Source organism: Geotrypetes seraphini, chromosome 3, assembly GCF_902459505.1.
Source record: "Geotrypetes seraphini chromosome 3, aGeoSer1.1, whole genome shotgun sequence".
NCBI lineage: Eukaryota > Metazoa > Chordata > Amphibia > Gymnophiona > Dermophiidae > Geotrypetes > Geotrypetes seraphini.
This window is the reverse complement of record NC_047086.1, coordinates 404,143,362-404,287,540: the sequence shown is the minus strand read 5'-3', so window position 1 is coordinate 404,287,540 and position 144,179 is coordinate 404,143,362.

Below are 144,179 nucleotides of genomic sequence, written 5' to 3'. Positions count from 1 at the left end.
TGTGCTGTATTTGACATCTAGCAAGGTCTCTGTTTGAAAGGAAAGATCTAAACTTAAAAATGAAGTGGCCAGAAGTTATGGTAAAAGCAGATAGTGTAGCTGGTTTTAAGAAAGATTTGGACAAATTCCTGGAGGAAAAGTCCATAATCTGTTATTAAGACATGGGGGAAGTGTCTGCTTGCCCTGGATCGGTAGCATGGAATGTTGCTACTCTTTGGGTTTTGACCAGGTATTAGTGTCCTGGATTGGCTATCATGAGAATGGGCTACTGGGCATGATGGACCATTGGTCTGACCCAGTTAGGCTATTCTTATGTTATGTTCTCATCTGTAGGGGCCTTTGTTTTCACTTCTTATTTTAATGTATTTTTTTTCTGGGAACATATCAGTGTTTTTTATAATGGGAACAAAAATGGAAGAGAATTAATGTGTGTGGAATGGGGGGTAACTAATTTCTTCAGCTAAATAATTCAATCCACTTCAAACAGACATAGGAGAACTTGTGCACCATTCACACACCCTCCAACCAAAAACGTCAAAAGAAAAAAACTGTTCGACAACCTCCTAGCCATTCGAGCTGCAACACTCGACCCCCAACTCTACAACCAATTGATATCAACCACAGACTGCAAAACCTTCAAAAAGAAATAAAAACCCTTCTATTCAAAAAACACATAAAACCGAACTAACACAATCAGAACTGTCCCAAGCATCACCTGCAACTACTCCATATGTACTTCTAATGTCATGACAATTTAGACATAATTTATGTTATGTTATGTTTGGAATAATGGTTACATATATGAGGTTCAATAAAAGAAAATTTTCACTGCCTGTTTCTATTCTGACCATTTATTCCATTTCATGGTTATTGCAAAAAAAAAAAAAAAAATTTTTTTACATGGGGGGGGGGGTGTCAAAAAATGATGGGCCCCGGGTGCCACATACCCTAGGTACGCCACTGCTTCACCATGGCCAGCTTCCACCCCAGATGGGTCAAATTGTACTCACCTAAATCCCCAAGGCCTCAAACACTGACCTTACAAATCCAGCAAACTACAGGCCTATAGCCAGCATCCCTACACTCACCAAACTCCTAGAAATGCATGTAAGCAAAGAACTCTCAGCCTACATCGAAAAACACTCATACTTTCAACACACTCAGTTTGGATTCTGACCACAACACAGCACAGAGCTGCTGTTAACTACCAAAGTCAGAATGTTTACAGTTTACAACTGGTTCAGAGACTTCCTAGAGAACAGGAACTACCTTGTTTGGAAAGACGATGAATTCTCAAAAGGTTGGCTGACCTTCTGTGGTGTTCCTCACGAGATCGCTAGGCAACATTATCTTTGACAATAATGAAAGCCTACTATCATACACTGATGACATTCTGCTCCTCATTCTAATAGAGCGCGACACCAAAGACATCCCTCAGAGAATCACAAACAACATAGAAAAGATACAAATGTGGGCTACACTCAAAAAGCTCAAACTGAACACAGCAAAAACTAAAGCACTGTGGTTTCATGGTTCCCTGCAATCTGTTCCAACAGCCATCACCATGGTGCCCACAGGAACTAATCTCGACATCAACAAAACCTCCAAAATACATGGGGTCATACTAGACTTAACTCTATCCTATGAACCCCAGATCTGCAACATACAAAAAAAGACCTTCTATAGCATGTGACAATGCCAAGTGATCAGACCCTTCTTCCATAGTCACTTCTTCGCGATACTGACACAGATGCTGGTACTGTACCAACTAGACTATTGCAATTCACTTTATGCAGGCATATACACCACCCTTACCCAGAAACTTCAACTGATTCAAAACACGGCAATATAGCTAATCTTCAGGCTGAAAAAAATACGACTCCATCTTGCCATACTTCAACATACTCCACTGGTTACCAATCAATGCTAGCATTAAATTCAAAATATCATGCATAATGTACCACATCTTATATGCGAGCTCAGCTACACCTCTCATAAACCTCTTTACCAATTCCCTATCCAATTCAAACAGAAACATAAAGAAACGCCTTCTTATCCATCCATCCCATAAAGGAATAAAATACAAGCGCACATTCAGCTCACTTATCACCGATCTTAGCGCAAAAACCTGGAACAACCTCCCGACAGCTATCAAAACCGAACCCAGCTATTTCAAATTTCGAGAAAAACTGAAGACTCTTCTTCTCTTTGGGGCAACACACTCCATTGACAATCAGTAGCCCACACAAACTGAGATTTCCATATCTTCAATGTAAAATGTACCGCTAACTCCCCTCTCTACCTCACCCTAGAAGACCTTCCTCCCTCCCTTTCCCCCTCCTGTCTCTGCCCTCTACTTCTCTCCCTTAACTCGAATCGTATGTCGCCTTGAACCTTTTTAGGCATAGAGCGACTCACAAAATTATAGATTAGATTAGATAATGCCAGGGAGTGACAGATTACTAAAGATACCAGCAATTTTTCATGTACACATTCAGGTTTTCTCAAGCATGCTTGTGGAAAATTAACAATTGAATGTTAATAGCATATGCATGTGAAGGGTATTTGGCACTTTGCTGCTATGTAGCACTTGAGTAATGCCAGGGATTTTTTTTTTTTTTCACTTTCCCTAGCCAAAAAAAATTTAAAATAGAGGCTGCAACATACTGTAGCTCTCAGTGCAGTGTGGAGAGAGTAAGGGGACACAGGTGTGAGAGAATCAGGTGACACACAGAGGAGGAGATTTGAGAGGAGCACTATGTGCGGTCTTTGGTTTCCTGCTCGCTTTCTCTGTTTCCCGTGCTGTCATTTGGTCCTTGTGATCTCAGTGTCTATCTACGGTATTATTCCACAGTGCCAGTTTTTAACTGGCTTCTAACTGCCTAAGACTACTAACTGTTTTAGCTAACAAACTTTCAGCTTCATAAAGTTCGCCATCGAGATTTAGGTCTTCCTTTCGCACACTGCAGTAAGAACACTTGGATTTGCCAACAAGCAGTCTAGGCCTCTGTAAAGATGTTCTGCCTTCCAGCTGAGCTGAATCTCAGACCACCCCGTCACTCACAGGACACTGGCTTCCTATACCCCAAAGGATAACCTATAAAATCACATTCCTAACATTCACAGTGATTCCTAATAACCAACCAGACTTCCTGAATAATATCAGGATCACCGAACTCTGGAACAGCTTTACTACCCCGCTTCGGTGCCTGACCTCCCTCCAACTCTTCCGAAAACATCTGAAAACTTGGCTCTTCTCTAAAATCCAATGACCCCTCCCTCATCGATATACTAATTCCCTCTAAACTTCTCTTTCTAAGTCCTTCTACTTTTCATTGTAGTTTCTTTCAATACCAATTCCTGTAAACCGTGCCGAGCTCGACTTCTGTGGAGATGATGCGGCATACAAACTTAAGGTTTAGTTTAGTTAGTTTAATACCCCATCCTGAATACTCAGATCGCAGTCACAAAATCTGCTCAGGCGTATTCTTATCCTATAGTTAGGAGATTATTAAAAACTCATCTGTTTGATAACCAAGAATGTTGATCTTCAAGCTTCTTAATGATTTTATCATGCTGTGTTTGTAAATTTTTTTTTACAATTACGTTGTATTTTTAATTGAGATATTAATTCTAGCATGTTTAAATTGTTTTTTTTTTAACCATGATGTATAATTCTGCCCATAGAAATGTATTTATCTACTGTTGTGAACTGCCTAGAACTAATGGCAGGGTGGTATACAAGAAATAAAATTATTATTATTATTCTTACTGTTCCCTCACTTTCGTATTATTAGCACTACATATACAACAAATTTTGCAGTTGCTGCCCCCACCCTTTGGAATTCATTACCCCCCTGAATTATGTGACGAAAGATTTAAAGAAAAACTAAAAACATTCCTCTTCAAAGACGCATTTAATCTTTAATACCCCTTCCATTCAAACAGCACGGGTCCTTCTTGCTCTGGCTTTCAGATGAGATTCCCCCCTTTTTGTATTTCCCCTAAATGGCTACCTTTACTGTTATAAAATGTATTTCCTACCTCCGACCCTATTGTTCCAGTAAGTCCCGTTTGTGTACTGTTTAATGATTTTATTATGTAAAACCGCTATTAAAACTTGAAACTTGAAGGCTGATGCTGCCAGGTCTGCTCTGCTCCTTAATCCAGTTCCTTACCCCTATGCTGTGAAGGAAACAAGAGGAAGGAGCCTATATAGCTCTTCCATGCACACATCATCTCAAAGACCAGCACATGCCTTTTAGCAGCAGTGTACAGAGGAGGCCAGTCATGTCTTTCTGTGCCCCCGACCCAGAAAAGAAGAGCAAAACTAATTCTCTTTAGACGTCCTGATCCATTTGGTTTTGTGCAAGGGGTAATCACACAGGGGAGGCCAATCGCATCACCTCTTGGCTTCTGCTAGGTCTGGGAAAAGGGAAAGAAGAAAAACCCTTGCAGGACTTACACCCTAAATGGTGAGATCCTAGCAAGGACTGTAGCAGAACGAGACTTGGGAGTGATCATTAGCGAAGACATGAAGACTGCCAATCAAGTGGAGAAAGCTTCATCCAAGGCTAGACAAATCATGGGTTGTATCCGTAGAAGTTTCGTCAGCCGTAAGCCCGAGGTCATAATGCCGTTGTACAGATCCATGGTGAGACCCCATCTGGAATACTGTGTACAATTCTGGAGACCACATTACAAAAAGGATGTGCAGAGAATTGAGTCGGTTCAGCGAATGGCCACCAGGATGGTCTCAGGACTCAAGGATCTCCCATATGAGGAACGGCTGGGTAAGTTGCAGCTTTACTCACTCGAGGAACGCAGAGAGAGGGGAGACATAATCGAGACGTTCAAATATATCACGGGCCGTATCGAGGTGGAAGAAGATATCTTCTTTCTTAAAGGACCCACAGCAACAAGAGGGCATCCGCTGAAAATCAGGGGTGGGAAATTTCATGGCGACACCAGAAAATATTTCTTCACCGAAAGGGTGGTTGACCGCTGGAATAATCTTCCACTACAGGGGATACTTGGAATGGGCAGACTTGGTGGGCTATAGCCCTTTTCTGCTGCTTTTTTCTATGTTTCTATGTTTCTACAGGTAATCGAGGCCAGGAGCGTGCCAGATTTTAAGAAAATATGGGATTGGCAGTGGGATCTCTTCATGCAGAAAGTTAGGGGATGGGTCACAAGTGTGGCAGACTAGATGGGCCGTGGCCCTTTTCTGCCGTCATTTTCTATGTTTCTATGACCTGTGCAATTCTATGTAGACTTCTCAATCATCAAGGAACATCCACGTAGCTTTATGCAAGGGGTACCATTAAAAATGCTCACAAGCAAGCCTGAGGATAATTTGGTGATCTTACAAAGGAAAAAATGCTTGACTGTCCGAAAGAAATGGTGGACTGATCAGAATAAAATGATGTTGTAAAATGATGATTTATTCCTTCCTTTACAAAGCCGTGCTAGTGTTTTTAGCGCTGGCCGCAGCGGTAACGTTTTGGACACTTATCGGAATTCTGTGAGCATTGGAGCTATTACCGCCACGGCCAGCGCTAAAAACGCTAGCACGGTTTTGTAAAGGAGGGGGTTATTTATTTATTTTATTTTAAAAATGTATAGTCCACTTAAAACTAAGGCCCTCTTCTATTAAACTGCGCTAGCAGTTTGTAGCGCAGACAGACGCACTGAATGGCTCGCACGGCTCCCGACGCTCAGTACATGAGACAGATATACCGATATGTTTTGATGAATAGCTTGAAAGATTAATAGCAAAACCTTAAATGGTACATGAACTTTAATTGGCAACCAATGCAGTTGACGCTACCATTCAATCCACTTTGCTTTTCTGAAAACTAAATTTTGAAAAGAATGATTATTCATGCTAGTGCATTTGTGAATCATTGGGGGCTCATTTTCAAAAGAGAAAAATGTCCCCAAAATGGCATTATGTGGCATTTGGATGTTTTATTTGCTAAAATGTCCAAATTGCTAATTTTGAAACATATTTTTGGACTGTTTTCAAAGCTGTTTGCCTGAAGGACATCTAATTCTCAAGGGGGCATGTTGGAGCATGTTTTGGACAGGATTAGGACAGACATGATTTGGACATTTTTATGCAATAATTGTACATTGCTTTAACTTGGATGTTTGAGGCTAAACCTGTTTCAGTAAGGAATAAGTGCCAAACATGTGTCCAAACTGACCAGATGACCACTGGAGACATGAAAAGAAGGAGAAACAAACAAAACTGCAGACTGTGTACAAGATGCAGGCAAAAATTTATTGTACCAAAATTAAAATGCAAATAAGTAAAATAAAACCCTTTTACCAATCAAGGGACCCGACACGGTCCGTGTTTTGGACAAACCTTTGTCAGAGGTCCATGGTGAAAAAGGTTGGGACATACCATAAAAAATGAAGATAAGTAACCAAGTGCCTGTATATTGTGTTCGCCGAGGATTGCTGCAAAAAGTAAAGCGTCTCAAGGAAGCAGTAAAAAGAGGCTGCCTCTCTCAAGGAAGCAGTAAAAAGAGGCTGCCTCTCTCAAGGAAGCAGTAAAAAGAGGCTGCCTCTCTCAAGGAAGCAGTAAAAAGAGGCTGCCTCTCTCAAGGAAGCAGTAAAAAGAGGCTGCCTCTCTCAAGGAAGCAGTAAAAAGAGGCTGCCTCTCTCAAGGAAGCAGTAAAAAGAGGCTGCCTCTCTCAAGGAAGCAGTAAAAAGAGGCTGCCTCTCTCAAGGAAGCAGTAAAAAGAGGCTGCCTCTCTCAAGGAAGCAGTAAAAAGAGGCTGCCTCTCTCAAGGAAGCAGTAAAAAGAGGCTGCCTCTCTCAAGGAAGCAGTAAAAAGAGGCTGCCTCTCTCAAGGAAGCAGTAAAAAGAGGCTGCCTCTCTCAAGGAAGCAGTAAAAAGAGGCTGCCTCTCTCAAGGAAGCAGTAAAAAGAGGCTGCCTCTCTCAAGGAAGCAGTAAAAAGAGGCTGCCTCTCTCAAGGAAGCAGTAAAAAGAGGCTGCCTCTCTCAAGGAAGCAGTAAAAAGAGGCTGCCTCTCTCAAGGAAGCAGTAAAAAGAGGCTGCCTCTCTCAAGGAAGCAGTAAAAAGAGGCTGCCTCTCTCAAGGAAGCAGTAAAAAGAGGCTGCCTCTCTCAAGGAAGCAGTAAAAAGAGGCTGCCTCTCTCAAGGAAGCAGTAAAAAGAGGCTGCCTCTCTCAAGGAAGCAGTAAAAAGAGGCTGCCTCTCTCAAGGAAGCAGTAAAAAGAGGCTGCCTCTCTCAAGGAAGCAGTAAAAAGAGGCTGCCTCTCTCAAGGAAGCAGTAAAAAGAGGCTGCCTCTCTCAAGGAAGCAGTAAAAAGAGGCTGCCTCTCTCAAGGAAGCAGTAAAAAGAGGCTGCCTCTCTCAAGGAAGCAGTAAAAAGAGGCTGCCTCTCTCAAGGAAGCAGTAAAAAGAGGCTGCCTCTCTCAAGGAAGCAGTAAAAAGAGGCTGCCTCTCTCAAGGAAGCAGTAAAAAGAGGCTGCCTCTCTCAAGGAAGCAGTAAAAAGAGGCTGCCTCTCTCAAGGAAGCAGTAAAAAGAGGCTGCCTCTCTCAAGGAAGCAGTAAAAAGAGGCTGCCTCTCTCAAGGAAGCAGTAAAAAGAGGCTGCCTCTCTCAAGGAAGCAGTAAAAAGAGGCTGCCTCTCTCAAGGAAGCAGTAAAAAGAGGCTGCCTCTCTCAAGGAAGCAGTAAAAAGAGGCTGCCTCTCTCAAGGAAGCAGTAAAAAGAGGCTGCCTCTCTCAAGGAAGCAGTAAAAAGAGGCTGCCTCTCTCAAGGAAGCAGTAAAAAGAGGCTGCCTCTCTCAAGGAAGCAGTAAAAAGAGGCTGCCTCTCTCAAGGAAGCAGTAAAAAGAGGCTGCCTCTCTCAAGGAAGCAGTAAAAAGAGGCTGCCTCTCTCAAGGAAGCAGTAAAAAGAGGCTGCCTCTCTCAAGGAAGCAGTAAAAAGAGGCTGCCTCTTTTTACTGCTTCCTATGAAGGTTTATAAGCGGTTTTTACAATCAGGTACTCAAGTATTTTCCCTATCTGTCCCGGTGGGCTCACAATCTATCTAATGTAGCTGGGGCTACGGACGACTGAGTGACTTACCCAGGGTCACAAGGAGCAGCAGCGTGGGGTTTGAATCTACAACCTCTGTGCAATCAGCTCTCTGGTGCAATGCACAACTTACTTAGAGCTTCTATAACTTTGGGCTACTGTGCCCTGCTGGAACAGCTTTGATATATTATCAAATCCTTTGAGGTTTTCCTCTAAGGTCTTGTACAGTTCTTATTTTACACAGGAACACTGGTTTCATTAGAAGGACTGAGGTGGGAGATCAGGAAGCGCCCTGCCCCCACTTTCACAAACATGCAGAGAAACATTTAGCATATACAGTACTTTTGACTTCACAGTACACTCTAGGCAAAGGGATATATTTCCTCCCAAACCATTTCACATTCTGGCTCTGCAATACTATTCACATTCTCAGTCTCTGGGATTTCAGAACACCTTTCTATATCCTGGCTTGTATGTTCTTCCTGAGCTGGGCAGTCACAGCTATTCTTATTAACTGCCGTTTCTAACTGAGAGCTAGCTGTCTGAGCACTGCCATCAGCCTGGTAAGTTTTGAGGCAGATAGGCGTTCTCACTTGCCTATCAAATTCCTCCTGTCTTGCCCCCAGCCAAGGTAGGTCTGGTTGCAAGTCTGACTCCAAGTAGCTTCCCAGTGGTTTCTCCCTGGTGTGGGTCTCTGAGGTGAGCTCCGTGAGGAACTCTGAGCTGGCTTCCAGCTGTCTGAAACCACTCGCCATTTATCCAAGTGAGCCGAGCTACTCAACTTCCTGATTGGCTGCCTGTTCTCTGAGGTGTGACGTTAACTCTGTGAGAACTTTTCACTCCTCCCCCACTGCCTGCTGCAGCTTTGCACCTTTCCCTGCTGGTTGCCCTATGTTTTTCTTATTCAAAGGCAAATAAATCCTTGTTCCTGCCCTTTATAGGTTGACAGGAACTGCCTCTGTGTGATCTAGGTTTGCAATGCAACCAGTGACAGGGTTGTCACTGACTGCCATACTGTATGTCTTAGGGCTTGGACCCTTTTGCCTGCCACAGTCACACAGAAGTAAGTAGAGAGATTCTGAACTGTTCTAGAAAATGATGAAAGCTCTCATGGGAGAGACAATACTGGACCTAGTGCCTATAAACTGAGAGAGCGTTTCCAGTGTGGTAGTGAGGGATCATCCGAAATCCTCTGATCAGTGCATAATTTGGTTCAGGTTTAGAATATAGACAATGAAGGCTTATTCAAAGGGGCATGTCCTAGGGCTCCTTTTACAAAGCTGCACTAGGGCCTTAACGCACGGAATAGCACGCGTTAAATTGCTGCGTGCGCTAGCCGCTACCGCCTCCTTTTGAGCAGGCGGTAGATTTCCGGCTAGCGTGCGCTAATTCAGCGCATGCGATAAAACCGCTAGCGTGGCTTTGTAAAAGGAGCCCCTAGACTTCAAGAAAACGAACCTTGTTATGATGGGATCGATAGTAGCTCAAAAGTGAATTAGTAGGATGAGGAAATCTAGGGAAAACAGAAAAGCAGTGGGCAAGGTTGAAAGGAGATAGTTGTGTTTTTTTAAAATTTAATTAAAATTTATTTTTGATATACCATTTATCATACAGGTATCTAAACGGTTAACAATAAAATCTATATATATAAAATCGGAGGTATGTATGTGTGTGTGTGTGTGTGTGTATGTGCCGCGATCACGCAAAAACGGCTTGACCGATTTGAATGAAACTTGGTATGCAGATCCCTCACTACCTGGGGTGATATGTTCTGGGGGTCTCGCGGCCCACCTGCACACGTGGGCGGAGCTACAAACAGAAAATCAGATTTCACCCATTCATGTCAATGGAAAAAATGTAAAAAGCTGCCATTCTCACAGTACTTCACCGATTTGAACGAAACTTGGTATGCAGATCCCTCACTACATGGGATGATATGTTCTGGGAGTCTCATGTCCCACCTGCACACGTGGGTGGAGCTACAAACATTAAATCAGATTTTACCCATTCATGTCAATGGAAAAAATGTAAAAAGCTGCCATTCTCACAGTAATTCAAAACCGGCTTGACCGATTTGAACGAAACTTGGTATGCAGATCCCTCACTACCTGGGGTGATATGTTCTGGGGGTCTCGCGGCCCACCTGCACACGTGGGCGGAGCTACAAACAGAAAATCAGATTTCACCCATTCATGTCAATGGAAAAAATGTAAAAAGCTGCCATTCTCACAGTAATTCAAAAACAGCTTGACCGATTTGAACAAAAATTGGTATGCAGATCCCTCACTACCTGGGGTGATATGTTCTGGGGGTCTCGCGGCCCACCTGCACACGTGGGCAGAGCTACAAACAGAAAATCAGTTTTCACCCATTCATGTCAATGGAAAAAACGTAAAACGCTGCCATTCTCACAGTAATTCAAAAACAGCTTGACCGATTTGAACAAAAATTGGTATGCAGATCCCTCACTACCTGGGGTGATATGTTCTGGGGGTCTCCCGGCCCCCCTGCACACGTGGGTGGAGCTACAAACAGAAAATCAGATTTCACCCATTCATGTCAATGGAAAAAATGTAAAAAGTTGCCATTCTCACAGTAATTCACAAACGGCTTGACCGATTTGAACGAAACTTGGTATGCAGATCCCTCACTACCTGGGGTGATATGTTCTGGAGGTCTCGCGGCCCTTCTGCACACATGGGCGGAGCTACAAACAGAAAATCAGATTTCACCCATTCATGTCAATGGAAAAAATGTAAAAAGCTGCCATTCTCACAGTAATTCAAAAACGGCTTGACCGATTTGAACGAAACTTGGTATGCAGATCCCTCACTACCTGGGTTGATATGTTCTGGGGGTCTTGCGGCCCTCCTGCACACATGGGCGGAGCTACAAACAGAAAATCAGATTTCACCCATTCATGTCAATGGAAAATATGTAAAAAGCTGCCATTCTCACTGTAATTCAAAAACGGCTTGACCGATTTGGACGAAACTTGGTATGCAGATCCCTCACTACCTGGGGTGATATGTTCTGGGGGTCTCACGGCCCACAACTCTATTTTGCTTGCTCAAGGGTGGGTTCACCCAAGAATTTATATGTTCTTGCTCCAGGAGGTGAAACTAAAATTGTTGTTTATAATCACGTTTTGCGTTAGTTGTATTGTATTCATTTAGTCAAATATTTCACTTTATAATTTGAATATTGTACTTTTTATTAAGCTGTAAAAAAATACTTTCATTCACCACTATAAAGTATCTTTATTTGAATCCATTTACAGTGTTATTGCTATAATTAAATACCCGTGCAACGCCGGGGCATCAGCTAGTATAATATAAAAAGTAAAAACATATCTAAGCTAAAAGGAGAGGAGCATTTACGCATCGACGTACATGAGACAAAAGGGAAAGTATTAAACACATCGAGATTGAAAATAAAACGAAAAGAAGCGTTTTGATTTCCAGACGGGATCTGCCAAAGAGGAGAATTGTCAAAGAGGACGGGGATTAACGAGGAGAAGCGTCTTTCAAAAGAAAGGTTTTGAGTTTGATTTTAAATTTATCTAGTCGTAGATCAGTAGGGAGGACGTTCCACAGAGTGGGAGCTGTAACGGAGAAAGATTTGCGGGTAGTGTCATAGAAGAGTTCTCGGATCGGAGAAATGGAGAGCAGGTTTTGGTTACTAGATCGGAGAGCCTTGCAAGATGCATATGGAATTAAGAGTTTATCTATGAAAGCGGGTTGATGGGAATATTTTTGTTTAGTGGTCAAGGAGTAATATTTTCTAAGTGAGATACTGTAAGGGCAATGAACTTTTTTGTTAGGTTTGATTGTTTATTATAAACCACTTAGATTTACCCTTGATTTTATATTTGCGGTATATTAAAACCTTCAAAAAAGAAACAAAAACCCTACTCTTCCAAAGATACATAAAACCTATATAACATAACCAGATTATTTTAGCAAATTAAAAATGTTCAATTAACTCCATATATATTTCCAAATATCATGACAATTCTTATGTAATCTGCCTTGAACCGCAATGTAATTAAATAAATTGAACTTGATAAAAAGTTTCCAAAAGTGGCCAATTCAGGTCACAAGTTCCAGCAAGATCCCAAAAGAGTAAAACAGATTTTGTGCTGCTTGTCCTAGCAATAGGCAGTGGATTTTCCCAAATCCGTCTTAATAATAACATAACTTTATTCTTCTATACTGCCATAGTCAGACGACTTCTAGGCGGTTCACACAGAATAGAGCTGGACAATCAGCGAATTACAATATACAAATTATAAAATTATAAAAATACAGCATATTACACAAGAATAGACATAATAAAATTGTTAGATTTAGTGTAGCTTCTGTTTAGGAGATAAATCTATCGAACGATGCAGTTTTAATTGCTTTCCTAAAGGCTCCATCAATGTAGTTACCTAACCAAGACTGTTGTTTACTTGCTTGATACATGAGAGTATAATGGCTTATAGACTTTTTGGAAATTATACAGACCTGCTTTAAACCCTGCTAAGCTAATTCTTTTCACCACATTCTCTGGCAACAAAATCCAGAGTTTAATTACAAGTTGAGTGAAGAAATATTTTCTCTGGTTTGTTTTAAATTTACTACTTAGTAGCTTAGTAACTGAATTGGTAACAAGAATAATCATGTGTAAGCAGCACGGCACACAAACTGCTGTTAATATTTATTAATGTTGGAACTACCAGATGTACAATGTTATACCCTTTAATCCGCTGTATGTACAGTCTCTCTTTATTGTAACTACAGTTTCTCTATATTGTAAACCACTTCTCTTTATTGTAAACCGCCTAGAAGTCGCAAGATAGTTGGCGGTATATAAAAATAAAGTTATTATTATTATTATTATAAAAAAGATAAGTGTTTAGAAAGTACAAGAGATCTCAGAAACAGAAATGCAGGTATAAAATGCCTCGAAGAACTAAGAGAAGTTAGGAAAGTAGGCAGGAGAAGAAAGATGCAAATAGAAATAGCTAATATGATAAAATTTTATAGATACAAGTGTTAGTGGCAAGAGAAAACGCAAGAGTGGCTTTATGAGACTCAAGGGGTAGAGACTGAAGAAGATAAAACAGAATTGCTCAACTGAAGATGAGACAATAGTAGGACCATAAAACAATGGATACAAACAGAAGTGACCTAGATCCCATATGGTTTTCAGAAGGCCATGTTGACGAGCTGATGGCTAAACTAAAAGTGGACAAAACAGTGGGGTTTAATGTGATACATATGAAAGTATTAAGGGAAATTCGAGAAGTTCTTCAGTCCTGCTCTCTGATATTTCCAATGTTTTAGAGCAGGGGTCTCCAAACTTTTCACCATGAGGGCCACATTGGGTACTTCAGCACTTTTCTACGGGCTGTAGTAAAAAAAATAAAATAAAAAGATAAATAACTCTAGATCTATGAGTTTTATTGAAAGCAGAAAAATTTTATAAACCAATTACAGACTATGTGAGATTAAATTATTTTATATTAATGACAAAAAATACTACCAGCAAATTCTCAAATTTTCATCCCAAATGATAATAAAACCATGAATGTGAATGATGGAACTGTTTTTGTATTTTAAAATTCTTATTAAACTGAGGTTCACATTTTGAAACGCTAATTACAAGTAGCGGCTTCAAATGTTCTTCAGATAAATTTGCCCGGTATTTTGACTTGATATATTTCATTCGGGAAAAAGTTTGTTCGCAAAGATACATTGTCCCAAAAATGGAGATAAATTTACAAGCAAATTTCTTCAAATTTGGAAACTGCTCAGAGTTCAAAAATTTATAAAAATCGATCAATGTAAAGATTAGTCACAGTGCCAAAGTTACCTACAACGCCGCAATTTGACACTGTCGATCGAGGCCCAACAAGTATGAAGAAATACCGTTATGATTCAGTATTAAATAAAGTTGTGAATAATATTAATATTAACATAATATGGAATATCAATATATTTTGAACACAATTTTAATGAATGCTTTTGAAATCTATCAACACCCCGTGTTTTGTTTTGTTTTTTTGTGGATTCTCATTGTAAAATTAGTCCAATTGACGCTTTTCCACACAATTCTTCCGTGGACCGGATAAAATCATATCGCGGGCTGGATGTGGCCCTTGGGCCATACTTTGGAGACCTCTGCTTTAGAGGAAAGGGTGGACCCAAGAGGTCTGGAGATGGGTAGATGTGGTTTTCTTGACAAATGTGAAAGGCTGGACATTGTAGACCAGTTTGTCTGACCTTAGTGGTAACCTTTTAACGGAATTACTAATAAAACAGAAGGTAGTGGATGACAGAATATGAGGTAATATCGTTGTACTTGAGGCAGATCTTTTTAGATGAATTTGATCAATTTCTATGACTGGGTGACCAGAGAATTGGGTCAGGGGTGAGGGCTAGATGTGGTGTACTTGGATTTCAGCAATAGTGTTGATATGGCTTCACATAGGTGACTTATAAATAAACTGAGGACCTTTGGCATGAATTCTAAAATGACTGCCTGAATTGGAAACTAGTTGAATGGATAATGATAAAAGGAGCTCTCTCTAAGGCAGTGTCTCTCAAACTTTTTCGAGCCAGGGCACACTAAAGGTAGTGGCGATGGCTTGAGGCACCCAGAAGTGCATGGACATCACCTTGATGACATCACACATATGTGTGACATCATCACATCGACATTCACGCATGTGCAGAGGCCCTCCAGATGGGCCCTGAGACGCCAGTAGAGGGTGCCAGCAGGGAAGAGGACCAGAGAGGAGAGGCACTGGCGCCAGCCGATTGCCTACAGCAGTGTTTTTCAACTACTTCAAGCTAAGTACCCCCTAAGTCTAACAAATATCAACTGAGTACCCCAACCAAAGACCTCCGTAGGGCCCACCCAAGTTCTGCCCTAGATCCCATTCCCTTTAATAATAATAAATAATAATAATAACAACAACAGTTTATATACCGCAGGAGTTCTATGCGGTTTACATATTGTGAAGTTCTATGCGGTTTACAATGATTAGAAATGTTACAGATTGAGTGAATAAACAAAGTATAGATTTAGCGACAGGTGGTTCTTGCGCTCGGTTGTTAAGGACTAAGATTGAATGGGTTGGTTTCCTATGTATTTCAGGAATAGATGTGTTTTCAGGCGTTTCTTGAATTCTCCATAGGTAGTAGGCACAAGCAATTGTTCAAGGTCTTTACCCCATAATGCTGCTTGATGTGCGAGAAGATGTTGATGATGACTTTTAAATTTACAACCTCTAACCGGTGGAGAAACGAAGTTCAGGTGTGAGCTTCGCTTGTGTCTGTTGGTTGAGAAAGAGAAAAGGTCTGTTATGTATTTAGGGGCTAAGCCATAGAGTACCTTGAAGCAAAAACAACCAAACTTGAATTTCACACTTGCCTCCATCGGTAGCCAGTGTAAAAGTCGATAGGAAGGTGTCACATGATCAAACTTCTTCAGTCCACAGAGTAGTCTAACCGCTGTATTTTGAACTAGTTGCAAACGCCGCATGTACTTCTAGGGGAGTGCCAAGTAGGCGATGTTACAATAATCAAGTTGACTTAGTATAAAAAAAAAAAAAAAAAACCTAACTCATCCTACCGATTCATATTACCTACCAACGCCTGGAAAAAGATTTGATATGTAATGTAATATAACTGCTTTCATCCAATGTTACCAATGTTACCAAGTCTATACTCATTCTGTAACTATGTCTTACCCTAAATGTCACGTACCCTCCTGGAAATGTCCAGCTTCTTCATATGTAATCCGCTTTGAACCGCAAGGTACAAGCGGAATAGAAATCACTAATGTAATGTAATGTAATGTATAAGGGATTGTACTAAAATTCGAAATGATGAGGCATTGAAGTAAGCTCTGATGGACCGAAGTTTCCAGAGGGTGTGAAAGATTTTTCTGATCAAGGAGTCTACCAGGTCTTTCATGGTCAGGTTCTGGTCCAGTGTTACACCCAATATCTTCATAGTGGGTTGAATTGGATAACTAAGGTTGTTGATGCACATTGGTGCTTTAGTGTCGAGTGGGTATGGCGCTGCTATGAAAAATTTTGTTTTCTCTGAGTTTAGTTTTAGTCTGAATTTGGTCATCCATTGCTCCATCCGATTTAATACTTCTGTTGCTTTGGGGGGTGACTTCTGAGACAGAGTTGGTGAATGGGATAATTATCATGAAGTCGTCAGCGTAGCTAAATAGTTTTATCCCCAGCTGGGATAGTTGTGCACCCAATGAGTACATGTAAACATTGAAGAGCAGAGGGGATAGCGGTGATCCTTGTGGCACGCCAGATGGATTGCTCCATGTATCTGAGAGATCGTGATTGCATTACTAACTGTAATGCCATTTTTTTCCATTCATTTTTCATATACACACAATATACACCTCAGATATAAATTCTCAAAACTGACACTTTTCAATCACTATATTAAAAATAAAATCATTTTACCTACCGGCGATCCTCTGCAGGCTGCTGTAATTAGCTTTAAAAGTGAGACTGGGAGGCCAGGGGGGAAAGCCGGAGGACGCTAGAGAGAAGGGGGAAACATACAGGCCTTCGGCGAATTGGGCAGCACTGGTACTGTACCGCGTAGGGAAGTCAGCTGACAGGCGCCTCTCTTCCTCCTCAGTGTGCCGCAGCACACTTGGAATCTCAGGAGGTCTCGGCACACAGTTTGAGATACACTGCTCTAAAGAAAGAGGCATTGCCAGTGTGTGTGGCAGAGATCAGCCCTTGGTCTGATCCTTTCCACTAATTTTAAAAGCAATATTTCAGAGGCTGTTAAGAAATATTTACCTTTTTACAGATGATACCAAATCTACAATAGGGCACACACCCTGGGAAGGGGTGGGGGTGGAGATCTAGAGAACTTGAGGAATGGTCTAGAGTTTGGCAGATAAGATTTAATGCTAAAAACACAGGGTCAGTGGTACAGAATAGGGGTGAAGTGCATATGGCATTAAAGGGAGTGGGACCTAGGGGTGATCACATCTGATGATCCTGGGATGCCCCTATGGGTGGAGCCTTAGGCACCTGGGCCAATCAGAGCCTTAGGCCTCTCCCCCATGCATCCCAGAATGCACAGGGGAGAGGAAGGCCCAGCATTTTGAAGAGGTGGGCCTGCTGGTCAGAGGGAGTAGGCATCCCTCCATCCAGCCAACGTAAATAAAGTAAGGGAGAGGAGGCAGGAGGGTAGTCGGAGGCATGGGGGATTGCGTGGTAGGAAGATTGAGTGGGCATCTCTCCCACTACTAGGGGGTTCACTTGACTTCAGCAGAAGGGAGTAGGCAATAGGCATCTCTCCTGCCGATCTTCAATTTTTTATTTTAATTTGCTGGGGAGGGGGTGTCTGAGATGACAAACCATACTTTCCTGTCAGTGCCTGAGCCAATCAGTGCTCTTACACCACTGGCCCATAGCAGATTGCTAATTAAATTTATGTTGGCCATGCAGCAGCCCTGGGGGATGGGAAGAGAAAAATGAAAATGACGGTAAAAACACTTCTGTCCATTTTATTATCCACGGTTTGACTGATGTGTTTTGCGCAATAATTTGTATTGTCGAACTGCCTTTAATAAAAATGATTTAAACATAAAAAGCGCGTATGTTCCATTTACAGAACACAAAATAAATGGCAAAAGGTTCCGGGATTGCTCAGTTCAAAATGCAGACTAATAATAGCAAGAAATGGAGAGGCGAGAGACCGTCAGTTTCAACGCATTGGTAATAACAGCACAAGGCCTCTGGAGCCTAAACCAGCTGATAACATCCTGGGTCTCACACCAAAAAAGACTACAGTAATGTGAATTTCCAAGCAAACTCCCAGAAAACAATATTACCCCCAAATATCACACTGGAAACCATTCGCACATCATGTTTGTTGCAACAGCACAACTGGATTACATGAAGTGCTCCTTAGTCGGTTCTCCGGATTGTATATAAGTCGCCCAAATTTGGCCACAGATCCTGGAACATCATGCAAACTAATTAATTAATGAGCCATTAACAATTATTGGCACTCATTTAAGTTTATGTGCAGATCTGCCCCGTGCACTATTCTATAACATATGTGCTTAAATTTTATAGCGTACAACTCACGGGGAGGCATGGCCGTGAGAGGGGAAGGGGCAGGGCAGGGGTGTTCCCAGAAATGAAACACATTGTTGTAGCATAGGGTCATTTGTGTGTCACAATTACACCAGGTTTCGGCAGGTGCAAGCAAGGTGTCCAAAGTTAGGCAGAAGATCCACACTAGGCTAGTGTTCTGTAAACGGTGTTCTACTAGGGTTGCCGGATTTACCAATCAGAAAATCCAGACCCCCCTAGACCCGCCCCCAGGCCTGCCTAATTTCGCCCATCCTCACCCTATAACGCCCTAATCCCACCCTCAGTCCTGCCCTAGCCCCGCATCCTGTGCCTGCTCTTGTCAGGCCGGGAGCCAATCCACACGATCACATCATGCACAGGCGTGCATGTGACATTGTCACGTGGCATCCGCATATGCGCAGATTTCCTTCTTGCCCGACGTGATTTGAGGAGGCTTTTCAAAACCCAGACAAAGCGCTGGGTTTTGACAAGCCATCCGTACCCCCGGACATGTCCTCAAAAGGAGGACCTGTCCGGGGAAATCCGGACGTTTGGTAACCCCATGTTCTACGCAAAGCCCCCCTTCACGAATAGTAGTTGAGCACAGATCTTCCTGGCACCTTACTTTGGGCAAAACACTGAGCAAACAACAATGGAAATAGTCCTCTTCGTCAACAAACTAGCATACCAACAGGACTTCTACATACATATAGCGCCATTTTGCTTTGTAACGGAAGCTAAGCTGTTCACCTTAACGTAGACCCCTGAAGAAGCCGTTAAGAAGGCGAAACGGGTCCCGTTGGGCCATTAAGAGCTATATTCGAACAGCAGTTGTACCGGCAACAAAGTTGAAACAAAAGATAAGTAGAAAAAAAGCTCAATGAAAGATACCACATTCCTGCGTCTGAGAGCTTAGTAGCATATTGATTTACATATATTGATGACAATTATATGTAGAAGTCCTGTTGGTATGCTACCTTACTTTGGGCATCATTTGTACGATTCCTCCTGGTGTGTTTAAATTGATGGTCTCCTACCGTTTCATTTCTTCCTCTTACTCTGAATTTTGGAGAAACCCTTTGATATTTATTTTCTCTTTGCACTTCAGTTTCCTCTTGGGGGTTACATATTTGTTGGAATGATTCGGAACCATTTTACAGATCAGGCACAATATATGCCCTTTTGGAGAATCAAACACGGCAGCTAAATTGATTTTCCAAAAGGGCAAATAGGAAAGCGTTTCTCCATTCCTAAAGGAACTATACTGGCTCCCCGTGAAGAGAAGAGTACAAAGCCATCTATGGGGAAAACTCCACAGGACTTAGCACAGATATCAAAGCTATGCACTCCTTTCTCAAAGCTTGGACACACCAATGGTACAAACTAGCCTCCCCCTCCCCCCTTCACACATACAGGGAAATACTTTTAAAACCAATAGGAGGAAAAAAAAATTCACTCAGAGAATAGTTAAGCTCTGGAACGCATTGCCAGAGGATGTGGTAAGAGCGGATAGCGTAGCTGGTTTTAAGAAAGGTTTGGACAAGTTCCTGGAGGAAAAATCCATAGTCTGTTATTGAGAAAGACACGGAGGAAGCAACTTCTTGCCCTGGATTAGTAGCATGGAATGTTGCTACTCCTTGGGTTTTGGCCAAGTACTAGGGACCTGTATTGGCCACCGTGAGAACGGGCTACTGGGCTTGATGGACCATTGGTCTGACCCGGTAAGGCTATTCTTATGTTCTTAGGTTCTTATGAAGCTGCATGAATCAACATTCACATGCCAGGGACCCACGATATGGAATGACCTCCCTATCCACCTACGACAACCATGCCAGTATTACATCTTCAGAAAGAACCTTAAGACCCATCTTTTTTCCTTGGACCTATAACGAAATCTCAGGAGCCTATCTCCTATCCTTCATTCAATGTTCATTTCTTGTTCTTAATCTTTTGTAAATCGCATTGAATCCTAGCTGAAATTTGCGGTACAGTATGTGTTTTCCTGCCTGGGAACCCCGCCAGTAGAAATGTAGTTCCAACTGACTTACCTTATCTTTCAATTTCTGTGTCGTACATTGCTTCATTTTGACCACATACATGGTGTGGAAACATGAATTCACTGTCTTTCACTGTGGCCTTGTCCTCATGCCGTTGCGTCTGGATATAAGCCATATCACTCATGCATGGATTGCTTTTAATAACTTTGAAACAATGCCTCTTTTGTGTATGATTTTTTTACAACCACTTCTGATCAGGGAGATGTTTGTTTCCTATCTGATGTAGGAAAGTCATTTTCTGTGATAACATGTATACTTTGACAGCCAAAATATTTATCTTTGCGTTTGGACTTTGAGCACCATGTTTTTCCTGTTAGCTGTATTACTGGTTGTGATTTGATTGTGTTATTACCAGCAGTTATGACCTTATTTCTGTGCCCGAGTTTAAATCTATGTTTCTGGATTTATCAGGAGGAAGATCTGCACAATCAGGTGTGAGATAGCGATCAGCTGAATGATCTGTTTTTACTCTTTCATCTTGCATAATTTTTTTTGTTTGTTGAGGCTGCGGAGAGGTCGACTTAGGAGTAATGTTAAAAAATTATTTTTCACGAAGAGGGTGGTAGATGCCTGGAATGCCCTCCCGAAGGAGGAGGTGGAAAGGAAAATGATAACAGAATTCAAAAAAGCGTAGTATAAACACAGAGGATTTCTAATTAGAAAATAAATGTTATAAATTGAAAAACTAAGGCCGATACTGGGCAGACTTGCATGGTCTGTGTTCCGTATATAGCGATTCGGTATAGGATGGGCTAGGGAGGACATTGATGGGAACTCAGGTAACTTGGAACATAAAGACATTGCTGGGTATGAGATGGTTGGATAGACTGGAGTGAGCTTCGATGGAACCTAAAGACAGTACTGGGTGAACTTTACAGTCTGTGGCCCAGAAATATCAAAGAATAAAAGACAATTTAATTTAACTATGAATTTATAATACATGTAACTAATTGGCAGACTGGATGGACCATTCAGGTCTTTATCTTCTGTCATTTACTATGTTACTAGGAAGCATTTTGACAGGTAAAGTTCTTTTTCGTTGGAGAGTTATGGGGAAATGAAGGGGCTATGTCAGAGGTGGGCAACTCCGGTCCTCGAGGGCCGGAATCCAGTTGGGTTTTCACGATTTCCCCAATGAATATGCATGAGATCTATTTGCATGCACTGCTTTCAATGCATATTCATTGGGGCAATCCTGAAAACCCGACCGGATTCTGGCCCTCGAGGACTGGAGTTGCCCACCCCTGGGCTATGTGAAAAAATGTGCTGCATCTACACTAGAGAGCTGCACGGGAACGGGGACGATGGGAATCCCACGGGACCCACGGGGATCCCGCAGGTTCCCCCTTCAGGTCATGGGGATCCCGTGAGGACGCCCCCTTGGGTCACGGAGATCCCGTGGGGATGCCACTCGTGGTCATGGGGATCCCGCGGGGTTGGAGACAGCTCGAGCTGAGTGGCTCATCTTCTTTTCCGGCCTTCCTGTAGCGTACAGCGCTCCCAGCACTCTGAGTCCACACGTAGCCGACCCGGAAGTCTTCCCCCGACGTCAGAGCTGACATCGGAGGAATGCTTCTCGTCAGCTATATGCAGCGTGTAGGGCCCGCTGCCCTGTGATTGTGAAGAAGTGCTGCTCTGACTAATGTCAGGAGAGGTGGTGAGATGGTTCTGTCGTGCGCCTTGCATGCCACAGAGGAGTGGAAAGAAGGAAGCAGTGAGTCTTGCAGGAGGGGGGCAGAACTGGAGGGAGCAAGCAAGTGGGCACACATGCATTGTAATTAGGAGGAAGCAGTTGGGACGTGAGAGGGGCCCAAACGCGGGACACAGGACGGAGTGCATTTTTGAACACAGAAGGCAGGGAAAAGAAGAGAGGAGCAACATTAATGGAAAGCGGACAGATTGGCTGCTTGAGTTGGGGTTTTTTGTTTTTTTTGGGGGGAGGGGAGGTTTGGGGGGGGTGTTCCTGTACATTGTACAACGAGGCAAGGAAGGAAGGGAATCTGTCTACAGGCCTTTGCTTTTTATAGCAAACTAGTTAGCTAGTTTTGACGTTCATAACCTTGTTGAATGGCATAAACTTGGGAGAGAGGATGGAAGGGAGGGAAAGTGATGCTGAGGTGGGGGAGTGAATAGAAAAGGGAGAATTGGGCATGAGTGTGTCAGTTAGAGGGAAAGAGATGGTGTACACGGGGAATGGAAGAAAGAGGAGAATTTTTGGTCATAGGGAGGGAGGGAGTGAGGTACAGTTGAGAGAGAAATATTGGGGTGGAACGGACAGATTGAAATGGATGCGAGGAATGTTGGACATGGTGGTGAAGGGGATGGAGGGAGAGATGTGGCATGGTGCTGGAGAGGGGTGATAGAAGGAGAAATGTTGGGCATGAGACTGGTGGGCAGGGGAGAAAGATGAGAAAGGGATAAATGCTGGACCATGGTAGGAGGAACCAATGGACAGCAACAAGAATTTACAGAAGATGGGAAAGCGGAAAAAAGAAACTGGGACCAACTTTATGGAAAAATAAGTCTCCAGACAACAAAGGTAAAAAACAGAATTTATTGACTAAAATATGTTAGCTTTGGGAAATGTATATAGCAGATGTCTTTGCATTGTATTTAAAAGAAAAGGAAATGCATTTCCGGTTTTATTTCTACAGTGTTGAAGTACCGTATTTGCTGACCCTTGCTGTAGCTGGTGGGGATCCCCAAGCACCACCAGCAGAGGACCTCCTCTAGAGATGGCCAGAACTCCCCTCCACCAAGCACAGCAGTTGCTGGCAGCATCCTTGAGCCACTGAGGTGCCAGCATCTGTGACTCAGGGACACTACTGCTTCCTGCCAAGCTTGGCAAAAGGGACCCCTGGCCAACTGCAAAGGAAGTCCTCAGCTGACAGCTTGGGGGGTTCTCATCAACTGAGATTTTATAGAAACCCGTTTACAAAGTAAGTATTCTTCCCAATTAATATTTCCAAATTAATAAAGTATCTTTGCTTATTTGTAAATGGGTCTCTACCACAGCCTTTAATTCAGTAACATAATTAAATGAAATAACTATTTCTGAAGTTTATAGGGGCGGGTGGGGACGGAGGAAATTCCTCGCGGGGACGGGTGGGGACGGGTGGTATTCCTCGCAAGGATGGGTGGGGACGGGTGGGATTTTGGCGGGGACGGGTGGGATTTCTGTCCCCGCGCAACTCTTTAATCGATACCAGTGACTAAAGGTCCTATGGACAAATATCTGACTGGAATTACTCATACAGGGGGTACTTTTTCACCCTCTCTTTCTTCGGATGGGTTATGTCTTAGTCCCAACCCTAGATCCCCCTCCACCACTCCCTACAAATGCAAATATTCAGGTGGAGTCTGTACCTAATGGATTGCAGGACAAACCTAATATAGTGCAAAATTCTGGTGTAGCTTCTCAAGAGACTGATAACTTTGCTAAATTGCAACTGGTCAGTTTTGAGATGGTTGAGATGGTTTCTGCTCAAGACATGCCTGAAGGTGATATTTTCTTAAGACATGTGGTGGGTGGTCACCCAGACTGAGAATTTACTTAAAAGGAAAATAGCACAATTATGTCAAGTTGTGTCTTCCATCTCTGTATTGAAAGATGATGTTCCAAAAATTAAATCTGTTAGTGAGGAGATACAAAATCAGGTGAAATCACTTTGGTCAGTTGGTACTTCAGCTGTGAAAGACAGTTTGATTATGCATCATAAATTGGAATAATTGGACAATCATTTGCATGTTAATAATTTACACTTTTTAAATTGCCCTTGTTCACTTTTCCTTGCAGCTAAAATATCGTTTAGAAAATATCTTAGGAAAATTTTTTTTTTTTTTTTTTAATCTTTATTGATTTTCAAATATTGACAGTGCAATACACATGTAACTGAACATCTAACAAATCAAGAAAAGCATATTCAACTTACAGATATTCAAAAGCAATCATTCCCCCCCCCCTTAATTAATCAAAAATACAAGTGCATATAATCTTCCAATAACTTAGTTTTAATTAAACTAGTAGTGCATTCCCACCCTGGATGTGTAAGGAAATAGAACAGAAATTAAAGAGAAAAGACAACTATATAGAAGTAATAAAAGATGTCAACGGATCCCACACCAATTTAAATACATTACTATGCCCCAACATTTCAGCATTCAGTTTTTCATATTTGTAGCTGGAGCATAAGTTCGCCCACCAAAAAGAAAAATTGAGGTGATCGTAATTCTTCCAATTGCGAGTTACCATCTGCATGGCTATTCCAGTCATAATTAAGAAAAGCCGGCATTTATAACGGTCCATAGGGGGTTTAATATGTAATAATGTTCCACATATTACTGCTTCATATGTCAAAGAATTGACGACTCAAGTACAACATTAATTTGACTCCATATCAACTTCCAGAAATTGAGTATCAAAGGACAATAGTACAACAGGTGATCCAGCGTCCCAATGTCTCTATGACAGTGCCAGCATCTATTAGATTTAGAATTGTCTAACTTAGAGAAATTTTAAAATTGGAAATATCTGAGTCAATTGTATATCAGAAGGTTATGTACCAGCCGTCAGCACTAGCAATGTCAACTAGAGGAGCGGTGGACGTAGCCCCAGCATTAGCAACTAGGGAACTCACTGCCTTCATAGAGGACACTCAAGATATAATTTCCACTCATTCAAGTTGGATTTTTGTGGGCAGCCAATTCCAATTTTTTCAGATGTGATGAGAGCCACTTGGGAACGTATGAAGGAGTTCTTGGCTCTGAAATCCAGGATTTTAGCTATTAGAGCAACTTTTTTCCTGTGTTTTCCCTGATAATGTATTGTACATTATCAGGGTAAACAATTTATATTTTTTGATCATTCCCATTTGGAGAAATTTCTAATGGAATATGAAAAAAAAGGGTAATTAAAATCAGTAGAGTAAAAAAGGAAATTGTCAATCTCAAATGTTTGTAGTTAGGATTTTAACTTGATTTCTGTTAGAAATTATTTACTTGGGGGGGGGGGGTGTGCTAGTGAGCGTGAACATGGATGGAGGACTAGTGCATGAGCTCCGGTAAGACTTTTCAATACAACCTGAGAAATCACATAATAGTCCTTCCAGAAATTATCTTTTGAGCAGAATGTATCTATAAGCATAGTCACATCCAAACCTGGTAAGTGGAAATCGACCGAACCCTCTTCAATGCACAAAAACTGCAATAATAAAACTGAGGACTAGTCAATGGCTGCCATCTTGGAGGAGCTGCGTGGTATAAGAGATCTCATCACAGATACTAATAGAGATACTGTCATTGTAAAAGAAGAACTTACAAATATGAAAGAAGAATTCCAGCATTTCCAGAATCGTAAAGTTACCTTGGAAAGCAAAGCAAACGTAACTGAGATTCGATCAGCTATTTAAGCAAACCACACTCACCACTCAATTAGAGCGAGCTATGGAGGAAGTGAGCAACAGGGCGCGGCATAACAGCTTTTGACTGCTGGGCCTTCCTGAAGGAAGAGAAGCGTGTGATCTCATCAATTTTCTAGCCGCATTTCTGTTCCTCAAATTATGCGAATACAAACCTCTGGACTTCAACAGTGCTTTTCGTGTTCTAGTGAAGAAATTCCAGCAAAATCGCTATCCTAGACCAATTGTGATTAACATGCTGCACCATCATCAAGTTCTTTCTATTATGCAACACGCCAAGCTTCATTCTCCCATCATGTTTGATGGTAATAAGCTAATATTTGTCCTAAATTTGGCCAAAGAATCAGCCAAATGGAGGAAACAGTTTTTGGCATACAGGCCACAACTATCAGCCATCGGTGCCAAATATGGCATGCTTTATCCTGCTCGCATGCGGGTTACATATAAGAACAATACAAAAGATTTCACAAACCTGATGGAGCTGGCTGAGTTCCCAGAAAACATTCAACCAAGCAATATCGATAAAACATGACTCTATTATAGCATGCTACTGTGAATTCAGTTTTTCTCTTGTCAGGTTATAACCGCTTTATGGTACAATAAGGTTATTTGTTCACCGGTTTATGCCATGCTGATATGGTTGATTTCATGATAGCGTTATGTAAGCTCTCACCGTTCTAGCTTTGTTACTGGTCTCCCAGTGTAGGCTTTGTTAGTTATGTTTTCTATTCCCAGGTTACTTTGCTCTTGCACATTGCAAACCTATGAAGTACCACCTTATAACGGTTGCACATTCAAGTTTATGTCATGCTGCAGCTTCTCACTGGTGTCTCACTGTCAATATTTTCTAGAATCTAATTGTACTCTTCAAGAGTACCCCCCCCCCCCCCCAAAACCTCATAGCCCTTCTTAGATCTATTTCCCCCTCACAACACCGTGTTTACTGAGAATACTGGCCCTGGGAAAGACTTGGGCCTAGATTCACTAACCTTCCTGATCCTACGCGATCCGCGGGTGATCTGCGGCAGGCTGACTGAACCACAATGCATCCTCATGCAAATGGGGGCGATCAGAGGCACGCCCCCCACCGACCACACGGATCGCTGGAAAGCGATCCTGATGCATGCGCTGCCCATCTTCTTTGCCTGTAGATGGTCTGTGCATGCTCTCCGCACTGGAAACATTTTTTTTTTACTCTTTTTTCGCCAGCCCATGGTTTAACCCATGAGTTTAAAGTGGAGCTGCACTGCGGCATGTTCTGGAACTTAACAACACGCCGTAGTGCAGCCCCGCTTTAGACCCACAGGTTAAAACCACGGAGTCAGAGCGGCAAGAGCAGGAGAGTCGGGCAGAGAGTGGGTTGGCAAGAGCAGGAGAGTCGGGGCAGAGAGTGGGGCGGCAGAGAGTAGGGTTTTTGCACAAGTGATTGGTCCTTAGCAGTCACTTGTTTTGGGGTCGGCCAGCCCAGTCAGTGTGCCTAAATTTTGTTAGTGAATCGAGGCCCTTCCTACTTTGCATGCCGTTTCCCCTCATTTACATGTGCGGATCGGATCGGGTGAGGATATGCTCGGGAGGAAGGCTAGTGAATCGGGTCGGGGTGGCAAAGTGGTCAGGGGTGATCGGTGGGCTTAGTGAATCTAGCCCTTGGAGACATAATCAGGCCAGCTGTCCTCAGACAGTATTGCCGAACTTCATTAAGCCTCCTGGGCTTCCAAATAAAATTACACAATTGAATTTTGTGCGTGATTGGCAAGATCAGGTCATTAGCAATTCTGGGAGGAAATGCAGTTACCTTTCAGACTGTGAGATCTGCTTAGGTGTAATAAGAGATGTTTTGTGTCTTTAGTAACATGAAAGGCACTATATTATGTGCAATAAACCATTAACCATTAGTCTTTGAAGTGTGAGGTGCTTTTGGGTGTGACTGACTGATATATACCAACTAATACTGGTCACCTCAGAAAAGGCACATTATAGTCTCAAGGTCTGCTGCCAATTTTCATGTTTCATTGCACTGTATTAAAAGAAGTCTCCTTGTAAACTTTACTATGGGAATATAAAGAAATAAAACAAAACAAAGGAAATAAGATAATACCTTTTTTATTGGACTAACTCAATGCATTTTGTGATGAACCTTTGGAGGTAACCCTTCTGCTTAGTGATCAGACTCCACACATTACCCTTGAGGGGAGGAATGCTGGCCTAGTGCCTAACCCTCGGTAAGCCTAGTTCTAAGAGAGAGGTTCAGCATTAAAGACAGTTTTCACAGCAACCTAGATGCATAGATGATTTGCATATATTTGCCTGAGGAGAGAGCTGTTGACTAAAAGGCTTCTTTGAATCTGTTTAGGACCTTTTTGAGACTTTGTGGAGAGAGGCCTGGAAAACTGTTAAGTCAGGCTAAGTATGCTATACTTCATGGGAGGGGGGGGGAGGGTGAATTCTCTCATCCTAACTGAAAAGCGCTCCTTGAGGAGAGACCTCTGGATGGTTTCAGCCTCTTAGTTTGAGACTGATCTTTGAGGTTAAACCCCCTCCTACCCACCCCAAGGCGGAGCTTTTGTGGCTCTTCAGCCAACCAGGAACAGGGCATTGCTTTGCTAGCATTTTTTCTGCTCTTTCTATTTTCTTCCAGGTGTAAGTACTTCTGCAACCACAGTATGGCTGGGAAACATTGTGTCACCAAAGCTGCTGCTCAGGTTATAGCTTCTGTCTCTGTGCAGACAGAGAGAAGGTGGCAAGCCTGAGAAGCATCCGTGAGAATGAGAGGTGAGGTACATCGATGAAATTGTTCTTGAGGTGTCAAAGATTTCCAGCAGTGGGGAAGAAGAGGCTGTACTGAAGGAAGACAGCTGGACTCTGATTTCAGAACCCTTTAAGATTGGTACTGTGACTTCACCCACCGTTGAACTAAAGAACTGGTATGCTGTCCTGGAAGTGGAGGAGATGAGACCATCCCAGGGAGAGAAAGGACCAAATCTTGAAATCCTAAAAATTGCTAGAGGCGTAAGGTAGTAGTGGTTGGCGATTCCCTGGTGATTGGTGTCCATCTGAGACCAGACATGATGTCCCAGGAGATGTGCTGTCTGCCTGGTGGCAAAATCCAAGAAGTTACAGAGAGATTGCCAAGACTCATCAAGCCTGATGACTATTATCTGATGCTGCTCATCCATGTTGGCAGTAATGATACTGCCAGGTACCCCTCTAAATGTATCAAAAGTGATTGGGAGAGTGATTGGGAGAGAAGGTGAAGCAGCCATGTGTACAGGTAGTATTCTCAACCATCGTCCTTGTCAAGTGTAAGGGCCAGGTCAGAGAAGCATGCATCCTAGAGATGAATGTGTGGCTATGTGGATGGTGTCACTGAGAGCATTTTGACTTCCTGGATCATGGGATGATTTTCCAAGGGCTGCTGAGCAGGCGATATATGCATCTATCAAAGAAGGGAAGAAGTGTCTTCAGTGGCAGGCTGGCTAATATACTGAAGAGGGCTTTAAACTAGAAGTGATGGGGCATGGTGATCAAAGCCCCCGGGTGAGCATAAGCCCTCAGGTAAGTAAATCACTGAATACCTTCCTCCATCTGACGTCGCTTCAGATGCGAGGATCCTACAGAGCTCCTATTTGAGGGCCGCCGAAAAAGCAGACACATCCCGCCGATGGACCCTTTGGGAGGCCCTTCGTGCGGACCAAGACACCAAACTATACAAAAAAACACAGTAAAAGACCCCCTACAACAAAATAATCCTCTCCCAACCACAACAATCACCATTAAAAACACCAAAAGAAACACAACTCACCCCACCCAATCCTCACCTCCCAACTCCACAAAAAATGAAGACAATAAAACAGAAACAAATAGTCACTACTCTTGATCCTAACATTCCAGAAAGCAAAAGGAAACTATAACTCACCAATTCCAGTTATAGTAACAAGTAATAGAAACCACCCTAGGGGTCACTCGGAGAAATTGAAAGGGGACAGGTTTAGAACAAATGCTAGGAAGTTCTTTTTTACTCAGAGGGTGGTGGACACATGGAATGCGCTTCCGGAGGATGTGATAGGCCAGAACTCTGTACAGGGGTTCAAGGAGGGTTTAGATAGGTTCCTGGAGGATAGGGGGATTGAAGGGTACAGATATAACTTGAGGTAGGTTATAGAGGTGGACAGAAACCACTTCACAGGTCGCAGACCTGGTGGGCCGCCGCGGGAGCGGACCGCTGGGCGAGATGGACCTCGGTCTGACCCAGTGGAGGCAACTTCTTATGTTCTTATGTTCTTCTATAAACCATATAAATGTGGTTGACAGCTCCACCTGCATGCACCACAGCATCCCCCAAGACCTGGGGGAGAAAACCCACAAACGCCTCCCAAAATCATCCCTAGATCAAACCCACCCCCCAAGCAGACACACTCATCTACCCAAAAATATCACACAACACTAAAACAATTTACATCAATAAAATGTGCATACATGAACTTCAGATCCCTAGGCCCAAAAACTGAGATCATAAAGGACTGGATAGAAACAGAAAAATTAGGATGCCTCTTCCTCACAGAAACATGGCTAACTTCAGACACCGACCCCAGAATAACGGAAGTTTGCCCACAAGGCTACAAAATACAAGTAATTTGCAGAGACAAAAAAACAAGGAGGAGGACTAGCCATCCTGGCCAAAAATACTCTAAATATAGTGCTACAGGACAAAACTTCCACCCCACAGATGAATCTACTCGCCTGCCAATTATTGGGCCCCACACTCAAAGGAACCCTAACCTGCCTACTTTGCTACTTAACACCAGGAAAATAGAACATAGCAAAATCAGAATTCGAAGAATTTGTACTCAGAAACTCCCTTACATCAACATACAACCTAATCCTAGGCAATCTTAACCTACACCTGGAAGACAAATCTTCCAACCAAACAGAAAGCTTCCTCTCTTTTCTCAAAGCCCTATCTTACAGAATCCTAGACTCACCAACCACACACAAGAAGGGCCACCAACTCGACATAGCAGCCTTCATGACCCAACAACCCACCACACCAGAAATTCACACCACAAACGGAACATGGTCACACACCCTCTGGTCAGACCACTACAAGTACACCTTCAAAATCAACTGGCCACAGGGCAAAACCAAACACAATAACCAAAGCTTAACATACGAAGCACACAAAAAGATCGACCCACCTAAATTCTGGAACAAAATAGACACCATGATACAAGATGGAAACCCCAAGGACTTCATTAACCACTGGTGCGCACCCTAAGCACATCCATCCTCAAAGACATGACACAACTGCAGAAAAAGACCAGAATCTGCAGACGCTCAGATAAATGGTTTGACAACAAACTACTGCAACTCAAACAACAATGCAGACATCTTGAAAGAGAATAGAGAATAAACAACTGAGAACACACAAAAACAACCTGGAGAACACTGAAAAAACAATACAAACAAAAGAAAAAAGAAAGTCATACAACACCAATCAAATAGGCACAGAAATCCAAGACACCAAAACTTTTCAAATTATTAAAGGAACTCACAGACACCAATCCCTACTTGGCCACCAAAACCGCCCCTCCCCTCACAGCCAATCAATTGAATGAATTCTTCAGAAACAAAATCTCAACAGCCAGAAATATCTTCACCAAGACTCCAAACCACCTCGACAAAATCTCGATACCACCTATAGAAAATGAGGCCTATGCAGCAGACAGAAACTGGTCAGACTTCCCAGACACACAATGGCATGACCTAGACAAACTCTACAAAAATACAATCATGCAGCCTGCGACCTCAACCACTGTCCCCCATACCTGTTAAAAGTCACCAGCACTAGATTCTGTACCCACCTCATGCAGTGGATTAGTTACATGTTCACAGAGGGCCAATTTCCATAAGAACTCGCTGAAATCATCATAACCCCTATTCTGAAAAACCCAAAGGGAGCAACAGATCAGCCATCCGATTACAGACCTATAGCCTCAATACCGCTATATGTCAAACTAATGGAAGGCCTCATAGCAAAACTTTTCACCGAATACTTAGAAACCCACAACATACTCCACCCCTCACAATCAGGCTTCAGAGGCAACAACAGTACAGAAACACTATTAGTCTCTCTCCTAGACACAGCCAAACAATACCAAAAAAATGCTACTCATACGACGCGATCTAACAGTGGCATTCGACCTAGTAGATCATGACATCCTACTACAAACACTGGAGGCAATAGAAATCACAGGCAAAGTCTACAATTGGTTTGAAGGATTCCTCCGCTCAAGAAGATACAGAGTAAAAGCAAACAATAAACAATCAGAATCCTGGAACAACCCTTGCAGAGTCCCTCAAGGCTCCCCACTATCACCAACACTCTTCAATCTTTTTATAGCCACACTTGGCACCTGCTTAGACAAACAAGGTATAATGTTATACAGCTACGCAGATGATATCACCATCCTCCTGTCTTTTGACCAAACACAATGAACAAACTACACATTGCACTACAAACAGTGTCAAAATGGATGAGAGACCACCAATTAAAACTGAACCAAGACAAAACCAAATTCTTACTTCTAGAAAGAAACAAAACCCCAACCATAACAAACCTAGAAATAAACTATCACATATCCCTTACAACCCAACCTAAAACTGCTGGGAATAATGGTAGACAAAGGCTGCACCATGCAACTTCAAATCAGCAAAACGGTTCAGAAGGCATTCGCAACCATGTGCAACTTAAGACAAATCTGAAAATACTTCAAAAACAAACAATTCAAACTCATAGTACAAGCGCTAATCCTAGGACTCCTGGACTACTGGCCTTCCCCGCCAACATGCTAAAACAATTACAAACAGTCCAATGTATTCACTGAAAAAATATGGCCACATTGCCTCAGCTTTCCATGACTCATACTGGCTCCCAGTAGAAGCACGCATACAACACAAATTCTACTGCACCCTATTCAAAGTCCTAAGAGGAAATGGATCAAGCTATCTGAACAACTGCCTAATCAGTAAAAACACATCCAGACCAAGGAGAACTCAAGCACACTTTACCCATCCCCCCAATCAAAGGCATGCAAAGCAAAAAAAATATATGATGGTCTACTAGCCACCAGAGCAGCAAAAATAGACCACAACCTCTTAAATCTGCTAACCATGACGCCCAACTAGAAAACATTCAGGAAAGAACTGAAAACCATACTATTCAAGAAATTTGTCAAATGATCTAACCAAACCGTATCGACCCTTCCCAGATTCCAACGCATACTATAGCTATCAACCGTGTAATCTCCCTGGGAATGTCCAGGCTAATTTCTTGTTGTAAACCTCCTAGAACTGAAAAGTTTTGGCGGGATAGAAAACACCAATGTACATTAATGTAATATAATGGGAAAAGGGTGCAATATCTGGAAAGCAGTATATACTAATGCTCAAAGTATGGGATACAAAATTCTGGATCTAGAAACTGTGAGGCAAGAAGTTGAGTTGAATATAATGGCAATCACAGAAACATGGTTCACAGAGAACTATGACTGGGATGTAGTTATACTGGGCTATAATCTGTTATCCTAGGACAAGCAGGCTGCATATTTTCACATATGGGTGAAGTCATCCATAGAGCCGGTACGGATAATATGACAAGTGAACTGTCAGTTTAAGTTGTAAGAAACTTTGCGACTGCCCACACCTCGTATGCACGACTGCCTTCCCGCCCGCTGAGGCTCACGGTACCTCAGTTCTTCATTTTCCGCAGAGCAAAGAAGTACTGTTTGGCTGGACTTCGTTCAGTCTAAGTTTGCCTTTGTGCTTTCACGTAATTTTTCTTCTTAATTTTTTTATTCTTCTGCACCAAAGAGGGAAGAGAGAAGAATTTAATTTTCTTTCTTTTCTCTTGTAAATTTCAGCAACAATTGAGTTCAATCTCGCTAAAGTAATTTTTCTGTCTGTGTCAAAATTGTTGACGGGTTTTAAAAAGCGTGGCAGGTGTCAGTGGTCTATTTCTGTTGCAGACCCTCATGAATTGTGTCTACAATGTTTAGGCTCTGAACACAAAATTGAGACTTATTCTTGCTGTTCAACTTTAAAGTCACACTCTCTTAAAACCTGTCGGGTTCAGCAGGAGCAGTTGTTCGGCGCTGCCATGGATATCGCCAAATCTTCACTGGCATCGACATCGAAACTCCAGCATCGGCTTCGACATCAGCGGGAGAGGGGAAATATGATAGAGACGTTTATATACCTATGCGGCGTAAATGCGCATGAGTCGAGTCTCATTTAAAAGGAAGCTCTAGAATGAGAGGGCATAGGATGAAGTTAAGAGGCGTATTCTAAGTAAAGACTTTTTTACAGAAAGGGTGGTAAATGCGTGGAACAGTCTCCCGGAAGAGGTGGTGGAGATAGAGACTGTGTCTGAATTCAAGAAAGCATGGGATAGACATATGGGATCTCTTAGAGAGGAAGAGATAATGGTTACTGCGGAAGGGCAGACAAGAAAACATTTCAGTAATAGGAAGAGGGAGGGGTGGGTAGGAGTCAGAGAGGTGGTAGAGCAGTTTTAAATGTTTTTGTAGTTCTTGGATTGTCTTTAAGTTCCCTTTTAGTATTCTTACCATAAAATCATTGATGGAGTGAAAATTAAGAAGAGGATAAGCTGTAAAAACGCTAGAGTAAGCATGGTCCCTTTTTAAAGACACAGTCACCGAGGCGTAAAATCTATATATACCGCATATCAATAAGGGATCCAAGAGGAAAAAGAACAAGGAAACAGCGTGGCTCACTGTAACAGTGAAGGAAGTGATCAGAGACAAGAAGACTTCATTTAAGGAATGGAAAAGGTCAAAAACGGACAAAAAAATGGAAAAAGCACAAACAACATCAAAGCAGGTACCAAAGGCAGTAAGAGGGGCCAAAAGAGACTACGAGGAAAAAATAGCCAAGGGGAAATGACCCGCAAAGGAAGCGGTGGGGCCGTTGGATGACCATGGAATAAATGGAGTGCTAGAGGAGGACAAAGCCATTGCTGACAAACTGAACACATTTTTTTGCGTCTCTATTTACCGAAGAGGATATACACAACATATTGGAAGCCGACAGGCTATACACAGGAAACGAAGACGGGAAACTGACAGGCAGATTGATAGACTTAAAAAACGATAAATCCCCGGGACCGGATGGCATCCATCCGAGGGTAATCAAGGAACTGAAATGGGCTATAGCTGAACTGCTTCAACTAAAAGCCAACCTGTGTATCAAATCGGGAAGGATTCCGGAAGACTGGAAATTGGAGACTATTTTAGGGTTGTATCCTTTTTGTTTGAAGGATTCAGTCAGGGTCTTTAGGTGTTTAACTCTTGCTTTATTGGCATGTCTATATAGCCAGTCCATTACAATGCTGGTCTCTCCCACGTCCAAATGGTCTGGAAGTTTTGAACTTAGAAGGTTTTTGTGTTTGAAAATGGCAAGCAAAGTTGGACGTCCTATGGTTGGGCATCATGGTGACCAAGACGACTAGGTGGGTGATTTTCAACAGTCATAAGAGTGCTAAATCAGAGCTTCAAAGTTTAATTGAAAGCAGAAGATGCATGTAAATACTTCACAAACACAGGCAGTCTGGTTAGCGTGTCTTGCTCCATCACCTCAGCATCCTCATTTTCAAAAACAATTACAGCATCAAGCACAAATATTCTTGACAATGTTCCACTTAGCCTCAATGAGAAGGAGGAATTTAACAGGGAACTCCAAGGCAAGTGTGTGTCCAGAATGTAGGGCTTCTCCTCTGGCGCCAGCGGTAGCATTACTGCTTACAGTGGTCTCCTACTTAAGAGTCCTGCAATCGGCAAAAATTATCTGGAAGGAGCTCTTCAGCAATACAGATAGTGCAGAGCCGTGTTGGACACTTCCTTAGGAGCGCCTGCCCATTTTTCCTCCCTTGGCACTCATTTACGCAGGGGATCTTTTGGCTGATGAACGGGATTGAGGTGCATATGAGGATTGCTGAATAGTGAGAGGTATTGATAGAGTTGAATGTGTGTTATTGCTGGCATGGGAGGGGGGAGTTCTCATTGCTGAAAAAGGAAGGGCGCTGAAGGGCAGGATTGGTACTTATCCTTGAGGCAGTTCACAGAGTAGATAAGTTGGGTCTCTGCTGAATTAATAAATAACATAGTCCCACAGACAGGTATTTCAGCTATTCCAAGCACTTCCCTTGTGCATATATGCCCAGCAGCCAACTGAATGTCACCGGTGATTTCAGCGGCTTACAGGAAGATGTTGGCTCGATCTTAACACACTTGACAAGGAGCAGCTAGCAGCGGCACTTCCTGCCCTCTGGATTGCTCTGTATCAGAGTTTAGTATGCCCCAAGTGCTTCTAAGAGCAGGAACAGGCATGTCCTGGAGGAGCAAACTTGTATCGTCTCCTCCGATTGCATTGGCTACTACCTCTGTGGGTTGTTGGTATTGGGAACGACTGAGCCACTGGAGCTCTGAACCCGCCGAAGGGTGTATGCGAGATAGAACTTCTCCAGCATCACCCACTGGAGCAACCTGCAGTCACCAAGCATCATCCATTATCCCATGGACTAGTATGACTCTCCCTTTCTGCACTGCATTCTCAGAACATTACCAGCTGGACTTCCAATTGTTTAAGGGGCATCTTCTCTAATATAGATTCAAAACAAAAGAAAATGAACTCTTGCCAATGCCCATCCTCTACCAGTGTAATTCCCTACCTCAGGGACTGGAAGGGGCACTTCAGCTGCTTGCTGTAGATAATGCTGTGATTTTTAGAGACTAATAGTAGTAAGGATTTTTATTGAGACAGTGCTCTCTACAAGCCATGCGGTTGCTAAAATATACAGAGTTAGCTACTGTTCAGAGAATGAGCAGTAGAGAACAACAAAAAGCTGCCATCCTAGTGTGTTAGAGCACAGGTTTCAAACCCATGGTACATTAGCAGAGGGTGAACAGCACCCGTGTGTCTCCCGCCCTCCTTCCTTCTCTCTCTCTTGCAACGACTGCCATTTTGCTTTCATCTCTTCCCTGCCTCCCCCCACCCCAGTCGAATAGCACCCTGTTTCTGTCCTCCAGACTAGCAATGACTTCCTCCCCTCCCCTCACAGCAGCTCTCAATTTTTTAAACTTTTCTGCAGCAGTGTCAGTAGCATCAGCGCAGCAATTCACTTAGGCAGCATCAGGGTCTTTGCTGGGTCACAGTCTGCCTCTGATGATGCAACTTCCTCTTTACTTGGAGGCGGACGTGACCTAGCAAAGGTTCCACTGCCACTACTGGCACTGCTGCAGGCAACTTAAAACACTGAGCTGCTGCTAGTCTAGGAAGTGGAAGGTGCTATTGCTACAGGTTGGAGGTGGAAAGGGCAGCTGCTACTGGTTGGGGTGAAAGGGGGAGCTGGAACTGGTTGGGGGAGGTTAGAGAGGTGCCACACTGAACTGGAAATGGAGTTTAGTGAAGGGGAGTTGCTGACGGTAGGGGTGAAAGGGAAACAAGGAGCTGCTTCTGCTGGTCGAGGACAGAGGCACCATGCTGCACTGGAAATGGAAGATGGTGACAGGCGAGCTGCTGCTGGTCAGGGGCAGAGAAAGAAGAGGGCAGTAAAGAAGAGGGGAGAAAGAGAGAGTGAATTGGGAGAAGGGGAGACTGGTTTCAGGGAGGGAGAGATGCTTGCTGACCAGAGGGGGAGAGCAAGGAAGTAAGAGGAAGACATATAAGACACAGGATGAGGGGTGTGGGTAGTAAAGAACAGAGGTGATGCACAGAGAAGAGATATTGTGCACATTAATCTCGTCTCTTCTCCTTGAGCTCGGGGCCACATCTAGAGCATGCGCGGATGTGACACAATGATGTCACATGCATGCATACTGAAGAGCCACCTGTTATTACGGTCTTCAGTAACTGACCTCACGACAATCCAATATGCTGGTATAAGTAATATATATTTATTAATAATCAATAACAGGTTACAAGAGCAAATTCCTTCAGCATATAGAGCTGACACATAATATACCTCAAGCGCTTGAGTATACCTGGATGTCTGTCCTCCCTAAGGCCTCAAAAGGCTGTCCTTTTATATATTTTTGACAGTCTAAGACCACGTTGGTACATGTTACATGTGTAATTATTATTGAACATACACAGTTTGTCATAATGGTCAACTGCCTTATCATTTCATTAATTGGACAATATTTTTTACTTTCCTAAGTCATACTGTGTGCAATATCCTCTGTTAACTAAAAGGTTCTATTTCCCCACAAATGCCTTTCTAATATCAAGGTTCCTCAATTTTTCTGAGCACGCCCATTCCTTATTTGTACAGTAATCAATTATATATTCTTTAATTAAGAGATGTGATAGTTCCTCTCTGTGCTGGTAATTTTATTCTCACAAAATAGACTTCTCTATTTCAGCAGATGTTTTGCTGATTTCTGTATGAAGGATGGGTTCCACTTGGCTTGGCTTGGCTTTCTCAATTTTAGCAGCGATAAGAGCTTGTGAAAACTATGTAATGTTTCAAAAGTACTTTTCAGGCCTGTAAAAAGTATTGCCAATTTCTTATTATTCTGGGGATTTCAGGGGGCTTTGTCTTCACCTCCAGTATCATGAAGGTCTTAAAATCTTCACCTGTATGCACCTGTACAGGCCTCTCTCCTCCCCCCTCTCTCTCCTTCCTCCTTCCCCTCTCCGAAGCCTGCCAAGGCTTCGACACCCCAAGGTCAAGTTGTTGCTGAAAGTCATGCTGATGTTAATCACATAGTACAGGCTTAGGGCCCAAGTACCCCAAAAATTGAGCTTGATAGAATTTTGATAGATTTAATAATCAGGTAGTCATGACCATTAAGATGAAGCAATGAGTTTGTTATTTTGTTGTTGGGAGTAGCCAAGAAAAGTTTGGTCTTTTCCGTATTGAGTTTCAGTTTGAAATTAATTGTCCACTGTTCTGAGTCATAATAGAAGATATCTGGTTTAAAATTTCAGTGGCATAATTTAGAGGGATTAAAATAGAAATGTCATCTGCGTATATATAAAATTTTACATTTAAACTCTGTAATAAATGTCCTAAAGGGGAAATGTAGATGTTGAATAAGGTAGGCGATAGCGAAGAACCTTGGGGCACACCAGGTGGGTTGCTCCATGAATGAGAATAGTTACCGTCAAAAATCACTTGATAAGATCTTTTCTTTAAAAAAGAAAAACCTTGAAACCAGTCCCAGACCCTTCCTGAAAGTCCTATTGTGTCTAAACAACTCAACAATATTTCATGATCTACTAGATCAAAGGCAATGTAATTGTTTAATAAGGGCGTTATGTGCTCGAATTTTCTTGCATTATTTAAAATCCTAACTGCCTTATTTTGCAAAGTTTGAAGATGCTTTAATTGAAATTTGGGTAAACCTGCATTGACCACATTACAGTAATCCAATTTTGAGTTTATAAAGGCATAGAACAATTTAAGTAATTAATCTTTATCTACCAGATTTCATACTGCTCGAAGTCTACGAAGGGTACAAAAGCCCAGTTTTACTACATTTGAGATCTTCTTTTTAAATGAAAATGCTGAATCAATTATAATTCCTAAATAGTGAAATGAATTTGTTTATTAAAAAGAATAAGAGGCAAAGATGGAACAGAGTCTGTACCTGTTATCCAACAAGCAAGTTTTGGCTGGATTCAAAACCATATAATGTTCTTCTAAGCAGTCAGATAATAACCAGGTCTGTAATAAAGAAAGATCCGGTGAAGTCGGTGAGGTATAATAAACTAATAAAATATAATCTGCATATGAAAAAAAATCTTATGCTACAAGATTGTATAAAAAGCACCAATGGGCTAAGAAATAGATTAAACCGTAATGGTGATAATACAGATCCTTGTGAAACCCTATAATGTTCAACATAAAAAGATCGATTTGACAAAAATGATTTAAACCAGTCCAATACTGCACTGTTTATTCCCAAAGACCGAAGTTGTTTTAACAATAATGAATGATTAACCAAATCAAAAGCAGATGACAAATCTAATGATACAAGTAATGCTATTTGCCCAGAATCAAGATGGCCATGAAGCTCACTGAGGTAAGGCTGTCATTATTGATTCTGTACTTTGTCCAATTCTAAAACCTGATTGTCTTGAATGAAGAGCATTAATAGACTCGACATGAGTCTGCAGTTGATCAAACACCACTTTTTCTATTAATTTCTCCACAAAAGATGAGAAACTGGACAAGAATTGCTAAGAACAGAAGAGTCAGCATTCGATTTTTTAAAACTCGGTCTAACTACAGTCTCTTTCAGTTCTAGACTTTAAGCTTTGAAAGATTATTGAATGAAGAAGTGATTACAAACCTAACTTTGGTCATTTTAACCAAGAGGAAGGAATAGGATCTAATGAGCAAGTAGTCACATGGACATCTTCTTTAATAGCTCTACTGTTGGAATATTGAATGATGACCAAATCTATAGGACAATGAAATGACAGCTGCCATTTTTCAATTTTCTCTGTGAAATACCTTGCAAATTCTTCTGAATTCAGTGCATCCCTTTCAGTTTTCAACTGTTGCATCAATTTAGAGAAAACTTTGAAAAGGACACTAGTCGAATTTTGTGCTTCCTGAATTTTTGTCAAATGATATTCCTTTTTTGCAGCACACAGTTGCTTATAGTAGAAACGACGCATGGATCTATATTTAAGTCATGAGTCCGGTGTTTTACATTTCTGCCAGATACGTTCTGCTTTACGCACCTGTCTTTTACGTAATAAAAGACCCTAATGAAACCATGGTAAATCCAGACGTCTGATAACCCAAACCAATACCGTCCACACAGAGGTGCTCCGACCTGCTTGCCTGTATCCGCAGCTGTTGTGCAACTCCTGCCTACCTGCCTGCCTGGACTTCCAAATAAAACCTAGCCTCAATAAATTTTAGATAAAGGGCCTGGTCTTTTGGTCTAAGCCTGGGGGGAGGGAGTAGTGGAAACTGCTGCTTGGAGGGAGGGGGATAGTGGAAGCTGTTGTTTGGGGAGAAGGGGATAGTAGGAGCTGAAAGCTTGCTAACTGCTGGAGAGATGGAGGATGAAGAAAATATTTTGGGGTAGGAGGGGAAGGAAAACTGGGAAGAAAGGAGGCAGGGGCTGAATAGAAGGAAGGTGGCAAGACAAAGAATATTGCTGGGAAGGAAGAATGAATTTTTTTAGGGGGCTGTAAAGTAGAAGAGGCTGTTATCAGGTAGGGAGGATTTTTACAGGTCAGAGGGATGGATGTTGCAATTGCCTAGTGGAGGTGGTGGGGTGATGTTTCCATTCTGATATTTGCTCACCTAGTTTTTGGGACAGTTTTCTGAAGATCCACAGTGAGTAACCATGAGAGGCTGGTTGGCATGCATTGCCTTTGTTATATGCAAACCACCCTTGTGTCTTCATGATGGATGTCCAGAAAACCAGAATGCCAAGGTATGTCCTGGGAACTGGTTGAGGAACACATGGTTAAATTATTGGATTACATTTGGCTTGGTTTCTCTTTTGAAACATTTGATTGTGCTTCTCTTTTGAAACATTTGATTTTGTTTCTTGTATTTTGTTTGATTTGTTTCTTCACCTACTCCTTGGGACACTGACCAATCCAGTTGTCTGGATATCCACCATGAATATACATGAGAAGTTTGCACACATTGGCTTTGTGATGAATGTCCAGATAACCAGAACACCAAGGTATATCCTGGGAACTGGTTGAGGAACACATGGTTAAATTATTGGATTGCATTTGGTTTGGCTTCTGTTTGGAAATATTTGATTGTGATTTTGTATTTTGTATTTGGTTTGATTTGTTTCCTTTCCTAGTCCTTGGGACACACAAGAGGTTTCCATACATGCTTTTAGTATATGAAAACCTCCCAACTGCCTTCATTATGGATGTCCAGAAAACCAGTATGCCAAGGTATGTCCTGGGGTCTGGGTTGTGGACATCTGCCTCTTCCTTATCCCTGGGTCAACAAATGATCAGTGTAGTTCACCCATAGGCAGTGGAATGCTTTTTGTTTGGGGGGGAGGAGGCCAAAAGCTCCATCCTATCCCCAGCAGAATCCTGCGGTACGACTTCTGTCTCCAGCGAAGCTTAATGCCACTTTAGGCGTAGTTAACTCAATAAGTGGCATTAGGTTCTTAAGGCAGCTCCGTGGATGCGATTCTCATGAAAGTTAGGCGCCAGAAATGTAGGCCTTGAAAACCCCGGCCTACATTTCTGGTGCCTATCTTTCACGTAGCCACATTTCTATAAATGGCGCCATTTCGATGGCAACTTCCCAGAAATTGAAACGTAATAAATGAACAATAAAGGTGACTCTTGGTGCCCAGTCACTTTATTTTGTAACGAGACTCAACACAATCGTGTTTCGACCCAAAGGGGCCTGCCTCAGGCATCTGAATTATTGATTATGATGAAATTGTTACAGATTCTCTTAAATGGTCGATGCCTGTATCTTAAAGTGTAAAAGTTATTTCTTATCTGATGATACAGTAAGGTGCTACTAGGAGGAAACTGTAGTACTTGGCAGCAGAGAACGCAATCCTGGTTCTAATGTTTGTGGGCTGCTGTCTCCACAAAAACAAGAATGAAACACGATCGTGTCGAGTCTTGTTGCAAAAGAAAGTGATTGGGCACCAAGAGTCACCTTCGTTGTTCATTTCTTGCCATTGACACGCGATCGGTAGAAGTTTTGAAGGTGGTTGCTGATGACGGCGCTGTTTGTAGAATCCGGGCCATAGTGGTGTCCATAGCCAAATACTTGCACTAAATCCATGAGCATTTTTTTGTTCCTTATTCCTCACATTTGGTGGCCAATGATTCAGTGAGGTGTTGTGCAGAAGCTGTAACTTTTTGGATTTGTTTTTTGATGGGACATATTCAGGGCGCTAAAGGGTCTAAGTCAGGGGTGTCCTATGTCGGTCCTCGAGGGCCGCAGTCCAGTCGGATTTTCAGGATTTCCCCAATGAATATGCATTGAAAGCAGTGCATGCAAATAGATCTCATGCATATTCATTGGGGAAATCCTGAAAACCCGACTGGATTGCAGCCCTCGAGGACCGACATTGGACACCCCTGGTCTAAGTGAAACCAGGTGGGCCAGTCGTTTACAAGCACTAAAACCGGTCAGATACCGACTGAAGGAAATCATTCAGGCTCTAAACAGCTTGCTGAGTCAGCAAGGGAATGTGACAACACAAAGAGCTGCAAGGAAGAGGTCAGAAGCAAGAAAAAATGGAAAGCTTCAAATTAATTTTGCTGCCTGATTGTTTGGTATGATATCCTAAGGGAAATAAATATCGCAACTGAAGGTCTTCAGGGTGTCACTTTGAATGCACGCAGGTTTTCTCTTTGCTTTCAAAATCAGTTCAGTTTCTTCAGAACTATAGAGCTGAAGAAAAGCTTGTAGGTGCGTTAAATGATGCAAAATATTTGGCAATGGAATCAGACTTTGAGCCAGAATTTGAGCAGAAAGAAAACATTGTAGACGAAGCAATAGATGATGGGGGTCCAAAATTTTACAGTCCGCTTTTACAAAAGTGTTTTAGATAATGCAATAATTCATCCCTAGACAGATTTGAATTGGTTGTTAAACATAATGATCACTTCCAATTTATATATTACATTGCATTAGTGACTTTTATTCCGCCATTACCTTGCGGTTCAAGGCGGATTACAGAAGAGGTTATCTGGACATTTCCGGAAGAGTTACAGAGTTGAGCGGGTTCCTTCAGGGGGATCGAAACGCTTCCTGCGGTGTTAGTTTGTCTTGATGGATTTCTTGACTAGCAGGGTTTTTATTTCTTTTCTGAAAGTTTTGTAGTCTGGTGTCGTGATCAGTAGGTTGGAGAGCTGGTGGTCAAGTTTCGTTGCCTGCATGGCCAGTAGGCCATCGTACTTTTTTTGCGTTTGACGCCTCTGATTGGGGGGTGCGTGAATGGTGTCTGGTTATGGCAGTTTGGATAAGGCGGTTGTTCAAGTAGACTGGGCTGTCTCCATTCATGGCTTTAAATAGTTGACAGTAAAATTTGAATAATATTCTTACTTGTATTGGGAGCCAGGAAAATTTTCCGTTATTTTTCTGGATTGTTCGTAAGAAATTTTGAAAAAAAGAAAAGTTTTCAGTTGTTTTCTAAATTATTCATAAGAAGAGCAAATTACATCACCTTTCCACATAATCACTCTGTTTTGCCTGACTGACTGGTCACATGACATTCTACGAAATTCCCTCTTACCACGTCTCCTGCCTCAACTGAGTGCTGAAACTTTCTGAAGAACCCTCGTGTGTGTGTGATTTTCTTATGAAATGTATCATATTTTAATTATTTATATACCATCTAATACCCTGTTCTTCAATGCATGGCTCACAAGCCCTTGGGGACTTCATGGGCAGCCCACACAGTCCTTCTCAGGGCCAGTGTGTATGTGGGGCTAGTTGTATCATATGTAGAATCTGGTATAGTAGGGTTTCATTTGTGTACGTTAGTATTTTTAGTTTGTGGGTCTGTATTTGAAAAGGATTTTTTTCTGTTTTCTGTCTGTGACTGAGGCCAGAGTTCTGGTGGGGATGGAAGTTGAGAAACTTTGGTTTATACATGATCTGGAAATTGGACCGACGACTGAGGTGATTAAATTTGCAGATGACACTAAACTGTTCACAGTTGTTAAAACGCATGCGGATTGTGAAAAAATTGCAGGCGGACCTTAGAAAGTTGAAAGACTGGGAGCCCAAGTGGCAGATGAAATTTAATATAGCCAAATGCAAAGTGATGCACATTGGGAAGAATAACCTGAATCACAGTTACTGGATGCTATGGTCCACCTTGGGGGTTAGCACCCAAGAAAAGGATGTGGGTATCATTGTAGACAATACGATGAAACCTTCCCCACAATGTGTGGCGGCGACCAAAAAAGCAAACAGGATGCTAGGTATTATTTAAAAAGGGATGGTAAACAAGATTAAAAATATCATAATGCCCCTGTATCACTCAATGGTACGACCTCATTTGGAATATTGCGTTCAATTCTGGTCTCCTTATCTCAAGAAAGATATAGTAGCACTAGAAAAGGATCAAAGAAGAGCGACCAAGATGGTAAAGGGGATGGAACTCCTCTCGTGTGAAAGACTAAAATGGTTAGAGCTCTTCAGCTTGGAAAAGAGAAGGCTGAGGGGAGATAGGATTGAAGTCTACAAAATCCTGAGTGGAGTAGAACGGGTACAAGTGGATTGATTTTTCACTCTGTCAAAAATTAAAAAACTAAGGGGACACTCGATGAAGTTACAGGGAAATACTTTTAAAACCAATGGGAGGAAATTTTTTTTTTACTCAGAGAATAGTTAAGCTCTGGAACATGTTGCTAAAGGATGTGGTAAGAGCAGATAACAGCTGGTTTTAAGAAAGGTTTGGACAAGTTCCTGGAGGAAAAGTCCATAGTCTGTTATTGAGAAAGACATGGGGGAAGCCACTGCTTACCCTCTATTGGTAGCAAGGAATATTGCATTTGCCAGGTACTAGTGACCTGGATTGGCCACCATGAGAACGGGCTACTGGGCTTGATGGACCATTGGTCTGACCCAGTAAGGCTATTCTTATGTTTTTATGGTGTTGTGGCCCCAGATAAGAAGATATTTGTGTGCTCCCCTTCGGCTCTTTTGGACTCAAAATGGTCCCAGCTTAAAAATTAGTGAAGACTTACTGGTCTAATACATGAGATAGTGCAATATATAAACTGTAAACTGTATATATAGGGATACGAGAATTCTCCACTTCCAGGCACTTTCCTCCCCTCCCCCACCCTCTGAGGAGAGTCTTTGAAGAGAGTTTCATGACTCTCACTTTCAACTTCTATTACAGTTTAGTATATTCTTTGGCATGGAGCCAAACTCAGTAGCATACAAGAATAGAGAGTGGTAAGAACTTCTCATTAATGGAAACGTTCTGGAATGAGTGAGAACACGCTAGAGCCAAAAAAAGCAGCAGAGTAGAGACAAGATTTTGCAGAGCTGTGGAAAAGATTGAAAGCTTCTCAACTGAAGTCTGAACTTCCCATCATAAGAACAAAAGAACATAACAATTGCCGCTGCTGGGTCAGACCCGTGGTCCATCGTGCCCAGCACTCCACTCACACAGCGGCCCTTAGGTCAAAGACCAGTGCCCTAACTGAGTCTAGCCTTACCTGCGTACGTTCTGGTTCAGCAGGAACTTGTTTAACTTTGTCTTGAATCCCTGGAGGGTGTTTTCCCCTATAACAGCCTCCGGAACAGCGTTCCAGTTTTCCACCACTCTCTGGGTGAAGAACTTCCTTACGTTTGTACGGAATCTATCCCCTTTCAACTTTAGAGAGTGCCCTCTCGTTCTCCCTACCTCGGAGAGGGTGAACAACCTGTCTTTATCTACTAAGTCTATTCCCTTCATTATCTTGAATGTTTCAATCATGTCCCCTTCTCTTTTCAAGGGCGAAGAGGCCCAGTTTCTCTAATCCCTCACTGTACAGCAACTCCTGCAGCCCCTTAACCATTTTTGTCGCTCTTCTCTGGACCCTCTCGAGTAGTACCATGTCCTTCTTCATGTACGGCGACCAGTGCTGACACAGTATTCCAGGTGGGGGCGTTCCATGGCCCAGTACAGCGGCATGATAGCCTTCTCCGATCTGTTTGTGATCCCCCTTCTTCATCATTCCTAGCATCCTATTCGCCCTTTTCACCACTGCCACGCATTGCGCAGATGGCTTCGTTGACCTATCGACCAGTACTCCCAAGTCTCTTTCCTGGGGGGTCTCTCCAAGTAACGCCCCGGACATCCTGTATTCGTGTATAAGATTTTTGTTGGTGATAGATCTTATTTCTAGTGCACTAGGTGTGTCATTCTGGATGAGTGGGTAATATCCCCATGTCCACGAGCCTTGCAGAAGAAATCCACTCCAGCTTTTGAATCCCTCCCTCCTCCTAGAGGGCTCTGCTGCCCCCTTCAATTTTTCCTGGTGCACGCGAGCTGGAAGGAGTTTATCTGGTTTAAGTGTCTTTATTGAATTTCATAAAATACAATAGTTCAACACAACAATTACTCTACTGACATTTAAGCCTTCCCGATTGCCCCCCCCCCCAACAAAATGGTAACAGTTGACGAATTGGAAGTACAAGTCCATTAGCATGTATTCTACAATAGTCGTCTACAAGAGCCCAAACCCTCTTAAAATATCAAACTGAACGTCACCTAACAGCAGCTACTTCTTCATATTTACGCGTAAGACAAACTCGAAAAAGAAAGAACTGCACTACTTTTCCATTCTGATAAAATATGCTGAATTGCTAGATCCATAAGAACATCAAATAATTTGGCCTTATATTTTTTTTAACTAAATGCGAAAAGATAGCAGAACGCAAAATGACAATTTCATAAGTCAGCTCTGCGTAGAATCCAAAGATTTCTTGCACTCGTTGCCAGACTTCGTCCCAAAACATTTTAACAACATATGATCAAATGCGCCCACATCGGTTTTACAAGTCCAGCATAAATTAGATCCATGCGTTGACAGTCTGGAGACTCTATAGAGTCTGTAAGGTGTGCAATATGCTCCGAAGGAGTTTTTCTTATTTCTTTATTATTTTCAGTCTTTTTCACGGTTTTTGTTAGATTTCAGTGCTATGAGCTCCCCTAGTTGAGGGTCCAACTCTGCCTGCATGGAGGAAAGAAGACTGAAGTCTGCAGCTGACAGGCCAATCCCTTGTGGTACCTGTTAACCAGCCTGCAGAAGCCTTTTTGGAGCTCAGGGGTCCGTGCCCCTTTTAGCATTTCTCACCTAATGCATTGCAGGGGCTTGAGCACAGGCTGCTAGGCATCCGTTGGGAATCAGCGAGGTCTTGCAGGGTGCTGGTTGTGTTTCATCTCCCTCCTTTTTGCACATCTATAGGGATGGAGGCTCTGTCAGACACTGACCAGACTGGCAGCCCGAAGATTCAGCGCATGAAAAATGTTCCGTTTTGAGGCAGTGATTTTTTTCTCCCAGTTCCAGCTACCTTTGGAGTTGAGGCAGGCTGCAGCACATTGCCAGCACAGCTCACAGTAACTAAGGCTGTTACAGCCTATGGGGGAGGGGGGTCTATAGCTTTTATTTTAAAAGGTTTCTGCTTGCTCCTTTAGGTTTCCCCATTTCAAAAATCCTAAAATGGCTAGTTTTTTTCTTTTTGTTTAAGCATTTTAGAGCCATTTTGGGTGCCAAAACACTGCCATGGTGGCCATCTTGGATTTCCCAATTTTGTAAAAAATAGTTAGATAGAAGCTTCAAATCACATGATTTTGCCTCAAAAGTAGCAGAGATGGAGTCATCAGGCTCTTTTAACCCTCTTTCAGGCCAGGTTTGTGCTGAATGGGCACCCAAAGAGTGCCCTAGTGCCACGTGCCATGCAGTACATGAAGGGAGCCAGAGCGGTTGGCTTAGCCTCCTCTTTGCTCTTTTGGGCTTGGAAACAGCTAGGCAGTCCGTTGGTTGGGGTTAAATTCCTTCAGGAGCCCCAGAATGGCAGTCATCCTAAATGCAGGGGCACAGGGGCTGCGGAGCTCAAGAGAAGCAAGCTGGAGTCATCTAAAGGAGACTCTGCACTGCCTAAGAAGGGATTTTCTCCGGAATTTGTCAGTTTGTTGTGCAGAGTCTTTCAGGCTGAAATCCATAGGGAGAATCTGGCAGTGAACCAGGAACGAGGGAGGGAGTTGAGACTCCCAGGGCATGTTTTTTGCATCAAATTCAGAGGCTGGCCAGGTTCTGGTGGGCCTTTCTGAGGGAGTCATAGAGGATGCTCTTACTGTGACAGAGCGAGCCCTCCCTGTTAAGAGCTGCAGGGTCGCAGGCAGGTGCATGTGTGACTGATACGGTGGTGGCCCTCAATCAAGAGGATGTCTCCACGGCCAACTGACTGTTCAGACTCTCAACTCTGTTAGATGTTCTACTGATTCTTTGCAGGAGGTCTTTTTGTTCTCCCAACACGTTCCTTAGACTCCCTGCGGAATAAGAGCCTAGTCTTGTGCGTTGCCTGGCATCCTGATATAGTTGCATTTGTCTCTGAGCATAGAGATGCTCCTGCAGGGTCCCTCTCGGTACCATGTCAATGCCTCGGCTGTATCAGAGCACAGGGTTGTCAGCCGTTGTTCACTTGGCCCAAGAAAGATTCCTCGGCAGTGCAGGTTACCGAGCGCATGTCCCTGACAAGTGTAGGAGGCATGGCATTACAGGATATGATTCTTATCATGATAGTGGTCCCTTAGCAGCAGGAGATGACATTTTATTAAAGCATCTGCTGCTGCCCAAGAGGGGAGGCAACGTGTTGGTGCTGGGTACAGAATTGAGGTCTGTCAAGGGGTGAAGCTAGGAGGTGGAGTGGGGGCTTAAAATCTCCCTCTGAAAGATCAGACCCCCCCCCCCCCCCCTTGGCTGCTCTGTAGCTGGGTTTGGAAGCTTTCAGAAGTTAAACAGGTACTGCTGACATTGCTCTGTATGTTCTACCTGCCCAGATGAGTACCGATACTGGATATCAATGGTGTAGGGCAAGGGTGACAAACTCAATCACATAAGGGGCCGAAATCTAAAACATAGGCGAAGTCGTGGGCCAAATTTTTTATTAAGATACATAGGGGTTCTCTTATTAAGGTACGCTAAATGCACACCTTAAGAAAAGGACCCCCTTGGTCTTAGTGGAAGTTTGCGGTTACCACCTCTCCAGCTCTGTGATGTAAACAAAATAAATAAAAAAAAGACTTTTCCTCTCTCTTTTAGATCCTAGTTCACGCTTGCTGTCTAACACCAGCTCTGGAGGGTTATAAATATATATTTCTTTTCCTTTTGGTTTGCAGTGAGGGTATATTCAAGCAAGGTTCCTAGCTATTAATAATAATAATTCAGATGCCACATGCTTTCCATTTCCTTCAAGTTTCACACTCTGCAAACTTCTGCGATCTGCTGCCTAGGTCCGGACACCGCCCCCAGGAGTCTCTTTATAAGCGCCATCAGAGGGCAGAACTGCGTCCTGCGGTTTGCACACCCTGGTCTCCCGAAACGTAACTGCCAGCTGCATGCCAAGGTGTTCTCCGCTCCTGCTTGATCGAAAAGGCTTGCAAGCGAGCCCCTTCTCCGGGCACTTAATGTTTTCCTGTATCATGGGGTGGGAGTCTCTCGGCGTGAGACGATCGTGGCACTGGGGGGGGGGGAGAGAGCCCAGCAAAGGCTCTAGAGTCGGCCTCCACAGCACTTCCCTCTGCTGCAGTCCTGCCCCTCCTCTGACGTACGGAACCACGGCAGATTGAATGTGCTGCTGAGGCTTCGGCAGCCTGCAGGGATCTCTACAGCCGACCAGCAATCCTCTTCAGGCTGCTGATGCGGCACTTGTACCGGCAGGCCAGCTTAAGTTAAATTTCTGATGCAGCGCTTGTACCGGCGGGCCAGCTTAAGTGGAAAGTTGAAAGTGTCTGGTGGGCCAAATTTTACTACGCCGCAGGCCAGAGTTTGACATGTCTGGTGTAGGGTTACCTTATGGCTCCATGATGCATGGACAACTCCTGACTCCACTTCTGCTCTGCCTCAAGTACTAACTGGTCTGGACTGATACTTAACTGCAATCTCAGCACCAGACATGGTCAGTGTCCTACCCAGCTAAATCACATTGAATAACAACCCCATTGTGTTTGAAAGCTTGAGCTCAGTGGCGTACCAAGGGGGGGGGGGGGCGGTCTGCCCCGGTTGCATGCCCCAAAGGGGTGCACAGCTGGCCACCCACCGGGGAATAGGCTGCCACCGGGGAAAGGCTTCCACTGCCGCCATCGGGAACAAGCCGGCCGAATTCTCCCTTCTTTTCTTCCCTGCGGGGCCGACCAACTCTCGCCGCCTGACGTCAATTCTGACGTCGGAGAGGATGTTCTGGGCCAGCCAATCGCTGCCTGGCTGGCCCGGAACATCCTCTCCGACGTTAAAATTGACGTCAGGCGGCGAGTGTTGGTCGGCCCCACAGGGAAAAGAAGCAGGGCGAACTTGGCGCCAGCCTGTTCCCGATGGCGGCAGTGGCAGCCTATTCCCCAGCGGCGGTGGCAGCATTTTCCCAATGACGGTGGCATGGGGAGGAGATGGAGAAAGAAAGAAAGAGGGGGACAGGAAGCCAGAAAGAAAGGGGGGCAGGGTAAAACAAAGAAAAAAATGGGGCATGGAGAAAGAGAAAGACAGACAGAGAGAAAGAAAGTGGGCATGGAGAGAGAAAGACAGAAGGGTGCAGGGTGAAAGAAAGAAAGAAATGGGGCATGGAGAGAGAGAGAGAGAGAGAGAAAGACAGACATACAGAAAGAAAGGGGGAATGGAGAGAGAAAGAAAGAAGGGGGCAGGGTGAAAGAAAGAAAGAAATGGGGCATGGAGAGAGAGAGAGAGAGAGAGAGAAAGACAGACATACAGAAAGAAAGGGGGAATGGAGAGAGAAAGAAAGAAGGGGGCAGGGTGAAAGAAAGAAAGAAATGGGGCATGGAGAGAGAGAGAGAAAGACATACAGAAAGAAAGGGGGCATGGAGAGAGAAAGAAAGAAGGGGTCAGGGTGAAAGAAAGAAATGGGGCATGGAGAGAGAAAGACAGACATAGAGAAAGAAAGAAAGAAGGGGGCACGGTGAAACAAAGAAAGAAATGGGGCACAAAGAGAGAGAGAGAAAGACAGACATAGAGAAAGAAAGGGGGCATGGAGAGAAAAAAGAAAGAAGGGGGCAGGGTGAAATAAAGAAAAAGTTTGGGGAGGGAATGAGGTCTGGAGGAGAGGAAGCATACAGGAGGTTGAAAGAAGGGAAGAAATATTGGATGCACAGTCAGAAGAATAAAGTGCAACCAGAGACTGATGAAATTACCAAACAAAGGTAGGAAAAATGATTTTATTATCAATTTAGTGATCAAAATGTGTCCGTTTTGAGAATTTATATATTTTTGTCTATATTTTGCACTATGGCCCACTTTTGCTAAACTGCAATAGCGGTTTTTAGCACAGGGAGCCTTTGAGCGTCAAGAGCAGCGTGGGGCATTCAGCGCAGCTCCCTGCGCTAAAAACCGCTATCGCAGTTTAGTAAAAGGGAGGGGGTATATTTGTCTATTTTTGTATAGTTGTTACTGAGGTGACATTGCATAAAGTCATCTGCCTTGACCTCTTTGAAAACCCACGGAATATAAATGATAATTAACATTTTCTCTGTGTACAGTGTGCTTTGTGTTTTTAAAATTTTATTGTTGGTAGATCATTTTGACTTGGCCACGAAAGTAAGGGGGAGGGAGGGAGGGGAGCTGCTGAAAGATATCTAGTAATCCTTGCAGGCTTGACTGTGCAGGGAATTATTTTTGTAAAATCATGTTTTGTTATGTGACTGGCATTATTTAGACTTTAATTTCTATGAATGAATAGAATGAAAATGATATAAAATTACTTGCTTGTTTTTATGTACATGCGCTGAAGGAAAGTGGAGAGAGAGAGTGGGCTGAGAATGCTGAAGGGAAATGGGGAAGAGAGAGTGGGGAGAAGACGCTGATTTATAAATTGACAATTGTACAGAATATTGTTTCTTTTTATACTTTAATATAATAAGTTCAATATAAAACAATTCAAGGCTTGTGTGGATGGAATCAGGTGGCTTGCGGGGATGGGGACCGAGCTTACGGGGATTAGTCCAATAAAATGGTATTTTCTTATTTTCATTATTTGTTTTATTTTTATTTGTTAATTTGTAAAGTGGTGATTGTTATTTATCAGTTTTTTCAAATTTACATCTACTGTCTTTATATTTTGCACAGTATTAGAGGACATGTATTACTGTTTTTGTGGTATTGTAGTGTTGCATTGTATGCAGAGTCTGGTTTCTTGGCAGTTCAGTTTAACTTTTGTCTACATATTTCTATTTTTAGTTTGTGACTATTCCATATTGGGCGAGGATGTATCTGTCTGTGTGTATGAAAGGGACATGGCTTTCTGATAGCATCGACTGTACTGGATCAATTGACTGTGCAGGATCTGGTTTGTTTAGTTTTACAATGTATGTGTTGGTGTTCTAGTGCTCACTGCAGTGTTTAAGGTGCTGCCTTTTCCTAGGTACACTCTTGTTGTGCGATATGTGGATTGTTACTAAAAATCATATTTTTCATATAGAAGGGGGCGGTGTCAAAAAAATGATGGGCCCCGGGTGTCACATATGCTAGGTAAGCCACTGCTTGAGCTTATATTGTAGCAAAACCATGCTGAGCATGGAGTATACAAGGAAGGTCTTCATCCCTGGCTTTCCAGTTATCTGATCCGAAATGAAGGAAAATCAAGTTCCCATGTGAGATGAGGCCTGGGGGTGGGAGACTGCATAGAACAGAGGCCAGGTTTCAACCACTCCCCTCACATAATGCGAAAATAATCAACTGTGTGCATGCTGTTTTCTTCTGAACTCCATACTAGGACATTTTCCAGCAAATGCCATTGGCAGCAGGACCCCTTCTAATGAGGGCAACAGCGACAAGCAATCGCCTACTTACACTGCCAGATAAAAGAACTTGTTCAAGGGCCACACAGATTTAGTGGTACAGGAAGTTCAGGAGATTCCCCACAGGGTCATGCAGTGGCACAGCTGGGATTAGAACTGAAGCACAGGGAGTTAAATCAACTCACCGCAAAGGCACAGCTGGGTTTAGAACTGAAGCACAGGGAGTTAAAGCGACTCACTGCAGAGGCATAGCTGGGATTAGAACTGAAGCACAGGGAGTTAAAGTGACTCACCGAGGAGGCACCGCTGGAATTAGAACTGAAGCACAGGGAGTTAAAGCGACTCACCGCGGAGGCACCGCTGGGATTAGAACTGAAGCACAGGGAGTTAAATCAACTCACTGCGGAGGCACAGCTGGGTTTAGAACTGAAGCACAGGGAGTTAAAGCGACTCATCACAGAGGTTCAGTGACATAGCTGGTGTTAGAGTTGACAGCAGGGAAAGTGACTCACCCACAGGGTCATAAAGTGAATCAGTGGCACAGCTGAGATTAGAGCTGACACCAGGGAGTTAAAGTGACTGATCACAGGGTCTCACAGGGAGTCAGTGGCACAGCTGGGCTTCTGAGGTACAGCGTAAATATAGGGATTCTCTGCGAGGTTCTAAATGATCAGTTTATTCAGCCGGTATATTCTCGATTGTTGTTTTAGACAGATTTATTTCTCATCACAAACTTAATGGTCCGTTTACTCAGATCCTGCTTGTTACTGCCCTGTGAAGTCTGTGAGAGTGCATCCTGTTCTGATGAAGGCAGCTGCCTTTGTGACCTGCATACTTTCTCGAGGTAAAGGAGCTGTCTGGCGTCAGTGAAAAGCTGAAGAGATCCCTCACTTTAGACGGGATGCTGAGCCAAGGCTACAGGGTACCAGCTTTGCAGGCTGGGTAAATTTGCTCTGCCACTTCAGGCAGAATACGAGGCGCCTGGCACTACCTCAAAAAATGTCAAGAGCCATGAGATCCTTAAGGAAGCATAACTTGTGTCCATAGTCTAGGGCCAGTCACCTGCGAAAGACTGTCTGCCTTAGGTTCAGATACTATTAAGGCGGGGGAGGGGAGAAGAGGTCAATGAGCATTATACGGTGTAGAAACTGTTAACAGAGGGAGAACAGGGACAATTCCTGCCAGGAGATGGTGACTGAGGGAGAGAGATTGAAAAGGAGATATTTCTGCCTTGAGGGGAGAGGAGAGGAGAATCCCTGGGCTGAGGACCCTAAAGATCCTGCCACGCTAAGTATAGTTGCATAGCAGGGTTTAAAAAAGGTTTGGTCATTTCCTAAACTAGAAGTCTATAGGCCATTATTGAGATGCCAAAAGAGCCCAGAACGGGTTACAGGAGTTCATACACAGCATAGTGATGACAGAATGGACAAGACCAGTTTGGAAAGCTAGTGGCACAATGGCCGAGTTATGGTAAATAGAGGCTTATGCCTAGGATATGCAGCATAAAATCTGTTTTACTCCTTGGGATCTTGCCAGGTACCTGTGACCTGGGTTGGCCACTGTTTCCAGTCTGTCCCAGTACGGCAATCCTTATGCGCTAGGGTTGGTTGCCACGGTTTGGGAGATAGGGAAGAGAAACCTTCTTGTGAGGCAAAGCCACCTTATGTACTTGCTGGGAAAGATTCAAACACAGCAGGGGGGTTGTTTAAGTGTGTGTGTGTGTGGAGGGGGGGGGGAACTTCTCCAAATGGATTAGTTTTGCGCATACCATAACAGGAATGAACCTCACTCCTAAGTCAGGGTATGTGAGTATGATCTCATAACCATGAAGCTCTATGCGGTTTACAAAAGAGAAAGTTGCTACAATTGAATAGAATAACTTATCCCCTCTTCTATGAAACTGCGCTGTTTCAGTGTAGCGCGGGGAGCTACACTGAAAGGCCCGTGCTGCTCCTGACGCTCATAGAGTTCCTATGAGCATCGGGAGCAGCGCGGGCCATTCAGCGCGGCTCCCCGCGCTAGAAACTGCTAGCGCAGTTTCGTAGAAGAGGGGGTTAGTTTCCTATATACTGGTAGCGAGTGAAAATGAACTCGTGAGGTAACCAAAAAGGGTTTTATAGCAAAAACACCCGAACTTGACCTTAATCCGAGCCAATCAGTCTCAAATTTCCTTTCTAGAGTTCATAAAATGTAATAGGTAAAAGAAACCTATCAGCTGTGCTTGGAAGTTCTTATTCAAGCCTGCGACACCCAAAACGATGGGAAATATCTCTCTGCCACGTTTTCTTAGTCTCAGACTACATTTCTTGGTATTTGAGGATCTTCCCTTTTTCCTTGTGATTCATCGAATAATTACTTAGGATCAATATTTCTATAATCAATTCCGTTCTAGTGGTTTTCTCTTTTCCTACTATGCCTGGTTTGTCCCAGGTGATCAGAATCTCTTCAGGTCATGATCTCAATGCTTTTCCAGCATACATTGATGTAATGCTTACAAAATTTCCAACAAATGTGATGTGCCACATTGTGCCTTTCTACATAAGAAATTTCCGCCTTCAGCACTTTATAGCCAGCCATGAGATGAGTAAATGTTTCTAGCTCTTTCTTACAGAACCTACAGATGTCTGTTGAACCAGTTAGTTCAATGTTTGCTGTAAACCATCTTGTCTGTAATCCACTGTCCTGGGTTGCAACTATTAATTACTCATCCTTAGGTTTCGATTCAGCTCTCTTTAACCATTCATGTATCTGATGCTTACGAATGCTTCCTGGAATCATAATTTCTATTTTCCTCTGTACTTAAGAATTTATCACTTGTTCTTTTTCCCCTCTGATCTAATTCCTTGAAAAGTTTTTTTTTTTTTTTTCTTTCTTCCTTTGGTACTGATGGATTTTCACCAATTCCTTCTACATGTCGGAATGCTTCCCAAATATAATGATGGAAGTGGATTCTGGAAGTTTTCTTTCATACTTCAACATCTTTTGTGCATTGAGGTCTGATGATGCTATTAGATAAACCTGGAGGCCAATGATAGTACCTTGACAGGTGTAATCTATTTCTATGAGACCCATCCCTCCTTCAGATCTAGGAATGTACAGTCTAGACATACCCTGATTCTGATTGGTGACCTCGTGAACATGGAGGAGTTTTCTTGTTCAAACGAAGCACAAGAACGCAAAAACGAAAAAGTTGACCCTGGTTACTCCACAAACAGAAACCCAACAAAAACAAAAAGCTCTGTGGAAAACTGATGTAGACCAGTGGTCCTTCATGCCCAGCAGTCCGCTCACGCAGCAGCCCTTTGGTCAAAGACCAGCGCCCTAAGTGAGACTAGCCCTACCAGTGTACTATCGGCAGGAACTTGTCTAACTTTGTCTTGAATCCCTGGAGGGTGTTTTCCCCTATAACAGCCTCCGGAAGAGCGTTCCAGTTCTCTACCACTCTCTGAGTGAAGAAGAACTTCCTTACGTTCGTACAGAATCTATCCCCTTTCAATTTTAGAGAGTGCCCTCTCGGTCTCCCTACCTTGGAGAGGGTGAACAACCTGTCTTTATCTACTAAGTCTTTATATATGTCTAGGACCCAATCCTCTGGGAATTCTGGACCGAACACAGTCCATGTTTCGAGAATGCTGTCTTCTTCTTCAGGGGTCCTATGGATAGTAATGTGATAAAATAAAGTGAATATGGTGTGATGTATTTATTAATGTGCAATCAGGTCCCATTTTCCATCGCCGGGACTTCACATTCGGGCAGGGTTACATTTTTCACTCTTTCATTTAGACAACAACGCGTATCAGCACTGAATTTCCACTCTAATCTCCCTATCAACGCTCTTAATTGCTTAGATACTATTGTCTCAGTCGCTCAAGCATTATTTAACACATTTATAAAAGTCCTTTTTGGACAGGTCTTTCATGTTTCAAGCAAGCAAACAGCAGTCTTGGCTGGGGAACGACATAAATGGAGTCAGGCTGACCTATGGCGCCTTTCGGAGAGTAATTAGAACTGTACGGTTTGACAGATTTATCTCCTAAACAGAAGCCACACTAAATTTATATTTTTCTTCTGTCTATTTCTGGTGTTAATGCGTTGAACTTTCACTATTTGCATTTTTTAACTCGCTGATTGTCCAGCTCTCTTCAGTGTGAACCGCCTAGAAGTCATCTGACTATGGCGGCATAGAAGAATAAAGTTATTATTATTATATATCACGGCACCAGTCCCATCCACATTGATGGAAAATGGGATCTGATTTCACATTAATAAATATATCACACCAGATTCACTTTATTTTATCACATTACTATCCATAGGACCCCTGAAGAAGAAGACGGCATTGTTGAAACATGGCCCGTGTTGGGTCCTGAGTTCCCAGAGGATTGGGTCCTAGACGTATACTTTTTTTGTGGAGTTTTCCTCTTTTCACTTCTAGTTTTTCGAGGTCAAAGCTATATGAGTGTCCATAAAGTGCAATTGATTAATAGCCTGGATCTTATTCCATGATGGTAATGCACTCTTCAATATCAGTTTATTCCTTTTCTCTCAACAATTTCTGCTTGATACTGTAGTTTGTTCCTTCCTCCATGTCTAGATATTTATATACACCTTCCTATTCAAGTTCCTTTATCTCACAGTCATCGGTCAGAGAGATGTTTTCAGTTTTGCTTAACTTTCCCCTAAGGCAGGGGTGGGCAATTCCGGTCCTTGAGAGCCGGAGCCAGGTCAGGTTTTCAGGATATCCACAGTAAATATGCATGAGATAGATTTGCATATCAAGGAGGCAGTGCATGCAAATCCATCTCATGCATATTCATTGTGGATATCCTGAAAACCTGACCTGCCTGTGGCTCTTGAGGACCGGAATTGGCTACCTCTGCCCTAAGGAATGTCATCTTAGCACATTTTTCTATCCCACAAGTCATCTTGATTTTATCTGAAAAGCTTTTCACCACTTGAGTTTCAGGCTATCTACAAACAGTAAATGCGATGTAACCTCTAGATTGCTGGTTAAGCTCAAAGTCCAATGAGTTAATAATAGAAAGAACATAAGAAGAGCCTTACTGGGTCAGACCAATGATCCATCTAGCCCAGTATCCTGTCTTCACGGAGGCCAGTCCAAGTCACAAAAGCCCAAATAGTAGCAGCATTCCATGCCACCAATCCAGGGAAGCAGTGGCTTCCACCATGTGTGTCTCAACAGCAGACTATGGACTTTTCCTCCAGGAACTTATTCAAACCTTTCTTAAAACCAGCTACCTTATCCGCTCTTACCACATCCTCTGGCAACGTGTTCCAGAGCTTAACTATTCTCTGAGTGAAAAAAAAAGTTCCTCCAATTGGTTTTAAAAGTATTTCCCTGTAACTTCATCGAGTGCCCCCTAGTCTGTCATTTTTGACGGAGTGAAAAATCGATCCACTTGTACCCGTTCTACTCCCCTCAGGATTTTGTAGACTTCCATCCTATCTCCCCTCAGCCGTCTCTTTTCCAAGCTGAAGAGCCTTAACCGTTTTAGTCTTTCCTCATAGGAGAGGAGTTCCATCCCCTTTACCATCTTGGTCGCTCTTTGAACCTTTTCTAGCGTCAATATATCTTTCGAGAGATAAGGAGACAAGAATTGAACGCAATACTCCAGATGGAGCGATACAGGGGCATTATAACATTCTTAGTCTTGTTAACCATCCCTTTTTTTAATAATTCCCAGCATCTTTGCTTTTTTGGCCACTGCCACACATTGGGCAGAAGGTTTCAGCGTATTTTCTACAATGACACCCAGATCTTTCTCTTGAGTGCGCTGACTTCCAAGGTGGACCCTAGCATCCAGTAACTATGATTTGGATTATTCTTCCCAATGTGCATCACTTTGCATTTACAAGGGGATGCTGAAAAGTTCTCAGCCCAACCAACTTCTTAAATTCTGAGCGTTATTTGTCACTGTAGCTAAAAAGAGTGTTATCTTATTTCATTAAATGCCAATTTGCAGAAACAAAATTCTCTGTTTTTGACATTGTTTCAGATCGTTGATTGAACCAGATCCACGTCATTCTCTTCATGGTTGTGCTGAAACCTTTTCAGCATAGAAACATAGAAACATAGAAAGATGACGGCAGAAAAGGGCTACAGCCCATCAAGTCTGCCCACTCTACTGACCCACCCCATTAAGTCTGAGTGCATATGACTTAGTTCCTTAGCTCGACCTTCGTAGGGATCCCACGTAGATGTCCCATTTATTCTTAAAGTCGAGCACGCTGGTGGCCTTGATCACCTGCACCGGAAGTATGTTCCATTGATCCACCACCCTTTCTGTGAAGAAGTACTTCCTGGTGTCACTACTAAATTTCCCTCCTCTAAGTTTAAGCGGGTGCCCCCTTGTGACCGAGGGTCCCTTGGGAACGAATATGTCGTCTTCCAGCTCTACATGACCTGTGACGTATTTAAATGTCTCAATCATGTCACCCCTTTCCCTGCGTTCCTCTAGAGTATAGAGCTGTAATTTGCCCAGTCTTTCTTCGTATGAGAGACCCTTGAGTCCGGAGACCATTCTAGTGGCCATCCGCTGGACCGACTCGGCTCGAAGCACATCTTTACGGTAATGTGGCCTCCAGAATTGCACACAGTATTCCAGATGAGGTCTCACCATGGCTCTATACAGTGGCATTATGACTTCAGGTTTGCGGCTGACGAAGCTTCTCTTGATACATCCCATCATTTGCTTTGCCTTGGACGAGGCCTTCTCTACTTGTTTGTAGTGCCAGACAAAACAGAAACGGCGACAGGGAGTCTCCCTGAAGTATTCCTCATTGAATCCTGATATTAAAAATGAAGATTTGTCCATCTGCATATGCGGATGGAGCATGATTTGCCACATTTTCATGGTAAACAATGCATTTGATTAATTCAGCTTTGATTCTGTAAATTAACCAGGAATGTGGGACGTACTAAAATTTCTATTTTCCTTCCATATTCTGCTCTCGTGTCTTACTGCTCTTATTGTCATTATGTTATTAAGAGTCTATATCTCCATGCAGTCTATCGGCATCTATTACAATAAACAGTTTATAGACTATAGGTAAAGAAGTTATCAGTGTATAATTTTTAGGAATGTTTCTTGGATCTCCCTGTGGAAGAAGTGGTGCTCTGCTTGATATCAGCCAGTGTGGTGTAGGATCTGGCTGTGCGATCAACTGATTTTTATAGTTTGCCAAGTCTTGGTGGAGTGAAGTTAATCGTTTGAGCCAAAAATTGGTCACTCTGCCTGGGTCAAAGTTCTTCCTATTTGCTGCTCTTTTTAACCTTTCCAACTCTTTTTGTTGTTTGTATAAATATGTGGAGAAGATTTAAACCTAGTAATGTATACTGTATGTGTGTGTGTTGGGGGGGGGGGGGGAGGAAAGGTTTAAAACCCAGCTTCATTTATTGGAATTGTGTGGAAGGTTTGTACACAGCAGTGATAGATGCATACTCTGTGAGTTTCAAGTTTATTAAAATTTTGATAAAATGCTAATCATGAATTCTAAGCGTTTTACAATTTATATTAAAAAAGGGGGAAACATTAAACAGATATGTACCGACTAAACGATACTTGACAAACATAAAAACAATAGGAAAGTGGAGAGAACTACAATTTTAAAAGCCAAAGAAACATAGAGGGAGGCTAGGGAATTAAGATTATTAAACAACCCTGGCAGTCACCAAGTTTGTTCAGCCATCTTAGATTTTCCTTAAATTTATCGAAGTTTTGCTCAGCCCTGATATGAATTCCATACTGTAGGGGTCGTAATTGCAAATGAAGAGCCCCGACGCGTGCTAATGATTTTCAAAGATGTTGAGAGGAGGATCTTAGGACTCTTAAAGGTTCATGTGGAATAAGAAGCTTGTGAATGAAGGCCGGACTACAGAAGGGATTATCAGTATAATATGTTTCTGTGTTTGATGTTCTTTGATGGTATTCCCTTCCTTAAATGAAAAGGGACAGAGTTACGTTCGCTTATGAGTGTATCAGAACCTCGATAAATCTTTATGCAGTAGCAGTTTGTTTGAGGAGGCCTCACTCAGGACTATATGTTTAGGCTACATATAGCAAACAGAATTCTATCCATAAGGGCAGCCTAGCCTGGTTGGACTCTTGAGGCAAGCTATCTCTGTCAGGACAGCAGCTAGTGAGACCACTAAGGTGACCCTACTGGCAACAACTTGTCCAAAACGTTCCTGAATTCAGACACAGCCCTCATCCGCTACCCTTTTCATGAAGACGTCTTTCCTCAGGTTGCTTTTGAGTCTATTCCTTCTCCTTCACCCTATGCCCCCTGATTCCAGAGCTTCCTTTCAATAGAAAGAGACTTGCCTCCTAGGCCAAAGTCCCATCTCGCCCTCCCTGCTTAGATGCCCATGCCTCCTTCCTTCCCTGCCCCTCCCCCCTTTCACTTCCAGCCTTGGGCCTCTTTCCCCATTAGTCTGGTTAAAAAGCTGAACACAGATGCCATTTAAAGGAGCCGGTTCTTCTCCTGAGGGATCAAGGATTGCAGGAACTCTTGCAGGTATGCGCTCTCCCACTAAACAGTTCCCTCATCATTATGCAGCTAATAATTTATTACAGCAGTAGTTGCACAAGACATCCATTACTTCACACTTCAAGCAGTCTGAGCAACCTTTCTCCTATTAACAAGGAGGTAACCTAATTTCAAAGTCATTTCATGGCTTTAAGCCATCCCTCAGAAGATATTTCAGGAGTAACATAAGAATATAAGAATTGCTGCTGCTGGGTCAGACTAGTGGTCCATAGTGCCCAGCAGTCCGCTCACATAGTGGCCCTGTGCTCAAAGACCAGCGCCCTAACTGAGACTAGCCCTATCAGCGTACATCCTTGTTCAGCAGGAACTTGTCTAACTTTGTCTTGAATCCCTAGAGGATGTTTTCCCTATAACAGCCTTCGGAAGAACGTTCCAGTTTTCTACAGCTCTCTGGGTGATGAAGAACTTCCTTATGTTCGTACGGAATCTATCCCCTTTCAATTTTAGAGAGTGCCCTCTCGTTCTCCCTACCTTGGAGAGGGTGAACAACCTGTCCTTATCTATTAAGTCTATTCCCTTCAGTACCTTGAATGTTTAGATCATGTCCCCTCTCAATCTCCTCTGTTCGAGGGAAAAGAGGCCCAGTTTCTCTAATTTTTCGTTGTACGACAGCTCCTCCAATCCCTTAACCATCTTAGTCGCTCTTCTCTGGATAAGGAAAAGAATCGGAAAGCCAGTCTTCAGAGCATGTCTCCGCATCACCAGAACACTCATTCTAAATCAGAGCTGTTAATATGGCAATACCAGACATGAGTGTGTCACTTCTTCATCAACTAATGACCGTAAGAGAGAGAAAACTGTCTGATGGCCTTTCCAGAAACAGCTTACTCTCTACATGAGGCAAAGATGCCAGTCTTTGCCTGAATAATCTCTGTTCATAAGGACTTAACTCAAAGTTCTACAAAACTTCCATAAATTTCATATTTTACCTGACGTTGCTCTTATAAGCATGCATTAGTTTTCTTCTAGTAAGAGTAGTCATAAAATCCTTATCGTAAGTTATTTGTGACCGATTTCAGCCGACAGCAATCGATATTTTGCTGACCACCACCTACGCTAAACTGGGAAATTCAGCACTTAACCAGCTAAGGATAACCGCATAAAGATAGGACTGACTTTTATGTGCGCCTGTGGAGGCAGTTACCCTGGCCGGTTAATTGCTGAGTATCAGCCCCTGGAGCACCCCTTAAATAGTCGGATTTCAGTTCAGCGCTCACCAGTCATCTAATCTACAATTTCTGTGTCGCTCTGTGCCTAGAGGTTCAAGGCGACTTACAATTCAAGAGAGTTATAATGTGATTAGGAGGGCATAGCAGGCTCCGTTTCTGGTCGGTTAAATCACATTGAATATAACCACTTTTAGTATCATTTTGACAAGCACAATCGTAGATCTCTAAGGGAGAGGAAGGGATAGTAGGTGGGCCAAATGGTCTTTGTCTACCTTCACTTTTCTCTGTTTCTCTGACGACAAGCAAACTTCTTGTAGCTGGAATCCAAACTCTCCAGCATTCCAGTAGTGTGAGGATGGAGGAGGATCGATGTCGCTCACTGATTTCTGCAAGCGAAAGATACAGACTCAAGGTCTCTTCTGAGCCTCACTACAGGAATACAAGACAGCAATGGGTTGTATTGCGATATTGACTACAGAAATACCAGACAATCACCAAACGTGCTCAGCTAGTGCAAAATTGAATGCATTTGACTCTGCTGGCTTTTTCATAACGTCAGTGTACTATTTGAATTTGGCTCCTACCCTTTCCAGTAGGAGCTGAAAGAAGATTCATTTCGGCACAGTACGTATTTCTCTGTCTGTGACGGGTTTATACTGTACATAAGTAATTAGCGATACAAAAGGGAAGAGGGGTGAACTACAATCTTTAAGAAAAGTAAAAATACATTTAAGGGAAAACAACACCAGTAGGGTAATGCAGAATTTTTTTTTTAAGAAAATATGGCTAAGCCTAAAAAAGAGGATAGGAGAGGTTGTGACCTATAAATAAGCTTGTTTGTACTTCTGAACTGATTAAATTTGTGCTCTAAACCTATTACAACAGGGATGATTAACAATGTTGTCTTGATATGTCTGTTATACGTGATAATCGGAGGGAAGCAAGATTCTATGTATGTCATATGGAAACTGCATAGTTGTATGAGGTCTATAAATTTTTTAATAAATAAATACATTTTAATTATTTATTTTTCTATACCATTCTCCAAAGGGAGTTCAGAACAGTTTATATGAATTTATTCAGCTACTCAAGCATTTGTCCCTGTCTGTCCCCGTGGGCTCACAATTTAGCTAATGTACCTGTGGCAATGGGGGGATGAAGTGACTTGTCCAGGATCACAAGGAGCAGCGCTGGGCTTGAATCTGCCGCCTCAGCCCTTACCACTAGGCCAGCCCTCCACGCCAGCTTGCTAAACGTGCTCCAACTGAGCTTGTGCTTTCTCTACTGCACGCCTGTTCCCATAAATTCATGACGGTGTGGAAGAACTAAGTGTTCCTAGAAATAGTTTACCAGGCCACCGTGACTGCACAGTCAGACTGAGTGTTCTTGTGAGAGACGAAGCTGGCTGATTGCTCCTAGGAGCTCCTGCAGAAGATTTGTGAGTTCCCATGCAGTGCACCTGAGAGCAGAGTGGAGCCCCCCGGGGGAAGGGGCGTGGAGGGCTCTTGCTGTTCAATGCTTTGTGTCTGAGGTCAGGTTCTCACACACTCTGCCTTAGCTGGCCCTGGAAATGTACTCCACCGGGTGATGTAATTATCTTCAAGCCTTTACATGATGGGGGGGGAGGGAGGGGAGACTCCTGAATCCCAGCCAGGAGGTGTGTGAGTCTTGCGAGACACTCTGCCAATAGCAGAGCAGGTCCACAAACGGGAAGCAAAGAGCTGGAGGGAGCAGTCTCCTGGGGCTACTTAAAGAGCAGGAACAGACACTTTTGCCTGTCGGTGCTTTGCTCAAAAGGTGCCCAGAGGGGATCACTGGTGCAGAGAAGAAAAACGTGAAATTAAAAACTAAGAGCCTGACAGATAACATTGGGACTTAAGTGAATATAGACTGAGGAGGCAGCGTGTGCCAGCACTTCTCCCTTTCAGTCAAGCCTCTCCATCACTGGTTTAACTGCGAAGTGCTATGGTGGCCATGTTAGTCCACTTTTAGAGGTAACAAACAGAAAGAAAAAAGGTAGAATCGTATTGGCTCTGTTTCATTTCAGTATCACTGGTCTAACTGAAACAGGAAAGGCAGCCCCACTTTCTGCCGTGCCAAGGTCTCATCTTGTGTCTGAGAGCGCTCTCTGGAGTGTCTCCCAGCACCTGCCCTGAGTCTGAGAGCACTCCCTGATTCATGACTTCCTGAGCTCTTGAGGCTTCCTGGTTTTCTGAGCTCACTGCTAAGATTCCTCTCAGCTGTGCAGTAGGAGAGCAGGCAGGTGAAGTGGCCTTTGCTATAAGGAAACATGACAAGCCAGAAAGGAATACAAGCAGAAGGCGGAAAGACTGCCCTGCTCTACATTCCAATCCTTTCACTATGTCAACAGAGCCCAAAACAGTTCAAACATGAACCCTTAACCAGTCTCATTCAAAATTCCATGATAACCCAGGAATGAAGAGTGACAAAGGGAGAATGGTGAACCCGAGGTCATTGCTTGACAAATTGTTTGCACAGAAATAATGATGGCGGATACAGAGCACATGTTGTATCTAGTCTGCCCCGTAATATGGCTCCGTGCAGGTTATATCCCTGTGTGCCAGTAGTTCTCAGGACAAATCCAGCCATCAGGTTTTCAGGTTACCCACAATGTTATGCCTGAGATGGATTTGCATGTATGGATGCAAATCTCTCTCGTGAATATTCATTGTATGTATCCTGAAAACTTGACTGGCGCAGTGTGTCCCAAGGACAGAGTTGAGAACCCCTGGTCTCTGCCCTTATTTCGGATTTTGCCTCCCTCTCTGTGCAGGTTGCATCTGCCTCTCCGCTGGTTAAATCCCCAGGTACATTAGATAGATTGTGAGCCCACCAGGACAGACAGGGAAAATGCTTGAAGTACCTGTACGTAAACCGCTGTGAGTGTGGTATTTAAGTCCCCACCCCTTTCCGTTATATCCCTCTCTACCTTTGTTTGGGATTGAACCATGCTGGTTATTTCCCTCTCTGCCCTCTTTTGGGGTTGTACCCATAGGTGCCCCGTATTCGAGGCTTGGGGAGGCTAAGACTCCCAGCCTGAACCACACCCTTCCTTGCCTGCTGCTTCTCTCCTCCCATCGCACCTGTGCTGGGCCTGTTCTCTCTGCAGCACTACTGGTGCTTTTACATCAAAGGAGGAGGGAATGGCAGAGAAAGCACAAGCGGTGCTGCAGAGAGCCAGGTCCCCTGATCTTCTATGCTTGTTTATTAGCATGGGCCCTGCCCAGGAGTAACGGAAGAGAGGGAGGGAGGAAGGAAGTAAAACTGCTACAGGGTGGAGGTACAGAGAGAGAGAGATAGAAATTAGGTGGAGAAAGATGAGAGAAACAAGGCAAGACTTGGGGGGGGGGGGTTGAGAGAGATGGGGCAATACTGGATAAAGGGAAGGAGACAGGCGAGAGATTAGAGAAACTGGGCCTCTTCTCCCTTGAAAAGAGGAGACTGCGAGGGGACATAATCGAAACATTCAAAATACTGAACAGAATAGACTTAGTAGAGAAAAATAGACTGTTCACCCTCTCCAAGGTAGGGAGAACGTGAGAACACTCTAAAGTTGAAAGGGGATAGATTCCGTACAAACGTAAGGAAATTCTTCTTCACCCAGAGAGTGGTAGAAAACTGGAACGCTCTTCCGAAGTCTGTTATAGGGGAAAACACCCTCCAGGGTTTCAAGACAAAGTTGGACAAGTTCATGCTAAACTGGTGAGACTGGACTCATTTGAAGCACTGGTCTTGATCTTGGGACCGCTGCGTTAGCGGACTGTTGAGTAGGATGGACCATTGGTCTGACCCAGCAGCGGCAATTCTTATGTTGTTATGGAGAGAATAAGAGACAGAGAGGGGAAATACTGTATAGGAGGGGATGAGACAGAGGGGAAATGCTGGATTGGGGAGGAGAAGAAATAGGGACAATGCTGAATAGTGTAGGGAGCTGAGGGAAGAGAGAGGGAAAGAGGGGCATTGATGAATGCCAGGGGGAGGGAAAGAGATAGACAGATAATGTTGGATAACAGGGGGATGACACTCAGGACAAACACAGAGGAGATACTGGATGAGGAGAGAAAAAGAAGTTTCTGGATGCAGGGAGAGACAGAGGAGATGCTTGATGGCAGAAGGTGAGAAAGACAGACGCAATACTGCATGGAAGGGAGGAAACAGAGATAGGGGCAATGCTGGATGGGGGATAGAAGGGAAAGAAACAGACAGAGAGGAGATACTGGATGGTTGATGGGGAAGAGAGAGTCAAGAGAGGGGATGCTAGCTGGCAGGGGGAAAGAGATAGGAGGTGATGCTGGATGGTAGTGGTAGAGGCAGAGAAGAAAATGCTGGATGGCAATGGGAGAAAGGAAAGAATTATGAAAAAACCCAAAACTGAGGAATAAGAGAAAGGAGAATGGGAGAGCCAAAAGGATGGAAAGCTGATGGAAGAGGTAAAGAAGAGAGAAGGAGAGAAAAGGTGACATATGGTCAGAAGACCCTAGGAAAGAGAGTTAAAAGAAGATAGGAAAGCAGTGACCAGAGACGGAACAACACAATTAGAAAAACTAAATGGCTAGACAGCAAAGGTAGGAAGTAATGTGGTAGCCTCTAAATAGTCAATTTGGGACATTCTAGAAAAGAGTGAAGTTCCTGAACATATCTTACATTAAAGCATGTGATCTCGTCCCACAATTGCACAGTTATTCATTGAGAGCAACAGCTGCGTCGATCCCTGATGCAGCCAGTTAAGTGGCGAAACGAGGCTCTTGAAGGAGGTACAATTGAGCATGGACTGTAAGCTGTGTGCAGCAGCGTGATTGAGGATCGGGTTGCTGCTGGAGGTGGAGGATAACACCGCTGGAAGATGGCGGACGCAATGCTTCAGAGCCAAGTGAAAGCTTCCCTTTTCAATGGCCCTGTGTGAGACTAACATTTTTGGGCGTGGAGTTTTTTATGCCAATAAAAAGCTTGAAATCAGTGTTGGTGCTGCCATTACAGTATAATTTGAGACTTTTTCTCCACAGTTGGTAACAAATGTGTCTCTCTTTGTGGTAATCCCACTGCTGGCTAGTAACATTTTGTTTTTCAGTTCTTTATTGAATTTTGTTACTATCTACGCTATTCTTATCCTACAATTGCAATTTAACACTCCTATCTCAAGAGATAAACACCCTATGTAAGAGCTTGGATTGGAGCTATACCAATTTAGAAACATAAAAATTGGGGCTCAGTAATTCCAGGGCAAGGTGAAATAAGAATGGAGACAAAAGACATCATTGACCAGTACCTCTCAATAAATTCAATGGCTTTGTGAATTTACCATCAATGATTTGAGCCTGAGGATAGTGGTATAAGGCCTCCACCCAACTTACAGTACAAACTGCTCTTGGATATTCATAAGTTAGGGGTCTCAAAGTCCCTCCTTGAAGGCCGTAATCCAGTCGGGTTTTCAGGATTTCCCCAATGAATATGCATGAGATCTATGTGCATGCGCTGCTTTCAATGTATATTCATTGGGGAAATCCTGAAAACCCAACTGGATTGCGGCCCTCAAGGAGGGACTTTGAGATCTCTGCCATAAGTGGTGGGGCCATAGCAAACTATCAAAGGCTTTTTCAATATCTAAACTTGCTATGACTGCCTGTGAATCTTTCCTTGAATATTCAAGCAGCGTCAAATTCAGAAGCCATACTCACGTATGAAGAAAGACTGAATAAACTGCGACTGTACTCACTTGAGGAACGAAGAGAGAGGGGAGACATGATTGAAACATTTAAGTACATCACGGGCCGTATTGAGTCGGAAGAAGATATCTTCTACCTCATGGGACCCTCGACCACCAGAGGGCATCCGCTGAAAATCAGGGGAGGGAAGTTTCATAGCGACTCCAGAAAATACTTCTTCACCGAAAAAGTGGTGGATCATTGGAACAAACTCCCACTGCAGGTGATTGAGGCCAGCAGCGTGTCAGATTTTAAGAGAAAATGGGATATTCACATGGGATCTCTAAGGGAGTGAAATCAGGGGGGCGGGTATTCGGAATGGGCAGACTTGGTGGGCTATAGCCCTTTTCTGCCGTCATTTTCTATGTTTCTATTTATATTTTTCTTCTGTCCATTTCTGGTGTTAATATGTTGAACTTTTACTATTTGCATTTTGTAATTCGCTGATTGTCCAGCTCTCGTCAGTGTGAACCGCCTAGAAGTCATCTGACTATGGCGGTATAGAAGAATAAAGTTATTATTATTATAGAGGCTTAGCGACCTGGGATAAATTCTACCTGATGTGTATTGTCACAACCAGGCGTCTACCGACCTCAGCTAGTGCTCTGAGTTGTGGCAAAAGTTCAACCCCTGCGTGTCCTCTATAACAAGACAATCCCTTCAGGACTTAATAAGGCGCTAGGCCACCGCCTAGAAGTGCATGCACATGTAAGTAATGGCATGTTCTTCTTAATAACCAGGCAACAAGTCAGAATGTCCAAAATGAACAGAAGTTTATTGAGGCCACCAGCCAAATTAGGTTGCAACAGGTTCAAGACTGGCACACAGCACGGATGAGAAACAGAACAATTTTTTATAAGTGCAAAAAGAAAACAATTCACTTTCTGAAAACTGGTCCGTTTGAATTATAGTTCTTAACAGTCTCTGGTCTCAAGGTTGACAAAACTGGCTCAGGTTAACCTCATTGAGTTAGCTAAATGAAAAATCAAAATAATACTGATATCAAAATAAATTCTTATCACAAACCAATGTATTCCTGGTTCTCCTGTAACAGGGTAGTGCTGGAGTTGAGCTGGAATAAGGTTGGTATGATAATGACAGTCTTTGCCAGTAATTCGCATTTGCACCAGATCAACAGCAATCTGAGCACAAGGCTTCAGTACGACTGAAAAATGAGGTGCTTTTCATACAGAGAACTCAGAAAAGGCTTTAGCAGCAAGCCTGCATAACTTAATCTCCCCTATCTCTGTGGCAATCACCAAGAGCTGCCTCAGCTGGACGGAGCACACTGACTGAAGCAAACGGCATACAAAAACTGTCTCCTACTTATACATTTCAAAACCAGACCTTTTCAAAAATGCTTTGGTTTTGGAATACATAAAGAAAGTTCAGCTTTTTAATATTCAGATAAGTGGGAGTGCAATTTGTCATACCAGAAAAACACAATCCTTTCTGCAGTGGCGTACCTAGCATATGTGGCACCCGGGGCCTATCATTTTTTCACACACACCTCCCCCCCTCTGTATGAAAAACATGATTTTTAGTAACAATCCACACATCACATAAGAGTGTACCTAGGAAAAGGCAGCATCTTACATATTGCAGTGAGCAGTACATCAATACACCCATTGTAAAACTAAACAAGTCAGACTAGTACAGATCAATCCTACACAGTCAATCCTAACAGAAAACCATGTCTTTTTGAACACACAGAACACAGAAAACACCTTTGCCTAGTATGTAATCACAAACTAACCCCTCCCCCTTTTATAAAACTGTAGTGTGGTTTTTAGCCACGGTGGTAACAGCTCAGATGCAAACGCTAAAAAACGCTCTACAGTTTTGTAAATGGGGAGATAGAATAAAAATACGTAGGCAAAGGTTAAACTAAAGCACCAAGAAGCTGGACTCTGCATACAATGCAACACCACAGAAACAGCTATGCATCTCCCCTAAAGCAATTTTTTTCTACCTTGTTTTTTCTGGTATCTGCTTTCCTCATCTTCTTGTCACTCTCTTCCTTTCATCCACTGTCTACCCTCTCTCTGCCCCTTCTATATGGCATCTTCTCTCCTTCTATTCACCTTCCAGAAACTTTATGCCTCCCACTTCCATCTCTCCCACACCTCCATGGTCTGGCATTTCACCCTCTCCTCTCCCTTCCCCCCCCTTCCATCAGCATCTGCCCCCTTTCTCACCCTTCACCATGCTTCCATACTACCCTGACCCCCTTTCTTACCCTTCCATACCACCCTGACCCCCCTTTCTCTCCCTTCACCACCCTTCCATACCACCCTGACCCCCTTTCTCACCCTTCACCACGCTTCCATACCACCCTGACCCCCTTTATCTCCTTCCACCACCCAACTATGCTTCTTCCTCTCTCCATTGAAATCAGCAAGGTCCCGCGATCACGACTACTGCTGCCTCTGCTCCGGAAGAGGTAAATGACATCAGAGGGGGGCTGGGCCGGCAGACGCAGGGAGTTGCGGCAAGGTCCCGCGATGACTGTTGCTGCTGGTCCACCCTCCTCCAACGTCACTTATCTCTTCCGAAGCAGCGGCAGGAGTAGTCGTCATCACGGGACCTTCGTGCACTTCAGCGCGGCTGCCGTATTTATACTCTGGAATAAATATGGTAGCCGCGCTGAGGTGCCGTTTTCAGCAACGAGCTTCCAGATCCGGCCGGCTGTGCACCCCCTTGGAGCGTGCACCTGGGGTGGACCTCCCCCCCCCCCCCCCCACCTTGGTAAGCCACTGCCTTTCTGCAGCCAACCCAACACCATAAAAGAGAATACCCACATAAACTCACACTGGCTCAGTTAGAAACATAGAAACATAGAAAGATGACGGCAGATCTGCATTGCCTCAGGGAAATCACAGACTTCAGGCAAACATTCTTGGATTTCCACAGCCTCTGGGAGCATAGCCAGACCTTCAGCTGGGTTAGGAGAAACTTCATCTACCTCCTGCATTACCCAGTCTGAGTTGTCAGCTCTTGGAGCAAACTCCTGCTGTTCTCTGAACTCTCTGTCCTTCCAGCACTTCCGGTGTTTCCAGTGCTCCCCGCTCTTACCACAACCTCTGGCAATGCATTCCCAAGCTTAACTATTCTCCGAGTGAAAAAATATTTAACTTCATCGAGTGTCTTTGTAATTTTTGACGGAGTGAAAAATCAATCCACTTGTACCCGTTCTACTCCACTCAGGATTTTGTAGACCATGGAGCGATATAGGGACATTATAACAGTCTTAATCTTGTTAACCATCCCTTTTTAATAATTCTTAGCACCCTGTTTGCTTTTTTGGCCGCCACCACACATTGAGCGGAAGGTTTTATCATATTGTCTATGATGATGCCTAGATCCTTTTCTTAGGCATTAACCCCCAAGGTGGAACCTAGCATCCGGTAACTGTGGGTTATTCTTCCCAATGTGCATCACTTTGCCTTTGTCCATCTGGCACTTGGTAGAAAAGCATTCAGTCTTTGAGCCAATATGCGGCTAAAATCTTAATAATGACCCTGGCTGTTTCGGGTCCTTATCCAGTTTCGAGAGAACAATTATATGAGCTAAATTTAGCCTGTCTTTTTTAAGTAGGGTCCAATCAAACTATTATACATATCTTGCAAGTGTTGAGCGATCAAGTCAATCAGAATTTTGTAATATTCAGGACCAAGGCCATCAGGTCCTGGAGCTTTAGTCAACTTTAAATTTTTAATAATCAGTTTAATTTCCACTTGGGAGATCAGACTGATTAACAGTTGTAGTTGAGATTCACTGAATTGCAACTAAGCAAAAAAGGAGTCTCGAGCTTGAGCGTCACAGTGCCGTTTTTGTAGGCACTGGCGGGCACCTACATTTTTTAAAATTGTTTTTAAATGATGTAGTCAATAACTGTACCAATTAAAATCAATTAAGATAGGTGGAGGTACGGCCCCCACTGCTGCCTAACTTCTGGCGTCGTTTCAAGAATCTGGGCCTATGTGCATGGAAGTAGAAGGTAAAGTCAGAATCATCAGGACGAAAGGTACGCCAAATGACTATCACCTCCAGGTGTTGCATTAGAAAATGTGTGGAAGCCATTAACAAATGATTAGTTGTTACTTTTCCCTTAATTCTTAAAGTTCATTTCTCAGAGAGGGGGGGGGGGATTTTAAGTATAACGTCTTATATAAAGTAATTTAATTACTTATTATGAAGGGGTGGGAAGGGAGGGAGATAAGAATTTTTGAATATTAAGTGATATTCTGAATGTGCAAATGTGTTTATGTATTATCACACTTATTGTATGTATAAAAATGAATAAAGATTTACAAAAAAAAGAAAATGTACTCCCTTGGATTGTGGTCTCTCCTCACAACTATCTCCTCCAATATTTGGGTATTGGGATAAATGGGCCCACCAATTCAGAAAAATAAACATTTGGCACATACACAGCACATAATACAGATCTTTGACCACAGAGCCCCCCAAACCATGAGATATCTGTCTTCCTTATCAGTAATACTTTTGTCAGTGTTAAATGACCGTTGTTTTTGAACGAGGATAGCCACCCCCGCACTGTGCGCAGTCCTGGTCACCCCATCTCAGAAAGCGTAGCAAAAGTAGAAAAGGTTCCGAGAAGAACAACAGAAATGATAAAAGAGATGAACCAGTCTCTTATAAAGCCAGGCGATACAGGTTAGGGCTCTTCAGCTTGGAGAGTTTATAAAACGAGGGGACAGGAAACCGTATTTAACTTCTCAAATACAAAGGCCAAACTAGGAAAACACCCTTCTACACTTGACAGATCACAAAACCAGCAACAATATGCAATACAGAAAAGCATCAAACTGCACACAAGAAATATCCGTCATATCAGTAAAATAACCATGCATTTGCCACACACGACAAAGCAGCAGGTAGTGCTAATCCCATTCCAAAGATCCCAAAATACTGAACAAACCAACAACATAAAAACGTCTGGCAGCAGATGAAATAATCTTCACTTCCGGACATGATGGAACATAAAACTGAGGATTAGCTGAAGAACTTAAAGTTCAAACAGGTTCATATGACAAAAACCAAGTCCTTGATGTAACTAGGCAGGTCTTTGTAAATTACTCAGTGTATTAGCATATTACAGTGTGGTATTCCTGTGGTAATGCACGGGATGTGATACACTGCAATGTGGTATTCCTGTGGTAATGCTCGGGATGTGAGACTCTGCTAAGATTTTAGAGTCAGGTTATTACGCAGAGAGCAGCAATGGATTTTTTAATCTAAATTTTGAACAATCTAGGAGTTTAAATTAAAAAATTGATTGGTACCATTTTTTGGGATGAGGGAACAACAGGAACTGATGTCAACATAGTAATCTTTTGAGATTGTTCCCATGGCTGTAGCACCATGTTTGTTAAGTTCAACGCACAAGGTCAGAGTTTTGCACTTTAAAGTATGAAGAATGATTTATTTAATTTTGCTTGATATAATGTTGTAGGGTTCATCTTTTCTGGTCCTTATATCCTGATGCAGCTTTTTGTAAAATGTTGACCACTGTTGATCGCAGCACTATTTGGAAGCCTTTCTGAAAAGATAAGTACTCCCTTGAACTTCTTTTGTTAAGCTGATTTAAGCATCATTTTGCTTGTTTTGAGAAATTGTTAAGGAGATTTTTTTGCCATTGAGGTCACTGTACAAGTCACCGAATTACACTCAGCAATAAAGTAACCTAAAATCAGAGGATTTTTTTTCCTCCTTTATTTAAGAAGTCATAAAATAATTTAAAAAATCAAAGTTGGTTCTCACACCCAGGTGTGTATTGGAGCGGGAAGAGGAGGAGAGGTCCCGATGATAGGGAGAGACCGCTGGAATTTGGAACAAATGGTGCTGCTGGACAAGGGGAAGATAAAAGGAAGGGATAATGGCTACTGATGGCAGGGGGAGCAAGGAAGGGGTGCTGTTGAACAGGGAGGAAGTAAAAGTTAGGGAGAAGCGCTACTGCTGGATAGGGGGAGCAAGGAAGAGGTGCTGCTGGACAGGGGGGAGGTAAAAGCAGGGCAGGATTAATTCATCAAGGGCCCATAGGCACACAAGTACACTGGGCCCCCTGCCCCACCCCACCATGCGCCCAGGCGGAAACAGGAAGTTGCGTTAGAGGGAAGCTTTGGGCAAGCAACACCGCTTGCAAAATTACAGTTCCCGTTGCCTTTCTTACCTGCATTGCTTGCTTGTCTTACTTTCTAGGGGGGGGGGGGAGGGTGTTGCTGATCGGGGGGGCCTGCGTTGCCAATCGGAGGGGGGGACCGCATTGCTGATCGATGCTGGAGGGGCCCATCGCCATTTGGGAAAAACAATGTTGATGCCCTCCTTCATCGGGCCTTCCTGACCATTTTGGGCCCTAGGCACGTGCCTACTGGGCCTATTGGTTAATCCTGCTCTGGATAAAAGGAAGGGATAATGGCTACTGTTGGACAGGGGGAGCAGGGAAGGGGTGCTGTTGAACAGGGGGGAGGTAAAAGTAAGGGAAAAGGCCTACTGATAGACAGTGGGAGCAGAGAAGGGGGGTGTTGCTGGACAGGGGGGAGAAAAAAAGTAAGGAAGAAGGGCTGCTAGCACAGTTAATGTAACGGGCTAAAAAACTAGTTTCTTTAATGAGACATTAACTCTTTTTTCTGAGGCCTTCCAAGTACCTACAAAGGTTGGAGTTGGAGACCACTGCCTTAGACTTATCCCAATACTTTTCTTTTATTGTCCTCTCCTCCCATCTTCTCTGTCCACTGTATAGGTCTGAAATGTACTTGTTCCCCTCCAGCTGCCTATTAAGATGTTCCATTGTGCTGAATCTGTGTTATCAAATGTTTAATGTAGTGGCTTTTGAGCTGCTCTATTTGTATTGCACATGGTGTATCGATCATTATTTGAGATAAGTCTGAGTTTATGTCACTTTGACCGCACTCAATTTTCATTGCATCGCACAGAGCTTTTTATTTTCCCAGGGGAGATTTTTTTTATGCCTATGAGGTTATTTTGCCTGAACACCTTAAGTCACTTTGGGTTTATTTTTGGTTTGTGTTGTAGATTTGTTCATTTATATTGCATTGTTTATGTGAAAGTGTTATTCAATCTAATATTTGATTTTCACTGCATCTGTGTTATTTATACTTATTTGTATTGTGCAGACATTACATTACATTAGTGATTTCTATTCCGCCATTACCTTGCGGTTCAAGGCGGATTACATAAGATTTATCAGGAGGTTATAAGAATTGTTACTTTACATAAGAATTGTCGGAACTTGAGGCGATACATGTTGGGTAATTAGAAACATTTTAGATTTGAAAGGGGTAGATGGTGTGGTAGGTGGAGATTGGGAAGGAACTGGTCGTGTTAAATCGGTTTTATGTCCCCGTATTGCCAGTGGGTTGAGGGAGGGGTTTTGGGGGTTGGGGTGGGTGGGCGGGTTGCTTTTGGGATTGGATCTGGAGGGATCCAGGCTATCAGAACACAGGCCTGGACTCTCACTGTTTTCTAGGGTCTCTTGTTGGGTGTTTGACTTTTGTTTTGTAATGGAAAAATGTGATTCCTATGCCATGAGTGTCTTTTTCTGCTCTTGTGAATAAACAGTTTATACAAAAAAAAATAGGTTTTATGTATTTTTTGAAGAGTAGGGTTTTAGTTTCTTTTTTGAAGGTTTTGTAGTCGAAGACATCATGAGCATCATATAATATTATTTATTTATTCATTCAATTTTCTATACTGAAATGACAGAGGTGATCAGTGGAGTGCCGCAGGGATCAGTCTTGGGCCCGATCCTGTTCAATATCTTTATAAGAGACTTAGCAGAAGGGCTTCGAGGTAAAATAACGTTATTTGCAAATGACGCCAAACTATGCAATGTAGTAGAAAGGAGTGCAACGATCAAAAACTCAATATCCGACAATATGACGCATGACCTACTCCTATTGGAGCGCTGGTCTAGGATCTGGCAACTAGGTTTCAATACCAAAAAATGCAAGGTCATGCACCTTGGCAACCAAAACCCATGCAGAAGTTACACCCTTAATGGCGAGATCCTAGCAAGGACTGTAGCAGAACGGGACTTAGGGGTGATCATCAGTGAAGACATGAAGACTGCCAATCAAGTGGAGCAGGCTTCATCTAAGGCTAGACAAATCATAGGGTGTATACGTAGGGGTTTCGTCAATCATAAGCCTGAAGTCATTATGCCATTGTATAGATCCATGGTGAGACCCCATCTGGAATACTGTGTACAATTCTGGAGGCCTCATTACCGCAAAGATGTGCTGAGACTGGAGTCGGTCCAGCGAATGGCCACCCGGATGGTCTCAGGACTCAAGGACCTCCCATACGAGGAACGGCTGGATAAGTTGCGGCTATACTCACTCGAGAAACGCAGAGAGAGGGGAGACATGATCGAGACGTTCAAATATCTCACGGGCCGCATCAAGGTGGAAGAAGATATCTTCTTTTTCAAAGGTCCCACGGCTACAACAGGGCATCTGTGGAAAATCAGAGGAGGGAAGCTGCACGGTGACACCAGAAAATACTTTTTCACCGAGAGAGTGGTAGATCGCTGGAATGGTCTTCCACTTCAGGTGATTGAGGCCAGCAGCGTGCCCGATTTTAAGACAAAATGGGATCGTCACGTGGGTTCTCTTCACAGAGAAAGGTAGGGGTGGGTCATTAAGGTGGGCAGACTAGATGGGCCCTGGCCCTTATCTGCCGTCTATTTCTATGTTTCTACTGTTCTCCCAGGAGAGCTCAGAACGGTTTACATGAATTTATTCAGGTACTCAAGCGTTTTTCCCTGTCTGTCCCACTGGGCTCACAATCTTTCTAATCTACCTGGAGCAATGGGGGGATAAAGTGACCTGCCCAGGGTTACAAGGAGCAGCGTGGGCTTGAACCCACAACCTCAGGGTGCTGAGGCTGTAGCTTTAACCACTGCCCCACTCTAGAAATCAAAATGTTTTAGAAGTGAGTCAAGTAAAGGACAATCAAGCCATTGTGACATCACTGATGAGGTGGGCTCTTATTGGTGGAATGAGGCATTATGATGTCACAATACCAGCTCTAGTTACCAGAAACTTTTCAGACTACTGTATTTATTTATTCAGTTTTCTCCCAGGGGAGCTCAGAACGATTTACATGAATTTATTCAGGTACTCAAGCATTTTTCCCTGTCTGTCCCGGTGGGCTCACAATCTATCTAACGTACCTGGGGCAATGGGGGGATTAAGTGGCTTGCCCAGGGTCACAAGGAGAAGTGTGGATTTGAACCCACAACCCCAGGGTTCTGAGGGTGGAGCTTTAACCACTGCGCCACTCTAGAAATCAAAATGTGGTAAAAGTGAGCCAAGTAAAGGACAATCAAGCCATTGTGACATCACTGATGAGGTTGGCTCTTATTGGTGGAATGAGGCATTATGATGTCACAATACTAGCTCTAGTTACCAGAAACTTTTCATACTATTTATTCAGTTTTCTATACTGTTCTCCTAGGGGAGCTCAGAACGGTTTACATGAGTTTATTCAGGTACTCAAGCATTTTTCCCTGTCTGTCCTGGTGGGCTCACAATCTATCAAATGGACCTGGAGCAAAGGGGGATTAAGTGACTTGCCCAGGGTCACAAGGAGCAGCGTGAGATTTGAACCCACAACCTCAGGATGGCGAGGCTGTAGCTTTAACTACTGTGCCACTGTACTAATTAATGCCTGCCTGTTAAGACGTTTTTGTGTACCGTGCTGATATCATGTTTATCATATCTATGGGCTTCCATTTACTAAGCTGCGTTAGGGCTTTAACGTGTGGAATAGCGCACGCTACACTGCCCCATGCACAAGACCTTAACGCCAGCATTCAGCTGCTGTTAGTTCTAGCCGCGTAGCGCACGGTACTTTCCTGCGTTCGTTAAAAGCGCCAGCGCACCTTAGTGAAAGGAGCCCTATGTTCTATGAATGTTCTTCCATGCTGTATATTTCTTTGATGTTAAGGTTCTCCTCTGCTTTATTGATCTGTATATTTCTGATACTCTTTCATGTCATTACTATTACTAGGATTTAATTTGCCATCTCCACGTTGACCTCATTGATTGGTTCTATTCTTTTTTTTTTTTTTTTTTTTAGTTTCATCATTACTTATATTTATTTGGTGTTAGCTCATGTCTTTTCATTAAGTATACATTGTTTATATCAAACTGTATCTCTTCATAAAGGCAGTGAATAAATCCCAATAGATAATTAAAAAGATATAAAATTTTAAAAAATGCCAATCACTAAACTGAATTGCTTTTATTACACTTTTGTTGCCTGGACATCTTATTTTTCACCTTGGTATCACTCTAAATCTTTTTCTAGGGTCTCCTTTCCATTTCCCATTTCTTCTCCAGCCTCCTGTTTTCTTTGTATAATTCTCTACATTTGTTTCTGCCATTGATCTTTAATTTTCATCTCTTTCCTTCGCTTCTAATTTTTTGCCTCTCTAGACATTCATATCCATTCTTAAAAAATTGAGAGTGGTTCGGAATACTGCTGTTCGCCTCATATTGGGTCAAAAAAATGGGAGCACATCACCCCTTTCTATCAAAAACTCCATTGGTTGCCGTTGGAATCCAGAGTCTTATTTCAGTTTTCATGCATTTGTTATAAAGTGGTTTTGGGTATGTTACCAGGTTATCTTATTCCTCATTTTAACCCTGAGTTACACTAATAAGAGTACACAAAGAGTACATCTGTTTGCATATCCCTCTATAAAATCTTGTCATTTCAGGCTACCAAATTGAATACATGGCTTGCAAAAATTATATTAGAAGCTTCCTATTATCTTGATTTTAGAAAACAGATAAAGACAACTATTCAACAGTCTGGTATCTTAATGTATCTTGTTTTTCAACTTAACACCTTCTTATCTTATCTCAAATTGTTGTATTTTACCTATATTGTATGCATTTAATCTCGTCAAGTTTTTTGATGTATTTTAATTTGATGTATTCATCTGCATTGTATGTGTTAGTCTTGATGTTGTGAACCGCCTAGAACTTGTGGTATGGCGTTATATAAAAATAAATTATTTTCATTATTCGTAATGGACCTTTTTTCATCTCAGCTACCCATCAGTTCTCCATCTCCCAACTCTCACTGCTTTCTTAGTTTCCTAATCCCTAGTCCCCCTCATGTCTGTCTTGTTTTACCCATACTCCTCTCCAGTCCTCAACTATTTCCTCTTGCACTTGTTCCATTACCTACATAGAAACATACATAAAAGCATGATGGCAAATAAAGGCCAATTGGCCCGTCCAGTTTGCCTATCCGCAGCATCCACTATCTTCTCCTCTCCATAAGAGATCCTACATGCCTGTCCCACACTTTCTTGAATTAAGACACAATATTTGTCTCTACCACCTCCACCGGTAGACTATTCCACACATCTACCACCCTTTCTGTAAAAAAATATTTCCAACGATTACACCTGAGCTTATTATCTCTTAACTTCATCCTATGTTTTATTTAAAAGCTTGATATACTACCCAGATCACGGTGGTTTACATTTTCTAAAAACCAAGTTTAAAAGTAGTAAAACAACTCTGTTAAAATAATAGGAAAAACCTAACCACATCCAGAAATATAGACATTCAACCAAAAATCCATTCATACTCCTAATATTTGTCAACATTCTTAGGGTATAATCAGGACTAACAGTAAAATGTTTTCCCTCATTTCTTGGAGATTTATGCTGAACTCCCCTCCAATCATTCTTCAGTCTTCAAACGCCATCTTAAAAATAATGTTTTTAATAGTCTTTTAAAATTTTTACAATTTACTTCTGTTCTAATTTCCTTGGGTAATGCGTTTCAAGTATTTGGTGCTAACTAGAAAACTGCCCTTTCTCTAGTGATGGCCCAATGGCCATTAATTAAATGTGGAGATGGAAGCCTAAAATCTTGCAAAGATCTTAGACATCTCATGGGTGTAGGTGGTCTGGTTCATGTTTCCATAGCGCTGGGCAAGTCACTTAATCCCCCAGGTACATTAGATAGAGTGTGAGCCTGCCAGGACATATAGGGAAAAATGCTTGAGTACCTGAATAATTTGTAATCCACATAGAATTGTAGGATATATGTATGTATGTATGTTCCAAAATATCACTCCAAAACAAAAGCGCCACAAGTGGTTGAAAGCAGCAGTTAGGACCTGCGTACTGATAGCCTGGATTTGGCGCTAAGGCCCTGAAGCAGTGGTTACCGGCCACGAAACGATCGTCGGCCTGGCCTGTTTGTGTTCAGTGGTTTTTGGCATTAATCATTCTCGGCTATATTATTTTGCTCCCATCTGCTAACTTTAAACTTGTGCGAAAGTTTTTTTGTCCATGATGCTTGGGTGGAGGAGTGTGGGTCCACCTCTCCGTTGGTCTGAGGCTTTTCTTTCGCTTAAGTAATAAGCTAGCTTTCGTGGCTTGGGTGGTGCTTTTGTTTTGGAGTGATATTTTTGAATCTTTGTACTATACCTCCCTCCATTCCTCCCTGTTTTTTGTGGTTGTATGTTTGTTCCAGCGTAACTCTAAAACGCATGGACAGATTTCAACCAAACTTGGGGCTCCTTTTACCAAGCTGCGCTAGCGGTTTTAGTGCATGCTTTGCGCACGCTACAAGGCTGTGTGTGCTAGACGCTAACACCTCCATAGAGCTGGGGTTAGTTTTTCTGTGTAGCGCAGGGGTTAGCGCACGCTAAAAATGTTACCGCAGCTTAGTAAAAGAAGCCCTTGGTATACATATCAAAAAAAATACTGTGGGGTGGGAAGGAAGTGGCATGTAAAGAATCATCGAAAAATACAGATATTGCTTTGGCTAATGGTGTGAAACTTAGGGAATGATGTCACAATCAACAGTATATAAGGAAGTGCAGGGGTGGGGTGGGGTGGTGAAGCCTAAACAGAACCTAAAAACTGAAAAATTGTGTGATATTAATCCCCAAGTGATGAAATCTCTCAGGTATCTCCAACCTCTCATATTTTCCTTCCCCATATAACCCCAATCTCTTATGTAACTTTTCCTCTTAAGGCATTCTGTAATTCGCTGATTGTCCAGCCTTCTTTCAATGTGAACCGCCTGGAAGTCGTTTGATTATGGCGGTATAGAAAAATAGTTATTATTATTATTATTATTATTCAAGGGAATTCATATCCAGGCAACGCTAGGTGATCAGCTAGTAAATAAAGAAATAAAAATACACCGAACGGGTAACCAGTGAAATCTCTCATACAGAGGCATAACCTGATCCTATAATCTGGCATTCCCTAGAAGCCTAATGCCAGCATTTTGAATTGTTGACAATCTTTTTTGTAAATTATGGGTTAAACCCAGGTAAACCACACCACATTTGTGTTATCTAGTCTCGACACAAATAATACATGCAATAAACTTTGCAGTGCAGATGCTTTAATGTATTTTTAATGGAGTGTAATTGTGGTGAGGGTATAACAGTCTCTTATAACTACCGGTTACTTGATTTTCAAAGGTTAAGGCTGAGTCAAGAAGCACTCCTAAATATTTGAAGATGGTGACTAACTAAAGGGGGCTCTCCCAGCAATGCAGGTGTTAAATTTGGGCGTCCATTAGATCCAGAGAATTAGCATGCTATTGATTTAGTAGTATTAAGAATCAAATTATGGTTTGGTATCCATGTTAAGATCATCAGAAGTGCTTTTTGGAAGTCTGTCAAATCTAGAGTCAAAGGAGAAAGGTTTGCTAAAACTAGAATATCATCCATATAGCAATAGACATTTAAGACCTGCTCTTGAATCAGTGAGATCTAGGGGCTCAGGAAGATATTGAGGAAAACAGGTGATATACTGAACGCTGAGGGACACCACGGATCACTGGAGTTTCTCATGATGTATCAGAACCTTGCTGTATCATAAAAGTTCTCTCTGTTGAAAATGATCTAAACCATGATAAGGATGCACCTACTATTCCAGCCTTGGATAGCATGGATAATTACTGCAGCATTCGACCTGGTTGATAATGGCTTATTATAATTATGAACCAGGTTGAATTCTGCAGTAAAGTCGAGTGACACTGCAAACACTAGGTGACCTCTATCTAAAATTTCCCAGACATCCCTAATGACAGATGTTAATGCTATGGTCTTTCCTGAACCCTGATTGTCTTGGATGAATCACATTAGTCTTTCCTGCCCTCTTACCCTGGAGTTTCCTTTCAATTGAAAAGAGACTAGCCTCATGCCATGTAGGTATTTAAACATCTCTATCATATCTCCCCTCTCCCACCTTTCCTCCAAGATATACATATTGAGATTTTTAAGTCTGTCCCCGAATGCCTTAAGATGAAGACCACATACCATTTTAGTAGCCTTCCTCTGGACAGACTCTATCCTTTTTATATCTTTTTGAAGGTGTGGTTTCCAGAATTGTACACAATATTCTAAATGAGGTTTCACCAGAGTATTATACAGGGGTACCAATACCTCCCTTTTCCTACTGGCCATACCTCTCCCTGAGCACCCAAGCATCCTTTTAGCTTTCGCCATTGCCTTTTCAACATGTTTGGCCACCTTTAGATCATCACATACTATCACGCCCAAGTCCCGCTTCTCTTTCATGCACAAAAGTTCTTCACCCCCTAAACTGTACCATTCCCTCAGGTTTTTGCAGCTCAAATACAAGACCTTGCATTTCTTAGCATTAAATTTTAGCAGCTAAATTTCAGACCGTTCTTCAAGCTTCACTAGATTCTTCCTCATGCTATTCATACCATCAAAGGGGTCCACTCCACTGCAGACCTTGGAATCATCCGCCAAGAGGCAAATCTTACCTGACAGACCTTCAGCAATATCGCCCACAGAAATGTTAAAAAGAACAGGCCTAAAAACAGAAACTTGAGGCACACCACTGGCAACATCCCTCTCCTCCGAGTGATCTCCAGTACCCTCTATTGCCTTCCACTCAACCAGTTCCCCATCCAGTCTGCCACTCCAGGACCCATACCTATGTGGAACATTGTCAAAGGCCCTGCCAAAATCCAAGTACACCATATCTAGCGCCCTCCACCCATCCAATTCTCTGGTCACCTAGCCAAAGAAATCAATCAGATCTGTCTGACAAGACCTGCTTCTAGTGAATCTACGCTGCCCCGGCTTCCATAATCCACTGAATTCCAGAAATCTCACTATTTCCATTAATCCACTGCCCACAGAAGTCAGACTCACTGGCCTGTAGTTCCCCACTTCCTCCCTGCCTCCACTTTTGTGGAGAGGGACCACATCTGACTCTAGAGAAGCATTGAAAAGGTCAGCCAGAGGAGCCACCAGAACGTCCCTAAGTTCCTTCAGTATCCTTGAATGTACACCATCTGGCCCCATTGCTTGGTCCATTTTTAGTTTGGCTAGCTCCTCTTGAACACACTCCTCTGAAAATCGATCAGGGCATACCACACCTCCTGCCCTATTTGCCACAGCTCCTCTGCTGCTTATTCCTCTATCTCTTCTATCCTACTCAGTATAGTCTCCCTTTTTCATGCATTTCCAGCTCCACTTTTACTTTCTTTTCTCCTTAAAGAATCCTAGAAACAGAGAAAAATGAGGGCAGATAAAGACCATATGGTCCATCTAGTCTTCCTCTCCCATAGAGATCTAATGTACTTATCCCAAGCTTACTCAAATTCAGATACATTTTTTGTCCCCACCACCTCCACCAGGAGGTCCCAGGCGCCGTCTCGGTGGGTGTGCCTGCACCCGTCATCCTCTCCGCTTCCCCCCCGTGCACGTGAGCCCCTGTACTTCCTCCCCACCATCCCTCTAGCTCTTCGCTGGCACAAGCAGGCTCCAACTTGCTGCTCGTGCCAGCGTCAGCTGTGCCTCTGACATCACTTCCGGGTCCCACAGCTAGGAAGTGACCTCAGAGGGAGAGCCAATGTGGGCAACAAGTTGGTGATGCTGCTTGCCCTGGGAGGGATGTGGGGGGGGGGCCACCACCGCGCCGGGCACTCGCTACGCCACTGGGTGTGCTGCTATTGTGTATGTCTGGGCCCACGCAGGCCTACCTGTGGCTAAATCATTGCTTTCAACCTCTCATCACCCTTCTCTTACCCAATATCCCACCCATTCATATCCACATCAGTACATCTAACACCCCCTACTCCAACCCACCCTATCACGGAGTCCCCACTGACCTCTCCAGTCCTTGTTCAGTTTCTGTGGCTCTGCTGTTCATCAAACTTATGTTCTGCCCTGCCCCATTCCCCATTCCATCTCCAAGTCTAACGCTGACAACTGGATCCAGATTCACAGGACAGGGTTGATCCAGTCCTGAATTTACCCTATTGCATGCAGAGACTTGTCCTTTTGATTTTCCCGTTGCATTTCCTATGAAAAGCAGGATTATAAATTCCTGCATGCAATGTGATGAATCCAGACCTGGATGAATCTAAATCCAGTAGACAACCCTATCCCAAACTCAAATTCCTGTTCTCTCCAATCCCTGAGTTTCCCCCCATCCCAAGTCCTCATTATTCCTCTGCTCTTCATCAAGAGATAAACACCCTATGTAAGAGCTTGGATTGGAGCTATACCAATTTAGAAACATAAAAATTGGGACTCAGTAATTCCAGGGCAAGGTGAAATAAGAATGGAGACAAAAGACATCATTGACCAGTACCTCTCAATAAATTCAATGGCTTTGTGAATTTACCATCAATGATTTGAGCCTGAGGATAGTGGTATAAGGCCTCCACCCAACTTACAGTACAAACTGCTCTTGGATACTAAACCACTCCAATATTCATAAGTTAGGGGTCTCAAAGTCCCTCCTTGAAGGCTGTAATCCAGTCGGGTTTTCAGGATTTCCCCAATGAATATGCATGAGATCTATGTGCATGCGCTGCTTTCAATGCATATTCATTGGGGAAATCCTGAAAACCCAACTGGATTGCGGCCCTTAAGGAGGGACTTTGAGATCTCTGCCATAAGTGGTGGGGCCATAGCAAACTCAAAGGCTTTTTCAATATCTAAACTTGCTATGACTGCCTGTGAATCTTTCCTTGAATATTCAAGCAGCGTCAAATTCAGAAGCCATACTCACGTATGAAGAAAGACTGAATAAGCTGCGACTGTACTCACTTGAGGAACGAAGAGAGAGGGGAGACATGATTGAAACATTTAAGTACATCACGGGCCATATTGAGTCGGAAGAAGATATCTTCTACCTCATGGGACCCTCGACCACCAGAGGGCATCCGCTGAAAATCAGGGGAGGGAAGTTTCATAGCGACTCCAGAAAATACTTCACCGAAAAAGTGGTGGATCATTGGAACAAACTCCCACTGCAGGTGATTGAGGCCAGCAGCGTGTCAGATTTTAAGGGAAAATGGGATATTCACATGGGATCTCTAAGGGAGTGAAATCAGGGGGGCGGGTATTCGGAATGGGCAGACTTGGTGGGCTATAGCCCTTTTCTGCCATCATTTTCTATGTTTCTATTTATATTTTTCTTCTGTCCATTTCTGGTGTTAATATGTTGAACTTTTACTATTTGCATTTTGTAATTCGCTGATTGTCCAGCTCTCGTCAGTGTGAACCGCCTAGAAGTCATCTGACTATGGCGGTATAGAAGAATAAAGTTATTATTATTATAGAGGCTTAGCGACCTGGGATAAATTCTACCTGATGTGTATTGTCACAACCAGGCGTCTACCGACCTCAGCTAGTGCTCTGAGTTGTGGCAAAAGTTCAACCCCTGCGTGTCCTCTATAACAAGACAATCCCTTCAGGACTTAATAAGGCGCTAGGCCACCGCCTAGAAGTGCATGCACATGTAAGTAATGGCATTTTCTTCTTAATAACCAGGCAACAAGTCAGAATGTCCAAAATGAACAGAAGTTTATTGAGGCCACCAGCCAAATTAGGTTGCAACAGGTTCAAGACTGCTTTATGTTCATGACACACAGCACGGAAGAGAAACAGAACAATTTTTTATAAGTGCAAAAAGAAAACAATTCACTTTCTGAAAACTGGTCCGTTTGAATTATAGTTCTTAACAGTCTCTGGTCTCAAGGTTGACAAAACTGGCTCAGGTTAACCTCATTGAGTTAGCTAAATGAAAAATCAAAATAATACTGATATCAAAATAAATTCTTATCACAAACCAATGTATTCCTGGTTCTCCTGTAACAGGGTAGTGCTGGAGTTGAGCTGGAATAAGGTTGGTATGATAATGACAGTCTTTGCCAGTAATTCGCATTTGCACCAGATCAACAGCAATCTGAGCACAAGGCTTCAGTGCTTTTCATACAGAGAACTCAGAAAAGGCTTTAGCAGCAAGCCTGCATAACTTAATCTCCCCTATCTCTGTGGCAATCACCAAGAGCTGCCTCAGCTGGACGGAGCACACTGACTGAAGCAAACGGCATACAAAAACTGTCTCCTACTTATACATTTCAAAACCAGACCTTTTCAAAAATGCTTTGGTTTTGGAATACATAAAGAAAGTTCAGCTTTTTAATATTCAGATAAGTGGGAGTGCAATTTGTCATACCAGAAAAACACAATCCTTTCTGCAGTGGCGTACCTAGCATATGTGGCACCCGGGGCCTATCATTTTTTCACACACACCTCCCCCCCTCTGTATGAAAAACATGATTTTTAGTAACAATCCACACATCACATAAGAGTGTACCTAGGAAAAGGCAGCATCTTACATATTGCAGTGAGCAGTACATCAATACACCCATTGTAAAACTAAACAAGCCAGACTAGTACAGATCAATCCTACACAGTCAATCCTAACAGAAAACCATGTCTTTTTGAACACACAGAACACAGAAAACACCTTTGCCTAGTATGTAATCACAAACTAACCCTCCCCCTTTTATAAAACTGTAGTGTGGTTTTTAGCCACGGTGGTAACAGCTCAGATGCAAACGCTAAAAAGCGCTCTACAGTTTTGTAAATGGGGAGATAGAATAAAAATACGTAGGCAAAGGTTAAACTAAAGCACCAAGAAGCTGGACTCTGCATACAATGCAACACCACAGAAACAGCTATGCATCTCCCCTAAAGCAATTTTTTTCTACCTTGTTTTTTCTGGTATCTGCTTTCCTCATCTTCTTGTCACTCTCTTCCTTTCATCCACTGTCTACCCTCTCTCTGCCCCTTCTATATGGCATCTTCTCTCCTTCTATTCACCTTCCAGAAACTTTATGCCTCCCACTTCCATCTCTCCCACACCCCCATGGTCTGGCATTTCACCCTCTCCTCTCCCTTCACCCCCTTCCATCAGCATCTGCCCCCTTTCTCACCCTTCACCATGCTTCCATACTACCCTGACCCCCTTTCTTACCCTTCCATACCACCCTGACCCCCCTTTCTCTCCCTTCACCACCCTTCCATACCACCCTGACCACCTTTCTCACCCTTCACCACGCTTCCATACCACCCTGACCCCCTTTATCTCCTTCCACCACCCAACTATGCTTCTTCCTCCCTCCATTGAAATCAGCAAGGTCCCGCGATCACGACTACTGCTGCCTCTGCTCCGGAAGAGGTAAATGACATCGGAGGGGGGCTGGGCCGGCAGACGCAGGGAGTTGCGGCAAGGTCCCGCGATGACTGTTGCTGCTGGTCCACCCTCCTCCAACGTCACTTATCTCTTCCGAAGCAGTGGCAGGAGTAGTCGTCATCGCGGGACCTTCGTGCACTTCAGCGCGGCTGCCGTATTTATACTCTGGAATAAATACGGTAGCCGCGCTGAGGTGCCGTTTTCAGCAGCGAGCTTCCAGATCCGGCCGGCTGTGCACCCCCTTGGAGCGTGCACCTGGGGTGGACCTCCCCCCCCCCCCACCTTGGTAAGCCACTGCCTTTCTGCAGCCAACCCAACACCATAAAAGAGAATATCCACATAAACTCACACTGGCTCAGTTGATCTGCATTGCCTCAGGGAAATCACAGACTTCAGGCAAACATTCTTGGATTTCCACAGCCTCTGGGAGCATAGCCAGACCTTCAGCTGGGTTAGGAGAAACTTCATCTACCTCCTGCATTACCCAGTCTGAGTTGTCAGCTCTTGGAGCAAACTCCTGCTGTTCTCTGAACTCTCTGTCCTTCCAGCACTTCCGGTGTTTCCAGTGCTCCCCGCTCTTACCACAACCTCTGGCAATGCATTCCCAAGCTTAACTATTCTCCGAGTGAAAAAATATTTAACTTCATCGAGTGTCTTTGTAATTTTTGACGGAGTGAAAAATCAATCCACTTGTACCCGTTCTACTCCACTCAGGATTTTGTAGACCATGGAGCGATATAGGGACATTATAACAGTCTTAATCTTGTTAACCATCCCTTTTTAATAATTCTTAGCACCTGTTTGCTTTTTTGGCTGCCACCACACATTGAGCGGAAGGTTTTATCGTATTGTCTATGATGATGCCTAGATCCTTTTCTTAGGCATTAACCCCCAAGGTGGAACCTAGCATCCGGTAACTGTGATTCGGGTTATTCTTCCCAATGTGCATCACTTTGCCTTTGTCCATCTGGCACTTGGTAGAAAAGCATTCAGTCTATGAGCCAATATGCGGCTAAAATCTTAATAATGACCCTGGCTGTTTCGGGTCCTTATCCAGTTTCGAGAGAACAATTATATGAGCTAAATTTAGCCTGTCTTTTTTAAGTAGGGTCCAATCAAACTATTATACATATCTTGCAAGTGTTGAGCGATCAAGTCAATCAGAATTTTGTAATATTCAGGACCAAGGCCATCAGGTCCTGGAGCTTTAGTCAACTTTAAATTTTTAATAATCAGTTTAATTTCCACTTGGGAGATCAGACTGATTAACAGTTGTAGTTGAGATTCACTGAATTGCAACTAAGCAAAAAAGGAGTCTCGAGCTTGAGCGTCACAGTGCCGTTTTTGTAGGCACTGGCGGGCACCTACATTTTTTAAAATTGTTTTTAAATGATGTAGTCAATAACTGTACCAATTAAAATCAATTAAGATAGGTGGAGGTACGGCCCCCACTGCTGCCTAACTTCTGGCGTCGTTTCAAGAATCTGGGCCTATGTGCATGGAAGTAGAAGGTAAAGTCAGAATCATCAGGACGAAAGGTACGCCAAATGACTATCACCTCCAGGTGTTGCATTAGAAAATGTGTGGAAGCCATTAACAAATGATTAGTTGTTACTTTTCCCTTAATTCTTAAAGTTCATTTCTCAGAGAGGGGGGGGGGGATTTTAAGTATAACGTCTTATATAAAGTAATTTAATTACTTATTATGAAGGGGTGGGAAGGGAGGGAGATAAGAATTTTTGAATATTAAGTGATATTCTGAATGTGCAAATGTGTTTATGTATTATCACACTTATTGTATGTATAAAAATGAATAAAGATTTACAAAAAAAAGAAAATGTACTCCCTTGGATTGTGGTCTCTCCTCACAACTATCTCCTCCAATATTTGGGTATTGGGATAAATGGGCCCACCAATTCAGAAAAATAAACATTTGGCACATACACAGCACATAATACAGATCTTTGACCACAGAGCCCCCCAAACCATGAGATATCTGTCTTCCTTATCAGTAATACTTTTGTCAGTGTTAAATGACCGTTGTTTTTGAACGAGGATAGCCACCCCCGCACTGTGCGCAGTCCTGGTCACCCCATCTCAGAAAGCGTAGCAAAAGTAGAAAAGGTTCCGAGAAGAACAACAGAAATGATAAAAGAGATGAACCAGTCTCTTATAAAGCCAGGCGATACAGGTTAGGGCTCTTCAGCTTGGAGAGTTTATAAAACGAGGGGACAGGAAACCGTATTTAACTTCTCAAATACAAAGGCCAAACTAGGAAAACACCCTTCTACACTTGACAGATCACAAAACCAGCAACAATATGCAATACAGAAAAGCATCAAACTGCACACAAGAAATATCCGTCATATCAGTAAAATAACCATGCATTTGCCACACACGACAAAGCAGCAGGTAGTGCTAATCCCATTCCAAAGATCCCAAAATACTGAACAAACCAACAACATAAAAACGTCTGGCAGCAGATGAAATAATCTTCACTTCCGGACATGATGGAACATAAAACTGAGGATTAGCTGAAGAACTTAAAGTTCAAACAGGTTCATATGACAAAAACCAAGTCCTTGATGTAACTAGGCAGGTCTTTGTAAATTACTCAGTGTATTAGCATATTACAGTGTGGTATTCCTGTGGTAATGCACGGGATGTGATACACTGCAATGTGGTATTCCTGTGGTAATGCTCGGGATGTGAGACTCTGCTAAGATTTTAGAGTCAGGTTATTACGCAGAGAGCAGCAATGGATTTTTTAATCTAAATTTTGAACAATCTAGGAGTTTAAATTAAAAAATTGATTGGTACCATTTTTTGGGATGAGGGAACAACAGGAACTGATGTCAACATAGTAATCTTTTGAGATTGTTCCCATGGCTGTAGCACCATGTTTGTTAAGTTCAACGCACAAGGTCAGAGTTTTGCACTTTAAAGTATGAAGAATGATTTATTTAATTTTGCTTGATATAATGTTGTAGGGTTCATCTTTTCTGGTCCTTATATCCTGATGCAGCTTTTTGTAAAATGTTGACCACTGTTGATCGCAGCACTATTTGGAAGCCTTTCTGAAAAGATAAGTACTCCCTTGAACTTCTTTTGTTAAGCTGATTTAAGCATCATTTTGCTTGTTTTGAGAAATTGTTAAGGAGATTTTTTTGCCATTGAGGTCACTGTACAAGTCACCGAATTACACTCAGCAATAAAGTAACCTAAAATCAGAGGATTTTTTTTCCTCCTTTATTTAAGAAGTCATAAAATAATTTAAAAAATCAAAGTTGGTTCTCACACCCAGGTGTGTATTGGAGCGGGAAGAGGAGGAGAGGTCCCGATGATAGGGAGAGACCGCTGGAATTTGGAACAAATGGTGCTGCTGGACAAGGGGAAGATAAAAGGAAGGGATAATGGCTACTGATGGCAGGGGGAGCAAGGAAGGGGTGCTGTTGAACAGGGAGGAAGTAAAAGTTAGGGAGAAGCGCTACTGCTGGATAGGGGGAGCAAGGAAGAGGTGCTGCTGGACAGGGGGGAGGTAAAAGCAGGGCAGGATTAATTCATCAAGGGCCCATAGGCACACAAGTACACTGGGCCCCCTGCCCCACCCCACCATGCGCCCAGGCGGAAACAGGAAGTTGCGTTAGAGGGAAGCTTTGGGCAAGCAACACCGCTTGCAAAATTACAGTTCCCGTTGCCTTTCTTACCTGCATTGCTTGCTTGTCTTACTTTCTAGGGGGGGGGGGGGGGGGGTTGCTGATCGGGGGGGCCTGCGTTGCCAATCGGAGGGGGGGACCGCATTGCTGATCGATGCTGGAGGGGCCCATCGCCATTTGGGAAAAACAATGTTGATGCCCTCCTTCATCGGGCCTTCCTGACCATTTTGGGCCCTAGGCACGTGCCTACTGGGCCTATTGGTTAATCCTGCTCTGGATAAAAGGAAGGGATAATGGCTACTGTTGGACAGGGGGAGCAGGGAAGGGGTGCTGTTGAACAGGGGGGAGGTAAAAGTAAGGGAAAAGGCCTACTGATAGACAGTGGGAGCAGAGAAGGGGGGTGTTGCTGGACAGGGGGGAGAAAAAAAAGTAAGGAAGAAGGGCTGCTAGCACAGTTAATGTAACGGGCTAAAAAACTAGTTTCTTTAATGAGACATTAACTCTTTTTTCTGAGGCCTTCCAAGTACCTACAAAGGTTGGAGTTGGAGACCACTGCCTTAGACTTATCCCAATACTTTTCTTTTATTGTCCTCTCCTCCCATCTTCTCTGTCCACTGTATAGGTCTGAAATGTACTTGTTCCCCTCCAGCTGCCTATTAAGATGTTCCATTGTGCTGAATCTGTGTTATCAAATGTTTAATGTAGTGGCTTTTGAGCTGCTCTATTTGTATTGCACATGGTGTATCGATCATTATTTGAGATAAGTCTGAGTTTATGTCACTTTGACCGCACTCAATTTTCATTGCATCGCACAGAGCTTTTTATTTTCCCAGGGGAGATTTTTTTTATGCCTATGAGGTTATTTTGCCTGAACACCTTAAGTCACTTTGGGTTTATTTTTGGTTTGTGTTGTAGATTTGTTCATTTATATTGCATTGTTTATGTGAAAGTGTTATTCAATCTAATATTTGATTTTCACTGCATCTGTGTTATTTATACTTATTTGTATTGTGCAGACATTACATTACATTAGTGATTTCTATTCCGCCATTACCTTGCGGTTCAAGGCGGATTACATAAGATTTATCAGGAGGTTATAAGAATTGTTACTTTACATAAGAATTGTCGGAACTTGAGGCGATACATGTTGGGTAATTAGAAACATTTTAGATTTGAAAGGGGTAGATGGTGTGGTAGGTGGAGATTGGGAAGGAACTGGTCGTGTTAAATCGGTTTTATGTCCCCGTATTGCCAGTGGGTTGAGGGAGGGGTTTTGGGGGTTGGGGTGGGTGGGCGGGTTGCTTTTGGGATTGGATCTGGAGGGATCCAGGCTATCAGAACACAGGCCTGGACTCTCACTGTTTTCTAGGGTCTCTTGTTGGGTGTTTGACTTTTGTTTTGTAATGGAAAAATGTGATTCCTATGCCATGAGTGTCTTTTTCTGCTCTTGTGAATAAACAGTTTATACAAAAAAAAATAGGTTTTATGTATTTTTTGAAGAGTAGGGTTTTAGTTTCTTTTTTGAAGGTTTTGTAGTCGAAGACATCATGAGCATCATATAATATTATTTATTTATTCATTCAATTTTCTATACTGAAATGACAGAGGTGATCAGTGGAGTGCCGCAGGGATCAGTCTTGGGCCCGATCCTGTTCAATATCTTTATAAGAGACTTAGCAGAAGGGCTTCGAGGTAAAATAACGTTATTTGCAAATGACGCCAAACTATGCAATGTAGTAGAAAGGAGTGCAACGATCAAAAACTCAATATCCGACAATATGACGCATGACCTACTCCTATTGGAGCGCTGGTCTAGGATCTGGCAACTAGGTTTCAATACCAAAAAATGCAAGGTCATGCACCTTGGCAACCAAAACCCATGCAGAAGTTACACCCTTAATGGCGAGATCCTAGCAAGGACTGTAGCAGAACGGGACTTAGGGGTGATCATCAGTGAAGACATGAAGACTGCCAATCAAGTGGAGCAGGCTTCATCTAAGGCTAGACAAATCATAGGGTGTATACGTAGGGGTTTCGTCAATCATAAGCCTGAAGTCATTATGCCATTGTATAGATCCATGGTGAGACCCCATCTGGAATACTGTGTACAATTCTGGAGGCCTCATTACCGCAAAGATGTGCTGAGACTGGAGTCGGTCCAGCGAATGGCCACCCGGATGGTCTCAGGACTCAAGGACCTCCCATACGAGGAACGGCTGGATAAGTTGCGGCTATACTCACTCGAGAAACGCAGAGAGAGGGGAGACATGATCGAGACGTTCAAATATCTCACGGGCCGCATCAAGGTGGAAGAAGATATCTTCTTTTTCAAAGGTCCCACGGCTACAACAGGGCATCTGTGGAAAATCAGAGGAGGGAAGCTGCACGGTGACACCAGAAAATACTTTTTCACCGAGAGAGTGGTAGATCGCTGGAATGGTCTTCCACTTCAGGTGATTGAGGCCAGCAGCGTGCCCGATTTTAAGACAAAATGGGATCGTCACGTGGGTTCTCTTCACAGAGAAAGGTAGGGGTGGGTCATTAAGGTGGGCAGACTAGATGGGCCCTGGCCCTTATCTGCCGTCTATTTCTATGTTTCTACTGTTCTCCCAGGAGAGCTCAGAACGGTTTACATGAATTTATTCAGGTACTCAAGCGTTTTTCCCTGTCTGTCCCACTGGGCTCACAATCTTTCTAATCTACCTGGAGCAATGGGGGGATAAAGTGACCTGCCCAGGGTTACAAGGAGCAGCGTGGGCTTGAACCCACAACCTCAGGGTGCTGAGGCTGTAGCTTTAACCACTGCCCCACTCTAGAAATCAAAATGTTTTAGAAGTGAGTCAAGTAAAGGACAATCAAGCCATTGTGACATCACTGATGAGGTGGGCTCTTATTGGTGGAATGAGGCATTATGATGTCACAATACCAGCTCTAGTTACCAGAAACTTTTCAGACTACTGTATTTATTTATTCAGTTTTCTCCCAGGGGAGCTCAGAACGATTTACATGAATTTATTCAGGTACTCAAGCATTTTTCCCTGTCTGTCCCGGTGGGCTCACAATCTATCTAACGTACCTGGGGCAATGGGGGGATTAAGTGGCTTGCCCAGGGTCACAAGGAGAAGTGTGGATTTGAACCCACAACCCCAGGGTTCTGAGGGTGGAGCTTTAACCACTGCGCCACTCTAGAAATCAAAATGTGGTAAAAGTGAGCCAAGTAAAGGACAATCAAGCCATTGTGACATCACTGATGAGGTTGGCTCTTATTGGTGGAATGAGGCATTATGATGTCACAATACTAGCTCTAGTTACCAGAAACTTTTCATACTATTTATTCAGTTTTCTATACTGTTCTCCTAGGGGAGCTCAGAACGGTTTACATGAGTTTATTCAGGTACTCAAGCATTTTTCCCTGTCTGTCCTGGTGGGCTCACAATCTATCAAATGGACCTGGAGCAAAGGGGGATTAAGTGACTTGCCCAGGGTCACAAGGAGCAGCGTGAGATTTGAACCCACAACCTCAGGATGGCGAGGCTGTAGCTTTAACTACTGTGCCACTGTACTAATTAATGCCTGCCTGTTAAGACGTTTTTGTGTACCGTGCTGATATCATGTTTATCATATCTATGGGCTTCCATTTACTAAGCTGCGTTAGGGCTTTAACGTGTGGAATAGCGCACGCTACACTGCCCCATGCACAAGACCTTAACGCCAGCATTCAGCTGCTGTTAGTTCTAGCCGCGTAGCGCACGGTACTTTCCTGCGTTCGTTAAAAGCGCCAGCGCACCTTAGTGAAAGGAGCCCTATGTTCTATGAATGTTCTTCCATGCTGTATATTTCTTTGATGTTAAGGTTCTCCTCTGCTTTATTGATCTGTATATTTCTGATACTCTTTCATGTCATTACTATTACTAGGATTTAATTTGCCATCTCCACGTTGACCTCATTGATTGGTTCTATTCTTTTTTTTTTTTTTTTTTTAGTTTCATCATTACTTATATTTATTTGGTGTTAGCTCATGTCTTTTCATTAAGTATACATTGTTTATATCAAACTGTATCTCTTCATAAAGGCAGTGAATAAATCCCAATAGATAATTAAAAAGATATAAAATTTTAAAAAATGCCAATCACTAAACTGAATTGCTTTTATTACACTTTTGTTGCCTGGACATCTTATTTTTCACCTTGGTATCACTCTAAATCTTTTTCTAGGGTCTCCTTTCCATTTCCCATTTCTTCTCCAGCCTCCTGTTTTCTTTGTATAATTCTCTACATTTGTTTCTGCCATTGATCTTTAATTTTCATCTCTTTCCTTCGCTTCTAATTTTTTGCCTCTCTAGACATTCATATCCATTCTTAAAAAATTGAGAGTGGTTCGGAATACTGCTGTTCGCCTCATATTGGGTCAAAAAAATGGGAGCACATCACCCCTTTCTATCAAAAACTCCATTGGTTGCCGTTGGAATCCAGAGTCTTATTTCAGTTTTCATGCATTTGTTATAAAGTGGTTTTGGGTATGTTACCAGGTTATCTTATTCCTCATTTTACCCTGAGTTACACTAATAAGAGTACACAAAGAGTACATCTGTTTGCATATCCCTCTATAAAATCTTGTCATTTCAGGCTACCAAATTGAATACATGGCTTGCAAAAATTATATTAGAAGCTTCCTATTATCTTGATTTTAGAAAACAGATAAAGACAACTATTCAACAGTCTGGTATCTTAATGTATCTTGTTTTTCAACTTAACACCTTCTTATCTTATCTCAAATTGTTGTATTTTACCTATATTGTATGCATTTAATCTCGTCAAGTTTTTTGATGTATTTTAATTTGATGTATTCATCTGCATTGTATGTGTTAGTCTTGATGTTGTGAACCGCCTAGAACTTGTGGTATGGCGTTATATAAAAATAAATTATTTTCATTATTCGTAATGGACCTTTTTTCATCTCAGCTACCCATCAGTTCTCCATCTCCCAACTCTCACTGCTTTCTTAGTTTCCTAATCCCTAGTCCCCCTCATGTCTGTCTTGTTTTACCCATACTCCTCTCCAGTCCTCAACTATTTCCTCTTGCACTTGTTCCATTACCTACATAGAAACATACATAAAAGCATGATGGCAAATAAAGGCCAATTGGCCCGTCCAGTTTGCCTATCCGCAGCATCCACTATCTTCTCCTCTCCATAAGAGATCCTACATGCCTGTCCCACACTTTCTTGAATTAAGACACAATATTTGTCTCTACCACCTCCACCGGTAGACTATTCCACACATCTACCACCCTTTCTGTAAAAAAATATTTCCAACGATTACACCTGAGCTTATTATCTCTTAACTTCATCCTATGTTTTATTTAAAAGCTTGATATACTACCCAGATCACGGTGGTTTACATTTTCTAAAAACCAAGTTTAAAAGTAGTAAAACAACTCTGTTAAAATAATAGGAAAAACCTAACCACATCCAGAAATATAGACATTCAACCAAAAATCCATTCATACTCCTAATATTTGTCAACATTCTTAGGGTATAATCAGGACTAACAGTAAAATGTTTTCCCTCATTTCTTGGAGATTTATGCTGAACTCCCCTCCAATCATTCTTCAGTCTTCAAACGCCATCTTAAAAATAATGTTTTTAATAGTCTTTTAAAATTTTTACAATTTACTTCTGTTCTAATTTCCTTGGGTAATGCGTTTCAAGTATTTGGTGCTAACTAGAAAACTGCCCTTTCTCTAGTGATGGCCCAATGGCCATTAATTAAATGTGGAGATGGAAGCCTAAAATCTTGCAAAGATCTTAGACATCTCATGGGTGTAGGTGGTCTGGTTCATGTTTCCATAGCGCTGGGCAAGTCACTTAATCCCCCAGGTACATTAGATAGAGTGTGAGCCTGCCAGGACATATAGGGAAAAATGCTTGAGTACCTGAATAATTTGTAATCCACATAGAATTGTAGGATATATGTATGTATGTATGTTCCAAAATATCACTCCAAAACAAAAGCGCCACAAGTGGTTGAAAGCAGCAGTTAGGACCTGCGTACTGATAGCCTGGATTTGGCGCTAAGGCCCTGAAGCAGTGGTTACCGGCCACGAAACGATCGTCGGCCTGGCCTGTTTGTGTTCAGTGGTTTTTGGCATTAATCATTCTCGGCTATATTATTTTGCTCCCATCTGCTAACTTTAAACTTGTGCGAAAGTTTTTTTGTCCATGATGCTTGGGTGGAGGAGTGTGGGTCCACCTCTCCGTTGGTCTGAGGCTTTTCTTTCGCTTAAGTAATAAGCTAGCTTTCGTGGCTTGGGTGGTGCTTTTGTTTTGGAGTGATATTTTTGAATCTTTGTACTATACCTCCCTCCATTCCTCCCTGTTTTTTGTGGTTGTATGTTTGTTCCAGCGTAACTCTAAAACGCATGGACAGATTTCAACCAAACTTGGGGCTCCTTTTACCAAGCTGCGCTAGCGGTTTTAGTGCATGCTTTGCGCACGCTACAAGGCTGTGTGTGCTAGACGCTAACACCTCCATAGAGCTGGGGTTAGTTTTTCTGTGTAGCGCAGGGGTTAGCGCACGCTAAAAATGTTACCGCAGCTTAGTAAAAGAAGCCCTTGGTATACATATCAAAAAAAATACTGTGGGGTGGGAAGGAAGTGGCATGTAAAGAATCATCGAAAAATACAGATATTGCTTTGGCTAATGGTGTGAAACTTAGGGAATGATGTCACAATCAACAGTATATAAGGAAGTGCAGGGGTGGGGTGGGGTGGTGAAGCCTAAACAGAACCTAAAAACTGAAAAATTGTGTGATATTAATCCCCAAGTGATGAAATCTCTCAGGTATCTCCAACCTCTCATATTTTCCTTCCCCATATAACCCCAATCTCTTATGTAACTTTTCCTCTTAAGGCATTCTGTAATTCGCTGATTGTCCAGCCTTCTTTCAATGTGAACCGCCTGGAAGTCGTTTGATTATGGCGGTATAGAAAAATAGTTATTATTATTATTATTATTATTCAAGGGAATTCATATCCAGGCAACGCTAGGTGATCAGCTAGTAAATAAAGAAATAAAAATACACCGAACGGGTAACCAGTGAAATCTCTCATACAGAGGCATAACCTGATCCTATAATCTGGCATTCCCTAGAAGCCTAATGCCAGCATTTTGAATTGTTGACAATCTTTTTTGTAAATTATGGGTTAAACCCAGGTAAACCACACCACATTTGTGTTATCTAGTCTCGACACAAATAATACATGCAATAAACTTTGCAGTGCAGATGCTTTAATGTATTTTTAATGGAGTGTAATTGTGGTGAGGGTATAACAGTCTCTTATAACTACCGGTTACTTGATTTTCAAAGGTTAAGGCTGAGTCAAGAAGCACTCCTAAATATTTGAAGATGGTGACTAACTAAAGGGGGCTCTCCCAGCAATGCAGGTGTTAAATTTGGGCGTCCATTAGATCCAGAGAATTAGCATGCTATTGATTTAGTAGTATTAAGAATCAAATTATGGTTTGGTATCCATGTTAAGATCATCAGAAGTGCTTTTTGGAAGTCTGTCAAATCTAGAGTCAAAGGAGAAAGGTTTGCTAAAACTAGAATATCATCCATATAGCAATAGACATTTAAGACCTGCTCTTGAATCAGTGAGATCTAGGGGCTCAGGAAGATATTGAGGAAAACAGGTGATATACTGAACGCTGAGGGACACCACGGATCACTGGAGTTTCTCATGATGTATCAGAACCTTGCTGTATCATAAAAGTTCTCTCTGTTGAAAATGATCTAAACCATGATAAGGATGCACCTACTATTCCAGCCTTGGATAGCATGGATAATTACTGCAGCATTCGACCTGGTTGATAATGGCTTATTATAATTATGAACCAGGTTGAATTCTGCAGTAAAGTCGAGTGACACTGCAAACACTAGGTGACCTCTATCTAAAATTTCCCAGACATCCCTAATGACAGATGTTAATGCTATGGTCTTTCCTGAACCCTGATTGTCTTGGATGAATCACATTAGTCTTTCCTGCCCTCTTACCCTGGAGTTTCCTTTCAATTGAAAAGAGACTAGCCTCATGCCATGTAGGTATTTAAACATCTCTATCATATCTCCCCTCTCCCACCTTTCCTCCAAGATATACATATTGAGATTTTTAAGTCTGTCCCCGAATGCCTTAAGATGAAGACCACATACCATTTTAGTAGCCTTCCTCTGGACAGACTCTATCCTTTTTATATCTTTTTGAAGGTGTGGTTTCCAGAATTGTACACAATATTCTAAATGAGGTTTCACCAGAGTATTATACAGGGGTACCAATACCTCCCTTTTCCTACTGGCCATACCTCTCCCTGAGCACCCAAGCATCCTTTTAGCTTTCGCCATTGCCTTTTCAACATGTTTGGCCACCTTTAGATCATCACATACTATCACGCCCAAGTCCCGCTTCTCTTTCATGCACAAAAGTTCTTCACCCCCTAAACTGTACCATTCCCTCAGGTTTTTGCAGCTCAAATACAAGACCTTGCATTTCTTAGCATTAAATTTTAGCAGCTAAATTTCAGACCGTTCTTCAAGCTTCACTAGATTCTTCCTCATGCTATTCATACCATCAAAGGGGTCCACTCCACTGCAGACCTTGGAATCATCCGCCAAGAGGCAAATCTTACCTGACAGACCTTCAGCAATATCGCCCACAGAAATGTTAAAAAGAACAGGCCTAAAAACAGAAACTTGAGGCACACCACTGGCAACATCCCTCTCCTCCGAGTGATCTCCAGTACCCTCTATTGCCTTCCACTCAACCAGTTCCCCATCCAGTCTGCCACTCCAGGACCCATACCTATGTGGAACATTGTCAAAGGCCCTGCCAAAATCCAAGTACACCATATCTAGCGCCCTCCACCCATCCAATTCTCTGGTCACCTAGCCAAAGAAATCAATCAGATCTGTCTGACAAGACCTGCTTCTAGTGAATCTACGCTGCCCCGGCTTCCATAATCCACTGAATTCCAGAAATCTCACTATTTCCATTAATCCACTGCCCACAGAAGTCAGACTCACTGGCCTGTAGTTCCCCACTTCCTCCCTGCCTCCACTTTTGTGGAGAGGGACCACATCTGACTCTAGAGAAGCATTGAAAAGGTCAGCCAGAGGAGCCACCAGAACGTCCCTAAGTTCCTTCAGTATCCTTGAATGTACACCATCTGGCCCCATTGCTTGGTCCATTTTTAGTTTGGCTAGCTCCTCTTGAACACACTCCTCTGAAAATCGATCAGGGCATACCACACCTCCTGCCCTATTTGCCACAGCTCCTCTGCTGCTTATTCCTCTATCTCTTCTATCCTACTCAGTATAGTCTCCCTTTTTCATGCATTTCCAGCTCCACTTTTACTTTCTTTTCTCCTTAAAGAATCCTAGAAACAGAGAAAAATGAGGGCAGATAAAGACCATATGGTCCATCTAGTCTTCCTCTCCCATAGAGATCTAATGTACTTATCCCAAGCTTACTCAAATTCAGATACATTTTTTGTCCCCACCACCTCCACCAGGAGGTCCCAGGCGCCGTCTCGGTGGGTGTGCCTGCACCCGTCATCCTCTCCGCTTCCCCCCCGTGCACGTGAGCCCCTGTACTTCCTCCCCACCATCCCTCTAGCTCTTCGCTGGCACAAGCAGGCTCCAACTTGCTGCTCGTGCCAGCGTCAGCTGTGCCTCTGACATCACTTCCGGGTCCCACAGCTAGGAAGTGACCTCAGAGGGAGAGCCAATGTGGGCAACAAGTTGGTGATGCTGCTTGCCCTGGGAGGGATGTGGGGGGGGGGCCACCACCGCGCCGGGCACTCGCTACGCCACTGGGTGTGCTGCTATTGTGTATGTCTGGGCCCACGCAGGCCTACCTGTGGCTAAATCATTGCTTTCAACCTCTCATCACCCTTCTCTTACCCAATATCCCACCCATTCATATCCACATCAGTACATCTAACACCCCCTACTCCAACCCACCCTATCACGGAGTCCCCACTGACCTCTCCAGTCCTTGTTCAGTTTCTGTGGCTCTGCTGTTCATCAAACTTATGTTCTGCCCTGCCCCATTCCCCATTCCATCTCCAAGTCTAACGCTGACAACTGGATCCAGATTCACAGGACAGGGTTGATCCAGTCCTGAATTTACCCTATTGCATGCAGAGACTTGTCCTTTTGATTTTCCCGTTGCATTTCCTATGAAAAGCAGGATTATAAATTCCTGCATGCAATGTGATGAATCCAGACCTGGATGAATCTAAATCCAGTAGACAACCCTATCCCAAACTCAAATTCCTGTTCTCTCCAATCCCTGAGTTTCCCCCCATCCCAAGTCCTCATTATTCCTCTGCTCTTCATCTCTATCCCTAAAATCCATGAATTTACATTCTCCTTCACTTTCACCCTATCCAGTAGACCTTAATTTCTGGCTCTCTGGTCTCTGTAATCCCCAATTTCCCCCTAATCTTCAATGTGCACCGGACATTGGCACGCTGACAAAGCCGCAGCGACATTTGCGTGCAGGACTAATGCAAGTCGTCACTTCTGCCGGTTTCAGGCCTTTAGGTTTGCACTCTGAGGGGGACTTATAAGTCCTGCTGCTCCCTTTGGAGGCGTGTGGGGAGGAACCCCCACTAAACTTAAAACTCCCGTTCTCCTTTCTTATGGAGTTTTCAGTGTAGGGGGTTCCCCCCAACCCCCTCCCCAACAGGAGCACCAGGACTTCTAAGTGTACTGGGGGTTCCCCCCACACCCCCCTCACAGTGCAAACTTGAAGGCCTGAAACCGGCAGAAGCAGCGGCCCGCATTAGTCCATCGTGCAAATGTCGCCGCAGCTTTGTCAGCACGCCAATGTCCGGCATGCTGCATGAGTCCTCACTTCATCTCTCTTCTTTCCAAGCAGCTTTCAACCCATTTACTGATCCTGCCTCAGTCCTCGTGTGCATCTTTCTCTATGGCAGCCCAAGTGGGCCAAACTGCTCCAAGTTCCACGGAGATGGAGTGACATGCAGTTTAAACAATTAGTGATTGAAGCAGTGGGCATGACAGCGGGAAAGAGAGAGGCACCAGTCCTGGCAGGAGAGCAGAGGGGGAGCCAGATCAGATGAGCTGGGCTAGGAGAGGGGGGGCAGGAGTAGAAGGGAAAGAGCGGGAATTTGGGGAGAAATATTGTGTCTCCAAGCCTAACCACTCCCCTGCCATTTTTCCAGCCCATGTCTTCACCTCCTTTGGCCCCCATGGCTCTATTTTGATGCCACAGCTGCATCCCCTTCCTTATAGACTCCATTAGCTATCTCCTGGAATGACTTGAGCATTTTAGCTGGGGGGATGCTACTTCTATCTTTTCTACACCTTGAAATAACACCACTCTTCATGTTCTGGCTGTGGCCTACTGATTTCAACCTGGTGAACAGGATGGTCTGCTTTCTTCTAAATGCTGACTTCAGCTTGAAGGAAAGAGAAGTCTTTCAGCAAACCTGAGCCACACATCACAGAGCTTTCTCATTAACCTTCCACCAGTAATGACAGAACTGCTGATGAGGTGAGACAGGGCTGGTGTTGGGCTTTAAGATGCCTTCCACATGCCAAGTCTGTCATTTGGGACCTCAGGGCTTTTACCACAGGGCTGTGCTGCCTCCTGCTGGTGACAAACAAAATGTTCAATTCTAGCATAGAAATGGTTCTCAAACCCATCCTTAGTTGTGTCTCCAAGATACACTCATCCTCTACCAATGAACCTTTTCACTCCTAAATGTTTTAGCTATCAACCTGAACTTGTCTCTGAACCCTGAGCATAACCAAAAGTATTTTACAGATTAGCAGGAATGGAATCATAGTTTTAAACATACATATGGCTGCATTGGAAATTTCTTAATAGGTATCATAGAAAATCCAGTAAAACTATTAAGTTCTTTTCCATAACTGCGGAAATGTTCTGTCACTTGCAGACCTGTATGAACTGAATCAAAGGAAGAACGCCAGCAAGCGCAAGGGAGTGCAGGGGCCCAGATCTTTGCCTTTCTAGAACTTTGTTTCAGAGAGACATGGATCATGGAGCAATTTCTCAGGAATAGAAAATGCTGAAAACAGCAGCAAAACACAAAGAATAGGCTGAAAGTAGAGATAAGAGAGAAATACTGGTTAGAACTACCGGTATAATAAAAATGGAGAAAAGGACTAGATGCAGAAGAGGATGAAAATACTAGGAAATAATCCTGCAAAATGTAGAGGCAGAAGTGGCATAAATTCCAGAGGAAATTTTATTGAGATCTAGAAAGTGCAGCTGCGGGAAAATATCAGAGGAAACACCAATAAGATGGAAATACCAGAGGAGACTTCAGCAAGATGCAGTGTGAAGAGATTAGAAATGCCAGAGGAGATGCCAGAAAAATGTAGAAAATGCCAGAGGAGACACCTCTAAGACAGTGTTCTTCAACCATCGGTCTGTGGACCAGTGCCATCCGCAGAAATTTTCTGCCAGTCCACAGGGCCGGCACGTCCTTCGGGCCCAAGACAGCATTCTTCAGCCACCAGTCCATGGTGCGATCAACGCGGCATCTTCGGGCCGGCTCCCTGAGGGCTGCAGTGCACAAAGTCGTGGGAAAAGGCTCCTACACGCGGCCTGAACCGGAAGCCTTCTCTCTGACGTCGCAACGTCAGAGGGAAGGCTTCCAGATGAGGAGCGGGACGTGCGCGAGGAGCCGCTGCTCACAGCTTTGTGCAATACAGCACTCAGGGAGCCGGCCCGAAGACGCCGCATTGATCACACAGTGGACCGGACCAAAGATAACACCGGGGGGCAGGCCAGAAGGCAAGGCACATGGAGGGAGAGAGACAACAATGGTAGGGGAAATGCTTTTATTGTTTTTATTTAGTGATTGATTTGTCTGTTCAGGAAGAAATGCATTTGTTTCTTTTCCTCTGTTTCTTGTACTGCTTGCAGAGTCTTGCATCTTAGGGTTTGTTTGTAAATATTAGTACTTTTAGTTTTTGGTCCTGCATTTGCATGGGGTTATCTGTTTTCTGGTAGGAATGAATGTTGAAAAGCATACAGTGTGCTTTGTGTATTTTAATTTTGTGGTTAGCCATTATGTGTTGTTAATACAATTATATTGTGTGTGTATATATGGAAAATGAATGGAAAAAATGGTGTTACAATTGGTACTATTATGGGGGCGGGGTCTGGCCCACGACTTAGCCTAGTGTTCTTCAACTGCCGGTCCGCAGACCAGTGCCGGTCCACAAAATAATTATTTTATTTCCGCCGGTCCATAAGATGCAGTGTGCAGGGACTAGAAATACCAGAGGAGACTTCAGCAAAATCCAATGTGCAGGGGTTGAAAATACAAAAAAGCCCAGTAAGATGGAGAGAGCGCAGGGGTCTCCTCTAATATGAAGAAAGTGCATGGGCCAGAAATGTTAGTAGACACTACAGATGCTTTAGTGTATTTGATAGAGCGAATATTGGGCATTATTAATATATATTTTTCTCTTCTCATTGTATAATTTCATTTTATATTTTCTAATCTGAGTGAAAAGTATTTCAAAGGTAACTATTATTGAACTGTGAATTAGTATTCATCAATCTTCCGGGCTAAGTAATTGAATTACGCTAACAAATTTGGCAACACAGCAAAAATGGGAGATTTCAATTACCACAATATCGACTGAATACATGTTACATGATAGAGAAGTGAAGCTTCTAGTGCTGTTCCTGTGTTTCATGGAGCAGACAGTTCAGGAACTAACGAGGGAGTAATGCATGATATAAGGGTTTTTGGTGCACCACAGGATTTGGTACAAGGACCACTTGGCATCAATGATCATAACAAAATCAAATTTGACATTATAACTGGAAGGAGCATACGAAGGAAAATTCCTGCACTAGCATTTACAGTAACTTCTACAAGAGAGATTGATAAAAGTGTTTAGAAAACAAAAAAGCAGCTGCAAAGGTTAAGAATTTCAATCAGGAGTGGACCTTGTTTAAAAATACTATCTTGGAAGCCCAGGTCAGATGTATTCCATACATTTTTAAAAAGTAGAAAAGGTAGGGAGTGGCTGGTATGTGTGAGATCGTGACTCATGGCGTTTTCTTTCCTGGTTCGATGTGCCGCATAAACGTAAGGATCGTGTTAAGGCTGTTTCCTCCGTGATGCCTCTGCTCTCTGCTAGCCAACAGATGATCGAGCGGTTCATCCCCAGCATTTGTCCAAGAAATTGGGAAGCATTCCTTGCAGTGAGAGAGGGTGGAGAAGGCTCCATCTCGCAGGGGCAGGAGAGCTCACTGTTGCCCCCGTCATCAGTTCCTCCTCCCTGTCCAACGGTAGCTGCTACCGAAGGAGGTGAAGGCCTGGTTCCCAAAGTGGTACCAGGAATTTTCACCAAGGAGGACCCTAAGGCAGATGAGCTTCTGCCGATGGAATTTACAGCAGAGGAGCTGAATCCTCATGGGGAGGCTATATTGGAGGCAATTTGGAAAATGCTGAAGAAACTGAATGCTGTGACATTGAAAACATCCGGAGTGGTACTGGCTTTGGGAGGGAAAATGGATGAAATATCCAAATCTCTAGAACAAATTAATATGGAGACAAAAAAATTCTGTAACCAAAATGCAAACTGAAATTCAATCTCTCTAAGACTATAAGATATTAGCTATTAAAGATAATGTAATGTTACATAGAAAAATTAAGAACATTGAAAACTACAACCGAAGACTAAACGTACGTGTTTTGAACTTCCGTACAACTCCCGGGATATCTTCTTTTGAAATGTTTAAAAGTTATCTTGAGGAAATACTTAAATATTCATCTATTCCTTCGCTTAATAAGATTTATTATTTACCTGTATCCTCTATAACAGTCCCAGAAAGTAATAGAAGAACAAAATATTCAATCTTCCCAAGTAGACCTGAATCCGTTACAGAATCTTCGGTAAGGACTACTCTATTGGCTTCCTTCGTCTTCGAGCAGGACTTTAAAATATTTCCATTGTTCTAAAGAATTATTCCATGGTAAAAGAATTTGGGCTTATTTAGATGTCACCAAAACCACACAAGAAAGAAGAAAGCAATTTCTTTCTATGCGACAAGAAACAAGGGCCTTGGGGGCTACATTTTTGTTGGCACACCCTTGCAAGTGTATTATTAAAAATGTGGAAGTTAAATACATTTTTTTTTTCTCCCAGAGCAATTGAAGGCCTTTCTGGAATTAAAGAAAATCACTTCAGTATAATTGATGGAAGGATAAAATTGGACAATTTATTAGAACTATGCTTTTCCTTAAGAGTATAATTTGAAATTGCTTTCTCTTTATTTCTCTTGTTAACTCCCTCAATTGTGGTCTAAGGAAGGGGGAAATTTATTCTGGATTTAAGTTGTGATATTTGCAAATGTTATTCTTACTGTATTTCTCTAACAAGTACTAATAGCGTGGTTTCTTTCTCCAAACGTTAACTCATATTGCCTTTTGACTGCAGTATCTGCTGTTATAGAAGCCTCTAGAAAACCTCACATTTAGCACTGTTACTGCTTTAAGCTAACACAATTCGCTAGAATCTATCACCTACCTACTTTCATCAATACTGCACCATTTCAAATGATTGCATCTTGCTCTTTGAAACATCTCAGTTGGAAGGTCGTTTTCCGTATACCCTTCCATCTGTACACCATGTATGTGAACTTCAAGCTCTTGTTTTGGATCCTCCTTACACAAGATTCTATCATGACAGAAGAGTCCTTCGAACACACCCAAAATTCCTTCCTAAACTTGTTTCAAAATTGCATCTAGACCAATCTATTGTTCTGCCTATTTTCTTTCCTAAGCCACATTCCCATTCTGGAGAAGCAGCATACTCTGGCATATTACCTGGACCGGACTAAACCTCATATGAAATCCTCCCAGCTCTTTATAGCTTTTGACCCTAGGAGTTCTTGTCTCCAAGAGAACCATCTCCTTGGTTGGTGGACTGTATCTCCTTTATGTAAGCTCAGGCTGGACTGATGCTCCAAGGCTGCATGATAGCACATAGGACCTGATTCTATAAACAACGCCTAATTCCTAGGCTCCGCTCAGCACAGTTGTCAATCAACCAGTAGACACCATTTACAGAATGGCACCTACTAGCACATAACTGCACTTAAGTGTTTCTAGGTGCCTACCACAGAAGCCTAACAACACCGAAGTCATTCCACACCTATTCTCTGCCCCCCCCCAACCTCGCCCACTTCTGAGGTAGGCATCAGTAGGTGCCATGCTGAATTCCACATGCAACTTCAAGTGATGTTAATGTTTTTTAATTGACTTTTAATGGCGTTTTCAATTAAAATGCCAATTAAAGTCAATTAACAAATTTAAGTTGTGTACGGAATTTGGCAGGGTGCCTAGAGGCGACTAACCTTGGCGCCATTTATAAAATTCTCCCATAATGTAGTTCCTCCTTGCTACTGCTGCATCCTGCCCCCTTTCAATGTCACTTCCTGTTTCCACAAGGGCAGGATGCAGCAGAAGGGAGACTCCGGGCTTGGCAGCCAATGGGATGTGAAAATCCACTGCTGCCGCCGCCTGCTGCTCTATACTGAAACATGCATGGACATTAAGGTATGGAATGGGGAGACATTTTCTGAGGTAGGGACAGATGTGGCACGGCTGCCAGGCCCCTAGGATGTGGGTGTACATTAGAACTGGAACTGTTTGTACATATGATTACTCTTCATCCTTTTGTTGTGAGAGTGCAGACTTTGCCTCTAATCATGGTGGAGACAGAGACTATGTCTGAATTCAAGAGGGCCTGGGATAGGTAGGTGGGATCTCTCAGAGAAAGAAAGAGATAATGGTTACGGCAGATGGGCAGCTCTGTGACCTCACAAGGATGTCCAAATACTATATAACCAAAAACAACATCCAATGTTATTCAGCACTACCTACAATACATAGAGAAAAAGGAGAAAAGACCTCAGTGTCTAATAGGAGTTCCAAAAAACTTCCCACATATGACCTCACAATGGAGGTGTAAAGAGCCTTAGCCAATAGGAAGAGGAGATGCAAATGTTAGGAGCCTTAGCCAATAGGGAGACGAGGAGATAGTGGATGCTGTGGATGGGCCATTTGGCCTTTATCTGCCATCATGTTTCTATGTTTCTAATACCATAAAGCTCTATGACCTCACAATGCAGGTGTAAAGAGCCTTAGCCTATAGGAAGAGGAGATGCAAATGTTAAGAGCCTTAGCCAATAGGGAGAGGAGGAGATAGAGGTTGCTGCGGATGGGCCATTTGGCCTTTATCTGCCATCATGCTTCTATGTTTTTATACCAGGAGAAGGAAAGCCTATTTCTTGTCATTAAAAGCTGGATTGGAGCAGTCATTTTTCTGTGCTGTGTGTTTAGTGGGGAAGGGCAACTTTCTCATAGATATTCTACCGAGAGACCATCAGACCTTTACAATGACTTATCAAAAGTAAAAATAACCGAAGAGAAATGAAGCAAACTTTCCACTGTCAGAATAAAAAACCAGACAGCCTTGAAGAATCGTCAAAAGTGCAGAGCTACTTCTTCATGCTTTGATATTTATTACCGTGTTGTTTTTTTGTACCTACCTTTTGATGATTGAACAATGACGTATTCCTGCTGTTCAAATGTGGGTTACTAGTTTTATCAAACGAAGAAAGTTGGGGGAATGAGATGCTTCCATTTGGGATCTTTATTCACCCCAAAAAATATGAGAATCTTGGGGGTAAACAAAGATCTCAAGTGGAAGCATCTCATTATCCCGAATTTCTTCATTTGACTTTTATCTCCCTTGAAGATAGCCTTCCGTTCTTTGGTGGCAGAATTTGGTTACTATTTTTCTGACATATTTTGGGGAACAGTCTGTGATGTGGTAAGAATACAGTTCCTTTAAACCAGTGGTCTCAAACTCTCAGCCCGGGGGCCACATGCGGCCCACCAGGTACTATTTTGAGGCCCTCAGTATGTTTATTATAATCACAAAAATAAAATAAAACAGCTTCTTGGTCATAAATACAATATTATTATTAAGACTTAGCCAAAAGGAAAGATTTATAAACTATAATGAGTTTTACCTCAAGCAAAATTGTCATTTCTTTAATAAAGACATTAACTTTTTTTTCTGAGGCCTACAGATCCACAGTGTGGCCCTGCAAAGGGTTTGAGTTGGAGACCACTGGGTTAACCTGAGCTTCCTTAGCTGCTAAGCCTTATTCTAGCCATACAGCTTAGGCTTTGAGCTAACAGCCAGGTCTTTTCCACAGCTCCCGCCATTCCCAATGGGCTAATTGCATTCCTAGTAGGTCATGACATGAGTGAGCCTGTGGACAAGCCCCAGCCAAATTAATTTTGAGAAGTGATCAGTTCCTGAATCCTGCATCTTATGTGGTCTGTTGTAGTAATGTATACATTGGGTTGCCACAGAAACTTACAGATTGGACCGACTCAGTTGGGTTTTGAATGGGGGAATCCTGTTTTTCCAGCGATGAAAGCCGACACAGTTTAACACTGGGAGCATGAGCAGAGTTTTAAAGCACATTCTTACACTTAAAGGCTGCCAGAGGAGTTAGGTTTGCAGAGAGGCTGATCTTTGGAAAACCTGATTACCTCGAAACTCCAACACTTCTTGGTCAAGCCTTAAATCATGAGTGCGATGAAAGGACCATCTGGGAAGAAAACATGGGTTGGCATGTGGGAGGGTTGATACAGTACTGTAGTTTGGAAGAAATACTGAAGGCTGAAAACTCAGGGAATAGGTTGATTGTACTGTACTAACAGGATTTTAAATAACTAAGGCGTGCTAACTGATTTAGCACATGCTACAGATTAGCGTGCACTAAATCGGTTATCGCACCTTCATAAAAGGAGCCCTATATGTTGTAATTGAGGGCTCCTTTTACGAAGGTGCGCTAGTGTCTTTATCGTACGTACCGAATTAGCGTGCGCTAGCCGAAAATCTACCGCCTGCTCAAAAGGAGGCGATAGTGGCTAGCGCACGGGGCAATTTAGCGTGCGCTATTCCGTGCGTTAAGGCCCTAGCGCACCTTCGTAAAAGGAGCCCCGAGTTGTGCATTGAGGGTGTTGAAGAAGACATCCAAAATGTGAAGTGAAGTGCTGCAAGAATGTAGAGTTATACTGGTGAAAAAAAGGTCACATTCAGTCAAATGCTTAATGCTAGGTTTCCACTTTTCTTGGGTTATATTTGGGGATTGTGTTAGTAGAGGTTTCCTATGATAGCGTTCTCCTTATTTGGATCAGTTTTTCTGTACATGCTTTGCTTGACTTGTCTGTTTGAAATATCATAAATAACCCATTTTTAAAACTACTTTTTATAACCATCTTGTCAGCAGGGGGATAGGGCTAGATGGGGGCAGGTCTGCCCAGGGCCCCCCAGTTGCTAAGACCAGCCATGAGTCTAGAAGTAACAGTGTCGCTTCATGGATCGCACTGGTCAGCTTGGACACACACAACTGATGAACCTTCTAAAGCTGGTTCGGCAGAAGAGAACATTATTATTAATGTGGAGAAAACTGCATTGACACAAAGCTCAAGGACTGCTAATAAAACACAGACTTTATAAAGCACAAAACCAGATGTTACAGATTCAGCTAGCTGGAGGTAGTAAACTGAACATTTCCTCAATGAAACACCGAGGCTAAGAATTTGAAAGAAAATATTCCAGAAATATCCTCTGACAGCATGTAACTGCGATGAATCAGCTTATCCACCAGTTGTGAAAAAGCCTGTATCTTTTTTTTTCCAACCAAACGTGTACAAATGAAAGCTAAAATAGAGTTTCAAGTTTTTATTAAAATTTGATAGAGTCGCTTATCCAATTTCTAAGCGAGATACAAATTAAACATGACTAAAATAAAAACAACACCAATAACAGAATTTAAATGAAACATCAAATAAATGGCGTACTACCCGTATTTTCACGCATATAACACGCATACGCGTATAGCGCGCGGGTCCAAACCCTTTGTGTAAAAAATTTTTTATATAGCACGCACACGCGTATACCGCGCATGCTGCTATAACCTCCTCCCGCCACTCCCGCTTACTCCCTCTTCTGGCCTGCGAACCGGCATCCTCCCCCCGCTCGCGTCACCCCCCTCCCCCGCGATCCTACATCCCCCCCAGCACCGCAAAGACATCGGTCACTTACCCGATTGGGCACCAGCACCAATGCACAGGACGTGCCAGTGCCAGTGCCCGAAGATCCTCCCTCGTTGGGCTGGGCTGGGCTGGGCGGTGCAAGGGAGATCCTCCCTCTTCCCTGTGCCGGGCTGGACTGGGCTTTGAGCATTTGCGCATGCTCAAAGCCTTCTGGTCTCGCTCTCTCCGAGATTCTCAGATTCAGAATCTCGGAGAGAGCGAGACCAGAAGGCTTTGAGCATGCGCAAATGCTCAAAGCCCAGTCCAGCCCGGCACAGGGAAGAAGGAGGATCTCCCTCGCACCACCCAGCCCAGCCCAACGAGGGAGGATCTTCGGGCACTGGCATTGGCACGTCCTGTGCATTGGTGCTGGTGCCGGTGCCCAATCGGGTAAGCGACCGATGTTTTTGCGGTGCTGGGGGGGGATGTAGGATCGCGGGGGAGGGGGGGTGACTGCGAGCGGGGGGGAGGATGCCGGTTCGCAGGGGGATGCCGGATCGCACTGAAAAAAAAAAATTTGTATAACGTGCTCACACATATAACGCGCATGGTTATACTCAGTTTGTAAAATCGTGTATAACGTGCGCGTTATATGCGTGAAAATACGGTAATGGTTGACAGACAAACATGAGACAGAAAGGAGGCTGGGTTGGAACTACAAGTTACATAAAAAAGAAAAGCGAATAAGGAACAGACAAAAGGAAGGGGAACATTGCTACTTGTTTCTTTAGAGGAATTTGAAAAATGAAAAGAGAGAAAAAATCAAATGTTGAAAGTCACACACCAAAAATGAAAACCTGTGTGTGTCCATGGGCTTTCTTTCTACTGGGGAACAAATTTCTTTCTTGGTCTGCTGTGAATAGAAACATGATGGCAGATAAAGGCCAAATGGCCCATCCAGTCTGCCCATCCGCAGAAACCATTATCTCTTCCTCTCCCAAAGAGATCCCATGCCTTCTTGAATTCAGACACAATCTTTGTGTCTACCACCTCTTCCGAGAGACTGTTCCACACCCTTTCTGTAAAAAAGTATTTCCTTAGATTACTCCTGATTCTATCACCTGTTCACCTCATTCTATGCCCTCTCATTTCAAAGATTCATTTCAAATGAGAGACTCGCCTCATGCACATTAATGCCATCTAGGTATTTAAAAGTCTCTGTCATATCTCTTCCTCACAGATTCCATGCTACTGGTGAGTCTGGCAAGTTCATTAGCACATGGGACACAGAAAATGTAAGAAAATGGCAAAGAAAGTGCATCAAATCCATCTGAGATTCAGAAAACAAGGCTGCCAAAGTGATACACATGGAGGGTAATTTTATAACAAGGGACTTAGACTGGAAATACCCAGAGATGTGTACAGCATGCCTATTTTATAAAGGTTCAACTAGACCAGTGTTCTTCAACTGCTGGTCTGTAGAAATTTCCTGCTGGTCCACAGGGCCAGCATGTGCATTGGGCCCAAAACAGTGTTCTTCAACCGTTGGTTTGTAGTGCAATCAGTGCGGCGTTATCTTTGGGCCGGTTCCCTCTTCCTCACTGCCACAGTCCACAAAGCTGCAGGCAGCGGCTCCTACACACGTCCTGCGCTTGAACCGGAAGCCTTCTCTCTGACATCGCAACGGGCGCGAGGAGCTGCTGCCCATGGCTTTGTACACTGTGTCAGTGAGGAAGTGGGAGCCGCCCAAAGATAACAGTGGGGATGGCATAAAATGGCCAGGCAGGAGCAGGCCAGAAGGTAAGGCACAACATGGAAGGAGGGAGACAACAAAAGTAGGGGGAATGATTTTATTTTTGAATTTAGTGATTGAATTGTGTCAGTTTTGAGAACTTCCATCTGCTGTCTGTATTTTGCACTGTTCAGGAAGAAATGCATTTGTTTCTATTTCTCTGGGGTTGTACTGCATGCAGAGTCTTGAATCTTAGGGTTCCATTTGTATATATTAGTACTTTTAGTTTTTGCTCCTGCATTTGCATGGGGTTATCTGTTTTCTGGTAAGAATGAATGTTGAGAAGCATACAGTGTGCTTTGTGAAGTTTAATTTTGTGGTTAACCCTTATGTGTTGTTAATAAGATTATATTGTATGGGGGATATATATGAAAAATGAATGGAAAAAAAAATGGTGTTAAAATTAGTACTATTATGGGGGCAGGGTCTGGGTCGGAGATTGGGCGGGGTCTGACCCACGACTTAGCCCGGTGTTCTTCAACCGCTGGTCCATGGACCGGTGCCGGTCCACAAAATAATTCTTTTATTTCTGCCGGGCCATAGGTGTCATAAGGTTGAAGAACACTGAACTAGACAATCAATCCAGGCTCTCCAGAGAACTTTCAGAAGATACTTTTTTTGTGTGTTGATGAATTGCAACTTGTATTTGGATGCAGGTCATTTCTGTATTTATCACCAAACACCATGGTATTTTCGGCAACTTGTGGTGCCTTAAAAGCCAAATAGATCTTTGCGATCTGAAAATCAAAAAGTTATTAAACCTGATAGTGCGGAGAAAGAATACAGACCTTTTCTGTTGCTGGTATTAAGATGTGGAATGCGTAAATCGGCTCCAATTTAAGAAACAGTTCAAAACTCCATTGTCTGTTACTGCATTCTTGTGATTTATTAGCTGATATTTGAAAAGAAGAAATTATTCAACTTTGAAGATTTTAAGATTTTATTTTATGACTTATTTTAGGGATGTTTTATTGCTGTAAACCACACACACACCCTTTTTTTTTTTTCAAAACTGTGATGTGGTTTATAGCACTGGCTGCGGCGGTAACAGCTCCAACACTCAAAGGAATTCTACGAGCATCTGAGCTGTTACCGCCACGGCCGGCGCTATAATCCATGCTACGGTTTTCTAAAGGGGGGAGGGGGTTAGTTTTTAGACAGTATATAAATTTTTTAAATAAATACATAATAACAGAACAATCCTATATAATAAAACGCTAGCCGCGCATGCGCACTCAACTGCGTGCTTCCGTTTTCCCTGATCTGTGAGATGTAGGTCTGTGGCCTTGCAGGAGTGCGCATGCGCGAGTCCCCAGCCTTACTTTCCAGCATCTACCACTCGCCGCCAGCGCTGGACTTCCTGCTCTCCGTGTCGGCTCCTCTCACCAGCCGCACCAGCGTCTGAGAAGGCTTCCGACGTTGGTGGGATCGAGAGGAGCTGTGGTGACACCTCGCGGGGCGGTAAGGGAAGCCCAAAACACCAGCCGCGAAGGGATGCCGCAGTAAAACCAGCTGATTCCAGCAGTGTGTGCAGCACTCTACACACGCTGCTTCGGGGCCTTTTACTGCCCTGATTTGCTCTGCCGCGTCTCTGATGATGTCATCAGGGACGTACCAGAGTAAATCAAGGCAGTAAAAGGCCCCGAAACAGTGCCGTACATGCTGCTGGAATCGGCAGATGGTCGGACCGCGGGAAGGGAAGGGTGGGGGCGACAAGGGACTAAAGGAGCAGTCAAGACCGAGGGATGGGAAAGGGGGGGGTAAGGGAAACACTGCTTCTGTACAGGGAAGTGGTGTGGGGTGGGAGGGAATGCTGGTGCTGCTGTGGCTGCTGCACAGGGAAGGTAGAGATCTAAATACTGCTGTACAGGGAAGTAGTGGTGGGGAGGGAATGCTACTGCACAGAGACATGGAGGGGGAGGGAATGCTGCTGTGGCTGCTGCACAGGGAAGTGTGGGGGGAGAGAGACAGATGGATAGAAAGAAAGCCAGACAGCGAGAGGAAGGCAGACAGAAAGAAAAGAAGAAAGGCACAGGGGCAGAGAGAGACACAGAAAGACAGACAGACAGACATATATTCTAGCACCCGTTAATGTAACGGGCTAAAATACTAGTAATGATATAATACCTTTAATTTTTTTTTCTGTTAGTTATAGGAAATTAGGGTCCCAAAGAACAAGCAGCCAAGTGAGCCACAAGCTCCAGAACAGCAACAAAGCGGAGTGGACCCCCTTAGTAAAGCTGAATCCATTTTATTCACCACAAGCAAGTCGAAAAATAAACGAAAGGCCCAACACGATCATGTTTTGCAAGATAAATACAGAACAAAACAAAGGTAATTAGATCATCAGGGGCCAGAAAGAATCAGTACAGCATTTTTAAATTGAACCGCGTTGCCGTTACATAACCCCCAAAAACTCACACATACAGCAGGTGTGATCAATGCCTGATGATAGCTATAAAAACCCAAATATAGCTCTTTCAAAAATAATGGGGGCCTCTTACTAAGGCGTGCTATTCGATTTAGCACACATTAAAGATTAGCATGTGTTAAATGCTAAGACGCCATTATATTCTATGGGCACCTTAGCGTTTAGCGTGTGCTCATCTTTAGCGTGCACGAAATCGATTAGCACGCCTTCATAAAAGGCCCACCAATGTGAGATCAAAGGATGTGCTTTTAAAGAGGTCTACTACCAAAGAATCCACTAATTTAAACACAATATAAATAAATTCAAAAGTTAAGTCAACCAATATTAATCCAAAAAATACTTATCTTGCAGGGCAAATGCCTGACAATTAATATTGCTCCTATCATATATTAGACAGTTAAATATCATCCAATAAATAATATCATTTTTATTAATAACATCATCAATCATTAAAATACAAATCAACCCAACATACACATAACAATACAAAGAAACAGAAATCAGTGTACAACAAAATCAGATCAACAAACGTCAAATTGTGGAAAAGACAGAGGAATCCATTATATACATCAAAAAGTAATATATCAATCACTTATCTCACAAAAGTCCAGCTTTCGATGAAACCCACCTCGGCAGTCAAGCCAGGGCGAGTGGAGTCCTCAATCATCCAACGATGACAAGATCATACAAAAATCCAAAATTCATGTGCAAGTAAATCCCAAGATGAATAAAGTGCAAAAGTACAAAGATGCAATAACGATAAAACCAATGAAGTCAAAACATCAATGACCAATGTTCAGTGAATAGACAAAAAATCATTAGGTCCTTCAGCGCTATTCCAGGCCGTGTTTCAATAGATTTCTTTCTCAAGAGGAAGAATCATGCAGGCAGTAAATCAAAGCAAGCATGACCAGGAGCAAAGCTTGCTAGCACCAGCACAGCAGATATAACAGCAAATACAATTCTTCTCACCAATGAGTAGGATTTAACGAGACAAGATTTTATGCTTGGATCACTCTTCATTTTTCACTGACCTTGACTCCTGGCTCTCCATCTTTCTCGAACCTTCGTCTCCTCATCACAACAAAACCTACTTCGAATTCCCACTTCCAGACACATCATTTATGTTTTCATACGTTCTTCCATTTTCTCGATTACCGGCCCCTCATCATGGAATACACTCCCCATTTCATCTCAGACATGAAACTTTTCTAGAGAAATTTAAAGTGAACCTCAAACCTTTTCCAGGACACATTTGACCTTTAACCCTTTCTTCCTTCCTCTCACTTTAACAGGCTTATGAAGTCTCTGAAATAAGATGGAGAAAAACAGTAATACTTCTTTTCGATTATATATTGTAGTTCCCCTTTTTCTTTCTCTCCTATCTTTCTCTCCTATCGACATTGCCTATCAAACAATAACACTTGATCCTCCCCTTCTTTTTCTTTCCTTTCAAAGATTTGATCCTTTTCCTTCCTGATCTGCTACGTTTTCTAGCAAATCTACACAGAATCACTACAGAATTTTAAAATTAGATTAATTAGTGCTAATCCACTCTCTAGTCATTGCTAAACTTGATTACTGTAACTCATTATTAACAAACATTACACAAAAGGAAAAACACAGCTGTCAAACTTATTCATAATGGTACAAAATATGACCATGTTACCCCTTTTCTGATTAATTCACACTGGCTTCCAATAAATCACCGTATCACCTTCAAAATATTACTCTTAGTGTTTAAAACTTTGTCTTCCAATGAACCACAATTTATCAATAGAATGCTTATTCCTTATAATACATCACGTTCCCTTCGATCTACTGGTCAAAAGCTTTTAGCAGTTCCTTCTTTGAAAGTCATCGGCACTAGAAGACATGACATGTTTTCAGTGATGGTCCCCCAACTTTGGAATACTTTGCCCCAATACATTAGAAAGGAAAAAGATCTTAGCCATTTAAAAAAAATCTAAAAAGCTTCCTTTTTAAAGATGCTTTTAATCTTTAAATTTCCCTTAAATGACAAAGGGTTTACCTTTTAGGTTTATACTATTCCCTCCCCTATGTTTTCTCCATGGCTCTGTCTTCATTTTTAAGCATTGAATTGTAACTTTACCCCTCCAGTCCTTGTGTATGAATTAGTTTGTACTGCGTCCAATACTGGTCACCGTATCTCAAGAAAGATATGGCGATACTCGAGAGAATTCAGAAAAGAGCGACACGACTGATAAAGGGTATGGAAAACCTTTCATATGCTGAAATATTAGAGAAACTGGGGCTCTTTTCCCTAAAAAAGCAGAGACTTAGAGGGGATATGATAGAGACTTACAAGATCATGAAGGGCATAGAGAAAGTGAAGAGGGACAGATTCTTCCAACTTTCAAAAACTTCAAGAACGAAAGGACATTCAGAAAAATTGAGAGGGACAGATTCAGAACCAGTGCTAGGAAGTTCTTCTTCACCCAAAGGGTGGTAGACACCTGGAATGCGCTTCCAGAAGGAGTGATAGAATAGAGTACGCTATTGGGTTTCAAGAAGGGATTAGATGATTTTCTGAAGGAAAAGGGGATTGAAGGGTATAGATAGAGAATTACTATACAGGTCCTGGACCTGATGGGCCACCACATGAGCGGACTGCTGGGCACGATGGACCTGTGGTCTGACCCAGCAGAGGCATTACTTATGTTCTTATCAAATCAAAATAAAACTTGAAACTTGAAACTTTCCATCCTCTTTTCCCTTTGATGCAACAAAAATGTGGAATGATTTTCCTATGGATTTTAGATATCTTAACAATTATCGAATATTTATGAAATATTTAAAAACTTGGTTATTTGATAGCTATCTGTCATAGGTCAATAGAAAACACTTAACATAAGAACATAAGCAATGCCTCCGCTGGGTCAGATCTGAGGTCCATCGTGCCCAGCAGTCCACTCACGTGGCGGCCCAACAGGTCCAGGACCTGTGCAGTAATCCTCTATCTATACCCCTCTATCCCCTTTTCCAGCAGGAAATTGTCCAATCCTTTCTTGAACCCCAGTACCGTACTCTGCCCTATTACGCTCTCTGGAAGCGCATTCCAGGTGTCCACCACACGTTGGGTAAAGAAGAACTTCCTAGCATTCGTTCTGAATCTGTCCCCTTTCAACTTTTCCGAGTGCCCTCTTGTTCTTTTATTATTTGAAAGTTTGAAGAATCTGTCCCTCTCTACTCTCTCTATGTCTTTCATGATCTTATAAATCTCTATCATATCCCCTCTAAGTCTCCTCTTCTCCAGGGAAAAGAGTCCCAGTTCCTCCAATCTCTCAGCATATGAAAGGTTTTCCAAACCTTTTATCAGACGTGTCGCTCTCCTCTGAACCCTCTCAAGTATCGCCATATCTTTCTTAAGGTACGGCGACCAATATTGGATGCAGTATTTCAGATGCGGGCGCACCATCGCCTGATACAACGGCAGAATAACTTCTTTCGTTCTGGTCGCAATACCCTTCTTGATTATACCAAGCATTCTATTCGCTCTCTTAGCGGCCGCTGCGCACTGTGCCATCGGCTTCATTGTCGTGTCCACCATTACCCCCAAGTCCCTTTCTTGGGTACTCTCATTCAATAACATCCCTCCCATCGTATAGTTGTACCTCGGGTTTCTTCTTCCCATATGTAATACTTTACATTTCTCAACGTTGAACTTCATCTGCCACTTCGTCGCCCATTCTCCTAGTTTGTTCAAGTCCCTTTGCAATTCTTCGCATTCCTCTTTAGTCCCAGCTCCACTAAATAGTTTGGTGTCGTCCGCAAATTTTATTCTCTCACACTTCGTCCCTGTTTCTAGATCATTTATGAATATATTAAATAGCAGCGGCCTCCTTAAACTGAATTGTTCACTGGAATGGGGTTACATGAGTATCATCCCAGGTATTCCTGGGATAAACAGGTATTCCTGGCTTCTTTGTTACGTGATCTGCATAAACAAAGACTAGGCTAAGGGGTACTCAATCAGTGTTCCCGCTAAGCTGCGTTGGCCTGCGCTCGCGCACAAAATATTACATCGCAGCGCAAAGTTTCTCTTCACAGCGCACACACGCGTCGGTAAGGTAAGGGGACGCATTGGGGGGATTGCACTTCCCCACAATTGCCATGCTTCGGTTCCTCTTCTTCCTTCCTTCCCCCCCCCCCCCCCCCCCCGCGGGACCCTGCGGCACCATCAACTCTTACTCCCTCTAATGTCGGCCCTGCAGCTCCAGACTTCCTCGCACCTTCTCCCCTCCCCCTTTGGGTCGCTATTATTTTAAATGTTATAGCCGCGGAGCTGTATCCATCAGTGGAGATGTCTAACCTCGGCCTGCCCCGGAACTCTTACTGCAACAGTGACTTCCTGTTCCTGCCTAGACGGGCGTCTGCTGCAGTAAGAGTTCCGGGGCAGGCCGAGGTTAGACATCTCCACTGATGGATACAGCTCCGCGGCTATAACATTTAAAATAATAGCGACCCAAAGGGGGAGGGGAGAAGGTGCGAGGAAGTCTGGAGCTGCAGGGCCGACATTAGAGGGAGTAAGAGTTGATGGTGCCGCAGGGTCCCGCGGGGGGGGGGGAGGAAGGAAGGAAGAAGAGGAACCGAAGCATGGCAATTGTGGGGAAGTGCAGAGCTGCAGGGAAGAGTGTTGCGGTACCCAGCTGGAGGGAGAAGGAAGATGAGGGAGGGAATTAAAGGAGATGCCAGGGCTTGGAGCGTAGGAGGAAGGTATGCCAGTCTAAGGGAAAAGGAAGGGGGAGATGTGAGAGCATGGAGGGGGAGCGAAAGATGGAAGAAAAGGAAAGGAGAGAGATGCCAGAGAATCAGGGAAGGGGAGATACCAGACTATGAGGAGAGGTGTGGGAGAGGGAAGGCGAGGAGAGAGATGCCAGACCAATGGGGTGAAAGGAGAGAGGGAAGGGGGAGGCATACAGTTTCTGGAAGGGGCATAGAAGGAGAGAAGATGCCATATAGGGGAAGAGAGACGGCAGACAGTGGATGGAAGGAAGAGAGTTACAAGAAGATGAGGAAAGGAGAAACCACAGAAGACAAAGGTAGAAAAAAATTTCTATTTATTTATTGCTTTAGGAGACATGTGTCACTGTTTCTGTGAAGCATTGTATGCAGAGTCCAGCTTCTTGCTGGTTCAATTTAACCTTTGTCTATGTATTTTTATTTTATCCCCCCTTTTACAAAACTGTGAAGCGTTTTTAGCACCAGCCTTGGTGGTAGCAGCTCTGATGCTCAGAATTTTATGAGCATCAGAGCTGTTACCTCCGTAGCTAAAATCCACACTACAGTTTTGTAAAAGAGGGAGGGGTTAGTTTGTGATTACATATTCCTTACTAGGCGAAGGTGTTTTCTGTGTTCTGTGTGTTCGAAAGACATGGTTTTCTGTTAGGATTGACGGTGTAGGATTGATCTGTGCTGGTCTGGCTTGTTTAGTTTTACAATGGGTGTATTGATGTACTGCTCACTGCAATATGTAAGATGCTGCCTTTTCCTAGGTACTCATGTGTGACGTGTGGTTTGTTACTAAAAATCATGTTTTTCTTACAGATGGGGGGGGGTGCCAAAAAATGATGGGCCCCGGATGTTACATATGCTAGGTACGCCACTGTATGTAAAGATACCAGAAAGCTGGCGTAGCAAAAACTTCTAAGTTTTGAGTATTTAACCCTCCCACAATCTCACGGGCACTCGTTTCAAGTTTATTGAGATTTTGATTTAAACGCAATATCAAATATTTTCAATGCGTATAACAAAAATAAATTTGGGGAAATAAATAAAACCATTTGAACCAGTGTTCCCGCTAAGCTGCGCTGGCGTGCGCTGGCGCACAAAATATTACATCGCAGCGCACACGTTTCTCGTCACAGCGCACGATCGGAAGAGGCGTACGGCAGATGGCAGGGCGGCGAGAGGAGAATCGGGCGAGTTGGCTCATAACTTGCTGGCGCCCGATATTTTTGGCTCACGGTGAAAAAAGTTTGCTCACAACACCCGCCCGCTTAGAGGGAACACTGTACTCAATGAAGTTACAGAATAATACTTCTAAAACCATTAGGAGAAAATATTTTTTTCACTCACAGAATAGTAAAGCTCTGGAACACATTGCCAGAGGATGGGTAAGAATAGTTAATGTAGCTGGTTTTTAAAAAAGTTTGGACAAATTACTGGAGGAAAAGCCCTTAGTCTGCTATTAAAACAGACATAGGATAATAGCATGAATGGCTGCTACTCTTTGGGTTTGTGCCAGGCACTTGTGACTTGGATTGGCTTCCATGAAGATGGGATACTAGGCTATATGGACCATTGGTCTGACCCAGTAAGGCAGGGGTGTCAAAATCCCTCCTCGAGGGCCGCAATCCAGTCAGGTTTTCAGGATTTTCCCAATGAATATTCATGAGATCTATTTGCATGCATTGCTTTCATTGTATGCTAATAGATCTCATGCATATTCATTGGGGAAATTTTGAAAACCCGACTGGATTGCGGCCCTCGAGGAGGGACTTTGACACCCCTGCAGTAAGGCTATTCTTATGTTCTTAAGCCATTGTGACCTCATTGCTGAGGTTGGCTTTCAGGCATTGGTGGAATGAGACATTATGACATCACAATCTCAGCTCTGGAATGTTGCTGCTCTTTGGGTTTGTAGAAGAATGTATATATGTGGATAACACGATGTTTATATGAAATCTTATGTGTGGGAGTATTAAAGAGTCCTTAAAGGTGCTAAAAAATTATTATACAGTACTCCCCCGATATTCGCGGGGGTTCCATTCCAGGAACCCCCGCGAATCTTGAAAAACTGTGAATACAGTTTTTCACTGGGGAGCCTGAAAAGGGCAGCGGGAGAGGGCAGCAGGAGAGCAGCCAGAGCAATGCGAGTGCAGGATATCTTTAGATAGTGGTTTTAATCATCTTCAATGTTAGTGGGTCACATTACGTTGTAATTGTATTTAATATTCTATTCACCTGGTTTTTATACATTTTCATATTGCATTCTCACCTTTTCATGTTTTATATGTATTCTCACATTGTGACTTCTTGATGTATAGGTTGTATTCAATATTGGTCTCCTTATCTCAAAGAAGATATAGTGGCACTAGAAAAGGTTCAAAGAAGAGCGACCAAGATGGTAAAGGGGATTGAATTCCTCTCGTATGAGATATGATTGAAATCTACAAATTCCTGAGTGGTGTAAAATGGGTATAGGTAAATCGATCTTTTACTCCTTCAAAACTTTCAAAGACAAGGGGACACTCGATAAAGTTACAGGGAAATACTTTTAAAACCAATAAACAGAAATATTTTTTCACTCAGAGAATAGTTCAGCTACATAATGCATTACCAGAGGATGTTGTAACAGCGGTTAACATAGATGGGTTTTAAAAAGGTTTGGATAAGTTCCTGGAGGAAAGGTCCACAGTCTGCTGATACTGCCACTACTTGCCCTAGATCAGTAGCATGGAATGCTGCTACTGTTATTTTGCCAGGTACTGATATTTGTTGCCTAGATTGGCCACTGTGGAAACAGGACACTGGTCTCAGCCAGTATGGCTATTCTTAATTTACAAATTTTCATATACCCCTTGTTGAGTGGCCAATAACACAATATCGTTTCACTTTCTGAGGAAGGTCAATGGTTTATTTTTTGTCATATTTGTTTTCACTTATTTGGGGTTTTAAAGGTCTATTTTTACGCACGCATTCTGTAGATACACGTAGACAAACGACGTGTTTCATGCCAGCATCGACACGCTTTTTCATACACTTTCACTCTTTTTAGATTGATGTTCCCGTCGTCGGTTGCTCAGTGATAATTTGATACTTCACAGAGATTAGGTGAGTCCCTCCTTATGCTCACTGGTATGTTTTTGTACCTCTTTGTTCGTTAGGCTTGCGCCATGTGGGATCTTACTCAAATTAGATTTACAGTTTCTCATTTATTTTTCCACATGTATTTAATTAATTTATTTAAACCTTTTTTTATACTATTTGTAAAAAAAAACCTAAACTATTTACATCAATTAGACATACATAAGATAAAAACAAACCATATCATAAAATTTACATAACTGAGAAATTTGTTCTCTGCAGATGTCAACTAATAAATCGCAAGAATACAATAGCAAACATGGCCAATTAATGCCAATTAATAAATTACAAAAGTGCAGCAACAAACTGAGGGCTCCTTTTATCAAGCCGCGTTAGCGGGGATAATGCGCGTGACGTTTCATCATGCGCTAACCCCCGCGCTGGCCAAAAACTACCACCTGCTCAAGAGGCGGCGGTAGCAGCTAGTGCGGCCGGCGGTTTAATACGCGCGTTAAACCGTGAGCGCGGCTTGATAAAAGGAGCCCTGAGTTTTTAACTATTTCTTAAACTGAGACCGGTGACTTTTAATGTACAAGACCGGGGCGATAATAGCTTGGCGGCTCTAAGAACTTAATAACTGTTTAACAAAATGCTGTCCTGAAGAAGCTCTCCATACGAGATGAGAGTGAAACGGAACTCTTCCGTCGGGAGGAAAGCCGGGCAATATACTAGACCCGAGCTAAGTATTATACAGCGTAAGTTAAATAATATCACGGTATATTAAGCAATAGCCAAATATATACACTGCTCATAGAGAAAATAAGACGTTTATCAATGAGAGCCCTTCTATAAGCCTTGTACATCTCTTAATAACACTTACCTGCATCACTTTTTTCAACATGAACCATTTTGCATCTTCCAATTTTCCATGCAAATCTATTGAAGATGCTTCCCCTAAGAACCCACTATCACGCTTAATTTATCTTTCAAATATTCCATATAGCTATTAACTATTGCTTTTCAAATCCTTGCACCCTTTTACTACATAACGGACCATATGATATAATTCATGTGGTCTGATAATTGCACCGTTTATTCGCATCTGAAAGAATGTAATTTATTCTTTTTCACTAAACTAAACTAAACCTTAGGTTTGTATACCGCATCATCTCAACATTCGCAGAGCTCGACACGGTTAACAAGAATTAGGATGGAAAGGAACTCCAGTGGAGGGAAAGATGAAGAGGAAATTTAGAGGACTAGAGTAAACAGAGAGGGAGGAAGAGTTACATTTTTGAGAATAACCAGGTTTTCAGATGTTTACGGAAGAGTTGGAGAGAGCGCAGATTCCTAAGTGGGGAGGTAAGGTTGTTCCAGAGCTCAGTGATTCTAAAAGGGAGGGAGGAACCTAGTTTTCCTACAAGGGAGACGCCTTTTAGAGAGGGAACGGAAAGTTTCAGTTTTTGGGTGGATCTGGTGGAATTGGGATGAGAGGAGTTCCAAGAAAGAGAAATAAAGGGGGGGGGGGGGAGGATGCCGTGTAGGATCTTGAAAGTAAGGCAGGCACATTTGAAGTGGACTCTGAAGATTATCAGAAGCCAGTGGAGCTTGGACAAAAGCGGTGAGACGTGATCGAATTTGCTTTTTGCGAAGATAAGCTTAGCAGCGGCATTCTGAATCCGCTGGAGTCTTTGTTAGGCTTAGGTAGATAGAGTTGCAATAGTCCAGTCTGGAAAGGATGATGGATTGGACAAGGACGGCAAAGTGTTTTTGATGGAAACAGGTTCTTACTTTCCTCAGCATGTGAAGGCTGAAGAAACATTTTTTTATTAGGGAGTTGAGGTGATCATTGAAGGAAAGTGTAGAATCAATGATGACTCCCAGAATTTTACTTGAGTATTCAAGATGCAGAGTGAGGCCAGAGGACAGAGGGATGGAGGTGGGCAGTTGGTCCAATTTTGGGCCGAGGCAGATTTTTGGATTCGTTCAGTTTCATCTGCACAGTGTGGGCCCAGGATTGAAGGTTCGAAATACATGAGGATATGTTCGCAGAGAGGTTGGTGAGGTTCCGGTCGGTCTCAAGGAGGACAAAGATGTCATCTGTGTAAGTGTAAAGTGTTTAAAGGGGGGGAGAGATGGAGGAGTTTGAGGGAGGACATATAATGTAATGTAATTTATTTCTTATATACCGCTACATCCGTTAGGTTCTAAGCGGTTTGAAGAAAATATACATTAAGATTATAAATGAGAAGTAAGAAGGTACTTAAAAAATTCCCTTACTGTCCCGAAGGCTCACAATCTAACTAAAGTACCTGGAAATTAATAAAGAAGAGAAAATAAAGATGGTTTAAAAAAGAAAAATTCTATGTGAATTTATAGGATGGAAATTAAACTGACAGTGAAGAACTGTATGAAAAATACATATGGAATGCAGTTAGAGAGGGTAGGTTACAATCTATTTATGGTATTTGTTTAATTGGAAGGTGTTAAGGTGGGTAATTTGGGGGAAGGTTATCTGAAGGTAGGTGAATCTTCTGGAGGTAAAAGAGGAGGGGTTAAGATATTTGGATGAATTTTTTGAAAAGCAGGGTTTTGATTTCTTTTCTGAATGTTTTGAAGTTGTCTGATATTGTCATAAGATTGGAGATGGAATGGTTGATTTTTGCTGCTTGTGTTGCCAGAAGGTTGTCAAACATTTTCTTGCGTTGTGTGCCTTTGAGTGGGGGGAAGGCGAAAGGGTTCGAGGTTCTTCTGTGTCTTGAGGTGGAGATTTGGTTTAAGTGGTTGTTTAGATAGGAGGGGGAAGAGCCGTGTAATGCTTTGAATATCAGGCAGTAGAATTTGAATTGGATTCGTGCTTGTATGGGTAGCCAGTGAGAGTCTAAGAAGGCAGTTGTTATGTGATCATATTTTTTGAGTGAGTAGATCAATCTGAGGGCAGTGTTTTGTATGGTCTGGAGTTGTTTTATCATAGTGGCTGGACAAGGAAGATATAGGGAGTTGCAATAATCCAGCAGACCTAAGACTAGGGATTGGACGATTAGTCTAAATTGTGCTTGGTCAAAGAATTTTCTGATTTTACGGAGATTTCTCATGGTTAGAAAAGCTTTCTGGGTTGTTTTGTTGATCTGGGGCTGCATTGTGCAACATCTAAATGTTGAAAAGGATAGGAGAGAGAGGTGATCTTATAATATAGGAGTTATATACATATTGACATGTAATTATATACTTTCTGTTCTTTTTCTCTGTGGTTTTATTTGGGGTTCTTAGATCGGTTGTTTTCCTTTATTTGTTTTATGTATTTTCCTGTGTTGATTATTTATACTTTTTCTTATTTTTTTATTTTTGCTTATGGTTTTTCCTTCTGGTGTTTTAAAGTTGTATATTTTATCTTTTTCTTTTCTTTTTTTCCATTGCCTGATATGTTGGAGTTTTGAGGAGTATTTGTTGACATTTTGGAGTATCTGTTGTCAAGAAAAGAGCTTTGGATAATATATTTTAGAAGCATAAAGTGTTTAGTATATTGTGTTTATATTTTTACATTATATGAGCTTTTACCATAATATTATAGTAGTAATGATTGGGAATGATCTATTATATATGTCTTTTAGTTTATATAAGTTTTCACCATTTCTGTATCTATTGTCTTTTTGTTTGGAGTTATCTGCAGTGGACTTGCTTTCTTCTGTTTTTCTACCAAGTTGGGTCATTCCAGGTCAAGTGGTCCAGAGCTCCCCCACTCAACCATCTCAGAAATTGATGAATTTTTTTTCAGGAAAGGATAACCAAAGTTTTGTGACATGATCTCAACTAGGTCCAGAGTTAGGGGCCTCTTTATATGGGCCACTTTTATGTAGCCACAGAAGATGTCGAGTGGGGATCCTCCTTGAAATTGGACCAGTTGACATGGAATTACCCTTTTGTTACTCCTAAGTCTACCTCCTTGCAGCCACTATTTATGTCCTCTAGTTCTATCTCCCCTACATCACTGAGTTTGTATATTAATAACATTCTAGTACTTAAAGGTTTGTGTTATATCACCTCTCTTTCTCCTTTTCTCTAGCATATACATATTCAAGTCTTCCAGTCTCTTCTCATATGTCTTATGTCACAAACACTAGACCATTTCTGCTGCCTTCCTCTGAACTGCCTCAAGTCTGGACACAATACTCCAAGTGGACACAATACTCCAAGTGGGGCCTCACCAATGACTTGTAGACACTTCCTTTCCTCTGCTGGTTATGCCTTTCTCTAGCATTCTTTGAACAGCCATCATCTTATCACATTGTTTAACCGCCTTGACATCCTTAGTCACTATCACCCAAGGTCTCTCTCCTGATCCTTGTGTGCCTCTCACCCCCTAGCACAGTGGTCTCAAACTCAAACCCTTTGCAGGGCCACATTTTAGATTTGTAGGTAACTGCAGGGCCTCAAAAAAAAAAAAAAAGCTAATGTCTTATTAAAGAAATGACAATTTTGCATGAGGTAAAACTCTTTATAGTTTATAAATCTTTCCTTTTGGCTAAGTCTTAATAATAATATTGTATTTATGATCAAGAAACGGTTTTATTTTATTTTTGTGATTATGATAAACATACCGAGGGCCTCAAAATAGTACCTGGTGGGCCGCATGTGGGCCCCGGGCCGCGTGTTTGAGACCACTGCCCTAGCACATACTAGTCTTCTGGATTTTTACACCCCAAGTGTATCACTTTGCACTTCTTTGCATTAAATTTTAACTGCCAAACATTTCACCATTCTTCTAATTTTTGTAGATCTCTTTGCATGCTGTCCACGCCCTCAAGGATGTCCATCCACTCTGTTGCAAATCTTCATGTCATCTGCAAAAAGGTGGATATAATGACAAAGGTCTCCCAGTGCCTACTGGTCTCAACCTAGATTCACCAACTAAATTAATATAAAGCAATGTAATCCTGATCCAGGCAGAAAGGGATTACATCTAAGGAATTGAAAAATCTGGACCCCCTAGACCTGCCCCCAGGCTTGCCCAGTTCTGCCCATCCCCGCCCTGTAAAGCCCTAATCCTGCCCCCCGCTGAATGCTCTTGTCGGGCAGGGAGGAACTCTGCACATGCGTAGATGCCATGCGATGATGTTGAGCGGCATCCATGCATGCACGGACTTCCTCCCTACCCTACGCGATTTGAGGAGGCTTTACAAAATCTGAACAAAGTGCCGGGTTTTGGAAATCCGGACATCAGGTAACCCTAATTACATCAGAATGCAAAGGACAAGCACCAAGGACTCTGGGGAAGAGGAAGGGTTTGTGAAACTGAGCACGAGCCTTATCTTTATTTGCCGCTGCAGTATATAAAGGCTGAGCTATCAGACAAGGCACTGTTTTAGCACTGATTGAGTGTTCAGTCTTAGGCAATCCTGGAGGAAAATACCGACAACATTCCTTCTTCAAGCCCAGGCTGGAGTGGAGTTATCATCTGGTAATTACAGCACGAGGCGGAGAACCAGAGGTGCCTTTATTTCGCAAATCCCGCTGCTGCTTCTTGCGATCTTGGGCATGCCACTTAGGGGCCCTTTTACTAAAGGGTGTTAAGCCCTGAACGTGCAGTTGGCACACACCAACAGGCTGCTGCAGAAATGCGTTGGTGCTTTATCGTAGTTTGCCTGTTAGCATGTGGAGAATCTGTGTGTTAGCGATTTCTTGCAGAATTTTTTTGAGCGGGGAATGAAGATAGAAGCATAGAAAATGACCTCTGTAATAATAGTAACAGGGTTTCCCACATAGAAAACAACCTTACCTCCCCTCTTCGGAACTTGAGCTCTCTCCAAGTTTTCCGCAAACATCTGAAAACCTGGCTTTTCTCAAAAAATGTAAGTCTCCCTCCAACTTAGGAATCAAGGAAACTCTTACATCTTGGCATCCCAAGTCCTCTAAATTTTCTTCACACTTCTACCTCTAACCCTCTGTTGTAGTTCCTTCCTATTTCTCCTACTGTAAACCGCGTCGAGCTCTACGAACGTGGAGATGATGCGGTAAACAAACCTAAGGATTAGATTAGATTAGAAAACTGTCTTCCCAATGAGTATATTGTACAAAGATGACTCTATCCCCTTGCAAGATTCATGAATGCCAGACTCTTCTTTCTCTTTTTTAAACTAGGGGTTATTTTGACTCCCCACCATTTTCACCCTCCATTGAACTCATGGCGAGTAGATTTCCACTTCCCCTATTCTGATTCAGCTCTTCTCATTATATATCCCCAAATTCATTTGGGCTCACAAGCTTTATAGCCGTTCAAAAAATCATTTTTTAAAAGGTATAACAGTCCTCCCAAATGTCTGTGTGTTCATCCCTCAGTGCATGTTTTGCATAAGGTGTTATCCAGCCCCCTCCTAATTAGACTGGATGCAATTTTCCTGCATTCCCAACAGGTGGCAGTCATAAGTGTTCCAATTCAGTTTCAATGCAAACAGATAATATTGATTTATTGTACAATTCCACTCTATTTATGGACTATTGGGTTATTTTTCCATACTCTCCAGAGATTGTAGGAAGCTTCATAACACAAAGGGCCTCTTCTATTAAACCGCGCTAGCAGTTTCTAGCTCGGGGAGCCACACTGAATGGCCCGCGCTGCTCCCAACGCTCAAGTTCCAGAGACACGGTAGGTAGTGCGAGTAAGATCTTTTTTGGGCATTCTCAAGGTAGAGGGCGCATCTTGGGGGAGGGGGGGTGTAATCGTTTGTCTTCATGCAAACAAAGTGGTCGATTTGGGGTGTAGGGCAGAAGTTTGGAGGTCATATAGGCCAGTACCAAGTCGTGGAAGAGTTTGCAGGCCATTACTAGGCCTTTGTTGATCAGTAGCCAGTGGGCACCACTGGGGTGATTGGATTCTTTAGGAGTCGGATGGTGACGTTTTGTACTTATTGTAGCCGATGGAGGTTTTATGTAGTGAGCCCATCTAGGAGTGCATTGCAATAGTCCATACAGGAGAGGATGAAGGTGTAGCCGATGACTGGGCTAGCCGCTGACCAGAATACTGAATGGGAGCTAGCCAGCTATCTCCTGCTGAATATTGGCAGAAAACTGGCTCTGCACTATTTAGCCAGCCAGGAGACGTTCCTAGCCAGCTAAATAATGTTGAATATCTGCCTTGATGCATTCCTTTCATGCTACCTTGGAGGATTTCCACTTTTAAAACTCCTGCAGAATCCATTGGTAAAGTCAGGCAAGCAAGCAATTTTCCCTCAGTTAATCTTTAAACGGCTTGTCCTTCTCTTTCCATTTGCTGAAATCATGTCCTGTGTTTTCCAATATCCAAAGGTTTGGGTGATGAGTAAATGGAACCATTCCTCCTCCACATATCTTAATCTCTGTTTACTTGAGATGAACTCATGATGGTTTCACTTAACCATTTTACTGCATATCCTGGAAATGGCAACTTAAGTCTCACACAGTCTATTACTCACCAACAATCTCATGCCTGATTCACTTTCAAAAGCATATTTTCCCTTCCCAATTTGGAACATGTATTATGGGGTTAGGGAGAGGATGCAAGTGCTGGGAAAGAGACGAACCAAAGGAAGAATCTTCTAATGGGTGATACCAACAGCCCACTTCCATGGGAAAGTATACGAAAGCAGTAACATGAGAGCCCTTTATGGGGCGCTGCAAAGCACCCTAAATTACCTTATAAAGACCCTCTTTTACTAAGCCACGGTAGAGGTGCTAAATGCTCCAACATTGCTCTGACGCTCATAGAATTCTATCTGCGTCGGAGCAGTTCAACTCTGTAACTCTTCTGGAAATGTCCAGATCACCTCATATGTAATCCGCCTTGAACCGCATGGTAATGGCGGAATAAAAGACACTAATGTAATGTAATTTAGCGCTCCAGGCCACAGTAGAAACCTTAGTAAAAGTGGGGGGAGGGGGGGAAATGTCTGTTGCATTCTACAGGTGTCTCTAGCAGCAATGCAAAGTGGAAGATCCCTGACAAAAGGGTCTGGTTAAAAGGTACTCAGAAGGTTTGGTGGCAAATTATCTATTCTAATACCGGAGAGCATGATAAAGGCAAACCGAGGGAGAGTGGAAAAAAAGTCACAACATTCAGAAAAATGGCCAAGATCTGGGAATCTGGAAGACACACGGTGGTCAATCCAGGCCAAATCCCAAAGAAAAATTGCCCAGGGTCACAAGGAGCAGCATGGATTGGAAACCACAACCTCAGGGTGCTGAGGCTTTAGCTGTAACCACTTAATTGCACCACCTTCCAAGGCATGTCACACATGGAGTAATGATACAGTGGAATCCAACTGTATAGTTCATACATTATGGGAGTAAATGAGGTAAGGCAGAGGTATAAGAGAAAGGGCAGGTGAGCCACCTCACAGCTGTGTGACCAGATGTGGTCATGTCCCATCCCATCCCTTCTTGGGGATCCATCTGGGTAAATCTGGGTAAACTTGGCCAGAGGTGGAGAAAAATGCCTGTACCTTGGTGTGGTATACAGACCTCCGAGACAATCGGAGGAAAAGGACACAGAATTAATTGAAGACATTGAGAATATCACCTTACGGGGGGAGGCTGTTCTATTAGGAGACTTCAACATGCCTGATGTAGACTGGAACACACTATCAGCGACAACTTGTGATAGCAGGAGGTTATTAACGTTAAAAATTCTTCTTCACTATTCAATATTCTAAAAACAATAGATTCCAAAAATAAAATAAAAAATACTATTCAAAACTCTACATTAACAGCACAAGATCTTTCTAACGCATTTAGTCAAAAAATTAATAATATCCGAAACTCCTTCACATCTATCATAAATAGTAACACGACTAACATAGATCAAATCAAAACCGTCCCAATATCAAAATGCTCAAAATTCAAACTACCTTCCATTAAAGACATAGAAACTTTGTTTCAACAAATTAATTTAAAAAATTCGGGTTCTGAGATTATCCCTCCGTACTATTTAAAAAAATATATCTCTCATTTTGGTCCATTCATTCACTTACTAATACTGAAGAGTTTAATAACTGCAACCGTTCCTTCCCTTTGGAAAGCCGCGACCATCATTCCTATTATCAAAGACCATAATATCAGCATAAATGACCCCTCTAATTATCGGCCAATAGCTAATTTACCATTCTTGGGAAAACTTACGGAGAAACTAGTATTTAATCAACTCTCTGATTTCATAGAGAGTACTAATGCATTACATCCAAACCAAACAGGGTTCAGAAAATTTCATAACACAGAATATTCATTAATAGGTCTAACTACCAATATTCAATATCATTTAGATCACCACAAATCTGTCATTTTGTTTTCTTTAGATATCTCAGCAGCGTTCGACACCATAGATCACGACTTACTGTTACAAAGACTAGAATCAATAGGCATAACAGATAATGTCCTAAATTGGTTAACCTCATATCTTGCAGATCGCACATCCTCTGTTAAATTTAAAAATGAAACGTCAAAAGCTTATTCTTCTACATTTGGTATTCCTCAAGGTTCTATCTTATCCCCTCTTTTGTTTAATATTTTTCTTTCTCCATTGTTAAGCATTTGTCAGTCCATAGGCTTTACCCCATTTGCATAGGCAGATGACGTTCAACTCATACATCCTTTAGATCCCAAATGCGATAACGAAATTAAATCCATCAATCAAAAATTAGAAATAATTCATTCCTGGCTAAATATAAACAAATTATCTCTTAACATAAAGAAAACTAAAACTGTATTATTTACTTGGAGAAATGATATAACTCTGTCAAATACATTTATTCTTAATAACACCACACTCAATTTAGTTCCCTCAGTAAAAATTCTTGGCGTTTTAATTGATGAAAAATTCACTTACCACGATCATATTTCTCTTACAGTCAGAAACTGCTTTTTTAAATTACGTCGTATTAGATCAATATCCAAATTTCTAACTCCTAAATCTGTTACAATACTAATCCATTCGTTAGTAATATCTAAACTTGATTATTGTAATGCTCTATTCCTTAACATATCATCGAAAGAAAAAAGGAGATTACAACTGATTCAAAACACCGCAATAAAGTTAATATATAATGCAAAGAAATACGATCATGTTTCTCCGCTGTTAAAGGATTCTCACTGGCTGCCTATCAGCCATAGAATCACATTTAAAATAATGCTACTTATCTTCAAAACCTTAGCTTGTGAAGAACCCCAATTTATATCTAGACTTTTGATACCCTATACTACACAACGCTCACTTCGTTCCTCTAACCAAAATCTTCTATCAGTTCCTTCCTTGAAAATTATTGGTACTAGAAGGGCAGATATTTTTTCCGTGACAGGTCCCCTATGGTGGAATGCCCTTCCCCAATATATTCGTAATGAAAAAGACATTTTAATATTTAAAAAATCTTTAAAATCTTATTTATTTAGAGATGCCTTCAACGTCTAAAGCAGATTATGTTTTTAATAGCTGAGATTTTTTTTTTTTTTTTTTTTCAATTTTTATTAGTATTTTGGAATAAAAACAATAACAATATAATCACCACAAGAACACTTCTGTAGAATAGTGCAACAACTCGATATAGCCCACAAAGTAATCAGTGCGCAATAATACCCCAATCCCACAGCCCATCATATAATATCATATAATAAAATAAGATAAAAGAAAACAAGAAAAACATCAACATAATATTCACTATGCGGAAGTCCCCTTGTTGTTTCTGCAAAGAGACTCCCAAACAACCACCCTACCCCTTCCCCCCTAACCCCCCCCTCCCCACTCTACAGAAAGATAGGATCAAATACAATGAAAAATGTTGTCCCAAGTCCGCTTCTGACTGTCATAATAGCCATAATGCTTAGCAGCTAAACATTCCATCTGAGCAAGTTTTCGTAATTTTTCCAGCCATTCAACTTCTGGTGGAGCATCTAATTTCTTCCAATACTGTGCTATCAAACATTTGGCTGCTGCCAACCCCATTCGGACCAATTTTGTCTGCCAAGGAGCTTCTCTAACATTATGTAATCCGAGTAGACACACCTGAGGTACAAGTTGTATCGGATCCTGAATCCAACCTGTCAATGAGCGAGTAACTAACACCCAAAATTTCTGAATCCTCCCACACTCCCACCAAATATGCAAAAAGGAACCTGGTCCGCTACCACATCTCCAGCAAGAATTAGGAACCAAAGGGTACATAAGATGTAACCGTTCAGGTGTATAATACCAGCGTGTTAAGATTTTATAAGCATTTTCTTGAACTAAAATACAATGAGATGCCCTTTGGACCTCTGCACAAATACGGGACCAATCATCCGCAGAAAACTTGAGACAAAGGTCCCGTTCCCAATGTAGTTTGAAAGGAAGGGAAATCACCTCCCTACCCCTCAAATATTTATAGAGAATGGAAATCGGTCTCGGCACTCTACCCAATAACACCCATAGATTTTCTAAATGTTCAGACCCCTGAGGATTCCCCCTATCCCAACCAACCGAAATCATAAAATGCCTCAATGTACCCTTACCTATTGTTTTTTTTCCACTTTTTTATTTTAAACGAAAATTGTAACTTTTATTGTTTCCTTCCCAATTATATGTTTGTTTTAGTCAATTGTTTGTTGTTAAATTGTGAACTTCTTTTTACTTTATTATATTGTAATGTACATCGCTTAGTGATTACAATAGGCGATTAATCAAATTTTGTTAATAAACTTGATAAACTTGATAAAACTTGATGAAGGGCGTACGGCTCAAACAAATGGTACTAGAGCCCACTAGGGCCCAGGCCATCCTGGACCTGGTACTTACGAATGGGGAAAGCGTCTCGGACGTCTCGGTGGGAGAGACACTAGCCACCAGTGACCATAACATGGTATGGTTTAACCTTAAGAAAGGCTTCCCTAGATCACAAACAAAAACAAGGGTACTCAATTTCAGGGGCACTGACTTCGCACGCATGGGAGATTTCGTCTACCAGACGCTGCAGGTTCAAGAAGTAACTGATAATGTGGAAGCCATGTGGTCAACCTTGAAATCGACCCTTCAATCCTGATAACATTAAGGAAACTAATCAACACTTATAGGGCTAGATTTACAAAGCAAACCGATCGTGTACCAATCAGTTTGCGACCCCTTAGCAACCCTGGCCCGATTCACTTACCTGTCTTCCGACCATCCTCCGATCCGCGCATGCAAATGAGGGCAACGGCATGCAAAGTAGGCAGGGACGCGATTCACTAACCAAAACCCTGCAACACCGATTGGGCTGGCCGATCACAAACAAGCGACTGCTGAGGACCAGTTGCTCAAGCCCTTTCCGACTGCCCTGCCTTCTGCCGCCCTGCTCTCTGCCCTGTCAGCCCCTATCATGCAGTCCTGAATGCGCCTGCTTGCCTGCCCCAAACACACTGCATGTCTTCCTGCCCTGAATGCGCTGCCTGCCTTCCTCCCTAACCCGCATTGCAAGCCCGTGGTTTTAACCCGTGGGCTTAAGTGGGTTAAAACCACGGGCTCCATTAAAACGATCGCCTTTTTAAAAAAATCTATGCCGGCCCTGAGGTCCAGCGCATATGCAAACCATCTACAGATGGTCTGCGCATGCGTGAGGATCGCTATTGAGCGATCCAGGAAGGCAGATGGGGGCATTCCTCTGATCGCCCCCATCTGCATATCGGGGCTTCGTGAATTCATCGGACCTGCCCTCCCTTTTATTTTTTTGACTTCGATGTAATTTTAAATCTTCCCCTCCCTCGGTGCCTATCGTACCTACTCTGTCCATATCTTTGTCTGGTTTTTATGTTCCCCTATTTATTTATTATTTCTACTAGTCTTTAAGCCCGTTACATTAATAGGTTCTAGAATATGTCTGTCTGTCTTTCTTTCTTTCTGTCTCTCTCCCTCCCGCTGTCTGTCTTTCTATCTGTGTCTCTCCCTGCCCCCTATGCTGCAGCATTTCTATCCCCCCACTTCCCTGTGCAGTAGCCAAGCAAAATTTGATAGAATATGGTTGCCAGTTATGATCCGGCCTGGTCAGTCTGATCACTCCAGTCCACTTTCGCCCATTATCTCTCTTCCAGTTCATGGGTCCTGTATTTATCTAGCCCCTTCCCTTCAGGCCCGTTATCCTCCTTCCAAATGGCAAAGTCTCACTTCCTTTCCGTAGCTGCTCTATCACCTCTCTAGCCCCTCCCCCACAGGCCCGTTATCTCGCCAGCTTCCTCTTCCCTCCTGCTCCCGCATTGCTTACATTGTGTCCGTCCACCCGTGCCGGGTGCAAGTCGTTGGCGCCCAGCCCGCGTGGAAATAGGAAGTTGCGTCGGCAAAGGCAGATCCTGACAGGACTGAAGGAAGGCCCTGGGGCCGGCCGGATGTGTTCATCGTTGCGGCCCCCATGGCAAGTCTGGAGGGCAGGAAAGAGCCGGAGCTGTGGCGGTACCGAGCGCGCGAGAGTGGAACGGGGGGGAGGGGGTTTGGGTTGCGGCGCGTGATCTTCTTAGCATCTCTGACAGACGGATGGACCCTCGCTTTCTCGTACTTCGCTTGTGGAGGCGATCGGCGGCTGGCTGCGGTCCCGGCTGGAGTCCTGGTGACATAGTAAGCACGCATGCGCACTCTTGCCGGCATAGCACGACAGATCAGGGATCAGGGAAGCACGGGCTAAGAGTGAGCATGGGCGCTTAGTGTTTTATTATATTAGATTACTGCATTTTTTTAAACTCTAATTTTAGGAATTGTAAACCGTCCAGATATTTGTTTGATGATTGGAATATCAAAGTGTAAATAAACTTGGTAAGCATCAGACGTGCGTAACTAGGTAAAAGCAGTGAAAATGCTTTCCTGTACTTCTTTACAAGTTAAAAATAACAAAACTTTTACTTAAGTACATTAATTATTTTCATTTACGCAGTTACTGCGACAAGAGTCTCCGATTCTAGACAGGGAGAGAGACGAGCACCTTTTGCTGCAGGAAACCCAGCATCCCTGACTTTTTCCGCTTGCTGTCTGTGTGTTCTCTCTTTCATCTCTCTTGATAAATGATTACCTCTGAAACTGAAACAAGAAAAAATAAAGGGACAAAACAAGCTCCGATTCCAGATAGGGAGGAGCGAAGACAAATCGGCCGAAGCCTTGGGGCCAATATACAAGGAGGAGGGGGGCGGTGGCAAGGGGGGGGGAGAGATGGATTGGGGTGAGCGGAAGGGAGGTCGCTCCTTCCGATCCGGCGATCACACGAGGCGGACGTGGCTTCCCTCCCGCCCACCCTCGACTACTGTCGCAGCCAGATTGGAGGGTAAGCACAGCATATGAGTAAACGACATTCACCTTTACAGCGCTTATGAAATGGGACATGTCTCCTCGCTTGGACGGCAGAGAGGCCAGGCCATGATCTTCACAGCAATGTACTGCTGATGAGAGAACACATCCTTGAACGGGATGGGTCCAGTGAGCAGGGGAAGCTTGTATGGCACCCCACATTGGGAGAGGATGGAGAGACATATGCTGTGCACCTGATCATGTGGTGGTTATATCTAATAAGTGGTATACATGGAGTGTTACGTCATCTTCAGAAGTTCAGTTTCGAGGTACAGTTGATCACAGTTCATGATTTGTATTCTGCTCATTTGATGACAGTTGTTATGTAATACTGCTGTTATGGCTGCGGCCAAATAAAATTCTACACCAGTTGAAAACGCCTGAGTATCATCATTGTTTCACGACAGATCGTGGGGGGTAGAGCAACAAGTGCTGAGTGCATGATTTGTCACCCCCGAGTCAGTGCCAAAGCCAGAATCCGAATTGAAGCAGAGAGAGAGAGAATGCAATGTGCCCCAATGCCACACGGAGAAAATGGAAGAATAAGAATTCTGCAAACTCCCTGAAAACATTTGTTTAGAGCGCCATTCTGCACCTGGAAGCCACCTGAGTGTGGCCACTCCAACTCTGCCTCACCCACCTGCCCCACCCACCACTCTGACTACCATTGCAGTTAGATTTTATTCAGCTTTCTTGACCAGACAGTCTCGTAAATATTAAGCAAGGGGGCCCTTTTATGAAGGCGGTAGTGGGTTTAACGCGCCGAATACCGTTCGTTAAACCACCTGCCGCGCTAGTCGTTAATGCCTCCATTGACCAGGCATTAGTTTTTGGGCTTGCCGCGGGGGTTAGCGCGTGATGAAATGTCCGACGTGCTAACCCCGCTAGCGCAGCTTGATAAAAGGAGCCCAAAGAGTTTTGAGAACCAGTTTTGAGAACCTTTTACTAAACTGCTGTGTGTGCTAGACGCTAACGCCTCCGTTGACCAGGCGTTAGTTTTTCAGCGTAGCGCGGGGGTTAGCGCGCGCTAAAAACGCTACTGCAGCTTTCCTATCATACATACTCTGATTCCTATACAAACATTTTCCACACTATCCAATAAACTTCTTACGTCATTATTAGGTAACTTCCAATCTGTAAACCGTATATACTGATAATATCCACTATATTCTGTTATCACTTGATTCCCTTGATATGTAATTCTCATAATTGAATCCTCTACCACACCATGTAATGTACACGAATCACTGTTATGTAATTTATCTAGATAATCTTTATTACGCAATTCTTTTGGTAATTCCTATAATTTGTATTCCACCTTGAATAATATATAATGTATAAAGTATTCGAAATTAATTTTCTTATGAACTGTTTTCCTACCTTCTGCTACTCTATGTTTATAACCTAACTAATTTATTCTTCTCAAGTACTTTAGCAAGAATCTTAATTAATCTTATTTATTGCATTTCTTCTGTTTCTACTGTAAACCGCTTAGAACCTCACGGTACAGCGGTATATAAGAAATAAAATTATTATTATTATTATTAGTATAAGAAGCCCTGGATGTAGTGGTTTTCAATCTGGTTCAAACACACATGAAACTGAGTGGAAATAGATTTGGGGGAGGGGGGGTCAGATGTGGCAGTTATGGGGATGGGAGCACATACTCCAAGGTCCAACCTGGCTTGGCCTCCTCAGCTGCGATGGGAAGCTTCTCATGAAAGGGACATTAGCCCAAGGCAGGATTGACCAATAGGCCCGGTAAGCATGTGCCTAGGGCCCAAAATGGTCAGGGGGGGGCCCGATGAAGGAGGGCATCAACATTGTTTTTTTCCAAACGGCGATGGGCCCCTCCAGCATCGATCGGCAACGCGGGCCCCCCGATCAGCAATGTGGCCTCCCCCTCCCCCATCGACGGAGAGTAAGCCAAGCAAGCAACGCGGGTAAGAAAGGCAAGGGGAACTGTAATTTTGCATTCCCTCTCAAGCAGCTTCCTGTTTCCACCTGGGCGCATGGTGGGGTGGGGCGGGGCAGGGGGCCCAGTGTACTTGTGTGCCTAGGAGCCCTCGACAAATTAATCCTGCCCTGCACTAGCCCCATGAATCACCCTGTGCATGGCCGTGTCCACAGATTGCATTGGAACTATGGCTCGTTAGCTGGTTCTGTTTTGAGACCTCAGATGTAGGAAGATAAAGGCTACAAAGCTATTAAGTTTCACTGAATTTATGTTTGGGACAGCAAGAAAAGAGAGGTGGGTCCAGCTGCCTTCCAGATGATCATAGCCATGTTTCTCTGAGGGAATTTCTTCTGCAGAATTGATGATCTAATAAGATTGTTCAGAACTAACTCAACGACCGGGAGACACATTATGACCCTATTTTGGATTTTCTGCTTTTAAACCTCTGGTACAATCTTTGTTACTGAGGGCTCCTTTTACTAAGCTGCGATAACGGTTTTAGCGCGCACGCTAGACCTTAACGCCAGCATTGAGCTGGCGTTAGTTCTAGCCACGTAGCGTGGGTTTAGCGTGTGCTAAAATCCTGCGTGTGCTTAAAACGCTATCGCAGCTTAGTAAAAGGAGCCCTGAGTCTTTTGGATTACTGCAATATTGTATATTGAACAATTCCCAAGAAAGACATTGTCAGACTCACACTGATGCAGACTGGTCTATGGTCTTAAGAAGTATGACCATGTAACTCCATTTTATTGTGAGCTGCATTGGCTTCCAATGGAGGCGCCTGTTTTGTTTAAGCTGGGTTGCTTTTGCTATAAGGTTATGCATGGTACTGCTCCGTTTTACATGGCTAATAGATTTTCTTTAGCATCGTATAAATATAGTAGACGATCCCATGCCCTGTTTATTTTCCCATCAATATAGGGCTGTAAAAGCTAGAAATTTGTTGACCATACTTTAGCATTCCAAGTAGCTTCCCATGCTAGAGAATTTCGATTGATATTGCTTGGAGCTTGTTCTTATAAACATTTCAGAACCCAATTCAACACTCATCTTTTCTCAAAATACTTGGTCAAATAATTTTTCTGTCATTATCAAAATTGTCTTTAGTTTATAATCTTTTGTGAACCGCAGTCAAGACGTATGATGTTATGTTATGTTTCACATGTTCTGATCCTAAAGGTTGCTCACTCTGAACCATCTCTGTGCAGGTCTATGGTGAAATTCCAGGGCATGTGGGAGAGAGGTCACGGTTCCTTTGACTTTTTTAAGTAGTGGTTAGGGAATGGGGGACTTGTATACCGCTTTTCTGTGACTTTGGCATTCAAAGCAGTGGGCACTGGAGGATTCAGTGACTTGCCCAGGGTCTCAAGGAGCAGTACTGGAATTTGGTTAGGACTGGTTACTATGCCTCCATGTGTGCTGTACTTGTGGTTTTAGATCAGTTTTATCCCTTTAGTGCATAGTGGAGGCAGAATGTTCCAGAGCCTTGACTGATTAACTCTAGAAATGCTCCCAAAACTTCTAAAAAGCCCTGAAAGAAAGTTAAATCCACACCAAGGATATTTCTCATAAACATAATAACCCCTAGTAAGCCTATCCCTAAAACTTAAATATATACAGGATGGTCACCAGAGGAGCCAACTTTCAGAATGATTGGGGATGCTGAACTCAGACCAAATTGCCCTTCAATATTTGTGGAAATTTTAGTCAAATTCTCAAAAGTCTCTTGTTTTCTTTGAAGTGTGGAAACATACATTTTATTAAGATGGTATCAGTGTTCTTAAGCTCCATCACTTGCTCTTCCAAAGACTCTTACTTCATCTCCAAATTGTCAGTCTTGTGCTCCACTACATCAACCTGTTTGGATAACTAGAAAAATTGCTGCAAAACTTATCTAAACAGGAAGCCAAAGAGGTTTCCATCTTCATGAAGCAGCCCCATTTCCATACACCACAAAATTCCCCAGAGGGGCTTCACCCCCCAGCTTGTTGCGTTCCTCCAGTAGCCTCCAAAGACCTTCAGGCAGTAGTTTTAATTTCAGAAACACTCTCCCATTCTTCACTCCATATTCCATGTGTAGAAGATGAACAAATACCTAGGGTAGCCAAACACAGTTACCTCCTAATATAATCTCAAAGTTCAAGGACCATCTAGCCTACTTTCCGGTTTTCAACAGTGGCCAATCTAGGTCAAAAGTGCCTGGCAAAATCCCATATAGTAGCAACATTCCATGGTACTGATCTAGGGCAAGCAATGGCTTCCCTCCTGCTTTATGGCTCTCCCTGGCATTGGAGAAGGAAAACCTAATGTAGTATTTTCACTTCCAAGAGAAGAGATGCCCTGGCTCAACCTCCAGTTTTGCTCTGATTGTAATTCAGGAACACCAGAGAGAAGAGTGATACTTGCTTGAGCAAAGTAGGCTCCCTGCAGGTTCAGGGCTCTCACAGTCTTCGCCTGGCTCTTGTGTTCCCCAGACAAGCAGAGGGCACAGCAGTATGACCTCTCCCAGCGTCTATCAGGTTCCCCAGGTATGGATTATTTTTGTCAGTGGCTCCCCAGTTATTATTGCTCTCAGCTGGACCCTCCAACAAAACAAATATTGATCCAGGCAGCATAGGAGACAACTTTTCAAAATGAAAAGTATGGAATATTTTTGAAGAACCATCGGAATTATTACCTTAATCATTACCTTAACAACATAAGAATAGCCTTACTGGGAAAACCAATTGTCCATCAAGTCCAGTAGCCCGTTCTCACGGTGGCCGATCCAGGTCACTAGTACCTGGCCAAAACCCAAGGAGTAGCAATATTCCATGCTACCAATACAGGGCAAGCAGTGGCTTCCCTCATGTCTCTCTCAATAAGACTATGGACTTTTCCTCCAGGAACTTGTCCAAACCTTTCTTAAAACCAGCTATGCTATCTGCTCTTACCACATTCTCTGACAATGCGTTCCAGAGTTTAACTAATCTCTGAGTGAAAAAAAATTTCCTCCTATTGGTTCAGTCTTTACAGAAGAAGATGTAAAAGATCTACCTCAACCGGAAATGGTTTTCAAGGGTGATGATGCGGAGGAACTGAAAGAAATCTCGGTGAATCTGGAAGATGTACTAAGTCAAATCGACAAGTTAAAAAGTAATAAAACACCAGAAATGGATGGTATACATCCCAGGGTACTAAAAGAAGTCAAACATGAAATTGCTGACCTACTGTTAGTGATCTGTAACCTGTCACTAAAATCGTCTGTAGTGCCTGAAGATTGGAGGGCGGCCAGTGTTATGCTGATTTTTAAAAAGGGCTCCAGGAGAGATCCAGGAAATTACAGACCAGTAAGCCTCACTTCGGTGCTGGGCAAAATGGTAGAAACAATTATAAAAAATAAAATTGTGGAGTCAGCATGGGTTCAGCCGAAGGAGATCTTGCCTCGCAAATTTGCTTGACGTCTTTGAAGGTGTGAATAAACATGTGGATAAAGGGGAGCTGGTTGATATAGCGTATCTAGATTTTCAGAAAGCTTTTAATAAAGTTCCTTATGAGAGGCTCCTGAGAAAATTAAAGTGTCATGTGTTAGGTGGCAAAGTTCAGTTGTGGATTAGGAATTGGTTATCAGATAGAAAACAGAGGGTTGGGTTAAATAGTCATTTTTCTCAATGGAGGAGAGTAAACAGTGGAGTGCCACAGGGGTCTGTACTGGGACCAGTGCTATTTAACTTATTTATAAATGATCTAGAAATTGGAATGATGAAAGAGGTGATTAAATTTGCTGATGACACTAAACTGTTCAAATTTGTTGAAATGCATGTGGATTGTGAAGAATTGCAGGCAGACCTTAGGAAATTGGAAGACTGGGCATCTAAATGGCAGATGAAATTTAAAGTGGACAAATG